General features: G+C 40.4%; 8 protein-coding genes and 1 long non-coding RNA gene across 12 annotated transcripts in view; 6 read left to right on the forward strand and 3 right to left on the reverse strand.

Annotated features, from left to right (window-relative positions):
* Window positions 1-1,874: 1,874 nt before the first annotated feature.
* LOC118469143 (uncharacterized) lies at window positions 1,875-3,875 on the reverse strand. Its single transcript, XR_004845971.2, has 3 exons — window positions 3,725-3,875; window positions 2,816-2,929; window positions 1,875-2,117 (listed from the first exon to the last, which is right to left on the reverse strand). It is a non-coding gene; the product is annotated as an uncharacterized LOC118469143 (long non-coding RNA).
* A 4,381-nt stretch (window positions 3,876-8,256) lies between these two features.
* prr12a (proline rich 12a) lies at window positions 8,257-24,770 on the forward strand. Its single transcript, XM_023293771.3, has 15 exons — window positions 8,257-9,397; window positions 11,229-11,386; window positions 11,756-11,917; window positions 12,177-16,897; window positions 18,132-18,359; window positions 18,504-19,197; window positions 19,360-19,868; window positions 20,073-20,189; window positions 20,383-20,516; window positions 20,840-21,306; window positions 21,409-21,528; window positions 22,088-22,185; window positions 22,606-22,737; window positions 23,177-23,272; window positions 23,423-24,770. Exons 1-15 carry the CDS (start codon window positions 9,315-9,317, stop codon window positions 23,555-23,557), a joined length of 7,854 nt encoding a protein of 2,617 aa, XP_023149539.2. The 5' UTR covers window positions 8,257-9,314; the 3' UTR covers window positions 23,558-24,770.
* Window positions 24,771-26,491: 1,721 nt separating this feature from the next.
* Window positions 26,492-33,444, forward strand: irf3 (interferon regulatory factor 3). Of its 3 annotated transcripts, none has more exons than XM_035940767.2 (11): window positions 26,492-26,680; window positions 29,507-29,673; window positions 29,802-29,973; window positions 30,530-30,603; window positions 30,717-30,780; window positions 30,877-30,945; window positions 31,075-31,320; window positions 31,512-31,602; window positions 31,982-32,271; window positions 32,353-32,465; window positions 32,937-33,444. In XM_035940767.2, exons 2-11 carry the CDS (start codon window positions 29,509-29,511, stop codon window positions 33,048-33,050), a joined length of 1,398 nt encoding a protein of 465 aa, XP_035796660.2. In that variant the 5' UTR covers window positions 26,492-26,680; window positions 29,507-29,508; the 3' UTR covers window positions 33,051-33,444. The 3 variants fall into 3 exon arrangements, with proteins under 3 accessions (XP_035796660.2, XP_023149533.2, XP_054860599.1); XM_023293765.3 differs by having other exon boundaries at window positions 26,494-26,680; window positions 30,880-30,945; XM_055004624.1 differs by lacking the exon at window positions 26,492-26,680 and having other exon boundaries at window positions 29,534-29,673; window positions 30,553-30,603.
* A 633-nt stretch (window positions 33,445-34,077) lies between these two features.
* Window positions 34,078-46,275, reverse strand: si:dkey-94f20.4 (synembryn-A). 2 transcript variants are annotated; one of them, XM_023293764.3, is made up of 14 exons: window positions 46,137-46,275; window positions 41,026-41,120; window positions 40,887-40,934; window positions 40,129-40,146; window positions 39,903-39,992; window positions 39,202-39,812; window positions 38,627-38,762; window positions 38,261-38,449; window positions 37,883-37,977; window positions 36,783-36,933; window positions 36,501-36,596; window positions 35,906-36,050; window positions 35,093-35,372; window positions 34,078-34,560 (listed from the first exon to the last, which is right to left on the reverse strand). In XM_023293764.3, exons 2-14 carry the CDS (start codon window positions 41,113-41,115, stop codon window positions 34,419-34,421), a joined length of 2,091 nt encoding a protein of 696 aa, XP_023149532.2. In that variant the 5' UTR covers window positions 41,116-41,120; window positions 46,137-46,275; the 3' UTR covers window positions 34,078-34,418. The 2 variants fall into 2 exon arrangements, with proteins under 2 accessions (XP_023149532.2, XP_035796655.2); XM_035940762.2 differs by lacking the exon at window positions 46,137-46,275 and adding an exon at window positions 41,535-45,410.
* Window positions 46,276-47,529: 1,254 nt separating this feature from the next.
* LOC111584597 (transient receptor potential cation channel subfamily M member 4-like) lies at window positions 47,530-66,864 on the forward strand. Its single transcript, XM_023293762.3, has 28 exons — window positions 47,530-47,790; window positions 50,466-50,527; window positions 50,637-50,814; window positions 51,217-51,397; window positions 52,937-53,106; window positions 53,428-53,605; window positions 54,282-54,346; window positions 54,458-54,691; window positions 56,064-56,166; window positions 56,269-56,390; window positions 56,597-56,896; window positions 57,014-57,115; window positions 57,207-57,335; window positions 58,026-58,155; window positions 58,621-58,766; window positions 59,091-59,203; window positions 59,331-59,447; window positions 59,541-59,590; window positions 59,672-59,910; window positions 60,929-61,044; window positions 61,842-61,974; window positions 62,057-62,231; window positions 62,392-62,557; window positions 62,652-62,833; window positions 64,827-64,959; window positions 65,064-65,136; window positions 66,039-66,132; window positions 66,301-66,864. The coding sequence occupies exons 1-28, from the start codon at window positions 47,713-47,715 to the stop codon at window positions 66,330-66,332; spliced, it is 3,801 nt and encodes a 1,266-aa protein (XP_023149530.2). The 5' UTR covers window positions 47,530-47,712; the 3' UTR covers window positions 66,333-66,864.
* Window positions 66,865-69,852: 2,988 nt separating this feature from the next.
* Window positions 69,853-73,820, forward strand: LOC111584639 (cilia- and flagella-associated protein 251). Its single transcript, XM_023293828.3, has 6 exons — window positions 69,853-70,937; window positions 72,537-72,634; window positions 72,822-72,893; window positions 72,989-73,043; window positions 73,135-73,171; window positions 73,293-73,820. Exons 1-6 carry the CDS (start codon window positions 70,160-70,162, stop codon window positions 73,312-73,314), a joined length of 1,062 nt encoding a protein of 353 aa, XP_023149596.1. The 5' UTR covers window positions 69,853-70,159; the 3' UTR covers window positions 73,315-73,820.
* Window positions 73,821-76,933: 3,113 nt separating this feature from the next.
* Window positions 76,934-86,868, forward strand: LOC111584629 (uncharacterized). The gene is made up of 17 exons (XM_023293811.3): window positions 76,934-77,095; window positions 78,202-78,256; window positions 78,431-78,463; window positions 78,554-78,730; window positions 78,928-79,079; window positions 79,165-79,254; window positions 79,550-79,616; window positions 80,764-80,933; window positions 82,439-82,544; window positions 82,623-82,652; window positions 82,734-82,910; window positions 83,539-83,693; window positions 83,786-83,875; window positions 84,556-84,603; window positions 84,697-84,778; window positions 84,873-85,036; window positions 86,345-86,868. The coding sequence occupies exons 2-17, from the start codon at window positions 78,202-78,204 to the stop codon at window positions 86,498-86,500; spliced, it is 1,752 nt and encodes a 583-aa protein (XP_023149579.3). The 5' UTR covers window positions 76,934-77,095; the 3' UTR covers window positions 86,501-86,868.
* Window positions 86,869-100,601: 13,733 nt separating this feature from the next.
* Window positions 100,602-103,652, forward strand: ca15b (carbonic anhydrase XVb). The gene is made up of 9 exons (XM_023293814.3): window positions 100,602-100,657; window positions 100,984-101,059; window positions 101,194-101,220; window positions 101,316-101,486; window positions 101,763-101,911; window positions 102,013-102,108; window positions 102,275-102,353; window positions 102,467-102,630; window positions 102,714-103,652. The coding sequence occupies exons 2-9, from the start codon at window positions 100,984-100,986 to the stop codon at window positions 102,891-102,893; spliced, it is 942 nt and encodes a 313-aa protein (XP_023149582.2). The 5' UTR covers window positions 100,602-100,657; the 3' UTR covers window positions 102,894-103,652.
* Window positions 103,653-104,548: 896 nt separating this feature from the next.
* The window catches only part of mmp25b (matrix metallopeptidase 25b), a 13,904-nt gene continuing 11,511 nt past the window's right edge, over window positions 104,549-106,941 (reverse strand). The window contains exon 11 of the mRNA XM_023289835.3: window positions 104,549-105,629. Within this exon, the coding sequence (XP_023145603.2) occupies window positions 105,361-105,629 (269 nt within the window). The 3' untranslated portion in view covers window positions 104,549-105,360. The remainder of the gene's footprint in view (window positions 105,630-106,941) is intronic.

Here is a 106,941-nt window from a genome sequence, read left to right on the forward strand (position 1 = left end):
AAAATAAACATTGTGAATAGGTGAGCCATTATTTATAAACTGTTACTTTTTAAAGCAAATGATAGGTTATAAAATGACAATATATTCTGCACTGTAAATAAAATCCTAATGCTTACAGTAACTTTTTAAAGCTGTCAAATGCCTGTAAAGATGTATGAAGTGAACCATTTTCTTCTTTATGCAGTAGAATGACATGTACACTACTGTTCAAACGTTTTGGGGTCAATTTCATGTTTTCCATGAAAACTCACACTTTTATTCATGTGCTAGCATAATTGCACAAGGGTTTTCTAATCATCAATTAGCTTTTTAACGCCATTAGCTAACACAATGTAGCATTAGAACACAGGAGTGATGGTTGCTGGAAATGTTCCTCTGTACTCCTATGGAGATATTCCATTAAAAATCAGCTGTTTCCAGCTAGAATAGTCATTTATCACATTAACAATGTCTAGACTGGAGTTCTGATTAATTTAATGTCATCTTCATTGAAAAAAAATGCTTTTCTTTCAAAAATAAGGACATTTTTAAGTGACCCCAAACTTTTGAACGGTAGTGTAAGTATTCAAATAAAGTACCCCATAATTTTACCTTACTCATGTACTTGCTATTTTCAACTCCATCTTCAGGCTGCTTCTTTAAGTCTTCTATCATTATGTGTTCATTTACCTTTAGTGTTTGCTGATAAGCTGTTGTTACTAAAGATGTGTCACAGGAGGAAATTATTAAATGATCATTTAAGTACTAAAGTTTTAGGGTCCTGGTTTTGGCTCTTTGACACACTGTCGTGGCATTTTGGACCACTTGAACAGAACACATCTAAAAAATTAGACGTGATTTTCCTCGTTTCAAGTCAAAGTGTCACTTTAAAAAATTAGTTGACTTAAAAGCATTATGCAAAAAAACAGATATTTTGTGCCACCTTCAGCAGAAGATGTCAGCAAAATTTTCATTTTTTTGCAAATTAACTAGAAATTGTTTGTACCTCCTCATCTGGAGAGGAAGCAGAGAAGGGTTGGCTGGTGATTCAAGTGAATCACACAGGGATGACAGTTTTATGAAAGAGTAAGTAGGACATTTGAATGTATCATCTGTAAAGTGCCTTGAAAAATCTCTAAAATCTCAATTTGAAATGTTGTGTGTGGGCGGATAATTCCCCAAAGCCCATCTTCATCTGCGCCTAGCGATTTTCACGCAGCCAGGAGGATTTGTCTCCCAACCAGGGTGCAGAAATAGAACAGAAAAGATACTCATCCTACTACTTTCTGGTTTGTTTTGCTAAGCTTTGGAGATTTAAAAAAAAAAAAAAAGACTACTAGCAAGCCTACATCCGTGTTGTGAGTGACACACCCAGCAGGAGGAATTAAATAAGGTCTACCAACCTCAAGACTAAAAAATTAACTTGGGAAAATGATGCTTTCGTGGGATTTGAAGAAGCAAAGCTGGGGGAAGAAAAAGTAGGGTAAAAGTCTGCAGTTGTAAAGTGTGTAGGGCAGAATAAAGTTAGCCTTTTATACAAACCTGTGTGTCTCCACAACTTTTGAAAGTCTCATTTAGTTTTATTAAGAGAGAGATTCTGGAAAAGCATCCTTTCTAGGTCCGTTCTCCAGTCTAATCGTTGTACATTCCCACAATCCCCACACTCGTTGCCAGAGCTCAGACTGGAAAAGTGACATTAGACTGCTCAGTGCAGGTACTAATGTGAGGATTAAGAAGAGATTAACAAGCTCTTCTTAATTCTATTAAGAGTAACTACCGCGTGCAGAAGCCTAGACCAGGCCAGTGGAGAAGTTCCAGCAGCTAATGCATGGAATAACTGAATCAAAAAGCAAAATAGCTGGTGTAATATCACCAAAGAAAAACAATATACTGTGTTTGGTGCATTGACTTTTATTGTACCTTATGCATATAAAATGACAGTGCATAGATAATCAGTGTTATTGTTCAGCCCTTAATGGAATTCTAACATTTATAATACAAAAATACACATTCACAGAAGTAGATAGTATCAGAAGTGCAGTATCATCACCCCCATCTTCAGTTTTCAGATGGTTCAGTCCAGTGCAATAAGCAGGGAAGGGGATGGGAGAGCGAAGGACTGGGAAGTGAAGGCGTGACTGAAGGAAATCAAAGACAGAAAAAGTGACAAGGCAGCAATAAATGGTGAAGAATATGTGAGAAATTAAGTGATCAAACTGTCCAAATGTAATAAAATACGGTTTGACCTCAAGAGAACATTCACTCTAATTATGTATAGAATTATGAATGGTGTGAATTATGTAAAATTAAATACGTAACAGAACCACATGGAACTTAACTGACTGATGAACAGAAAAGCTCAAACACTCCTTCACAAAGTCAATGGAGCTGCTTCATTTTAGCAGTAATTTAAAATTTGTGATTTCAAGTTTTCTTTCTCAGTTTCAGTTTTTAATTTTGTATAGTATTATTACTGTGATGGCCTGCGATCTTTTAGCCATGTCGCACTTATTTTCTATTATTACTTCCTCTTTTAGACTCCATAAGCTGCAGCTTTTATCTTGTCATGAACTCAGTGAACTCAGATTCTTGGTTATCTGCCAGTGGCATTAGTAAAGTGGACAGACAATGTGGCAGGGGAAAAAAGCTTTAATTTGAAATATTTTAAAGAAAAAATATACCAGATGAACAATTAGCACCATGGCTTTAAAATATTGTTATTCTGGTTTACAGGCACTGCGTACCTGCTTTAAACCATAGATCATGTGTTTTACAGTTGGTTTATTTTGGGGAAAGAATCTGTGTTAATAGTTAGCAGCTGTTTGTGTGAACTTACATTTTTTTTTAAGCTGTCTTCATTTTGTATTATGATCCCTCAGACAGAGTCTTTATACAGGCCTGGAAGGCATCTACCAGATCTTTGCAGCCCTCTGCTCCCTTCTCTCTGACACTGAAACACAAAGTCAGATTAACAAAACCAGTCTCTACTCATTCACTAACAATTTAACTCGTGGAAAATATATGGTTTAAATATGAAATACATGAAAAGTTACATCACCTGAAATTGTGAGCACATACAGAATATCTCTAAATCTAGTGCATCCCAGGGATTACTCCACTATAATGTATTTCAACTGAAACCTCTGCAGCGGCTTTTATCTGCATTTAGTGAAGAACATGAGTGAATAATCTGTGCAGCAGCTCAGTGACACTAATCACCGCTGCACGTGGACATACACTGAATATCTGTGGCTTCTTGCACGTATGTAACATGAACCAACAGCCCTGGATACCAGTCTTCTGCAATAGGTCATACATGTGGAGTCTTAAACCCCAGATCTATTTATGCTTCTCAAGACATTTAGGTTACTGTAGGGACCCAATGTAAATGTCATTGCACTCAGTCATATGATGTAAGGTGGATTTAACAAAAGCTGTAAACAAGTTTTCTATATTAGAGTTCTTATCCTCAGGCATTCAAACAGGTTGAACCCAGATGACAAGTTAATATGAATACAATGGATATTAAGGATTGAGCTTAATAAGCGATGGCCAGCATTTAACTGAAACCAAAACACACTAGAACAAGGTTACACTTTTGTTCATGCACTTACACTCGCCAGAGATTGTCACACTGGCGGGAGAAAATAAACCCACACATTTTATGATATTGAACGCGTGCAAATTTGTGCAATAAATGCTATTTTCAGCGCGGCGAGTGCAAATCATTCCTGTCAAAACTCACCATTTATCAACGTCCTCTTTGATAACCTGGCACGGTGCCGGCACGCAGTCATTACAGTCTGGCATGTTGACGGACGAGAGCTGGGGTTTGTGGAGGTCTTCTGCTGTAAGAGCTGCAGTCAAGTACAACCAGAGATGGAGGGAGGCGGTGAGGGAGGCGGTGAGGGAGGGAGGGGAGGGAGGGGAGGGGGGAGGCATGACAGTGACTGTGTGTGACAAGATTAACAGAGGGACAAGTCAAGAAGTCTACTAGGAAGTGATCATTTGCAAGAGATTACTCAGGAAGTGTGTATTTAATAAGAAATTTAGATTTTAATTCCCAGCACTCTTCTTCACCTCAGTGTTTTTAAGTGATTTTTGTGTCTCTCTTGCGGCTTGAAAAATAATTCAAGGGACCTGTTGTCATCATTAAATGCATGACTGCAAGATAAAACATCTAATTTAATGATCAAGACAAACCTTTTAAGTTGCAAACACTATTTTTAATCACAATGTTGGTAGTTGCATTAATTTGACATTATGCGTAATTTCAACTCAATTTTCTGCATTAGTTGATTTGAAACAAAATTTTAAGTTGGAGTAACTTAATGCAATTTCTTTGAACTGAAATTTTATTCATCTTAAAGATGAAACATCTGATTTAATGATTTAGAAGGACGTTTTAAATTGCAAATTTTGACAGGATGGGTTGATATAATAATGTTGGTAATTGCATCAACTAAATATTATCTGTAATTTAAAGTCAATTTTCAACATTAGTTCATTTTAAAACTAAATTCAGTTAGAGGTGACTTAAGGAAATTCCTTTGAACTAAAAATGTACTCATTTTGAAGTCAGGATTTTAAGTGCTTTTATCTCCCCCTGCATACATAACTTTACATACATCCTATTTTGTGATCATATTTAGAACCAAAACAAAGGAACTCTTCACTCATCTGTTTAATTCGATGGCTGCCTAGCAGATACAGACTCATTGCTAGACTGCTATCTAGCAATGTTGCAGAAATCTTTAACGAATCCGTGGACCCAGACTATAAGCAGCATCACTGCCAAAATCTAATCAGTTGGTCCTTGTGTCATTTCTGACCTTCCCTGAAAATTTCATCCAAATCCGTTTGTCCGTTTTTGAGTAATGTTGCGATCAAACAGACAGACAGACAGACAAACCAATGCCAATCGTCACATAACTCCACTGCGTTCCTTGGCGGAGTAAAAATTCAACTTACCTTCACTCAGTGAGGACTGTATGCATTTAACTAAGTGGGTCATTGTAAACAGATCTTACAAGCCTCCAGAAATAATTACTATACAAAAATACACATATTAAGTAAATTACATTTAACTTAACATATAGGAAAAAGTAAATAATACATTTACTTAAGATCTTTGCCAGTGCTTTATATAAATAAAATGAACATCAAGGCCTCAAAAATGCTTGTAGCATCAATGTGTAACAATATAAATGGACACAACTGACAGGTCAAATGAACCGGATAGTATATATGCACATTCATGAGTATTATGGGATGTCTCGAGCAGGACAAGTCTTACAGTGTGAGGAATTCTCTTTGAAAAATTAGAAGAAAAAAAATCCCGTGCTTTGTCTTGCGCTACGCATTTTGTAACACAAAGATTAATCCTATACAACCACGAGATCCTCGTAAGATGCTGTCAGATTACAGCAATTCTTAATATATAGAGTTTATTAATATTTATAGGTCCTCACAGTCCGAGAGTAATTGATTAACTCTCCCTTTTCTGGATGGCAGTTAGAACGAGCTCCAGTATTTTATGAAATATACAGTCAGTGTAAATTAACCTTAGCCTCGGGGGGATTTTAAATTCATATTTGAGTGAGCTTTGCCTGAATTAGCAACATATTATAAGTCACTGCATCATTTTAGAGTGTAGGAAATTCAAAATGACACAGAATATAGTGACGTACTGAACTGGAGGTGCTTATATTGCATCAGTTTAATACTAGAGATACCAGCACAATATTTCCATTTTGCGTGTTATTGATATTGTGGGTTAAAAGAAGGTATGAAAAAAACGTGTAAGATACTCCGTCACTCATGTTTTGTTTTTATATAAGTGGTTGCACTAACAATTATGAATTTTTAAACCTGATTAAACATGATTTAATAGCAAACTATGCTGAATCAGAGTTTAAAACGAGCTTAAAATGAAGAAATATTGTGTAGTGCTGAAGCTTTAAACTCCAGTTTAAAGTGTGACCCAGAATTAACTTTAAACTAACAAATGGGGAAGTTTAACTTTTCAAAACCGCTGCCGTTTAGAGATGGATTGACCAATATAATCAAGTTCCTCCAAAAACGTTAAGAAATAGTTGTAGAGCTGAACTTGAAGACTGGACCAGCTGTCAGAAATGACAGTGGGAAAAATGCAGCCGATGCTCCAACACCGGATGTTTCTGATTGTAAGAGCAGAGTGTCTGAAAGTCTGAAAAACCCAATTCTCTCCAAGAGATGGCATTAATGGGGTTTTAAATCCTCTCTTATATGCTCTAGGTCAGGGGTGCCAAACTCATTTTAGTTCCGGGGCAACATTCAGCCCAATTTGATCTCAAGTGGGCCGGACCAGTGAAATCATAACATAATAACCGATAAATAACTCAAAATTTTTCACTTTGTTTTAGTGCAAAATAGTACATTCTAACAATGTTCACATTTAATGAACCATGTTTTTACAAAGCATTATAAACAACCTGAAATTTATTAAGCAAAATAAGTGAAATTTCAACAATATTAAGCCTCAGTTTATCATTTACACATTACAACTTAGAGATCAGAGTGTCTACAAAGCCAAAAAACATTTAGTCGCGGGGATCTGGAACTGAACAATACAGCTTGTCCCAAAAAATGTGACATCATTTCATCACCTGATAACTTGTTTAAAATTTGTTTGCTTCTTTTTGCTCAAAAGTGTAATCATTTTTATTTTTCTCCTTTCAGGAATAGACACTGTAACAGGAAAGGCGTTCTGTGTATTGAAGTACACCCAAACTTAGTCAAATGTGAATGCACAACATGAATTTGTTAGAAAATTCTCTAAACAAACGCCAATAGGAAAGCAGATTTGGACGTGGCAGTTACCAATTATGTGGACAAATTACCATCAACTAACGATCCCCCAGAAGTTTTCATTTGAAATTTGTAGAATTATCTGTCCAAAATAAATCCCATTAAATATCATTTCTCCTGACCATGTAGTCACTCCGATATGGACATCTCAAATGATGTCAATTTTTTTTTGGGACACCCTGTATTTTACAACTTGTCAAGATCTAGAAATCATTTTAAATTCCCATTCATTTCCACGTGTGTAGTATTTCTGACACACCACACCACACAAACTAAAGTGGGAAATGTTAAGGAAGAAGGTTAAGTTGTCCTCCTGCCTTGCAAATGTAGAAAATGTATACATAAAAAATGCATAAAAGTTGTGGCCGTACATCAACCACGGGGTTCAACCAAATCAAACTGTCATACTGAAGCTGCTGACTGACATTATATTGCACAATGTTCAGTGTCTTTAAATATTTTCACTGGAAGTATTCATTTTCAACTCTGTAATTTTTATACTTTGCAAAGTCATCTTGTGGGCCAGATTGGACCCTCTGGCAGATCAGTTTTGGACCCTGCTCTAGATCATTACAGCATCTCTTTATTCATTTCTACATTTTAATGTGGGTAAGCAAGCATCTCTTTTCTGATTATACTGTTTGGTTTAACAGCAGTAAACAGAGATAAATTGGTAATTGCGGTTTCCCTGGTTTTACTCATTTTAACCTGGTTTTGTTAAACTCTGATTAGAGCTAATCTCATGTGAAGTTAAGTTTAAATGAACCACTGAAGATATTGGCAGTTTTTTAGCGCCAGAATTCAAAATCAACACTAGAGGGCAGCAAACGCTCATACTCACACAATGATGGCTCTCTGGACAAACAGGCCTCTAGAGTACGTGTGTGCGTGTTTTCACTAAACAAAGGGGGACACATTTATATTCTGCAATTGACAATATTGACTATCGACTAATTAAAACGCCAATTTGCAACATATTTCTAGTAGATTGTGTCAGCTGCGTCACCACAATTGGAGACAATAACAGGTTAAAATGGTGATCAAGCCAATTCCAGTGTATCAGAAAAGCAATGAAGAGCAGCTCTCAGTCTCAGCATCCAGAGATCCCTCCTACTTTATAATCACCATAAAATCCAGTGTGCCATCTGCTGGCTGAAAATAAAACCTGCATATGGCAGACTGGATCTCTGAATAATAAGATTTGCACAAATAAAACAAATAAAATATTAAGGGTGTTGGCGTGTTTAAGATGTTGCACAATAATAAAATGCTACCGATCGGCAGAAAAATGCAGGATATTTGATTTTGATTGCAAGTTGCTACTGGCTATGAAAAAAAAACTGCATAAATTGGATGTGAATTTGCAAAGTAGCTGCAGGAGGCCTTAAATCTGCTTTTTGTTGGAGATACTTCAGCGCTAGGATGCTAAGAGAAGGGCAAAGGGGTGACTGCTAAGTGTTAATGTCGTGTGGGAATAACAGATGGAATGAAATAAGGTGAAAAATCTGGAAAAAGCCAGCACGGCTGGAAGTCAGACTGGTGAATGGAGGTCACCGCAGACACTGAGTGAGTCTCGGCGGTGAGACACGGAGGGGGAGAGGGAGGACGGACAGCGGCTAGCCGCCTTCAAAAATGGCGTCTCCGGAGGAAAATGAGTAAAAAATATTAAAACGCGGCCTGCTTTTCTCTACACTTCCTCGTTCGGTTTTCACGCCTTTTTTTCTCGTGCTGTTTCCTGAATTTTCTCCAGCGGTTAGCGACCCTCTTCGTCGCTTTTTTCCCAGCCTTGAACGGCCGTGGAAAGGAACAAGGGGAGCGAAGCATTTAGGGGGGAAATAAAAGCAGCCCTGTTTTATTTTGATGCGTCGTTACTGACAGCTAGCATCTGCTGCTAGCACACAGCTCCGCTCCGGAGGGGGGTGGGAACCATTTGCATGCAAAGGCGGAGAAGAAGAAGAAGGAGAAAAAAAGATTTAGAAATTGAGGATTTCTTTGCTCGTCTGCTGGGGGAATGATTGCTACCAACGTGGCCCTGTCAATCGCAGTCTTTTCCTGTTGCTAGCAGCGTAGCCGAAACTAGCCTAAAGAAAGGGGAGGAGAGACGGTGAGAAAGGGACGCATTCAAGTCAAATGTTTATCAGCATTTCGCCCATCACCGGCCAAAATCCGCGGCATCTTCACCATGACTGCTTTCGGGCTACCTTCGTGGAAATGATAAAAGGCGTAGGAAAAGGAGGAAGAGTGGCTTTTTTTGGAGGTGGTTGGATTATAACCCCGTAGACCCCCCTCTTTTTTCATCCAGCTTTCTCCTCCTCCCCTCCATTTCTCTTTCAATATGCTGTTTTCCACTCCTGAGGACTTGCTTATGAAACCGGGGAAAATAGCCTGAAAACGAGCACGGGAAAGACTGGATTTATTTTTTTTTTTACTCCCGTAATCTGCCCTCGTTGCTTTCATCCTCATCGCACACTCTGTACGAGGCATAAATGGATAGAAATTACCCGGGAACAGGGTTTGGTGATTTGGGCGCAGGAGCAGGATGGAGTTACGAGAGATCGGCTAAAGCAAGGTATGCGTTGGATTCAAGACAATGTGCATGCATCACTAGAGCACTGTGCAGGGCTACGATGTGACCCCATGTAAACAAATTGTCGCCATTGGCTTCATATGGAGCGCCATGCCTTGCCATTATGTGTAGTGCATTGTCATCCAAACACTTGCATAGTAATAATATTATAAACAGGGAATGGATGAGTGGAGTGTCGTGGGGGTGGGCGGGGTGGAGAAAGGAAAGGTTGCTGGATATGAATTGAATGTGATTGACAGACTTTTTTTTTGTAGTGATGGAGGTGGAGGTGGATGTGGAGAAGGAGGTGGGGAGGGGGGATGTCTGGAGTATCCATAGGAATTATTGTTCCCAGTGTGCAGGCCTGGACACAGATCCTTGATGGATAAATTCATAGGATTGATAGGAGTGCAGACGCAGCAAACCCCCTCCACAGCAGCCCCCCTGACAGACATCAACAAGATGCACATTAACCGAGGGGACACCTTTTAATTAAACATAAATTACTACACTGCAAAGACAGCGTCAAATAGAAATCTGAAGCTGGGGTTGGCTGCTACACTGTCAAAAAAAACCGAGCTTTTGGTTGCATTTTGCCCAAGCGTGATCTAGATAATTGCTGGTGGGTTCTGGATGTTCATTTGCATAATAAAATTGAGCCAAGTCCCTTTTTTTTCTTGCGACCAACCAGCAATTTACAGCTTCTGTAGTCATGATAAAATAAAACCAGTAAATGCAGCGTGAATGCATGAGGTGATGGTGAAAATTGCCTGGACTGTGTTCTAGGTAGCTGCTGTGTCTTTTAGCATTGGTTAGCCGGGGAGCTAGCTTTATGTTGCAGGGAAGTCAGTTGAGGCCTGTGCACGCAAACGTCATTGGCTTTTATTTAGCACCACATGTCTGATATTTAAACGCACACTTATCTGCCCGATCACACTCCGAAGCCACCACGCTCCTAGGGGAGGTGATATTTGGCTAAACAAACCCGGCTAGTTGCTGGTGTTTGCATGCAGTTTAGCATGCATTTGCGTCGACTTGCACCATCCAGCTGTTAGCTACATCAACAGAATCACTGGCCACAGGCTTATTAATCGCTTGTGTCTGATGTAAACTGAGAAGACTGTGATTTTCATTCGGACCTAATGTGCAGTTTTGTGACCCATGCTTTATTTATACGCAAGACTGGCCTTGTAGTTTGGGCCTAGTCTCTGCATTTCTACCTTTAGCTGCTGAGCACTGCTGCTAGGCGGTGCTACCAGCAGCACAAATGCTAGCATGTTATCTGCCCGGTAGCAGCCACGCATTTCATCTGGCTTTTGTAAAGCAGAAATCTACAGCAGGAAACTCCATAGAGATGAATAAGGAGTTCGTTCAGTTTGTAAAATGTCAAATTAATGCGGTGGTTGAGTCTTGTGGTTCCATGATAATAATTGTAAATTAACTATCCTTTTATTTTTGCATTGTGCGTACACTAGATGGCTGGTGTGACAGATTTGCATGTATAGATTTTTGTAAAATGACCATGTTTGAAAAACTGTGATTCCTCAAGCATACCTGACACTTATCAAGAGTTTGGTGTTCACCTGTAGGCTGCTGCTTAGAAGCCTCAACTTAAATATGGATGCCAAACTAATGAGCTGACATCTGATGTGTGGATTTCTTCAATTGAAGAACTACCTCACTTACACGTCAGATTTGGTGTATTTTTAAAAGGGAGCCCAGCTCAGACAGACTTTTCTCAAGGGTCATATTTTGGGAACAGATTAGATTTATGTAAATGTACTTTGAAATTAATGACACTTCACAAACCCCCTCCACTCCTCTCTCTTCCTAGTCTTGTATATGGGAGTTCCAGATCATCCCACCCTGAGTCTGAGCTCCTTCACCGGCAAGCCTACGCCACCCCACACCCTCTGCAGGGCTATGCCACCAATCACCACCCAGGGAGCTCTGGCCAAGGCGGGGCTTGGGGAGCAGCTGGACGGAGTTTGGGTAAGATAAATGTCATACCTTCCATGTCACCGCCATCAGGGGCCCCGGCAATGAATTATTGTGTCTGTCCAGGCAGGCTCTGGTAGATTATTGTCATTGAAAAATGTGCACATTATAGCTCAATGGAATCAAAGCCCTTCGTGTTAAAGTCTGTATTTATTTCAATACAGTTTTACCAATGTCTTCTGAAACTTCTGATATTCTGTTTAAGAGTCTTTGGATTTGTTAAAAATTAAATTAGATCTTTAGGGACGGTTAAATTTAGATCCCAAAATCCTGTATTTCTTCACCTCTCTGCAACCAGCTGTTATTATTTAATTTCTTAATCAACTAATCAATTTTTAATTGTTCTGTCTTTCCATCCTAAAGGTCTATCTGGGCTTTTTGACACTGGCCTGCACCATGCCAGCCCCTCTGCCCCCGATGCCTCCGTCATGAATCTGATCTCAGCCCTGGAGTCCCGGGGTCCCCAGCCTCCGCCCTCTGCCTCCTCCCTTCTCTCCCAGTTCCGCACACCATCCTGGCAGACAGGTGGGGCTTGGTTGGATCTTCCCTGATGTGTTGACATTCAAACAGGCCCCACAGTCGATATGACATTTTACTAAACCTCCTAATGTTTGGTTGCATTATTATTCTGTTGGTGTTACTATTTGGGCATTTTTATTGAGCATGTAAACATTCTACTGTACTTGTTGATAGACTAACTTTTGAATAATATAAAATATTTTTAAAAATGAATTTAAATGAATGGTTGCTGAGTAATTTTGCAATGTTTTCCTTTTTCTAACAGCGATGCACACGCCTGCTCCTCCTGAACTCTTCATCTCCGGAGCCCTCCCTGGCTCTGGCTCTTTCCCCTCCTCCTCGGCACTATCAGCCTATCAACATCCAGCATCCTTCTCCAGCCGCTCCTTCCCTGCCGCCTCGCTGTCCCTCCAGGACACACCCACGTTTAGTCCTACATCCAATGGCCTGCTCTCCCCACATGACCCCCTAATACACATCAAAGCCCCTTCCCAGTCGAGCCTGGGTTTTGATAGACTCCTGTCCTCGCAGGGTGCTGCTGCAGCTGCCTACAGGGGCAGCCAGGATCCCACGGGTGCCACATCAGCCCAGGCGTCCTCTGCCAGGCACCTGCAGTCACACCAGTTCAACCTGCTGTCATCACAGCTACAAGATCAATCCTCCCAGCTGTATAATCCATCAGTGTTTTCCTCAGCCCAGCCCCAGCCTCAGTCCCAGTCCCAGTCTAACTCGGCTCAGGAGAGGGCTGTGCCCAGACAGGACAGCGTCATCAAGCACTACCAGCGGCCCACGCCAGCTCAGTCGCAGCTCTCGTCCTCTGCTGCCCACTCTCTTCAGCACTACCTCAGCTGTGGAGGGGCGGGGTACCAGCAGATTGCCACCCACCACAGGCATGCTGGCCTTTCTTGCAGTCCACTGGGTGACCAGAGCCCCTCATCTGACCACAAGCCCACCTCTCGCACTGAGCAGTATCGACCAATCATTCAGCCCCCCTATTCCTCCTCCTCCTCCTCCTCGTCTTCATCCTCAGCTGGGAAAGGTACTAAAAGCAGCTCCAGCAGTGGATATTCTTCTGGAAGTTCGGCATCATCCTCAAGAACTCCTCATACACCCCCATCTGCTTCCTCTACCTCCTCTTCCTCCTCCTCTTCTTCTGCCACCTCTGGGGCTCATCCTTCTAACTCGATTCCCACCTCGAGTTCCAGTGCAGCCCCTTCCAGGCAACAGCCACCTCCTCAGCCAGCTCCACCTCCCCCAGCACCTCAGCAGCAGGCCCCTGCCACCTCCACTTCAGCTCCCCAGTCTCTCCCCAAATCCTGCCTCTCAGGCTATGGTTCTCCTGTACCCCCGGTGAAGACCCCCACCTCTGCGCTTACTGGTCAGACACCGCCCCAACAACAGACACAGTCATATTCCCCCAACCAGCCACCTACATCCCACCTGGCTCAGTCTTATGGAGGTTTCAGTTCACCACAAGCTCAAGACCTGAGCTCGGGGACTGGTGGAAAAGGCTATGGGAGTTTAGGAGGGCGAAGCCAGTCGTACTCCACTGATATATACGGAGCTGACTCTGCTTATGGATCACTTCCATCCTCTCTAGGTGGAGCAGGAAGCCCATCACTCGGTTACGGAGCGCCAGGTCACTCGCCTGCCCTGTTAAGATCAAGTGGTTCTTCAGGTAGTGGAGCATCAGGGGGAGGAAGCAGCAGCGGTGCAGGGAGTGGGAACTCTGGCTCAGCAGGAGGAGCAGGAAATGGTATGGCAAATGAAAGAGGTGGAGGAGGGAGTGGTGGAGGGTCTTATCATATTCCAGACTCCAGCCCCTCCCCATCAGGCAACTCAGGCATCATCCGTCCAGGGTTGCACTCCCCAGTGCCCACTTGCCCCACTCAATCTCCTGGAGGTGCAGGCTCAAATAAATACATTTCCGCAGTTCTCTCCCCTACTTTTCTAGCCTCACCGCAGGGCTTCCCTGACACCAGAGGCCCCAGCTCCCAACCTCAGTCATATCATTCCACCTCCTCCAAAACAAAGGCGGACACTTCAATGCTGGGAGTGGGCTCTCAGAGATCCCAAGAGGAAGTCGATGACGATGATGAGTTCTTGATTCAGCACCTGCTGCAAGCCCAAGCGAGTCCTGCTCCTCAGACTGCTCATCACCATCCTCAACAGCAGCCACAACAGACATCTCAGCAGACACAGCCGCAGCCCCAGTCAGTACCCCCAACCACTGATTCGGGCAAAGGGATGAGCTATGATATGGGTAAGACTTCTGAGGAGAGGTACCACCCCCAGAGTGTTATACGTACCCACAGTGCCACATCTACTGCTGGAGTTGGAAATGCAGGTTCTGGAGGATCCATCTCAGGGCTGGACAGCCAGCTGGAGATGTCCCTAAAGAAGCAGCAGCAGCAACATCAACAGCACCATCACCAACAGCAACAGCAGCAAAGGAACGAGAGGTCTGTTGGAAACAGCCGGAGCAGTGGAGGGAGGAGCAGTGCTGAACAAGTGCACTCCCACCTCCATCACCATGACAATCTAGGCTCCGTTGTCCACTATGGCCGAGGTGACCCATACAGTCAGCACTCCCTTGCTCCCCAGCACTCATCACATAGTCAGCATGTGTCCTCACACTCGCAGATACCATCACACACCCAAATGGAGCTCCAAAAGAAGTCACAGGAGCGTGCAGAAATCCCTTATCCTCGGAAAACGCCAGAGGTCCAGCAGCAGCATTCTCAGTCTCAAGCGGCTGCGTCCCTCATGGACTCTCCCACGGATCAGTCCCGTCAGCCACCACACCTGCTGCAGTCAGTACTGTCCCACACCACCCGCAACAAACTGGAGCCTCATCAACAGCACCACAAGATGGACTCCCACCAACATCAACAGCAACACCACAAAATGGACTCTCACCGGCAGCATCAGCAGCACCAGAAAATGGACTCGCATCAACATCAGCAGCACCACAAAATTGATTCTCATTCGCAGCATCAACAGCACCATAAAATGGACTCTCATCCCCAGCAGCAGCACTCGATCAGCCAACAACAAGCTGTAATGGAGAGCGCTGGTGGGAGACTCGGCTCAAGTAAACATCAGGCTCAATCTCAGTCACAGACCACCCAGCTCCAGCTTCAGCTGCAGTCCCAAGCTTTGGAGGTGGCAGCGGCTCACTACAACCACGGGCCCCCACCACATCAGCACGAGCAGAGCCAGGTCAAACAAAGCTCAGTGGTCTCCTCCCTGGACATGCTGGAGCGCTCCCTCTCTCAGACCTCCAGCACAGATGTCACTGTTGCAGAAGACAGACGTGGTGGACCGGGCAGCGCAGGAAGGAGTGGAGGCAGCAGTGAGCGCCACAGGCAGCAGGAGCAGCAGAGGCAGCACCCACCACACCATCAGCCACAGCAGACTCACCACTCGCAGCAACACTCGGCCTCCGAACTTCACTCCTTCCTCACTGAGCCAGATATCGGCCTATCCACGCCGTCTCACATGCACCATCTTTCACAGCACCATGCGCAGCAGCAACAGCAGCAGCACCCAACCTCTCAACACCAACAAACCCACTCTCACCACCCTCACGCCCAGCCCCACCCTCAGCAGCAGCCCCCTCACCCTCACCACATACCCCCACCTTCTGCCTCAGCCCACTCCCAGCCTCAGCCTGACCCTCAGCAGCCACTCTCAGCCCAGCTCACCCCTCAGCAGAGCCAGATGGACCAGCAGCGCTCAGAGCAGCACCAGTTTGACACAGTCAGCCCAGTGGAGAAAGCAGACCAGAATCAACAAAGTAATCGCTTTGTACCCTTAACGTCTATCTGCTTCCCGGACTCCCTCCTTCAGGATGAGGACCGCTCCTTTTTTCCAGGAATGGAAGACATGTTTTGTGCAGAGGACTACAAGTCGAGCTGCGCTGGCGGTGCAGGACCAGGCCAGGACGAGATGAATGAAAGCCATGGTGGGCAAGAAGGAATGGATTCCATGAAAGCTGGACAGAGTGCAGGCGGAGCAGGGGGGAGCAGTGGAGCTAGCTATGATATAATGGGTCACCATGGTGCAGATCAGGGTTATGAACCTTACTGTCATGGCCTGGAAGAACCCAGCAACAACACCATGACTCTGGATCTAGACTCCCTTAAAACACATGAGCTTCCTTCCACTGTCAACACTGAGCAGCTTGGATTGATACAGTCCCAGGCCCCAGCTATGGGTCTGGGCTCGAATACTGCTGGTCCTAACAACGCTGGAGCGAAAATGGCCTCTGGACCTGGAGGAACAAGCACAGGAACTGGTTCTGGAGGCCTGCAGTCTCCGATTTTCTGCTCTTCTCGTCCTAAGAAGCTCCTCAAGTCCAGCTCTTTCCACCTGTTAAAGGAGCGCAGGGACCCCAACACACTGCCTAAGAAAAGCTACGCTCAAGAATATGACTTCGAAGATGATGAGGATAAAGCCGACCAGCCAGCTGATATCCGGTTGAACAGCCGGAGGCTCCCGGACCTTTTACCAGATTTGGTGTCCAGCTGCAGAAAGGGAGGAGGAGGAAGTGGATCTCTCAGCCCCTTAATGGGCGACATTGATTTCTACCACTCTTCAGGCTACTCATCTATGGGTTCACACTCTCTGCTGCCTCCAGAAGGACCCAAGAAGAGAGGCCGAAAGCCCACGAGGCCCAAAAGAGAGGGTCCGCCAAGGCCGAGAGGCAGACCTCGCATCCGCCCCATGCCCGAGCCTTACACTCCCCGAGGCATGATGGGAGAGATGGGTGGAACAACAGTAGGAGGCGGATTCAGTGTGGAGGGACGAGGCAGGGGTAGGGGCCGTGGAAGCAGAGGTAGAGGAGGAAGGAGGGAGGATATGTACATAGAAATGAGCGGGAAGGAGCAGGATCAGATGCACCATCATCACCTCCATCAGCAGCAGCAACAGCAGCTCCATCACCAGCCCCAGCAGCAACACGAGCCTATTCCACCTCTCAAGGTCAGTGGCACTCTGTCGAGAATAGGCTTGGGGATTTACATGCACAGGTTTGAGGCTAGCAAATGCAAAAACAAACAGCAGAAATCGAAGCTGAATGTGGTGCATTGTGGTAGCCTTTGCAAAAACACACATAAAAAAAGTGATTTGCATATAAGCAATGCATTGTGAATTAACCCTCTGAACCCCAAGCAGTTGCTACTCCTGTCAGTCATATTTCTACTCGATGTGGTCTCATTTTTCACTGCAATATAAAATCTGGTATCTCTATGGAAACAGCACAACCATAACTAGAGGTAGAGAGAACTCAAGAATGTTTTTGTGCAGTATGACACAGTAACAGTGCCATAAATCAAAAAACCTGGAATCAACTTGTACAACATTTTTCCAAGTTTCCACAGGTGTTATCAACACTAGAAAAGGGTGGCTTGATATGCTATAGATAATTTACTACCTACACTTTTTATTTGTTTCTATACTTGTCTCTTGTCTGCTCTATGCAAACATTACCTGCACCTAAGCTGGAGAGTCCCTGAATTTTTGTCATAACCGTCGGTCACAGCAGAGTCAGTCATAGCTTCTAAGTTGCACAGAGGAACATAAAATTTTTAAAAATTTTGTACAGAATCCGGTTAGTGCAATGGTTCAATTTTTGGCCATTTAAAAAAAAAAAAAAAAACATTTAGAAAAAGGTGATTTTAATGAAATATTAGGATTTAAACCTTTGGTTAATTTTCTCAACAAAAGTGTACACAAATGACTATTTCAGTGATAGCTGGAATACTTGAAAATTATTTGTTTTTGGAGTGTCTGGCTCTGATAAATGGTGTTACTTTGACTATTTTTAAAAGATAACATCCCTTTCAAACCTACAGGCAGATTATCAGGTGCAGAAGGTTAATGATGATCTGTTTTTTTAATAAAAGAGAGTCATCCAGTATCTGCAGCTTTTGTAGTTTGTGTGACCAGTGCAGGGCTGCTACAAGCTATTGCCATGTGCCTGCCGAGGATCGTTCTTTTTCATCTGTATCTGTTTCGTGATTCCTTACTCTACTTTTACACTCACTCTTTTATTTTTGGACTAGTCACGTTTAGTGTTAGGTTCAGCCTGTCTATTTGCCCTATTTAAATGCTACTCTTTAAAAATGAATGAATCGTGGCTTTCTAGATGTTCTAACATATCTGTTCGTTCAGGATAAAACGATTATATATTACTGTTTTCTTTGTTGTGTTTCAGATCAAGTTGCCAATCGGTACCCTGTCCTCTTCTGATGCCTTGCTGAGGACAGACTCTCTGTCTGGCACGGACCCTGCTTTGTCAGACGGCTCAGTTGGCTCGGCTCCCTCTCTCGGTTTAAGTCCTGGACCTCCCTGCAGCACTGAAAGCAGCAGAAGTCAAGACAAGAACAAGCAGAAGAGCCAGATGATGAGTGAAGGAGTGGATGAAGAGGGTCTGGAGGAAAGGGTAATGGCTACAGGATTATATTGATGCTATGCTAAGCAAAGAATATTTAAAACTGCACGATGCTGAATTTAAATGGATGTAGTTAGAGTTTCTAGCTTGGCAGTTGTGGAGTTAAGCTGAATTTTTCTTTCGGGTTTCTTCTAGGGGGATGAGAAGGACTCTGAATCCAAGGCTGGCTTTGTCGCTTCATTCTTGGACTTCCTCAAGACGGGAAAGAGACCTCCAGGCTTGGATATCTCACCAGGAATGGAACCAGACAACGGCGAAACTTCACCCTGTAAATCAGGGGGTCTGCGCCCTCTGTCTCCTGCACCACCCCCTCCACCTCCACCTCCTCCATTTGGGGATGGTGAAGGGAATGGAGGTCTGGCTCTGGGTAACTGCCCCAGCCCCAAGCGCTTAGAGGATGAGCTAAAGAGGAACCTGGAGACTTTACCCTCTTTCTCGTCTGACGAGGAGGACTCAGTCGGGAAGAACCAGGACCTACAGAAGAGCATCTCCTCAGCCATTTCTGCTCTGTATGACACTCCTCAGCTAACCTCAAACATCCAGCCCACGCTATCTCCTCCGCCTCCCCAGCCTCAGACTCAGCCTACTCAGGCCCCTCTCACCCCTACATTGCAGCCCCCCACGCTTAGCCCCCAGCCTGCCATGCACACTCCTCACGCTCAGCCCCAGTCCAATGAACCGGACATCCTACAGGCAGAAGATGGAGACATGGATGAGAACAAAGAGGAGGAGAATGAGGAAGAAAGAAGCACAGGAGGGGATGAAGAGAGCGATATGACGGAGGAGAGAGAACCACAGCTGGAAACCTTGGCTGCCCCTAAGCTTGATGGTGAGGCTCAGCCACTTCTCTATTTATTCTCTTTTATTTATCTTGTGCACTGATTTTTCTGCAGCCGAGTTTAAGAAAATGAATATTTTTCATGTATTTTGTACAATTGTTTTACTTAATTACTTGATCACATGTGGTTTTCTTGTCCCCTGTTCCTTCCAGCTCCTCTTCCTGAGATTCCTCCAGAGCCTGCCACCCCTGAGCCTCCCTCTGTCCCCCCATCTCCTGCCTCATCCTCCTCCCCCTCTCATTCCCCCCTCCCTCCCCTCTCGCTCCCCTCACCCCTACCTGTACCGGAAGAACAGCGGGAGGATTCCCAGCCTCCAAGCCCTGTCGCTCCCACCTCGCCCTCTCCGCCGCCTCCCCCACCTGCTACTGTCCCTCAGCCTGCCAGTCCGCCTCCTTCGTCAGCCTCCCCTCCTCCACCACCACCACCACCCCCACCACCACCTGCAACTCAGAAGGAGTCTCCCATGCCATCTCCGGAGTCCCCCGCCTCCCCCGAGGAGCCCCCAGCTCCAAAGATCACGTCGCTGCACCTCGCCCAGAAACAAGAAGACGCCGCCATCGTCGGGGAGAGTGAGGAGGATGAGAGCGAGAGTGGAGGGGAGGGCATCTTCAGAGAAAGGGACGAGTTTGTGGTGCGCGTGGAGGACATTCGGACTCTCAAGGTATTTGTACAACAGCGTGTGTTGTTTAGAATCACATCAACACATAAATTCTTATACTGATCTGCACGTGTCAGTACAGGATACTAAAAGTGTCATCTAAGTTATTAAAACCAAAGCAAAAACTTTTGGTGCTTTTTTTTTGATGTGTTTATTTGGTCGCAGAAAGTTTTTCTACTTAACTATGTGTTCTGTGTTTGGGCACAGCTGGCCCTACAGACGGGCCGTGAGCCTCCACCCATCTGGAGGGTGCAGAAAGCTCTGCTGCAGAAGTTCAGCCCCGAGATCAAAGATGGGCAGAGACAGTTCTGTGCCACAAGCAATGTAAGTAATGTAACCACACCTGCAAACCGTCATGTTCACTTGGATACTTTTCACGGTTTCAACTGTAATAACATTTAAAAAAATGTTCTGTATGCATTTCTTACAAAGCTATATTTCCACATTACCATCAAAGTAATGATATTCAAAAGTTATGCTGGTTCATAATTAAATCTATCATCTGTTTCTGGCTCAGTATCTTGGCTACTTTGGAGACGCGAAGAGGCGATACCAGCGGATATATGTCAAGTTTCTGGAGAATGTCAACAAGAAGGACTACGTCAGAGTCTGCTCTCGGAGACCGTGGCGCAGAGCCACACCTGCTCTGAGGTACTCCTATTTTTCATCCAGTCCATATTGAATTAGACTTAATAGATGAGATCCCAGCTGAGCAGTGCACTACTACCCCTGCAAATAATAAGTAGGAACCATCATGTGTATGATGACAGGGGGGCCTTGGTTGACTGAAATCTAACAGTGGAAATAGGCTATTGATTGTTGAAACATCACCATTTTGGGGCCTTGTTCATAAGATGAAGTGAAAAAGCAGGTGAATTTATGTGGCCCTGGAGGGTGTGCTGACTGTTGTTGTAGACAAGATTGATTTCAGTGTAAATACATTCTGTTAAACTCAGTTTCTTCATGTCTCACAGACGCCAGTCCCTCCCCAGAATGGCATCCCCCCCTGCCACCCAGCCTCCACCGAGAGCCACGGAGAAAGAGGACAGAGTGACTCCACCGGTTCAGCGTGAACAGAGGGAGAAAACGAGGACGGCAACCACAGCAACAACAAAAGAGCAACGAGACAAGAAGGAGGCTCCAGCTGCTGTGCCCAAAGCCAAGGAAAGGGAGAAGGACGCTGAGAAGGAGAGAGAGAAGCGAGTCCAGCCTCAGCAGGAGAAGGTGGAGAAACGTGGCGGAGCAGCAGAACGAGGCAGAGCGAAGGAGGACAAGAAAGCAGTGGAGAGGAAGGAGAAGGAAAAGGCTGAGCGACCACCCAAGTCCAAGCCAGCCAAAGTGAAGGCGGAGCCACCGCCCAAGAAGAGGAAGAAGTGGCTGAAGGAAGTACCTTCATCGTCTGACTCGGACTCATCGGATGAGGCAGCTAGTGAAAATGAAAGTGAGAGCCCATTTTAATTCTTAATGCTTACAGTTTGACATTAGAAGTATGATGGTAGAAGGTCCCCTGCGTGGTTTTAAACTCCGTTTCTCGCCCACTCAGTGCCAGTGAAAGGCGGCGTGAACAACCGCGCCATGAGGGAGATGTTCAGGAGCTACGTGGAGATGCTGGTGAGCACAGCCCTGGACCCCGACATGATCCAAGCCCTGGAGGACACAGACGGTAAGACCTGCACACACTGCCTCCTCCACATAGTTACCAGCTAAACTTCCTTTAAAAATCCCCTGACACATATGAGACAGAAATAGATTAAAATGCTCCAATGCAGCTTGGATCATGTAAGAACATCATCTCTAACTAGACCAGACTTGCCTGTCTGGTTGCATGTTTTCTGCAGCTTAACTAGCTGCCTTGAAACTCCAGTATTGGGGCATTTTCATGGTATTTTCAGAAGCGGGAAGTTTGGGCAGGTTGAGTAAACATCACCACCACTGACAAGTATCAGCTGCCAGGTTTTAGGTCAAAGCCTCCAGCTGGACAAACTTCACCCCCGGTAGCAATGGACATGTTGTAGAGTATTTGGCATGCTTATTTAGATGAATGTTTTAATGGTTTTTGAAATTTAGATAAACAAGGTGTGACGGGCGGGAGGGAGGCCCTGGGAATGCGGATAGATCAGCAGCCAGAAAGAGCTGCTTTGAATTTGTCCTCGGTATTAAAATGATTGGCAGCTGCATGGATGATGACTAATGAAAGCTCCTTTACCTTGATTGGCCGTCAGATGAGCTCTACCTCCCCCCAATGAGGAAGATTGACAGCATCCTCAGCGAACAGAAGAGGAGGTTGTTGAGGAGAGTCAGCATGAGCTCTCAGCACCAGGTAATCTGCCCTCCATGTGCTGCTTCTGTCTCCAATCCTTCTGGACTGAAATTACTTTTAAAAGGTTTATTTCACCTTGCTGTTGGTCCTCCATTTACTAAGTGTTTCTTTCTGTAAAATATGCTGATATTTGTGGTGCTAGACTCATTCAAAGGATTCCACTGCTGAAACAGACATCAGATAAATTGGTTAATCAAAAAACAGAAAAGTAAGGAATAATTTTTTAATCATTTCTCAAGCAAATATGGCAAACTTTAATGTTTCCAACTTTTTTTTTAAATCACCTTTGGCTTAGACATTTTCGGTACCAAATCAGCATATTTACTGCTAATGAAAAAAAATACAAAAGTATGTCACTTTTCTTGTTATGCTTATCTTTCTGTAACTGTTCTGTGTCTGTTCCTACCTCTTCTATTACAGGAGGTCCTGCATGCTTATCCCCAGATCATGGTAGACCCCCTGGACACAGGAGTGGTGAGGATCCGGCTAAGCGGTGACGCTTACAACCGCAAGACCCTCAACAGAGTCAAAAAGACCCTGCCTAAACCACAGGTAGGCGTGTGTGAGAGCATTTTCAGATTGAGGTGTCATCGTCATCAATATTTGCATTTTAAAGAAGAAACTGAGAAGTTCTGTTATTTGATTTTTACCATCTTTAGATATTAGAACATCATTGTAGTTAATAGGACCCCTATGGTTTGTTGTAGACGGTATTTAAGCTGATTCAAACATTTATGGTTTAGAAAAAAGCTCCATACGAGTACAAGTTGTAGAAAATATTAGCATCGTGCAAGGCTGAGAAAATATAGACACTGAAACTACAGCATTGACAAAATTAACCATTACAGTGAAGAGTGGGTGACAGAAACACCTGCTGCAAGTTTCCAAACCTGCTCCATTTTTGCTTGTTTTTTTTTTTGTTTTTTTTTAACTGCGAGATTGAAAGATTTAATAAAACTGACCCAGTCTTGATTTGATTTCTCTCTCATAGGACCTTAAACTGTCAGCCGACTCGTACCGGATCTACAGTCTCTACCACTCTCTGCATCACTATAAATACCACACCTTCTTACAGTGCAAGAAAGAGGTAAGCAGCCATGTTTCTACTGACACCGTGAGCTCCAGTCCTGTTGGTTTATTGATAAGATTCTGTCATTTTGGAGCTCGAGTCGCCATACGCTTTCTTTTTTGGCTTGGCGCCCCGGTTTGGTCACAGTTGTGTGTCTGTCTCTCCCAGACCAACACCATTGAGCAGGCAGCTGAGGACCCGGGCCAAGAGGAAGTGGTGCAGCAGTGCATGGCCAACCAGAGCTGGCTGGACACCCTCTTTGGCTCCTTCATCGAGCTGCTCACGCTCAGCACCAAAGCCTGATTCAACCGCGTAAAGAGACCGACTTAAAAAGTAAGAGGATTTTAAAAAACAAAAATGGAAAGAGATGGATCCCACTGTACAGCCCCTCGACCCTCTTCAAATCTCTAAGGCCCTTGACGAACACAAGAGGGTCTGTTGACATGACCTCAGACACTGGCCTCTGTTTTTTTTTTTCCTTGTTGTTGATCAGTGACTAAAGAAATGTCTTACTTTGTGAGACCCCACCGGATTAAGGGGTCGAGAGGGAATTTACCATTGATTTAAAAAAAAAAACGAAAAAAAAGGGAGAGTCGCGAGGTGGACGGATGAAAAGAGGAGGAGCCACGATGCCAAGTCAACGGAGGAGCCACTGACATCTTGTTAACTGTGTGTCATAAAGACAATAGTTCAAAGAGAAACTATTACTGCTTAGTTTTTACATAAATTATTTTTTGAAAAGACTAACATCAGCTGTTGGCTTTTGAAAAGAGTGGAAGAGGGTGAGAATGCTTTTTAAACTGCGTGTAGAGTGTGCTGTGAGCAGCGTGATCATGGACTTGTCCACGGATAGAAACATGAAATGTGTTAATAAATGCTCTCTCTCTCTCTCTCTCATTCTGTGCTATGTGAAGGGCAGCACCAGTCAGCTGTGTGATAATATATAAACACATTTTTATTATTTATATGAGGAGGTTTTTAACTTAAACTCTCACAAGCGCTGGTTTTTGCTGCCCTAACATTTTAAATACCTTTTTATTTTCCACAGGTTCAGTATACAATCATAACCCACATATCCAAGTCGTCTTCCCTCTATACAAAAGAACAGATGTTGAGAAATATTGTATCAAATACAGTGGGTGTAAAATAACGAGAAAAAAAAGGAAGAAAAGAAAAAAGGAGAAGAGAATGGCAAAATCTATTTGAAACTTAACATTGTTGTGCTTCAGTTCAATCATCAGTCATACAGGTGCAAAGAAAAAGAAGTAAACTATCCATTTCCCATGTGGGAAGAAGGAGTATAAATAAGTAATATTTAAAGAGGAAATAGTCATTTCATTTTTATCATTTTGATGTTTGTGCATACTATGACTTATTTTGAAAACAATCTAATTTTCCATAAAAAAGGAAAAAAAGATGTGTAAATATTGTACAGTTCTTGATGAAATTCTTTGTCCTTCTGTACATTAACTCTCCTGTATTTGAGAAACAAATAAAATCTGCAAAGAACAAATGGTTTCGCTTCCCTATTGTGTGTGTGTGTGTGTTCGTGTACTGTTGAACATCCATCTCTGTGAGGACATTTTGACTCGTTTACACCGTGGAGTAAGAACATTTTGGCTGGATCTCTTCTTTAAAAGGCTTTTTGGGCAGTAAAATGAGATTAATTAAAGTCGTAGTTCACACAAAAAAATGTGTTTCTTATTGTTCCTTGAGTTGGATGTTTGATCGTGTATGTGCAGAATCTGATGGCAGAAAACTGAATGTATTTTTGGGTTCATTCTGGGCATTTTTCACAAGTTTCATGTGGAAGACCTCCAGAAAACTTAATAACTTCTGGCATTTTTCAAAGAGCCAATTTGAAGAACTTAATTGAAATTTATATATAACAAAAAATCTTGTGATACACAAATATGACTCATAGAAGATTATTTTATGTCTTAAATCAGATAGATTTTGTTGGACTATTTGTTGGGGAGACACACTAAGCAGGTCTCTGGGTGTCTTTGTCCAGCAAATTTTAACCTTTAAACTCCTTCATTCTGATTATTTTTCCCTTTTTTGTGTCAATTTATGGTGGCAAATGTCGTAAAATGTTATAAAAGTCTTTAATTTTTTCATGTGGGGGGACAAGTTGCATTGTTAGGCCTGAGTGTCCAAGGCTTTAGCTCCAAATGCTTTATGAACAGTCCGAATCTAAATCTTTTTTGATAATTAAATAATTTATTATTGTTATTATTTGCAAATGTATGAATGCATCTGTTCACCTATTATTCCGATTATGTGTTAAAGCCCTCGGAAACAATATGATACAGCTGATCAGCAATATTAGGATATAATTTTCTGATCTGTTTACTGAAGCCAAAATATTTTCCAGTCTTGTCAAGTGTTTTTCTCAGATTTTTTCAGTTCTCACAGCAGGATTCCTGCAGCGGTGACAGTACTGCATGTACAGATGCTTCCCCACAACTGCATAAAGAAAACAACCTCTATCATCATTAAAGTAACAATTTACAACAGGTGGTTGAGTAGCAAGGAAAACACATTTTATATTTTTATTCTAAATTGCTGTAGTTGTATAAGTTATGACGTGGCGACATGACAGAACTTTCTGAAACACAGCAGCTTTGCTCTGAGTATTATTACTAGTAATGTACTATATCTGAGTTACTGTGTTATGGGTTAACTTTTTCTCTTCATCAGCACCTGGATATATTCTCATGAACTATTTAAAGAGCCCAAATTACTGCGAAATAAATATTTTCAAGCCACGTGTGATTGTAAGCTGTAAATCATCATAAATAAGATTTATTAGAGAACCACTGGTATAGATATTCTGTAATTTCTTTTATATTTAATGAAATCTACCAATATTATGGAACAAATAGAAGGAAAGTAAGAGTCTTAGAGCTTAAATTCTCCCATTTTAAACCAATTTTGCACTGAAATAACTTGAAAACAGTGCAATTAACAGCTTACAATCTAAAATCTGCTGAGCTAAACCTCCAGTGTGTCAAGATCCCAACTCTGTAAAGGATAAATGCTTGTGTTCTAAATGTTAAAGAGGACATATTTCCTGCATCCCACTGTAATCTTACTCTTTTGGTGGCCTTTAATAGTTCGGTTTGTCTGTGCATGAGGCCCCCAGAGTGTCCTCAGAAGAATAGAGACTCTGATCTCATGTCTGACGCCACCTAGCGGGCAGAAAGCCTCTCTGACGTCACATGAGGAAAACGAAACTGAGCAGTGGGACTTTCTGGTGAAACGGTAAACACAGACTCCGGACAGTATTTAAGGACTCTACAGCGGAGAGTCGCTTACAGTTTGTCTCTCAGCGCGAATATTTGCACATTTCATGACTCCTGAGCCTGAAATCTGCTGCGTTTGAGCTCAACACTCACCTGCACTGAAGCCTTGTCACTACAGGTAGGACAGCTTTCATTATGGATACTCTGAAAAGAAAAAGAGACAAATTACATCAGTATACAAACACAGGAAATACTTGATGATTAGAAGTGGATGTGTATTATTCTCTACTTGGAACACCAAACAATACACGAATTATATTCGCATTTGATTGTGCAAATAAGGGTTTCTTCAACACTAGAAGGATGAACTGGTTTTAAAAAGTCCCATTTATCCCCTCTTGACCACTAGAGTTTTTCATTTCTGGTCTTTACTTGCATGATGTTGGTGTTACTGATCATTAAATAGCACTGAAATCATTGTGCTGGTCTAAGAAAAGCAAAATAAGTGGTTTTGAGGTATTTGACAGTTGAGATACCATTAGAGACTTTCTTCACTGTTTACATGGAGGGTTATGCATAAATTTGAACAAAAATAATGTATTATGTTATAATAATATGTAATTTGTGAAAGTTCCCTTTGATGGAACATTATTTTTATGTAAGTAATCAGTGATAATAAAGGTACAATGAAGTTAAAATCTCTCTAACTGTGATCAATGAGGAGCTGATCAATTCTAAATGAACTGGCAATGTTCAAAAATCATTTCCACATGTGTTATCCAACTGCCCAGTAAGTAATAGCAACATAAATGATATATAAATGATATTATAACATAAATAATTTGAGAATATAGTTCATCTAATGCGAACATAACACGTTTGTGTGAACATCTACATGTTCAAATTAGAACGAAAATTAGTGCTAAGTGTTGGAGCACAGAGAACCGTTTTCTTTCCAAAGTTTTACATATAGTTTCTTACAAAGTTGTACTCCTTTACTTTATTTAATAGTTCTCTACATTTGTTCACTTAACCATACTTCCTTTGTATATGTTATATTGACTTTAATTTTCTATATGCACTGCCTGTTCAAAAAAAGTCGCTATCTGGATTTCACAAAGCAAATAGGTAAGAACCTTCCATTGGATATTTGCTGCAGTGATGAATACGTTTCAGCTGCAAAAACTTATTTAACCCTAGCTGATGCAGTGAGGAGCTTCTCATTTCTTAAACAACCGTGTTGGAAGACATATCCTGTGGTTGTAGAAATGTTGATCTGTCTCAGAAGGGTCAAATTATTGACCTGCATTAAGCAAAGAAAACTAAGGAGATTTCTGAAACTACTGAAATCAGGTTAAGGACCGTCCAACGCATTATTAAAATCTGGAAGGATAGTGGTGAACCATCATCTTCGAGGAAGAAATGTGGTCGGTCATGTGGTCTGATGAGTCCAGATTTACCCTGTTCCAAAGTGATGGGGGCATCAGGGTAAGAAGAGAGGCAGATGAAGTAATGAACTCATCATGTCTAGTGCCTACCAGCCTGTGGGGTTTAGGGTTATGATCTGGGGTTGGTCAGGTTCAGCAACGTTATGTTCCCAAAGAATGAGGTCAGCTGACTACCTGAATATACTGAATGACCAGGTCTTTACATCAGTGTTTTTCTTCCCTGATTGAATGGACATGTTCCAAGATGACGATGCCAGGATTCATGGAGCTCACATTGAGAATGAGTGGTTCAGGGGGCATGAGACATCATTTTCACACATGGACTGACCTCCACAAAGTCCAGACCTCAGCCCCACTGAGAATCTTTGGGATGTTCTCGAGAAGACTTTGAGCAGTGGTCCGACTCTCCCATCATCAATATAAGATATTGGTAGAAATTTAAAGGTGGTCCAATGAAATATCAGTGTGTGTGACTTTCTTTTTGAACAGGCAGGAAACAGCTCTTAATGGGGAAGTCTTACCCTGGTTTACCGTAACTTTATGTTTTTATTGCTTAATACATTTGGCTGTGGTGATTAGAGTACTTACAAGTACAATTTTAAAAACGTTTGTAATATTAGAAGACAATTTCGTTCTGTCATCATCTTCACCCACTTCCTCTTTCTCACAACTATGAAACTGTAAATATAGTTTTCCCACCTGCACCACAGTACTGCAGAAATCAGAGGGTGGACGCTCACAGACTTAGTTTCTCATAAACCTCTGATCATTTTTTTTTATGGTCAGGTTGGCAAACTCAGTTTTATCATATTGTTTATTCATATCTGCTGGTATATGTTGTAACTTTATGGTTAATTTTGTAATGTCGGTTTTTATCATTAATCACTTTGTTACCTTAATTTAAAAGGTGCTCTATAAATAGAGTTATTACTATTGCATTAACAATATTTGATTATTTATACCATTTTTTACACCACAGATCTTTCTTAAAATTACTCTTTCATATTTTTGCAAATACATAAACACATAGTAACAAAATGTACAAAGCAAAATAAAACACATAAAGAAATTAAAATATAAGAAAATGAATAATTACTCACAAAAAGTAATTGGTTCATTATTTAGCCCTTGAAAATAGAAAAATAAAATGACCAGCTTCAGTCTCACTAACACAATGTAACCATGTACCAGATTTTCTGCATTTGAATGAAGATTTTTATGAAGAATATCATGGCTTAAATTTACTTTTTTGCTGTATGCGCTTCCTTTATACACCAACATTGGCAACATACTTTTTTCTGCAAAAATTGAGCTATAAAATGACTCAAAAGTGTCATCTACAGGCAAACATGGGCATAATTCAAATAAATACATATGGATAATTAAGAGCATGAAACATCTAGACTTTCACAGCTTGTTTTGGTTAAATACGCCACGAGTGTCACTATTCAGTGAAATATATCCCTTAAGCATGTGGGACAGCAAGCCAGTGTAGTTACAAATAACGTGCGGTGCTAAATGGAGTCTTTATGACATTTTTTTTGCTGCTTCTGTAGAAATGTCTCATCCAAAACCGCTGCTCAAGCCGTGGCTGTGGGCCAGGATTGACAGTGGCAAGTTTCCTGGTGTAATCTGGACAAACTCAGAGAAAACAGAGTTCTCCATCCCCTGGAAACACGCTTTGAGACAGGACTCCTCTGACATCGACAGCCTCATCTTCAAGGTAAGGGCCATGGACAGTCATTGTAAATGACATGATACTGTAATGTGTAAAGGATCCAACTTCTATTAGGTCATAGTTTGTGCGTCTTGTGTGATTCAGAATGCTTTCAATCTGTTTCTTCCTCATAGGCCTGGGCTGAGGTGAGCGGAAATGGCCGGGCTCAGGGAGACGCCTCAGTCTGGAAGAGGAACTTCCGCAGTGCCCTCCGAGCTAAAGGCTTCAAAATGGTTTCCGATAACAAGAACGATGCAGCAAACCCCCATAAAGTGTTTCACTGGCCGGATGAGTCGGCATCAGGAGGTGAGGATCCACCATCTGGGTCCTGTCTTGTAGTGGACAGCAACCAAGATAAAAAGAACAGTTTGCTCCGATGACAAAAAAGTGAATTGGATGCATTCGCTGGCACCTGGTACTGAAAATGCAAAGAAAAAAAACTCAAAATGCTAATTTATTATTATATCACTATATTTAGCTTGTGTGTTGCAATTATTGCTCCTTTTTACTACTGTAACTAACAAGACACATTTGGTTTTCATGATGAATTTCAAATTGCACAAATGCAAAAATCTGCTAATACAGCAGGTGCACCTCACACGCTGCTCATGTATACTGAGATATGATCTCTGTATGGATTTAAGATGAGCACCTTTCTATCAGCACCTATCTGATCACCTCCTCACCTGATTTATGCATGTTCTTTTCTGTGTCTCTGGTTGAGACGTGTCAAGGGAACATGTAAAAGCAGAGCATGCAAGTGGATGCTGTTTGTAAAAGCGGATTATAAGATTGAAGGATATTAAAGGCCAGTCAATGATGAAAAGCTAGTAAGCATAGATCTTTGCTTCCACTCTCAAAGCTAACTCTTCTGCTGGATCCCAGGAACAAGATGAAGCTGATTTGTTTGAGGATTATGGCCTCACTACACAAGACGTAAGTGATGCCTGCGTGTTTTACTCATAGGAACGTAGGGATTAAAATGGAAATGCTATGCAAATGCTGTGAAATAATACACTTGATTCTGATGTGTATCTGTGATCTCTCAGAGCCAGCTTGGTTCATGCTTTGATGACTGTCTCTACCTTCCAGAAGACACTGCCTATCTTCCAGGTAAAGCAGCTCAGTTTTTCACTATTATTTTACACATACTTTAATAAAATGCATGTTTTCACTTTGAATGTTTCTGAGCTAATCAATATCTACCAGCAGAATCCTCAGCCAGCCAGGATATTCTCCAAGAGTGTCTGAAGGGACTGAACATTGGCCCTGCAGCAGGTAAGACTCATCAGCATTTCCTCCTCACTGCTGCTGTAGGAGCAGAAAAAACAACAATAATTTTTAAAAAAAGAGTAACCAAGGTACTTTCCTAGAAACAGTTTCTCAGTTTCTCCAACTTTTCCACAGAGGCAACCGCAGCCTTTGAGCCTCCTCCCGAGCAACAGCAGCTCCAGAATCAGGTTGCGATTGGTGGATGCGCGTTGCCTGGGCAACAGCAGTATCCAGTAACGTTTGAGGGTGCAGCCGGTGAAACTGGGTTGCCTGAGCAACCAGCACGTCCAATAGGGGGAGCAGTGGGAGGGGCCTGTGATGGGCAGTTGGCGGCACAGTTCCTACATACAATGAACAAGACTAGAGATGGAGATAATTTCAGTAAGTTGGAGGGGGGGGATGCTATGTATGACAAGAACATGAAGAATTCACACACAAATGAAATCCCTTTACATAATATTCACATCAACTATGTTTGATAAGGCTGTAAGATACAGCCTGTCCTGTCAGTATGATTGATATCAATCAAGATCTGCAACCATTTCATATTTCTCCTGTTTCTGAATCTTTAGAGACTCACTTCAGGATCTTGGTGTACTACAGAGGGGTGAAGGTGTCTGAGCAGACGGTTGAGAATGAAGCAGGAATCCGCTTAGTCTACAGGTAACATTAAAATACGTCTTTCATCAGACAAAACGAATGATCAGCAGTCCTATTTTGACTTTAAACCATCTGGTTATTGTTAAAAACGCATTTTTCATTTTCTTGCCAGGAGTAATAAATGAAGAAGGTTGATACCACTTTCATTTCTGTATGTTAAATGTGCAGCTGGAGCCAGAAGTGGTTTGTTTATTCTGCAAAAAAAAAAAAATTTGAAAAGGACAAGCTAGCGCTGGATGTGGCTACATATTTACAGTACAAACATGAGAGTGGTAACAATGTTCTCATCTGTCTCTCTGCAACAAAAATGTCAACACATTCCCTCAATTTTCTGTTGTATAACCGTCTGTTCAGCTTGAAATGACTAATGTCTCCACATCAGCCCTGAGCTCAAGGGGACAGTCTTGGATCATGAGTCAGGCCTCTCCCTGGTCTCTCTGCCAACTCCTGGAGTCATGCTGGATCAAACTCAAGCCAATCTGACCCAACGGATTCTCGACAAACTGGGCGACGGTCTGGACTTGGGGGTGTCCAGCCACGTGGTGTACGGCCAGCGACGGGGTGAAATCAAAGCGTTCTGGAGCTTCTCCAAGTTCGACCAGAACCAGCAGCCCCAAGAGGTTTCTAAACTGCATCCGCAAGTGCTTTACCAGTTCAGGGACTTTGTGCGGGGTGAGTGAAAGGACTAATTATGAAGCTTTTTGTTTGCATACACATGAATATACAGTATCTTTACACACGCTCTCCATGTAGGAATACTGGACTTCATCAACGGCAAAGACAGTCCTCCCTGCTCCCTGTTCTTCTGTCTCGGGGAGAAGTGGCCTGACAGCCGGCCTTGGGAGAAGAAGCTCATCACAGTGGAGGTGAGAGGACTTCTAAATTATTAAAACACACAAACACTATGTTGCTCTCACGCACCTTGAAGAGGTATTTCACTTTGGCACAGATTATTTTTTTTTTGCTGCACAAACTTCTATTAAATTTCATGACTGATCAAACCCACAAAATTGCCCACTCAAGGGAGCTGTGCTCAGCAGCACTTTTCAAGAGGCAATTTTGTCTCAGTATTGATTAATAGCACTGCGGGAACAAAGCCTGAATACCGGTGCCGACAGCTGATCTTTCAGTCGTAAAAGGTTTTTCAGCTCTTGAGCCTCCACACAGGAGTGCAATGCTGTGAAATGAAAAGCTCATACAAAAAGTTTATTGTAATGAAACCAACCTGACATGTCCTGTTGCTTTCTCAGATTTCATGGCTGCTGTCAAACTCAAATTTTGACCTTGTCATTCTTGTCACTGTCTGACTTTCGCTGCCTCTTTTTTGTCCGTCTCAGGTGGTCCTGACTTCAATGGAGTTTCTGAAAAATTTGGCCGTTGAAGGTGGTGCCTCCTCCCTGCAGTCTGTGGAGCTGCAGATGTCCCTCGAAGAGATGATGGAGTTGTACTGATGCAATCTGCTGAGCCTGAAAGTCAATGTTTACCTTTTTTTTAAAAAAAGAATCCTCAATCTTGACGTGAAAAGCTTAAAGGTCTATAAACATTTTAGGTCCTGAAGGTACACCAAACGGAATAGATCATGTAATAATAACAATAATAACTGGAATAATAATTATGCTAGTGTTGGATTGGCTGGTATGTCACAAGGGACCGAACATATTTACAACATGGATAATGCTCAACATAAATATGCGGTTATTTATACTTTGATATTTAAATGTAAATCACTGATTTGATAGGAACTTTCTTACGAAAATAATACTAGTAACGGTGCTAGTGTAAGAGAATGACCCAAAGAAAAAAGCTCTGTCACTCAGCTCAACAAGTAAACCATAACTGTTTCCACTGGCCTTTCACTCATTCTGCTTTCTGCCCCTGTAAATACCGTGTTTGCTAAAATAAGTGTACTCCTCCTAAAGCAAAACAGCAGGTTTCCCTCTGAACTCACACCTTTCTACATCAATGCGAAACGTCATGCAAAAGCTCAGTAATCATTGCAATCATGTGTGAATTATTACATGTATTAGATAAAGAAGATAAGCGCAGCACGGTAACAATCCCCAGTTAAAATGAAACCGAGTATAATGAATATACTTTAACAATACCTAAAACCACAAACAGAAATAAAATGAACTCTACTGTTCAGTCACAGCATAAACAAACAGCAATATAAAGATCAAGCTGATTTAACTGCAGATGTGATCCCAGCATCTGGAATCCGCCTAAACGTTTTGTATCATGAGACAGTTTTCACACAACACGCCCAATTTACATCTGAGAACATGTTCTGTACTGCAACACATCACACACACTGTATGGAGTGAGGTACATATGCTGTGCAGATGTTTCTTCCATGTTCTATGCAAGGGTCATGAGTTCACGTATCTGATGTGGTCTGTTTGGAATTTCCTCTAAAGCAACGCTCTGCAGAAGACTGGATGAAGCTAATTTAAATGCACATAATGTCAGAACAAGCAATAAGATTTTAAGACTTTATTCAAACATTTATGGGTTATTATCACCATGAAATCAATTCCTTCTCAGGAGCTACTACCGATTCAGAGTTTCATTCAAACCAGTGTGACCTTATTGCTGCTCTAAATTATTAGCCTAAATCCCAAGAAGAAGAAAAATGAAATTACCTTTTTATATCCTTTCTTAAGTTGTCAGAGTGGCTAGCTGGATCTGGACAAGAACTACAGCTCTTTCCTTCTGCAACATCCACACAATTTCAATATTTATGCACTGACCAACTTGAGAAATGGGATATTTTCAAAAAGAAAAAAATCAGTAAACTGAATGAGTGGATTTGACATGTTTCAGTCCTTCTCTCCTTCACCTGCTTCACCGTCATTCTCTGACTCAGACTTTGCTTCCTCGGCAAGAGAGTTGCCTCCAAGTCCTGACATCGGGACGAGTTTCCCTTCTGCATCCACTTCCATCGGCTGGATGATACTATCTCTGCAAAGACACAGGAGATATAAAAGGCGTGGAATCATCAGCAGTAAAACTGCCCTCATTCTAGTGATCAGTATTTAGAGGTTTGTGCAAATATTTTTATTGCCAGTGGTGTTTGATGGTGTAACCCTAATCATGAAGCCGCCCCTCAGCAAACAAACTTAACAACAGAGCATTAAAACACAGGATTGGTAAATTTAATATAAATGCAATGAAGAATAGAGTCTTTAAGTTGTTGTAATACTTTGATAACTGAAATTTAACAGCCTTTTCTTACGCAATATTTTTTTAAGCAACAGTTAATTTTATTATATCCGCTCTGCTTCTTTCAAAATGAAAGACAGCTTTCTTTCTAGTTTTACTGTGCAGGGAGTCAATATCAGTTCATTTTCAGGTCACACTTGGAGCTCCTCTCTTTAATGGCTTCCTCAGGGAATGTATTTATTAGGACAATTTTAGTCTTTTAAGACTCTCCTGTTTCTTCAGTAGCATTAGATGGATGTTAATACAGCCTGTCTGTAAGTGTTTTACTAACCTGGACAGCTTGTTGAAGAGCATGATGAGCCTCTTGGCCTCCTCCTCCTTCTCCTCCTCCGTCATGCCCTCCATAGGATCTGGCTGCTCTGCCTCCACCCGCCCCGTCACCGGGTTGATGCGGTCTTTGACCTGCCGGTACTCCTCGGTGTCTGAGTCGGAGTCGCTGGAGTACTGGGCGTCAGAGCTGGAGGTCCGGGGCCCCTGACCACCCAGCAGACCTCTGGTGGCCAAGAGGCCCGCTGCATTACCGTAACCTGTGTACTTGACAAAACGGCTCACTGGAAAGAACAAGTGGAGGTGGAAGAGGATGATGGGAGGAAAGAAAGTAATGTACACACTGAGAAAAAAATAGTTTGATATTGGTGTGAAATACACAAAATAAGAAGTGATAGATAGATAGATAGATAGATAGATAGATAGATAGATAGATAGATAGATAGATAGATAGATAGATAGATAGATAGATAGATAGATAGATAGATAGATAGATAGATAGATAGATAGATAGATAGATAGATAGATAGATAGATAGATAGATAGATCCCCCTGGCGATGTTTGAGGTATTCAGTGGTTCACACATTACATTTATTATTATTTACAATAAAGGTGCAAAATTGTATTCACAACAGAGGTGCAAAACTATTTAAAGACAGTATATAGATAATTTAGGGGAAGACAACAATTTCAGAATTTTTTTTTGTCAATTCAATTTATAAAACTAATTTTAACACACAATGTTGTTTCTATATGACCACATTGTAATGAACTCTTTCTCTATTCATCCAGAGGAGTGACAGGCTTTAGGCTTACCATTTTCTTTGCACAGGACAAAGATTAGATCAGCAGCACAGTGTTTGAGGTCTGTGTCCAGATGAGTCATGAGACGAATCAGACGACTCTTCACTGTGGAGCCTTCCTCGGGTCTATGTGATACATCTCTCAGAGGAGGCAGAATCTAATGATGAGGAGAAGTGACCATTTCAGATGAGCAGAAGCATTATGACCACTCAGAGATGCTGTAAATGTTAAATGAATAGTCAGTTCTTGTAGCCAATGTACTGAATGCAGGAGAAATGGACAAATGTAAAGAGGTGAGGTTTATAGGATGCCTCTGGTCAGCAATAATGAGCGCCCATCAACAGTGCATCTGCTGCAGTGTGTCGAGGGAAGTGTTGGAACAAGTCTGATCTGTTATGGCTCCAACTCATAACTTACAGGATTTAAAGGTTCTACTGCTAACATCTTTGTGCCTGATATTATAAGGGCACCTTGAGAAAGTCTATGCTTTAGCAGGTCAGATCTGTTCTGGTGGCTCTCAGTATATGAGGGATTAAGGGTGATCATAATACTGTAAAAAGCAAACTGCGACAGTTTTCTCAAAGGTATCATTTCTGAGGAATATTACATGTTTCCTGGTGTAGTGGCGTGTTTCTCTGTGGGCCCTGCAGCTCTCTGTCAGCAGATTGAGGATCGGTGTCAGCTTCTCTTTGATCTTATCCCCCTGAAAAGCACACAAACAAAGAAACCCTTTTCTGGTTAATTCAGTATTAGCAGACAGATGGTCTCTCTTTCAGACTCAAATATGTAAACTTCTTCTTTGGAAGAAACTCTTCAAAAACCACACGTGGATTTGAAAGGTTTGCTCGGAGCATAACCCTCAGCCTTTTCAAGTCGCTTCCTCCCTCACCGACTCCAGGCGCCTCTCCATGAACATCAGCAACATGTGCACACAGTCCATGTTGACCCCCTGACACTGCTTTGAGTCCGGCTCCAGAGGCACCATCAGCAGCACGTCGAGACACTGGAGAGGCAGCGCTGACAGCAGGTTGACTGTGTGACTGTGGGATTGAGAGAAGAGAGCAGGGTGGACATAGTATTTGGTTTGCTTTGGCAGGATGATTATGTACTCGTAAATACCAAAGTACAATCAATAATATACAGTTCTTTTGCGTGAGAATATGTAATGAGACTTCCCGACAGCAAATGGCCTCATCAATAAAGCCAGAGACCTCCAGTGACACTACCGTTCTCCCTCCACTATAGTGACTGGCTCAATGTTTTACATTAACACACAACTTTTTAAATTGGATTATTACTATTATCTTCTGCTCATTCAGAGTTGTTTAAACCATATACTATGTAAATTTGCACATTCTCAGGCAAATAGTTTGCACATTTCTGTGCACTGTAAATGTTTCTATTACTTTCATTACTTAGAATTTCTTAGATTAGCTACACCTGCGGTTTATTTGATTTATAACAGTTATTTATTATTTGACTTGCAACACTTGCTTAAAAAAAACTACTTTTATCCTTCTCTAAAATGTTCAACTTGTCAGTGTTTACTGTTACTGTGTACCAAAATACCACATCAAATTTCTCCTACGTGAATACCTATTTGACAATAATTCTAAAACTAAATAAGAACAATAATCGAAACATTATCTATGACTATAATTACTTGATAACTGAAATCAGCTAAGCGTTGCTGCAGCAAATTATATTACAAACAAATGACTTCAGAGCCAAATTATACACTTGGATTTCAGAAGCTTGGATACAAGTAAAGCAAATTTCCTGAAATGTCAACATTAATTATTACTTGTTTTAAAACACATTTGTCAGAAGCTTTGTACATACTGTTAATACATAATTAAATAGTCCGTAATATATATTTTATAGCATGGCGTAATAAGATTATAAAAAGAAATGAACACTGATGACGTTGAAAGCATTGTTATTAATGATGACTGTCTCCACAACTGTCCAACTTCACATCATGCTCACCCCTGCAGCTCATCAGTGTCGTCCGCCAGCGTACATTTCCTCATCAGGCAGAGTCGCAGAATTGCCACCAGGTGTCGGTACAGAGCTGCATCGTCCTAATGGCAGAGAATGTTAGTTCCCTCTTAATCTGGGATGATAACATACAAGACACAGCTGGGACACAACAGACAAAGATAGGGTAGGTTTTCATTTATTCTGTTCTTTAGTTAATGGAAATTTTAAGTATATCCTCAAAGAATAGATGTCAGCTTTATTTCAGCACTCCTGTTATAAGTTTGTAAAATGTGAGCTTCTCATCCTGTATGCAGACTCATCCTTCTTGTCTTCTCTATGACACCTGAAGGCTGACAGCTTTATTACATCCTCATTTTCACTGACCTCACTTGGCTCCTGCCTGTGGGTGCTGTGGGTGATATTGAAGAGGATTTTGAGGATCTCAGTGACACGTTGAGAGGCTTCCAGAGAGATGGGTGGTGTCGCAGGGTCCAGTACACACTCATACTGGTCCTTCCACTGCACCTCCAGGCAGCTCTCCAAGGCCGCTGTGAGGATCGACACTCCTCCCTCCTGAAAAGAGGAACACACTGAGGGTGAGGACAGGAGGAAACCAGTTCAGAACAGGAATCTTTTCATACCTGTATCAGAATAAACTGAAGGTGATGCCATGAACAAAATGGTCATTATCAAAACACTTCCTGCACGACATATTTCACAGTGACTTTGGTGTATGTGAGGTAATGCTACCTGCTGAAGCTGAGTGCTGAGCTCTGGACGTAGCGCAGTGATGAGGAACATGAGGCGTAATTCATAGAACTGAACACTGGAGGGAGACGAGCAGTTCACACTGGAGGACAGACACTCTATGAGACCACACAGGAGCCTGACAGAAAAAACAGTGAGACGTTAACTGTCTGGAAATATGCTGATTTGCACGATAGCCAAGTTAAGGTTATGACACCAGACAATGGCACTGCTCCTGAGATCAGCCATACACAGACTGAGTCTAGTCTCAGTTTGCACTATCAATTTTCCTCTCAAATTTTAATTGCATTTGTTGTAACATCCTCCAACAGAACAGGGATGAACTTGCTGCTTTGTGGCAGAGTTTGATATATGTGTATATATTTGGTAGGATCATCAAATAGTTCATGGAGCGTGTTTCTGCTTGTTTTTTTTTTGTTTTTTTTAAAGTTTTTTTTTTACAATAAATTCCTTCCTTTGTGACTGTTAAATGCTGCTGCACAATACTGAGACTAACAAGGAGCTTTATATTAATGGAAATTTGTGACATTGTGTGTGTGCCTTGTGAGGAAGCCCACCTGAGGCCACTGAACCTCTCCTGCGCCCAGGTGCTGTTATACACCACGTTACACAACACCTTCATGGCCTCTTTTCTCTGGGCCTCCTCCCCTGACTCCCCTTCCTCCTCCTCCTCTTCCTCCACATCCATCTTGCTCTCCCTCCGGTCCCTCCTCCCTCTCTCCAGCACCTTGTGATGGATGCCACCCCTGTGCATTTCGTTGATGCTGGTCCTGTGGCTCCCGAACCAGCTGATGCTGTCCATGTCCCCGCTGTTGGCGATGCTGATGTCGCTCTTGGCATCTTCATCAAAGGCAGAGCCTTCCTCGTTTTGGTCGTTGGTGTCAGCTTCGCCTTCGTCATCATCAGTGCGACTCTGTAGCACTTTGGCCTCAGCAAGAGAAGCCATGATGTTGTCATAGAAATCAGAGTCGGGGTCGTTGGCTTCGTCACTGACGTCACTCGTGGTCAGGCCGGCTAGTTTGGCCAGAGTCAGGAGAGCGCTGTCAGTCACCAAAGGGCCCAGGACCTTCTTGTCCCTGGACAGAATCCTCAGGGTGCGTAGAGATACTCTCAACAGACGACATTTGACTCCTGTTCTTATGAACCTCAGGAGGACAACAGCTAAATTCTGGAGACAGGAACAGAAAAACATTTACATTTACAAAATACTCAAAGGAGCTTCTGACAAAACACCTTCACAAGCAGACAGTGAAGGTACCTGTCTGAGGATTAGGCCTCGATCCTCCAGGTCGTACTCATCGAAGTCGGAGTCAGAATCAGCGTAGTCCCTCACTTTATTTTTCCTGAACTGGTACAGCAGTGAAAAGAATCAAATCAGAATTTTCACACTTCTTAAAACTATTTATGGATTAGTTCAGGGGTGTTTTGATGTACAACAAAAAAGTATATTTCAATAAAATGTCAAAATTGTGGCAGTACTGTACCTCCTCTAGTTTTCTTTGCTTTCAGTGGTGCACAGTCCATTTTGAATGAGGAAAGTAACAAAAGAGAGAAAAAATAATGTCATTAGAAGTCCTGATAAGTGTTGGAGCCATTTATAAAGGCGCAGAACAATTCACTGTTGCCCCAAGCCAAGATAACGGCCCCTTTGCGACTGATGACATCATGTTTCTGAGTCACCTTTAATCGTGTCTTGAGTGGCTGGTTTAAAGGTGACCAGTCTGTATCAGTAAATGTGAACAAAAGATATTTAGCAATACACAGCAATGTAAGAAGGAACTGGACACGATTAGAATTTTAAAAACAGGAAAAAATTCTAATTGCACAAAATTTCCACAGAAATAAGGGAGCAAATTAAAAGTAAAACTAAAGTCAAACGCAATGAAACAGACCAGGAGCTATTTTCAGTGATAAACTGCTTTGCATATTCCTTCTTTTATACCAAAAACTCTTAAAACTCCCAAAGTTAGGACTGACACTCCCCTTGTTTCTCCTGACAGTTAAGAGTACAAGTGTTATTCAATCACTCTGCCTGGACTCAATCTGTCGGCGCATGCAGGCAGAGAGGATCAGGGACAACTGATACAGCAGAATTACTAATCACAGACAGACTGTGGGGTGGAGCTGGGGAGGGGTGGATGAGATGGAGGTGTGCTAGTACGGTAATGTTTTAAGGAATACTGGTGGGAGGGGGATGTGACAGAAAACTTTCTCTCAGTTGACGGGTGCAGCAGCAACTTACTTTCTTTTTTTCCCTCTCCTCTGCATCGAAGAAGAAGCACTGTGCGTACTGCAGGGACACAAACGATGACAAAAGAAATGTCATAAGCAGCCTGTAGAGCATCGCATATGAGGATGTGTGAGCTTCTGTGTGGCATTACCTCTTTGTTGAACTCCTGCAGCTGCGTTTGAACACCGTTCTCATCCCCCTGCTTGATGCACTGGATAATCCCCTCCACGTCCACGTTCATGCTTCCTGCACACACACACACACACACACACACACACACACAGATCATTCAAGCCATAACAAAATTACAGTTACACAACAATAATGAGGGTGCTGGTGACAGAGTTTATGCATGATCAAACACAAAGCAACAAAAAATACTGCATGTACGGTAAATATTTGGTCTGTTGTAGATACACAATGTGGGAATAAAAGCCAAAAAACGTGATATTTAAGGGTAGAATTGATGGGCTTTCAGTGAGGTACTACCACTTCATCTCTGTGACTACTACATCAAATTGATCACTGATAAATTCCTTCCAGATGCTGAAACTGATTCTGAATGTTTTACATGACCGTTCACACTGACATGGCAGATATGCACACATAAAAAAAGAATGCAGACAGATTATAGATGACCATATGTTGGTCTAAACTTACCTTGTGTAGCTCACTTTATCAGCCAGGTGATGTACTCTATGTAAGCAGAATCCCTGATAGAGATGTCACTGCTCCAACTTTGCGTCAGCTCACTGCCAAGTGTTTCTTAGTCTACGTATGTGCAGTGTGCTGTATTCTCTCTTTGAATTTGCTCAATTCAATTGCTTTCCAGTCACCCTCATGCACTCTGCCTACCTCTCTCTCTTTCTGTCGCTCTCTCTCTCTCTCTCTTTAATCCAAGAGAGATGCAGGAGCCATGGAGTGTTTATGGTTATAATCCACTAATGGAATCTAAGCTTATATCTCTCAGTACTGACCCTCTAACCTTTTACAGGTTTTTCAGACTTGCACTGCACTGCTTTCTCTCTCTGTCCAGCTTTAACACTCTTCTATTGACATCTGTTAATAGCTTGGGAAACTCTAAAATAACCATGAAGACTTTGTTTTTTGACACGCTTCTTTAGTTGTTGCATAACATCGCAGGAGCAACTGATGGATAAGCTGTCCTTGAAGAGTACTGCAGAGAAATGCATCTGCAGAGCCACTTAAGATAACTGTTGCATTTTTTAGTTGGTTATGTAGAATCGGAAACATTTGCATTCTTGGTTTTAGCAAAATCAGAAATCACTCAATCCCACAAGAGGATGTACTGATTACATGTGATGCTATTACATGTTCACATTTTATTGCAATGTGGTTTGTGTCTACTCCCACAAGATGGCACTGTTTTCATGTTTGAGTCAGCCCACTCAGATGATCGTATTTATCTCATGCATACTATGTGCACAGCTGTGCATTATAAATGGTTTCTATTGAAGGTAAACATTATATCCTAGCCATACGCTACAGATGGTGCTACTCTACACCAAAATACCTGTGACAGAAATCAGTCTGCACTGAGGATGACGGCAAACACACTGCTCAAGTTCTGCTTTTGCTCAAGTAAATATACCGTTTTGTTTTCAGCTTAACTACTTTCCGCTCTCATACTCATTGTGCTAACAAGCTTTAAAAGAAGTTCACACACTTTCTTGAGAGCCTTGACACATGAAATCAGTGAGAAGATGATATGTGAGTGAATGACAGGCTTTCCTGGCAGGATGCTCACTCTTGTGCCCAGTGGGTAAAGGAAACAGGTCCGGGAGGCTGAAGTGGACTGCTAGGCTTACAACAACAGGATGTATACTACGTCACTGGTAGCGGGAGAAAAGTCCTCACAAAGCGTTCTCCTGGAAGTAAGTCCATATTCCTTCAAGATGAATTAAATGCAGGATATCAACAAGTCAGAGCTACAAGAGACGGATGACCCTCAGTGAACTTCCAGACTAGTGGAAAAAAACAATGGTCCTTGATGCAATCCAGGACTTTACACTTTAATCATACAAAGACTAGTATCACAAGTATCTGTCATAACACCTGCAACACAATATACTGCATGTAGTCCAAATACAGCTGACCTCTACAAATAGAGACCTTGAAGGGTCAACTGACTAAAGTAAGAATTTCTTTTGAGAAACATGGATCTTGTGCTTTGAGATTGTGTGTATGATGTTAATTTTCCCCACAAAATTAATCTCAAATATAGTTTGGCTATTTTATATATCTGTAAGTCATGAATTCCATTAAAGTATAACCTGTTGTGTTGCATGTAGATCTTGAGATCTTTTTCATATGTGAATTTATTGTCTTCTTTTAAATTTTTTCTTTTCTTTCAAGCAAAAATAATAATAAGCAGCACTCTTAGCAATTTAACATGCATTCGCTATATCCTTTATCCCAATCAACTTAAAAATGTCATTTATTTATGATTAATTCACTTGGATGTTTGAGTACCACTGTGTACAATGATATATATAGACTTTGATGCTCTAGGCTGTTTGGATTCATTTGTTGAATGAGGAACATTTATTTTTAGTTTAAAACAAATTATAGCACCGCTTGGCGACATCAGAATGGTTTGAAAGTTGATTTGAAACCTGGGAACTTGCACATATTTGGAAATATATTTTTCAGTGTATTTATAAACCTGAAATAAATGCCTTTTTTACAGAAGTTGTGTACAGCTATGAGGGCATTTTGAAGGACAACTGATATATATTACTGGCAACAATTCTCAGCTATATTTTATAATAAAGTACCTGGGTTTACTATATGATCAATTGTGATCTGTTTATACCCCCGTCCCCAGTTACAGGTGGTCCTGAAGGAGTTACAGTTTTTTGTTTTGTTTGTTTGTTTGTGTTTTATAGTTGAATACATTTAAAAGAGAAATACTGGTAGCATATTGACAGGAAAGTTCAAAAAAAGAAGAAGGGAAAAAGAAAGAATAATAATAACTTTACAAACATAATTTAATGAATACAAAATAAAGGGTGAAGTAAGTCAACTCAAGGTAAGATTCAAGGTAAAAAGAGCTAAAAAGTAACAATTCTTTCATTCCATGATGGAATACTTTTTGAAGTACCCTCATAAAATGTAAGAAATAATATATTTTAAAGCATTTTAATGTCTTACATGTCTGAAAAAGATGTTTACCAAATGACAAGTGTGGCATTTATGCATACCCTACATATTAGGTCTAAACTGTCCTGCAGGGAATAAAAACAGATCATGCTATTGTCTATAAGGGATAAAAAGAAATTCTTTCAAATATCTTAAATTTCCATCCATCCAGTATTACACCACTTAATCCTCGTTTGGGTGACGAGGGGGCTAGAGCCTATCTCAGCTGACTTAGGGCAAAAGCAGGGGACATTCACACCTGCGGACGATTTAGAATCACCTCATACAATACTGGTCAAAACTAAAAATCATATTATGTTAATAATAAACATATAGTAATATTGGAAGTAACCCAGCACCAGTAATGATCTGTCTACACTCCAGCACAGGATCAACACATAGAACAGTTACAGACTCTTTCCACCTCTATTGTAGAATGCCTACGAAATGTTGCCTACTCATGTCTTACGGAAAGTAAGTGATCAATTTGCGCAAATCTTGGCAACTGCAGGTGTGCAGGAACTGGTCTATCAAGATGGTGTGATTACTCTGCAGCCGTCACGTTCCGCTTAATAAATATTTGGCATAATCCTGCTTAATAATGTGAGAAATTATAATCATTTCAGTGCTGATGCTCCAGAGTGCACGCGCGCAGGAGTGACTCAGTGACAAAGCAAACCGGTCAGATGGTAGTCACAGGAAAAGTACACAATAGACTGAAGGAGGGAAGTTGGGAACGAGAGAGAAAGAGCCAGGCAGGGAAAAAGAGAGGCTAGAAAACATGAAATGTGACACTGCCTCCCCATGGATTTACTGTATTATTAAAAGATTAAGAAACGGAGGATGCTTTCCTAGAGTGCTGTTATTATGTGGCTGAAACTGAAACTGGAAAGTTTATAAAGTAATTTCTTGTGTCTGTGAGCATTTGAAAGTGGGCTAATAAAGCTATGATCAATCCTGGAAGCTGTAATTTTATCAAACTATATCTAAAACTGAATTTATCATATGGAGGGAAGCTGCAAGATCAAGGAGTTGTTTTGGAAAAACTGTATGGGGATGTGAGTGAAGGATACTTCAGGAATAAACACGGTGACGGCACAAGTGACTCAAGGGAAAAAGGCACAGGAAAAATGGGGCGATAAAGAAAAGCCTGGAGGAGAATTGGGGTTATTTTGGGCTCAGCGGGCTTCCTGCAGGTGATGGAAATGAAAGAATGATTTCTGGAACAATTGCTCAGCAGCAAGTGAAGTGAGGGAGGAGAAGGATGGAGGAGGATGTGAATGAGGAGGGGGGGCCGGTGCTGCAAAGTGAGCATAAGAATCGATGTAAACATCAGAGGCAGAATGTAAACATCAGAGGCAGAAGGTACAAGGTCACTTAAAGTTTACGTTTTGTTTGTATGCTGTTGTTTAAAGATGGTTTATGTTGGCTCTTGTAAATAGAGCATAAAACTGCCACCATGACTGATAAATTACAAGTGTGTGAGCAAGTCACACAGCATCATGACAACATTACAGACACACCCCCTCACCCTGCCATCACACTATAAAGGACCTGAGGTAGAGACAGATGACAGACTTGGGCATCAGTAAGAGACCACGAATGGTTAACTCAACAAGACACTGCAGGTTTTTACATTTCCTTGGCGGTAAGTGTCACCCCAGATTCCTTTTTATATGAATTTGAGTATTTTTTTTTATAAAAATAACTGCTAATCGTAATTGATTTTTCTTGTCACCAAACTTTGTGCCCCTGTGTTTTAATACGTCAGGTTAGAAGGGTGTATTTTTTCCATAATGTCACACTTTCTTTTCTTTAACTACAGGCCAGTGCGGTATGGAGATAGCTGTTCTGCTGCTGCTGACTCTGTCTTTGACTGCTGCCTCCCCACTGAGACCAACTCAAAGGTCAGTGAAAAACTTCAGTAAATACACAGCTCATGATGGGAAAGAAACACTGAAAGTAGCCGTTATGATAAATCACCCACTGCATGCTGGAATCAAACCATTTTTGCCTGAATTGTGAGAAAATCTGTGAAAACTTCACATCAGTTTATCTATATGCTACATTTGTCCAAGTCCTCTGCATCTGAATCAATACCGTTTTCCGTTGGACCCACAGGTCAGACGCAGACATTGTCTCACAAGGAGCAACTGTCCAGTCTGTCGGGGTGGAAAGATCAGAAGTCTTGGACGAACACCGTGCTCCATTACTGAAGATCATCCCATTTCGTTCAGAAGACAAACATCTTGACCTGGATGCTCTAAAACACAGGTAAAAAGAAATTCAAAACATATTACAAGTGGCAGTAAAGTCTCTGTAGTAGGTTACTAATACAGAGTAAATATTGCCAGTGAAAGTCTACTTCAAATGTTTATTTTATTTCTGCTTACCATGCCTGCCAGCAAAACCTAAATTGTGTGTTTCGACTTATTTGAAAACTGGAAATTATTGCTCTGAGTGCCAAGTTTGACTTTTATCCCCCTTTTCCCTCTCCTCTTCATTACTGACAGCATGGCAGCGAAATTACGCCCACGACGTGCACCTCATCGTGGATGCCAGTTCGGGACGTGCCAGGTTCACAACCTAGCCAACACTTTATACCACATCGGCAAAGCAAGTGGAAAAGAGGAGTCAAAGAAGGCCAAAGACCCGCAGGGATATGGCAGATAGGGCCAAAAGGGACTGATGGCACTTAAGGACTAAGATGGTGGAGAGTTCTCTCCAAAATCTCCATCTATTTATAACCAAATATCTCTATATATGCTCTGACTGACTGGTACTTTTAGATTTATGCTCATTAAGCACATAGAATGTGGATGTTTGAATGCTGTGTAAAATCCTTAGCTATCTTACTTCTAAGTTTTAAATTCTTCAATATTTAAATGCATTTTACAATAAATATTTAATATAAACAAATGTGTGGAGGTATAGTCTGTGGATACTTGGATTAACCGGTTCAGGAAAAAAGAATAATGGACTCCAACAGGTTGATTTCCACGTTGAAGGACACATTCAGCACATCATTAGTCTTTAAAAAGCTGAGATGACCTACCCACGCTCAGTGGTTTTTTTTTGGGGCGTGGTTGGTGCTTTTAATTTTCACCACAATGAGCAAATGTTCTGAAAATGTTCCCCCATGCAGGGCTTTTATTGCCCTTGATGGAGTGAGGCTGAAGGAGGCATTTACACCTCTGGCTCTGCTGGAAATCAGGGCCTGACTGTGTGATATTTTTAGTCTGCCATTAGAGCAGCAAATTACTCAGAGCACAAGCTTGTCTGTCTGCTACAGAGGAGTGAAAATGTATCAGTGACAAGGGGCATTCTTTAAACCACATTTGATATTGCTCCAACAAAAGAAGGGGATGTTAACAGTGAAAATAACTCTTCTTGTACAGGGATCCCAATCTGCTCACACCCTGTGTTTGAAATGTTTGTGGTTTGGAGTTGCTCCTCCTATTTTTTTTGGAGGTTTTACAAATTGTCTGCCTCCTGTGAAACCGCACCCTCACCTGTGTGGCGTGTCTGCACTGCACCTAGTTTCCTCTCTGACTGCCGAGACACGCTTGGGAATGGCATTTCAATAACAGCCTAACCGGTGGAAAATGGTCAGAAAAAAATCCTCGAGTGCCTCAACCCAAATCTCTCACTGACACCGACAGAAAAGAGGAAAAACATGAGAGACACAGAAGGAGAAGGAGGAGGTGGAGGCGGAGGCGGCAGAGACAAAATCAGTAAATCTGAGAAGGACCAGGTGGGTAGGATTTCCATAAAATCCTTCGGCTGCTGTTGTGATAACACGCCGTTGTTTCGGCGAAAGTTTAATACGAGACAAGTCTGAAAAGTGGAAGTTGTACAAGCTACTCGAAGCCGGAGAGTCACGGCGTCGAGTGTTTAAACATTTATCTGCGTCGAATAACACTTATTAGGTTGTAGTTTGTGCATGTGCTATAAAAAATACTCACATTTCAGTGTCTGTTCTTGGAAACACACGGCCACTGTGGCGTTGCTGATAACTTTAGCTAGTTTCCGCTCGTGTTTGTTGACATCTGTAAACTCGTCCAACCGGCGTCGGAAGTAAAGTTAGCTTAACTTCGCAGCGGCTAATTAGCCTCTAACTGAAAAGAGCTTCGGTGAGTCCTTTCTAATAAAACGGCTGCTTAAATGTTTATTTAAGTGTTGAAAAGTCAAGAAGACACCTATAATACGGAGCTGACTTAAGGTGCAGTTCAGCGTTTCACCATAAACAGCCAATTCAGCGCTCCTTCAGGTGTAGTATTAACGTTAATAATGGCTGCGTCCCATTCCGTGGTGCGGTGCCACTGGTTGCCCTGTGGTGGAGTTTGACCCGCCGCTGGCATAGCTAAATGGGACGGGGCCGTCATGTTAGCAGGGGCGGCTCCACATATTCTTTATAGGGGTGGCCATGAGGGTCCACTGAAAATACCGAGGTGGGACACAAAAACGGCAAAACACTACTTAAATTCCGGAATTCAATTATGCTGTCAAAGTATAGAGGCTATTTGAAAATTGTGTGAACATAAGAGTTAAGAAATCGCCTTGTAATATATTTTGATTTGTTATTAATTATGTGATGTGCATGGTCTAATGCAGGTGCAGTTAATATTTTGGTTACTAGGGTGACCACCGTACAAAATGGCCCAGGAGAAGAGATGCTACAGTGCATTTGAAGCGGTCCGCACATGTACAAGTACAACCAATTATGGTCCAATTAAATGTATTTTCGTTGTTGCTGTGCTACTTTTTGCCGTATTTTGGTCGATATTTTATCTACTAGAACAAGTGTTGATGAAAAATATGCAGAAGACTAGTTATAAATGATAGATTCCTGCTATAATATGCTGTTAAAACATTACATGCAATGTATATCACTCATAAGCCTTTCTCGATTACCGATAATTGGCATATCAGTTGATCTCTAATCAACACCTACACGGTGATATGGCGCCAAATATCTTTTTGTGAAATGGAAATATCTCCTCAAGAAAAACAACTTAATTTGTAGGACAAATAGTTTTAATAAATTTTAATAAACAGATCAGACTTTTACAGTAATTGTAAATCCTGCTGTAATGGACCTCAGCATTTAGCTGTGTGAACCGTGATTTCACTGCAGGTTAGAATCTGTGACTATGAAAACTGTATGTTTTCAGTAAAGTACTGTTGCTGAATTATGGAAAATCCTCAAATCACTTCACACAACTGCTGCTCGTGTGTGTCTATCCATTAATGCGACAGCTCAGTTCACACTTGTGGAGTGTTAAGAGTTACAAAGAAATGTTGCCTACGTGACTTTTATGGGTAAGTGACCAGGTTGTGCATCCGCACATGCTGTCAACCCATTTAGTGCATGTCTGAAAGGGCTTTTTGTGTCATAGTGCACAGGGTCATTTACTATTGCATTCTGATCAATTCTGTCCCCATGTTGAGATAATTTACTTTTAGAAAAGGAGTAATTAAGATATCCCTGCATTGTCTTATGGAATGAGATGTTCATATGGATGCTGCTGCTGTCTGATGCTGCAGGTATTGCATAAACTCAAAGGAAAGACTCCTACAAACAGCTGGACACGACAAACTAAACCTCAGTTCCTGTTAATGTTTTGAGATCTGTGTGTCGCCTCCATCAGCTAAAGGCACACAGACTGTGTTTTTTTTCAACTTCTGTGACTTTTATGAACATAAGTGTTACAATCATCTAATGGTGCTTGCGCTGGACACTTAAGTCACTAAAACTTCAGCATCTGAGTTTCAATGAATGAATATGATCAATCAGAGATTTTACAATAGACATGGCTACCCTGAATCCAATTTGAGGCGTCTCCGCTTCTTTTTGCAGTTTTGTCAGTCAGACGTCTTACCAATAGCACATACATACTATTATTATCATTATCATTTGGCCCATTATATTACAGTGGATTAGAAATTCAATCTTTAGACGATTGGAAACTCTTTTTAAGTTGTAATTTCAAAGTCAGTCCAGTTCAGTTTCAAGTTGGGTCGCCCCTGGTTTGACATGTAGGTTTGTAGTTGGACTCCAGAATGTGTGGACTGAAGATACGTGTCCACACACACACACACACACACACACACACACACACACACACACACACACACACACACACACACACACACTCACATAGACAGTCTATGACACATAGCAGCTTAAAAACATGAGCTCAAACTACAGCACCACGTCAGAAGTCACAGCCAGGTGTTTTAGGTACTGCATGCCTCAGGAGTTTATCACCAGGTCTTTCTCTGAGCCAAAGTCAACAGTTCTCATCTGAGAGTTTACTACACCCTGCAGCCACATACATACAAGGGTAGAAGTTATTTTAAGCTTCTTTAAATTAAAATGGCACGTATATAAATTCAGTTCATCAAATTGTTTTTAAATGTTTTCAGAGCTGGATCCCCAAAATCATCAAAAAAAGAGTGTGCACCACCTTTGTTGAGGATTCATTCAGGTACTATGAATGCTACTATGTGAAAGTAATATCTCTCTTTTGACTATAATAATGTATGAAAAGATAATCAGCCTATCTCACTGATGTATTATCCTCCTACCTCTCCCAGTAATGGTGCACTATGTCAGTGTGGGGGTGCCAGAGATGCCCATGCCTCCGTGGCTCTCGGTGACTACTTCAGCACAGCAATTGTGAACCACTGGGACAGCGCCCAGCACTCCTCTGAATACCCAACCGATGCCTTTGGAGAGCTGCAGTTCGCAGGAGCCAGCAAGAGGCACAGCTATGTGGGTGCCTGATAAATGCTCTCGGAATGAGTCATTACATGCTTTATTTCTATACCATTAGAGTGTATGATGAAATCTGTAGTGTTTTCTGAACCAAATGCCTCTAAAAGTGAACCAAACAAAGATTCAAATGCCTCAAGAGCTGCATTAGTCAGTGCTTTTGATTTTCCTAACCTTTAACTTCTTGCTACACCTGAGTAAACAAGAGCAATGCACTGAGAGTGAGATACTGAAAAGCTCTTTGCTTTTTTATAACTAATCTGAAGCACTTCTATTACAATTTAGAGGTCTGGAAACTGATTCAGCATGTTAGTTCAAAGATAAAATAATTACAATGCTTTGTTTAGTTTTGACATGTATTTGATTCATTTTAATCAACCAAATGTCCATTTTGCCTCTCAGTACCTGCGTCTGTCATGGGACACCCCTCCATCTATGGTCTACACCTTGATGACGGCACACTGGGGTCTTCCTGCACCCAACCTGGTGGTTTCTGTTGTGGGCGGAGAAGGCAGGACACAGGTGAAGACCTGGGTGCGAGAGGTCCTCAGGCAGGGACTGGTGAAGGCCTCGCAAAGCACAGGTAAACAAGTCACGAATGCAAACCTAGCAACACTTCAAACATTGCTGCAAGGGGGTGGATCAGAGGTTGCATGTACACGTCATGCATCATGCTAGTTACCTCAGCCTGTGGTTTCTGTTCCTTATTTCTGTGTCGGTAATTCTCAGCATGTCATCATAACTTCCCTTTTACATATAAAATAAACTGACGAAATTGCCTTTAGTGTGGTGAATGATGTTTTAGTCATTCTGAAATGGTATTAGTTTTCTTATATCGAGTGACCCACATACGAAAATGCTGACTACCAGTCTTGTCTTATGATTGACATAAATACTGCAAACTAGTATTTCAATGTAACATGCAACAGCTTTACAATAGGATTTGTTTGCATTGTTATATAACTCTATAATACTGCATAACTTTAGGTCTTTTCAGTGAAGTGCTTGTATTATTTTTATCTGCCTCTTGTAGGAACAATTTTAATTAAAAGTGAAGAAAACTGACACATCAGTGTGTTTCTACAAATTGAATACTGTTTAAACTTTACACTTGCTAACTATCATAGCAGCTGATGAACAAATGAAGTCAAACCCCTCTTAAATTCTTAAACATTTTGATAGAACTGGCAAATATTGGGCAATAGTGAATCAACACTTTCTTGGAAGACACAGAACTAGCTCATGGCTTAAGCAGGAAAAATCCAGCTGTTGCAGAGTGTAGTCCCTTTACACTGTACGACTCCCTGGGGTTTGATCCTAATTTGGTACCACAATGGCTGTTTCCTGCTGACTCCTGTGCCAAGAGCAGGTGGCACACAGTGATACGGAACTGCTGTCATTTGAGGTCACTTGCTGTTCTCAAAACAAAGCCAATAAGACATATTCCAAAACATACAGGTGCACAGATACACAAGTTGAAATAAACATGTTTACTGGATAAGTCGAAGGACGGTGGAGTGGTGAGAGAGTACACGCGTTGCTTTTGTGCTCCAGAAGTGCTAAAAGCTGTTGTAGTTTTGTGCGCTTCTTTGGTATCTGTAGTTTTCTTACTCTCTTTAAATGGCAGTCTGCTCTGCTTCAGTATTTGGATTTTCTCCTCAGGGATCCATAATGTGTTTCCCTTCCTTCCCTTTCCTTCTATTTCAGTGTCTTTACTGTCTAATCTCATCAGTGTTGTTCTCTGTAATGGTACTTTGGTTTATATAATTCAATTCTAGTCCATTTTGTACCAACAATTAAATTTGCAAGTAAAAAATCTGATGCACAATTTACATTTGTAGACATGACTCACAACAGAATTGGAAATAAATTCTTTGCAGAAAGTGATTAAAGCTAAATGTCTGAAATATGCACATTACAAATATATAATTTAGAAATTAAAATATAGATGTATGAATTTAGATTTGCATTTCTGAAGTGATGGGATTTCAAACATTCAGTAGTTGTTGTGGCATAAAATTGTTCAGATGTGGCAAAGTTCCAGCTAATAACAGTGAAGAAAAACATCTCTTTCGTTCTTTCTCCTAAGAGTTAAACCCACTGTTTAACTTTTTCCACCCAGGTGCGTGGATCCTGACGGCAGGCTTGCGTGAAGGCGTTGGTAGGTGTGTTGGCGAGGCGGTGAGAGATCACGCCACTGCAGCTTCATCGGTCTCCCTCAACAAGGTGGTGGCGCTGGGCATCGCTTCATGGGGCCTCGTGCACAACCGAGATCAGCTGGTCAACCCTCAGGTTGTACAGGAAGTCACGTTGACAGATTTCTTCACCTGCTAAAAAGTATCTTGCTGTAAAATTTACTTTAGATTTAGATTTCAACTTTTTTTTGTCTGTTTTTTTTATTTGCTGCAAATTATTTTAGTGAGGTCTCAGTTTAAAGGTTTATGATTGATTTCTCAGTTACAGCCTTTTTTGTGATTTGCATTATGTGGACTTTAATTTGAAGTGCTCAGAATAACTTATGTCCTTCATTCTGAAGACCCTATTAATGCTGCACATATTGATATTATGGGAATAAACTCTGAAATAATGTACCCTGGATTCTTCCTTTTGCAGGGCAGCTTTCCCGCCAAATACTACGTCCAGAACCCGTCCCGAGACTCCTGCTGCCTGGACAACAACTACCAGGCCTTCCTGTTGGTGGATGATGGGAGTGTGGGCCGACGAGGAGGAGAAACGGGCTTCAGAGCCAAACTGGAGGACTACATCTCCCACCAGCGCACGGGCATATGGGGTGAGAGTTTGCACGACACAGTATATTGCACACTGGTAAATTCAAACTTTTAAGATGAAATTTTTTGTTAAGAAAGTAAAATATTTGACACTTGTGACAGCAGTTGTGTCGTTCCTTCATTAGAATTGCAGATTGAACTGGATATGAGAAACCAGGATTTATACAGGAAGACTGATAACACATTAGCAACACATTATCTTGGATTAATCCATTAAACCAAACTTAGAACTGACTGTAGTGAGTTAAACTGCCATTTTTTCTGTTATTAACTTTGCTTTTCCTGTACTATTATTCCAGGTACTTGTCATTATGTGTAACCTGAATGTAAATAAAAGAGAAGCACCTCTAATAAATGGAATTCTCTCACATCCATGAACATATTCTTTCTCATTCAACCATCTGTTCGGCCCTCTTGTGGTGATTCTTTATTAATGCATGTGATGTTAAGATGATCCTTTGGTATCCACTGGACTGAAGCCATTGCATGCCACTACATGCATTTGAGACACGGTGCTTGAACATGTGAAGTCAAGCAGAGTGTTAGCAAAAAAAAAAAAATCACAGGGTGCTCTTTCTGTGTTGGTTGTGTCTCTCAGCTGTTGTGCAAATATGGTCATAACCACTATTGTCTCACTAAGTCTGTTTAAATAGAAAAAAAATGTCTGTGTCTTTATAGGCAGTGGCAGCATTGACATCCCTGTCCTTTGTATGCTGGTATCAGGGGAGGCAAACATGTTAGAGGTACAGTCACTGCACAGCACTACATGATTAGACTAGGTTTAATGCTAAAATGTACTTTTATATTATGCCCTTATATTCAGATTATGTAAATCTCTGTCATTCCTCTGTCAGAGAGTAGATCTTTCCCTGAAAACCTCCATGCCCTGGCTGGTGCTGGCTGGTTCAGGAGGCATGGCTGACTTCCTGAGCGACGTCCTGGAGAACCTGTCCTCAGCTCCTGTCGTCCAGTCCTCCGGCGAAGGTGACAGCGAGGCGGGTCCCAGTGTGGATCTGAAAGACAGAGTGGCAGAACGGGTTAAGAAATATTTTCCTGCAGAAGCGGAGACAGACAAACTAGTTGAACGGGTGAGAGCTGTGGACAGACGCTTGTCACTCTGTGGGTTTTTGACATGTAGAACAGGCAGAGGAAGGCCTGTGAGCTTTTTATACTGTGTTCATTCTGCCGCCACTAACTAGATTAGCATTAAATTTAACATTGACATTCATGATCTCAGGGAGTCTCTGGTTCACCCCGTGAGCTTTATTTCAATACCTTCAGGCTAAGTTAGCTGACATGATATTTCATAATAAAATAGATTATCTGAACATATTTATACTGCCTAAACAATCAGATCTTTTTCCGTTAATGACCCTGTAGTCTTTCTTAGAGCACAGCCATCAGCATCTATCATTGTTGTATTTAACATAAACAAAATTAATTAAGTCTCTAGTTGGCCTGTGGAAATTCTGGCTGTTTCTCAGAGTCCTTCATGTCTCAGTTTGTTCCAGATTCTGCAGCTCCAGGCTGTTATTTATTCAGTTTTTATTTCTCCACAATTGACTCACTTACAAGCTGCGGCACGGGTTATTTTTACAACGCAAAGCACTGAAAGAGGATCGACTGTATAGAATAAAGCCAATAACTATCAATTCAAAGAGTGCTTAGGTTGGGCTTGACATTAATTTTGCTGATCTACTCATAACGCATGTTGTCAAATGAGTCAAATATATTAGAATTTAGAAAATATCAAGATTGCTGTGCCAAAAGCAGAAAGTCTTTGCTCAGAATTCTCACCGAGTTTTCTGTTTTTGTTGGTTTGATGTCACTCACCGCTGTGTGTGTGTGTGTGTGTGTGAATAAGGAACACATTGTGAAATGCTTTGTGGAAGCCAAGGTTAAACAGTGCTATATCACTCTACACCATTTACATGTCTCCTTCTCTACACATCCTCCTCTTAGTGACAGCTGATAAGCATACTTTGCATGGTTGATTTACTATTACCAAGCACTGACAAGAACAGGAATTCTCCTTTAAAGTTGTTGCGTTATCCCAAATGAATCCAGCTTGCCTATGATTTAATTTTTATTTCCAGGCTGTGGTTTCTCTGTTATAAAAGAGGCATTTTTGAAGCCAGTCTAACTATTTTCTCACACCATAGAGGTTTGTGGCAGATTATTAACTCATCAGCGTTCTTAATGGTTATTGTAGCAGTAATGTAATCAGTGCTTAAAATCCTATTATGCTGATTTCTGTTGAGCCAGGGATTGTTTGGAGTCGTACTCTTATCTTAATCCTGCTCACTCAGCATGGAGAAGCTGTGCAGTTAATGATATGGGTTTGACAGCATACTTTGTCACCAAATTGTTCTTCATCAGTGATGCATGCTTTCGAATCTCTTTCTCGGTATCTAGTAAGTGTTGTCCTCATATATCTGACATTTTGTTGCGTGTCTCCAGGCTCTGAGCATCTACCAGAACAGAGACTTGATTACAATCTATCATGGAGAGCAAGAGGGTCCAAATGACTTCGACACAGTCCTGCTCAAAACATTAGTGGGAGGTACGTGGAACTAATCTGTATTATGAATTTTACATTTTTTTAGGGGGCAACCCGTCTGTGCTTTCCTTAGTTTAATGTTTGTGATGTGTTTTTGTATTCCAGCTAGTAAGCAGCGTGCTTCAGTAGATGCCAGCCCTTACAATGAAGAGCTGAAGCTCGCGGTCACATGGAACAGGGTTGACATTGCCAAGAGTGAACTCTTCAATGGAGACATTCACTGGAGGGTGAGGAGGGGAAAACACACCACATCAGATGTTAGACTAAGAGCAATACCATCACTATAAAGTAGGCGCCTTATGTGGATAGTATTATAGCACTTTTGACATACAAAACGGTATCAAATCACTCCAATTTGATTTTATAAAGGCATTGTTAAAAGAAAATAAGGGCTGTCCTGTGTAAAAATGCTCGTCTTCATTCAATCAAACAGTATGAAGACTTGGAGGACTCCATGACAGATGCCCTGGTCAATGATAAGCCCCAGTTTGTGCGGCTTTTCACTGAGAATGGCCTGAACATCCTGGACTATCTGACTTACGGGAGGCTGGAAAGCCTCTATCGCTCTGTGGCCGATGGGACTCTGCTTTACCAGCTGCTTCAGCGCCGCCTGGTGGAGCGACTGGGAACTGCAGCTGCTGCACCTGCCACATCTACCGTGGAGCCGCCTTCGTCCAAAGTGGCAACAGACAACATGCAGAGTGGACCAGTGATGGAGATCACCCTTTTTGAGGTGGATTTGTCTGTTAAAAGACGGAGTCCATTCTGTTGGCTCGTTTTGCTCAAGTAGAATTTGAAATAATGTGAAGAAAACTTACACTGTTGTTGTTTTTACTCACTGTTTCCTCAGGTGTCTGGAGTCTTAGAGCTCTTAATGGGTGATGTCTGCCAACCATTTTACTACGATGCTTTGGACTTAAGGCAGATCACATCCAAAAGGAGAGCTCTCAGAGTACTTTGAATTTATCTGAATAAGCAAATATGCCGTACATCAAGGCTTCAATGAGACATGACAACCTTTCTTATTGTTTTGTTCCTCCCAGCGTGCCAGTAAGCTGCTGCGTGGAGACTGCTTGTATCGGGAGAGACGCTGCCTCTTCCCCTGGGCTTCACTCTTCATCTGGGCCGTCCTGCAGAACCGCAGTGAGATGGCCACGTTCTTCTGGGAAATGGTAAAAGCTCTGATGCAGAAAGAAAAAATATCTTCTATTGCTGTTCAGTTTGTTTGAAATAAGTACCCAGCAGTCCTCCATGCTCTCAGTGCAGTCAGACATGAAAGAAGTGGGGCTAGTTTTAAGAATTTTGTTTATAGTGTGACCCTTTCATAGTGTTATGAGATACATGTGAGAAGTTATAAGATAATTACTTGGAGAGGGAACAATAAAAACCAATGTTCTTCTACACATTTCAAATTTATTTGAATTTTTAAAAATGTCTAATGTTTAAAGAGTTTAATAATTACAGAATTTTTTAAATGAAACCATCTGAAAAGTCAATCTGCTAACATTTTTCATCACAACCAGGTGCAGAAGTATTTAGAAACAATTAATGTAGTCAATTAGCATGTATTGATTTTAAAAAATATATCATTTCAGATCTTTTTAAATAAAATGTTACAAAGTTTAGGTGTTAACATGAAAAGAAACTAGTGACAAAGAAGCACAAATAATGTAATTAAGTAAAAATCCAAAATAGCATAAAATGGAGGCACTCAAATAAAGTGCACGTACCTCCAAAATGTGTTAATTGCACTTCAGTATTTTAGTAAATGTTCTAGGTTAGGTTTGATCCACTGACTCTTCACAGCAGCTGATTCTTATGAAATGAATCCCAGTGATTTACACTGTTGTTGTCTCCTGCAGGCAGGAGAGTCAGTTCTGAGTGCTTTAAGTGGCTGTAAGATACTGAGAGAACTTTCCAAGTACGAGGTGGAGACTGAAACCAAACTGTCCATGAAGGAGCTGGCCCAGAGGTTTGAGAATCTGGCACATGGTGAGACCTGAAATCCATTTTCCTCTACTCTTAGAGATCTATTTTTAGATATTTTGTTTTTGAAATACTTTGAAAAAGGGCTCTTTTGTGGTTCCCTTTAAAACAATAGCAACACAACCTATAGATAATGAAGGCCTGAATATGTGGGTTGATGTTTTTAGGCTTAAAAGAAGATTAGTACCATATATTTTCCTGTAGCAGCAGCAGTAGTTTGCTTGGATTAAGTAGAAATATTGTGTGGATCGCAAGAGTAGCTCATCTGTGGCTCACCAGAGCTTCCACGTGTTTTAGTATGATGTTACACAGACTGATCTTATGTATTTATCACAGAATTTGACATCTGACTTACTAATTCTGGTGTCTTGATGAAAGTAAATGAATATATTTTTGCTTGGTGATGGGGTAACCACCTAACAGAACTTGTACCTGTTTTTCGCGTGTCTTGTGTACGCTTCCCTACCTCAGATGTCTTCAGCTCTTGCTATCGGAGCAACGAGAGTCGCTCCTTCACCCTGCTGATCAGGAAATCTCCAGTTTGGGGAGGCACCACCTGCCTTCAGATGGGCATGGGAGCTGATGCACGGCTTTTCTTCAGCCACGATGGAGTACAGGTACGTCACAGATTTCACACTTGTGAGGTGAAAGACACCAGTGGAACCCATTTCTCTAATGTTATTATAATTCAGTCAGCTATACTCATGCATAGTCTGCTTGAAAGGTTAAAACCAGGACTTGAGCTGCATCTGGAGTTGGCTTAGCTGGATTTCAGGCTAAAGTTTGATATGTTTTGTGCCTTAGAAAATAATTAATTGTTGCTCTGACAATAATTACAAATAGCATCTCTTTAGTATAACAACGTAGTAATGGTATTGTACTATGCAAACCATGCTGAGCAAATGAACTGCAGTTGGTGAAACTTTTCTCTCCTCTTCCAGTCTTTGTTGTCTCAGATCTGGTGGGGCGACATGAAGAGGAACACTGAGGTGTGGAAGCTGCTGCTCACTTTCTTCTGCCCTCTCCTCTGCTACACCAACCTCATCTCCTTCAGGTAAAACCGACATTTATTATGCCTTTTTGTTTTGTTTATTTTTATTTTTTTTGAAAGATTTCAGAAACATCTTTAGTTTTAGTTTGCTGCATGGATTTATATGTTTTCCACAAACTCCGCCTCCTAGGGACCACGAGGACCAGCAGCAGGAAGAGGAGGGGAAGCCTAACGAGGATGGTCCGGGTCGGGACAGCGACAGCCTCTATGGGACCACCGTCTTCTCTTTCTCTGACATCAAGCACATGTAATACTTTTCTAAACACTAGTGATATCTTGTTATTAAAGTGAATTAGCTGCTAAAATGTGCTGATATGCCATAAATGTGTCGTCGTACCAGTGAGGCTGATTCACAAGGACCAATCACTCCCAGGACAGCTACCATCAGAGGTGAGTCCTGTTTAGATCCTTTTTATTTGCTGCTGTCACTGTGATGATCTACTAATCTTTGTCCAATAACTTTGAACCCAGGCATGCGTCAACCTCGCCCGCCACCGAAGCGTCCGTTCATAGTATCCCGATGGCGTCAGTTCTGGTTCGCACCCGTCACCTCGTTTTTGGGCAACGTCCTGATGTACTTCCTCTTTCTCCTGCTTTTCGCCTACGTGCTGTTGGTGGACTTCAAGCCTCCGCCGCCCGCTGGTCCGGCCATCACCGAGTACGTGTTGTACTTCTGGGTGTTCACCATAGTGTGTGAGGAGATCCGAGAGGTGAGCGTAGAAACACATCTGTTTTTATATATACTTAATGCATCAACCTATCATGTAGTCAAATTTTAGCTTGATATATCCTATTTTAGCATTATGCATTGAAATTTGAAGCCATGTTTGAACCACAATGCCTGAAGAACTATGAAAGATAAAAGTCTGACATTTTCACTGCTATTTCTCACTGTACCATTGATTTAAAATCTGCAACACTCTTTTTGTGGTACAGGTTGTCCTATCTGTTCAATTAGTTGTGAAGCTTAACAAAAATAAGTTGTTCAAGTATTTCATATTAGAAAGTATTCTATGTTTTGTATTGTATCACATGCAATTATCTAGTTGACTTCTGCATGATCTTTTTTTTGTTAATTTATGCTCAAAGATGGAACTTCCATGACACCCTTATTTTTTTTTCATATTTCCACTCGCCCATAATATGACTATTTTTGATTTGCCATCCAGTATTACAGATTCTGAATCAATAGCTTGATAAAAATGAAATTTTCAAGCTTTTTATCGTTAATTATTTGTGGGATACTGTGGTTCAAACATAGCCTCAACTGACAAATTGTAAAAAAAATGTTCAGAAAGTGGGCAATTTTAAAAAAAAAAAAAAAAAGTAATCTTGGAATTTGTCTACTACATGAAGCTAAAATTTCAAAGCTACCATTTTAAATGTTAATAGATTAATAGAGCTGGTCAAGCAGAAAGCCCTTGATGATCTGAGATGGTATAACCCCTGCAGATAAACCAAACACTGATCCATCCATCTATTAGCATTAGCTCTACCTGCTTTATCCTGTAGAGGGTCACAGGGGTTGGAGCCTTTCCCAGGTTGGGCTGGGTGAGAGGCAGGTTTTGCCCTCCATCATACACTGCAGACCAAACACAAACTTACGAAATGTAAAATGTTATACTGATAGGATTTTCACCCATTGCTGAAAATGATCTCTTTAATTATCTTCATAGCTGTGTTTTTTTTCCTGTAAATCTGAGCATTATTGACGTTTTCTTCTCCAAGACATTCTTTCTGGGGACGATGACCTGGCGTCAGAGGATCAGAGTGTATATTCAGGACGTGTGGAATAAATGTGACCTCACTGCCATCATACTGTTTGTCATCGGACTAATCTGCAGGTACGGACAGCGAACGCCGTATACACACAAGCAATTTACAGCACACCCAATACGAAAAAGACTTCTACAATATCATGGTTTAATTAGGTTTTTTATGTTGCAAAATAAAGACTTTTATGAAAATATTGTGCTTGTATTGTGTTTTAAGGTGCTTGTTTTTTTTTTAATTTTACAGCCATTATTGATAGAAAATATAAAGAACTTGTAAATCTGCTGCTCCTACATACTGTATGTGTACTCAGCACTACGGTCTATACACTGAAATTACTTTAACCCATTTATTCTGACACTAAACTAGATTCAGTTACTATAAAGTAATATTTTGGTTGTTATTTCAGTAGGCCTATTGGTGCGTATGTGCATTGTTTGTACTACATGGTTCAACCACCTCCAGCGGTTACAGTTAGATTTAGTTTACCTTTTTGGCATCATTACTTTGAGAATCCCCATCTTAAAACACAGCACTGTGTTGCCTAATCTGTCACAAGTTCACAGGTGAACATATGCACAGTTCAACCTGAGTTTTAGTTTATTCTTTGTGTTGGTTAAAAAGTCTTCTGTACAAAAAAACAGTTAGAAAACAACATTTTAGGACACAAATAGATAAAATCAACACGCCTGCAATTTTTACCATGTCCATAAAGTTGTAACTACACTGCTAATCAAACCATTAATGCCACTCTTACACCCAGCAAGATCCAAATTTCTCTTGATATTTTTAAGTTGTGTTATATTGCATGTTGACTACTGGATGATACTGATACCACACTGCTTTTGCTTCACTCTACACGTTTTAGGATGTTTCACTGGTCCTATGGATTCGGCCGGGATGTCCTTTGTGTGGACTACATGGTCTTCACTCTTCGCCTCATTCACATTTTTGCCATTCACAAGCAGCTGGGACCAAAAATCATCATCGTAGGCAAGATGGTGAGAAACTTATAGCTCGACATTAGTCACAGCTGTTCTTTACATTATAACGACAACAAGACTACTGTTTTCTCCTGCTCAGATGAAGGATGTGTTCTTCTTCCTCTTCTTCCTGGGGGTGTGGCTCATGGCATACGGAGTCGCCAATCAGGCCTTGATTTACTCGTACGACCCTCGCCTCGATCGCATCTTTCGCAGGGTTTTCTACAGGCCGTACTTGCACATCTTCGGACAGATCCCTGTGGAAGAGATGGATGGTATAAATGTTTGCATGGTGCATGTAGAGGAGAACATGGATGACTGTTACAGTTTGAAGCCAGTTTAGGAATGTTGTATTTTTCTGCAGCCTGTATTTCACATCCAGTGCGGCTTCATAATAGAGCCTCCTTACATTTTAATGTCTTTTTTTCTTTCCAGTGGGGAAAGACTGGGATATGCCCTGCACAGACAACATAACTTTGATTGAGGACGGTGCAGAGCCATGCAGAACCCTCTACAGTAACTGGCTGGTGGTAATTCTGCTGGTCATTTATCTCCTGGTCACCAACATCCTTCTCATCAACCTGCTCATTGCCATGTTTAGGTAAAGAACGAAGATAAAATCTCCATCTGCAGCTGCGTTCACACGCTGATCTCAAGAGTGAGTCACCGTTGCCCTTTATTTGATCTCCACACAGCTACACCTTCTCTGAAGTGCAGGCCAACAGCGACATTTACTGGAAGTTCCAGCGCTACAACCTGATTGTTCAGTACCACTCCCGTCCCTCCCTGGCTCCTCCTTTCATCATCCTCTCTCACATCAACCTGTTCATCAAGAGGACCATCCGCAAGGTGCCATCTGTCAAGATCCACCACTTTGGTCAGTATTTGAACAGATTTCCCGTGATTAATGTCATAAAGTTGCTGCTTTCTGCACATGAAATGCTGAGTTAGAAAATCACGCCTGATTGCACATTTTTAATATCTTCTAGTTGGGCTTTATTAATGTAATGTTTTAATTTGTGGCTACAATTTTCTCTACTCAGTGCAATTCCTCTAATGGCAGCATCTAAAGCCCTTTGCATAACACTGCTGGCTTCATTAATCTGTTAAAGTGATGGCATCCTATTGTTCAGACATAGTTCACTTTTAGGTTAATAGTCCTCATGGCACCTACCACAGTGATGGCGAGGTCTGTGCTGTATAGTATATCTACTGACATAATGTATTAATAAACAAAAGACTAAATCTGCATCCCCCTATATAACAAATCATCTAAGTGCAGCTTATATACTGTGACTTTGTGTGACCTGTCAGATCCTGATCGATCCTGTCTAGATGTTGGGGATAATTTATAATTTTAGGTAATTAATTGGGTTACTTCTGTTATTCAACATGTGTAAATACATGCAATTCTCTTGCGTTGGAGATTCATATGACTGCTGCTGCTGTTTGATGCTGCTGGTATTTAATAAACTCAGGAAAGATTCCTACAAACAGCTGGAAGAAACAAACTAAACTTAAGCTCCTCTTACTAGTCTTGTTAATCTGATCCGCTCTGTTTTTACTGCAGTAAAGCTTTGTGTTTTTTACAGAGATTTCAGTTCATAATAGATGTGAAATTTTAGAGCAAAGTGATGAAAACGGGTTTTGTGATTTTGGCATTCAAGCTGTGTCTTTGGTGCTCTTTGAAATGTTTTTGAACAGAGTATCAGTGTGTAATTGTGGAAAAAGCTTGCCTCAAATTGCCTCAAACTCCAAGTTTATTCTTGGTACATGACTCAGGACAGTTCAGACTTGGCCTTAATTGAAAATCACACAAGAATATTACTAGTGCAGACCCAGTAACACTGCTGCTGCGGTTCTGACAGAGAAGATACCATGGTGTTCATCCAGACATGAAACCAACACCTTCAGTTACCTTCAGATTAATAGAAAAGAGAATGTGTCTGACAGAGCTTTAACAGCCACTAGATCAGGGTTGTCAAACTCATCAGGAGCCACATTCAGCCCAATTTCATCTCAAGTGGGCCGGACCAGTAAAATCACAGCATAATAACCTAAAAATAACCACAACTCCAAATATTCCCATTTGTTTTAGTGCAAAAAAGTACAATCTGGAAATGTTCACATTTAAGGAATTATCTTTTACAAAACATCATGGAAAACCTGAAATTTCTTAAAAATATGTTCAATTTCAAAAACATTATGCCTCAGTTTATCATTTACACATTACATCATACAGATCACAGTGTACCTAGAAAGACACAAAACATTTAGTCACAGGTATCTGGAACTGAACAATATGGTATTTTACTTTATGATCAAAATGACAAAAATTAGACAAAAAAACACAAAATACGACAAAAACAAGACAAAATATTTCAAAATGAGACACAAAGCGACAAAAAAATGGACAAATGACACAAGCGAAACACAAAAAACAATGAATAAAGCGAAACAAAAAATGACAAAAATAATACAAAAAACACATGCGAGACAAAAAAACCCACAAAATGACAAAAACGAGAAACAAAATGACAAAAACATGAGACAAATGGCAAAAGTGAGACAAATGATGATCAAAACAACTTGTCAAGATCTAGAAATTATTTTAAATTTACAGTTTCACAAATTTACAATTTGCAGTTGATGTCCTCTGTTTTTACACTTTACAAAGTCGTCCTACGGGCCGGATTGGACCCACTGGCGGGTCGATTTTGGCCCACGGGCCGCTTGTTTGACACCGCTGCACTAGAGGAATGGACTCATTGGTTACAGCCACGTTTACTCTATTTCAGCCGTGGCGATTCCCGCGCAGTACATTAGCTAAAATTGATCAGAAATGTGAAATAAATGCCTTTGCCTTTTAGTATTGCAGTTAAGAGGAAAAGCAGCCAACAGATTAATGACGTGGGAGACCATCCAGAAGGAGGACTTCCTAACTGCTCAAAACAAGATCCAGAAAAGCAGCGACTCGGAGAGACTCAAACGGATGTCTGTCAAGTGAGCACACCTTCATATGTTAGTCGCCGCAAAATAATTTATGTTTTGGCTCCATCATACTGAAGTAAGTGACTCCCTCTCTTTATTTAAATTTTTTTTTTTAGAGTGGATGGACTTGTTAAACATCTGACTGAAAGCAGAGACTTTGATCACAGGCTGAGAGCTCTGGAGAATGAGGTGACATTAAATCGTGTTTTTTATTGAAAGCATTTAACTGAGCTTACACTACATTTATCATTCTGTAATTTTTGTGTCATTCATGATGCATATATGGAATTACTATAAAGGAGCATGTATCCCGCAACAGATTATCACAGCATAGCATGACATAACAGGAAATATACAGTGTATAAGTGTCAAAACGGTTTTTAGCAGGAGTTATGTGCGTCTGAGCTGGGCCCAGTAACTTCCTGGAGTTATATGGCCATTGAATAGATCCAGGCTAGATGTATCCCTCAGTTTCTAGTCTTTATGCTAAGCTAACTGACTGCTTGGGTTAGCTTCATATTTAACGTACAGATGTAAAAATGATTATCAAACATGCCATATTTCTGACTGTAAAAAAGTATATATCCCAAAAATGTGAAACTGTTGCATTAAGTTGATGTTCAAATAGGACAGCATGTGATATCCATTAGTCAAACTGGAATTGGCAGCAATCTAAAGGTCCATTATATAGGATTTATTAGTGCGAGAATCAGAATTGCTTAGAATTAGCCCTTCATATCTACAGAGGAAACAGCAAAGCCCACTATGTTCAACATCATCATTCTACAGTAGCCCAAGACAAACAAACCAAACACTGGCTCTACATCATATTTTTTACCATCTGCCACTTCACCACTAGATGCCACTCAATCCTACACACTGCCCTTTTAAAAAGTCATTTTTTGTTTCTGTTATCATGGATCACAAAATCTGCCTGTATGATTGCCAAGGCACACAATGAACAGGAGACGTCAACATGCAGTGCGTTGCTGCCTTCCTGCTTGGTGTTTGAAAAAGCCAATCCTTCATCCAGGTGTGTTAAATTAAAGTTCTGGAGTTGTATTGGAATACTGTTGTATTTGTTTTTTCAGATGGAGTATTGCTCCAACGCTCTCAGCTGGATTGTGGATACTTTAGCTCAAGGAAGCACGTTCAAACCACCTCGCCCACCACCGACAATACGAGGTATGACCTAGTAATTACACAACAAGAACATACATGACTTTGTCTGTACTAATATGTGTCAAATATCTAATGTATTCGTTTAACTTGTTGTTATAAAATGTTGGCCTTGAGCCATTTTTAACTTAATTGCACCCTCACTTATCATCCTCCATGCATTCTTCTGCACAGATGCCTTCCCCTGTTCTTCAAGTTTGAGTTGATTCAGCCTCACTCAGGGTGACACGAATCATGTTCACTTTGGCGGCTTCTGTACAAACCACCAACCGGCCGTACTTGTAACCACTGGACTCACTTAGCAGACTCTGTCAGTACGGAACTAAAGTAACTAGAGTCATCACTACTGTTGACAGTAAATGCTGTTGTATTCAAATACCAAAGACAACTGTAATGTAAATAATGAGACTGGTTCATGTTACTCAAATCACAGTGCACATACGTGAAATTAAATCACAGCATTAGTCTCATACATCTTGTATGTTTTATGCAGTTTACTTGCCAATGAGGTGATGTCTTCACTGCTGTAGTTTTAAGCTGGAATTTTATGTGTTTTTTAAAAGTTTTCTTCTGATATATTGTAATACTGTTTACAGGGGTTATATTAAGCGCACATAGTAACACTTTCTGAGTTCATTTACACTAAATGGTTGCTCCCGTTCAATCACACCAATATGTATAATGTAAAATGTATTTGCACATTGTTTTTCTGTTCAATAAATTGTATATACATAATAATTATTAAGTGGATTCTTCTTGTTAAAGAAATAGCACTATTTCTTACATTTTGGGAAATAGGCTACGTTTATTTCACTTTTTTCTCACTTCAAGTTAGATGAAAAGATTGAACCTTTCATGAACCAGCAGACAGTTAGCTTAGCTTAGCCGAAGACTCCAGACAAGAATTAACAGCCATTCTGGCTCCAGATATAACACGCTAGTCGCTGACAACAACAGATTAATTAGCAGCAGATGCTGGTTGTTACTTTTTAGACATGACCAGGCAGGCAGTTTCCCCCTTTTTCCAGGTTTTATGCTAAGCTAAGCTGACCAGTTACTGGCTCCTGCAACATATTTATTACACTGTAAAAACAAAACATTTCTAGCCAGTTTGTCGACAAATTTACTGTTATTGTGAATATCATCCCCGGTTTTTAATACACTCTTATGTGTTAAAATGTTCCATTGTTTTCACTGCTGTTGCAATTTTTGAACATTACCGTATTCCACTGTTTCTAAGACATTTTTACTTACTGCCAGATTTTGACAGATTCTGTTTACAGTGCACTGTAACATGCATTATAGAAAGTTAATGTTTTAAAACAATTTACTCTTAACTTACAGATGCTAAGAGGTCTTTATATATATATATATATATATATATATACACACATACATACATACATACATACATACATGTATATATATGTATGTATATATATATATATATATATATATATATATATATATATATATTTATACATACGTACATACATACATACATGTATATATATGTATGTATATATATATATATCTATATATATATATATATATGTGTGTGTCACTACAATACATATCTGGCAAATCAATCATAAAACATGTTTATTTACATGTTGACTGAAGAAAAACAAGCAAAAAAAAACACAAAAAGAAATGGGCTAAATCTATACAAAAGGTCCACATTAAAAGAATTTTTGATGTGTACAAATCTTATGTTTATTTTAGCAATATTTGCAGCAGTTTTCTGCGGTTTTTTTTTTGTTGTTGTTTTACAGTTCTTGAGTGTTACAGTGTTTCACCATTTTGTAACATCTTTCTGGCACCCTTGTTAAGGTATTCTTTTTCATTGTTTAAGCAGTATCAGGCTTCTCTTATTTCAGGAACTTCTTTTAAATCCTCGTCACTGTGACACTTACGGAAAGAAAAACATAAAAGAGGTCTAAGGGGAAAACACTGTGGAGTAACTTTATAGTAACACATGTCTGTGAATGGCAGCAGTTAAGTAATACTAGTTCAAAGAAACTCATGTTTGGTAATAAATTACATACTTTTTAATTAAGTACAAAACGTGGGAGCAGGATAGTTTGATACACTGTTGAGGGAGGTGTTACGGATAGTGTGAGCGCTGCGTGGTGCTCAGTTTCAGTATGCCGGGGCTCTACTGAAGGTCACATAGTGAAGCAAGCTATTGAAGGAGCCTTTACTGTAAATAGTTAGCTGGGCCACCTGTCAATTGCAGCAGCAGCAACTCACACTGAGAGGCAGCGTCATCACTTTCTGCCTTCTTGCTGCACGATGGCTGCAAATGCAAGCATGTGTCAGTGGAACTGAGCATTTCAAACAGCAGTGCAACGCTGTTGAATCTAAATCTCCTGTCTGTCTCTCACTGGTTCCATTGTCAAAAGCTGTTAGAAAAAAAACATTATGTGCTTACAGTGTAAACTTTGGAATGTGCACACCACCATCCTCTCCGTTTCCGTCTATTTACATCCACCCCATACATCATTCTGGCATGTTCTCGTCTGCTTCAGGACTGGCAGGGACATATTTCCTTCGCTGTTGAGACTCTGTCTGAGACGTGCTGGTTAAACCCTGTGTTTATAAAACACCATTAAAGGGCATATTATTTACCATTGACTGAAAGCTGCTCATCATATTTTCTCTTATGTTTACCTCCAATGAGGGTTTTTTTTCTTTTCAAATGGGGCTGTATTCAGTTGTACTGTAATATACTTTCATGTATATGCAGTCTTGAGTTTCTGGTTATTGTACATCCAAAAATTTTAGTGGATAGAGAATGAACAGTTAAAGATATTAAAGTGTGTAAAAAAAATGTGAAGATTATTTAATCATTTACATAGCTTTATTTTATCGTTTTAACATTTTTTCTCACTAAGTTTTCATAGGTAATTTCTTGTTTGGCAGGTTCACAGACCTGGAAATGTTTAATGAGTCATGGTGACATAAAATTTGAGAAAAATACCTGAAAAATACCTTCAACTTATCCTGCCCCACGCATTTCCTCTATGCAAATTTATGACATTTACGGCATTTATTTGTGATATGACAGAGTTTCTTCTGTCTGTCAGACCCTGTTTTTATTGAGTCCTTTATTTACAGCACAATAAGTTTTGTTTTAAAAGTTTTTATTTCTATAAGAAGTGCCGAACAAGAAAAACTTTGATTTGTACACACACAGAAACAGATAACATAAACTTTATTGTTCCCTCACTGGGGAAATTTATACACGACAGCAAGTGGATATAGATAAAGCACATAGATAAAATTAGACTAACAAAGTAACACAACAATAGAAAGTGCAGTGATATCAGACAGATAAAACTGACTAAAATGTATAAAGAAATACAATTATTAAAATCTATTAAAGTTCAGACTAAAAAAAGCAGATTTTGAGTTTGCTTTTAAAAATATCAGGCTTCTCTGCTGCCCTCAGGTCCTCTTTAGGGCCTACATGTACCAATGTATAAGCTGTTGGATCTTTTTTTGATCAGATTTAGACAGTAAAGGCTACAAAGTGAAGTAGAACTTGATCCTCAGTTTGAATTAAGCCCTCCAACTTTCTCCTCCCTCTCATTTCCATATGTTCTTTGACCTCTCTTTTCCCCACCCTGCTGTAGTCCAGGACCCCCTCCCTCCCCGTCCACCCACCTCTCTAATACACTGTGTTAAGGGCATCAGGAGCATTCTTACCCAGACATGTGCCTCTGTCACTCACGTCCATGCAGCCACACAACTGCACCGCACACACAGTTGCATTCCCACTGTGTCTTCTGTGTTCCAAGCACAAGGCTGGCACGCTGCTCTGCTCTCCCCGACTCTCTGCAGGCCGGATCAAAGACCTGAACAATATCCCCTAACCTACTGCAGCCTTGTCACCTTTTTCCTGGGGATTTATTGGGTTTTTAATTGCCGAAAACTCATCGGCTGTTTTGGTTTTATAGAGTGAACAGAACAGAGACGCTCTTCCGTGCGTGGATTTGCGGTTTAAAAGGAGCTGTACAAGTTTTCCAACATGGCACCCGTGAAAGGTTGGATGGTGGGGCTCCTGCTGGTGCTCCTGTGTCCATCACAGCTCCCACTGTCTGGGTTGGTTAGCGCCCAGGAGGTGGCCGAAGCAGAGGAGGTCCACGTCAGAGATGCTGAGGAGATGGTGGCCGAAGAGGGTGAAACCGCCGAGGGAGGTGATGGCACAGAGGAGGAAGTAGCGGAGGAGGAAGCTGATGAAGAATCGGATGATGGGGCAGAAGAGGAAGAGGAGGAAGACGAGGCAGCTGAAGAGGAGGAGGACGAAGCTGAGGAGGAAGAGGATGCTGAGGAGGAGGCAGAGGCAGAAGAAGAGGAGGATGAGGAGGAAACAGAGGAAGAAGAAGCAGCAAAGGAGGAAGAGGAGGAGGCAGCAGAGGAGGAAGAGGAGGAAGCTGGTGATGATGAAGCAGAGGATGAGGAGGCTGATGAGGATGATGAAGACGAGGAGGAAGAGGCTGGTGATGATGATGAAAATGAGGAAGAAGAGGCTGCTGACGATGATGAAGACGAGGAGGAAGAAGCTGGTGATGATGATGATGATGATGAAAATGAGGAGGAAGAGGCTGAGGATGAGGAGGCTGGTGATGATGAAGCAGAAGACGAAGATGAGGAGGCTGGTGATGATGAAGCAGAAGACGAGGATGATGAGGAGGAGGAGGAGGAGGAAGCAGATGAGGATGATGGCGAAGCTTCTGAAGGAGAAGAGGTAGCTGAGGAAGAGGAGGCCGGCGATGCTGAGGAAGAGGAAGCAGAGGAAGAGGATGGTATAGTCACTCTTTTAATATTTCAGAGTTTTAACAATACTAATGCCACATTGATGGGTTAAGAAGATACTAAACTATGCAGTATATTGATATAAAGTGTAATTATTCTGGGTCCTTTGAGTGACTCATTACTCTACAGTAGCCTTCTGACATTGTTCTACTGACTGCAGTTACTTTAGGAACACTGTCATACATTTCAATCCTAAAATAGACTGGCTTATCTGCTGGGTAGCTGGCAACCAGCACCACAGAAACCATTCGAGGCTGTTGTTGAGCCAATGTGGCTTTTGAGACTCCAAAACACACACCTGTAAAGAGCGTCAGTTCAGAAAACCACTCAGGTAGAATTAATATTAAAAACAGGGTTATTTAAAACTACTTGCCAATGACTGAGTAGACAAAGGCAAAATTTTTAATGTGTGGTCAATACCCCTCCTAACACGTGGGCAATAGAAATCTGACAAAAATGCAATGGCTTGGATCAGCAAAGTCAAATTAAAAGAGACTTTTGGGGCCACTTGGACCTTTCAGTTTGCTTTTTTAGGCCTTCTCTGTATCAGCTGTCAAACTATCAAGTGTGTCCACCTCAGCGCACTCATAGCTGAATCATTCATAGCAGACTGCTGAAAGAAAGTTCACAACTTAACATTTACTTAACAACCCTTTTTCACAATGGTGTGTTACATTATTGACAAGTAACACAAACAGATTCATAAACAAAAGATAGTAATTCAGAAATGGTTCAGGCACAGCAAACGGATAAGGGTAAGTATATTAATAAGAATGAATAGGACTAATATAAATACCCAGACCACAGTCAGTAATCAAATCACATCACCATTATAATATCATAAAGCCACATTACAGTAGAAAAATAAGACTTACCTAACAGGTTTCGGCAAATTTACCAAATCAAAATAAAGGCTAAGGGAGGGCAAACGTCTGCCTCGACTGGTGAGGGTGAGGGTGAAGGATAGCAGAGACCAACAGGCAACAAATAAGAGAACATAAACACTGGATTTGATTTAATATTTGCTCTCAAAATACTCTAAGATGAGTGGCAACCTGATGGGTGCAAATGGCCCGAGCAGCAACTCCCTGGTTTAGTTCCCAAATGGGGCGACGTGTCATTTCACTTATCTCTCTCCCCACATTAATGTGTCTCTAATGTGAAATAATGGCATAAAATTACCACAAAAACATTAAATAATCAAATAAAAGTACCTTTTGGAACTACAGCTGTTTTGGAAAATGTGACATTTATGGCTAAAATGTCGTCAGACGTCCTACAATTGCGTTAGTTTAGCATTTTAGGCAGAAAACAAAATAAAAAGTTACATCCTGACACAGGACAGTGTTATATCATCACTTACTTTATGTGTCAATCTTATTTATCCAATTTGTGAGGAATATTATATTATGCTTAGATTGTCTGAACAACAATTACAACTTTGTGTCACATTCTGACACTAATGATCTGTCATGATATGTAATTAAGAGGAGACTTACATCAAGCAGAACCTATATTTGGCCATTTTAAAAGCCATGATACTTGATGCAGGTCCTGTAAATATGCTTTGTTGATTCTGTTGAATTTAGATGAGGCTAAAGTTGAAGACACAAATGAAGAGGAGGCAGCGACTGAAGTGCTGCAGTTCCACTCTGGGTCGGTGTGTGGTGTTTGCTCCATCTGTGAGGTAAAATCACAACATATTTCAAAAGTAGCTCTTGCAGAATTGAAAGGGGAAGCTACCGTTGTGTTTTCACTTAATTCTTCATTTAAAGACTAATAACTAATATTAACAAGTATATCAGGAAGTCTTGCTTTGTTTCAGTCACTCTGATACATTCGATAAATGCCCGATCACTCTTCTCCTCTTATAGCATTGCTCTAAAAACTGTGACAACTGCCCCTGTGAGGAGGGAGACGAGTCCGATCACTGTGAGAGCTGCCAAGTAAGTATCATCTGCACTTTGCAAAACACTGATCATGACACACATCCGATGCTGACTAGAGCCTCCTCATGTTAACCCTGTTGTGTTTTCTACAGAGCTGCTCATCCTGCTACATTTGCCCCATACTGTGTGATACAATTTGCACACCAGGTAAACACAGGGAGTGGCTCCTCATTTTTTCTGCACATGAATGGCTTTTTCTTCACAGATGTTATCATTCTAATTTTTTGTATTTTTCCAGGCGGCCTCGTTGATGAGCTGACTGGGTCCCTCTTTCAGTAAGAGTCTCTACTGTCACAACACACTGACAACTCAACAATGCAGCGACACACACAGTATTGCTACACTGGTGGCTTTACTCAATCTCCTATTTTTGTTCTTTCCTTTTTTTTTTTGCAGGACCTTTGCCTCTCTGCTCTGAACACCCTGACATGTTGTCCTTTTAGTTTAGTTCCTGCCCTCAGGACCGATGCTGTCCGGCTGCTCGTACCTCACCAGCAAAATGAGGATTTAACACCCAGCAAGAGCTTGTCGTGAATCGTACAGCTGACAGGAAAAAACAACATTCATGTTTTAATTAATGTTTAGTTAAGATTTGTAACCTGAACTAAAAAAAAAAAGTCAGTGTGCAGACTTTTTCCTTAATGTGGCTCTTTTTTTTTGTAGAATTAATATTGTGGAGCAACTTTAGTTGTTTATAGTCATGTCTTAGTGGCAGGAATCTGTATGAGAAAGATGAACATGATTGCCACTCATGCAAATTTCTCAGACCATGTCCTTTAAGTACAATTACACACACACACGCACACACACGCACACACACACACACACACACACACACACACACACACACACGTTAATACAGAAACATTGCACACAGTGTTCCTAATAGTTATCTGATAATAAATTTAGTTCTTTCTGTAGAAACATGTGGAATACGTCTGGTCTGTACATCAAAAGCACAGATTTTTACCCAAACCTGTAATTCTCTTTAGCTTATGACATGTACATGTTTCAGTTTAGGAATGATAATAAGAAATTAGATTTAGACAGGGCTGTAAACAATGTTAATCCCCTTTAAGCTGCTAAAACTCCTCTCACCCAGTGGGGCATGAACACATGACCTCTGGGGATGTCATGGTGGCAGTGAATTCTGTGGGTCCTGTGGGTTGCAGGGTGGGACTTACCTAGATCAGGCTTATTCTGGCACATCCCACAGACGCTCAGTAAAATTTGGATGTGGAGAGTGTAGAACCCAGGTGAACAGCTCAACTCTGTCATGTTCCTCGGGCCACTCCTGAGCAGTTTTTGTAAGGTGTCTGGGTGCATTGTCCCGCTGAGGGTGGTAACTGGCATCAAGGAATGATGTTGCCATGGGGGGGTTTGGAGGTTGCTTGACCTGTAATTTTTAGGTGGACAGTCCATGTCAAACATCCACTTGAATGTCAGGACTCAAGATTTCCCAGCAGAGCGTTGCATTATAACAAGATGATCTATGCTACTCACTTGTCAGTGGTCATCACGTGTCCGATCGGTATATATATATATATATGTGTGTGTGTGTGTGTGTGTATAAAAACTCAGGTCTCAACAACTCACTATGTAGTCAGAAATAAAGAGCCCTATGCTACATTTCTCTTCAAAAAAGTACCTTCTGTTGACACTTATCTTCTTCCTTTGATGGTAGCTTTGAGTACAGCTTGAACTGCTCATCTTGGCAGACAGATAATATGTAGTCTAACGAGATTCAACTACTGTGAAAGTAATCTTACTTATTTGCCAGCGACTTGGCAAACAAAGGAGAAAAACTCTCCTCTCTTTGTGCCAGAGATGTGCTTTATCATTTCAACTTCATTTAGCTTTCTGAGTGTTTGCAAGTACTGTACATCAGACTGGATGGACAGGAACAGTGTGACCTGCTTTCTATAAGTACATTTCTGTTGCATTTGGTGAACTAGGGAACAAAACAAACAAACAAACAAACAAATGATAAAATAAGATCCTAGCATTTATGACTCCTGATTTCTTTTGAATGTCACTTGGGACTGCCTCACTGATTCACGCCCTCAATTCTTTGTTAGACTTCACGATTTTCGTGCCAATTGACTTACTGTAAAGTCCTTATTGTTTTGGTAAAGGAGGGTGCGGTGCTTGTGCTTTTGATCAGCTGATAAATTAGTGATGGGTGTCACTGGCTGAGGACATGAGATGAAGGACAGAAAACCTGTTGTGTAGGTCCATTTAGCTCAGTGATATGTGTGTAAACACAGGAGCAATTACAGCAAACATTACCAGGTAAAAAAAAAAAGAAGAAAACACAAAGACATGTAGTCCCATGGTGAGAAACAGCGATTGTCTTTACTCTTGAGTGTCAATATTTCCACAATAAACTTACATCTGTCCATATAACACACGGTCAATATTGACTTAAATCGGGACGTAGTTGTGGAAATTACCTAAGTTTGTTTTCTAAAGTTTTGTAGTTGAGTACAATTGCAAGATATTTACTTGATTATTTTTCATTTTGTGCAACTTTTTATTTCCATTCCATTACATGTTTTTGAGATGTTTTTTTTTAAACTTTTTCTTTCACTACATTGATTTGACAGCTTTAGGTTCCTTTAAAATGAAGACTTTAATTTAATCCATTGGCTACATCTTCTGACATCTAGTCATGGCCGCGTTTCAGATCTCTGTGAGTTGTTAACAGCTCCACCAAATTTTTCCCTATCATCTCAGTAAACCTTTAATTAAAACATCAAAGATTAGAAAACATACAAAAACTGAACTCAGATTTGAGTATCAGAACTTAGATTTTTCTTCTTTCCTCTCCCGCTAATTATCGCTCAGATTTATTTGTTGTCCCTGAATATAAACTTATAATAAAGTAGGTCAAACCTGCAGCAGCTCCAGCATGCTGCTGATACACTGATTCTTCACTATTAATAATCTAATGATTAAACAAATAATAATAAATGTATCAGTCAGAGTGACCAAACCAGTGCTTTTATTTTATTACTTTATTTCAGTTTTGATGCTGATGCTTATGTACTTTTTTTTATGTACTTTTTTGAAAACGGATTTTTCATACAGGACTATTTCTTGTAACGAAATACTTTACTTAAGTAAAACACCTGAATACTTGTTGCACCACTGGTAGGATAAGAGGAGGCTCAAATCATGATTGCTGAATATAACTTTTGCTACTACAAGCAGCTTTGCATGGTCCAAAAACTGGAAATATTCAGCCAGTAACTGTGAAGCTCACAAATTAATACACTATATCATTCGTTTAAGCCGTTTTAAAAAGCAGAGTGTGGAAAAAAGGGCAAGTGGTGGAATGTTCTGCATCATTTTACACTTCCTTTCTTGTATGGATTTAAACAAGCACTGACTAAATAATAAAGTGGAATCTCAGCCAAGGTTTGTATTTACTTGAAAGATTTTGCGACTTTAATCTTATGTATTCTACAAATAGCTCCATGTCACCTCTCGCATTACATCCATTGCAGCAGATCAGAGCCAACATTCCTACAATAGATTGTATAGCCTTCTCAGGTATCAGGTTACAGAAGCACCTGTAAATTAAAAGCAAACTCTAAATCACTTGTCTGGATTGTGCTTTTGTTCATTCGTCTTCTAAGCCTATTGCTGTCAGGTGGTGGAAGTTACACTTCTTCTTCCTTTCTCAGGGTCCAAATAAACAACTGTCCATCATCGGCGTCTTGAGTTTTTCAAGAATGTTCACTGGAGCGTGCAGTTTAGCAGTTTATGATTTAATCTGTGGGTTTTTACACCTGTAATTTGCAGTAAATTGTAGGTTTGAAATCTCTGAATCATCCTTTCGGTTTAAAACCAACCAAAAAGGCTTTACTTAATTTGTCAGATTAGGTCAGGGTCAGTTCTTTCACCTTTGTATTGAACCAGCACTGTGTATAAGTTCCTGATTACAACCTCTATTTAGCTTGCAATGTCCTGAACAGAGACATGTAGTCAAGTTACGTGTCTCCCCCCATCCCAGCTTAGTGTTGTATAGACAGTGGATCCCCTCCCATTGCGTGTCCCTCCTGGTCAATATCACTGACTTTAAACATACTGAGACACTTGTTCACCCTTTCCTCACTGACGGATTCATCTATGAGTGGACACAGGTTATTTTTAACACCTCTTTAGCTTTTAGGACGTGAAGCCTGGAGAGTAAGGTAGGATGATCTGTCAAACTTTCACCTGTGAGAGCAGCAGCTGGATCAGTTTATCTGATATCAATCACTGCCACGTTATATTAGATGAGTTTTGCAATCAAAAAAAGATTAAAAACCTCATCACAAATTGATACTTGCCTTGCAGATGTTCTGTCTGTTTTTGTTTTTTTTTGTTTGTTTGTTTTTTGGTTAAATTGTGCTTCAGTTCATACTTTTAACTACAATAGATGACGACTCAATTCAAATCAATGAAACGCAGAATTTCAATTTGACTTACATGCAGTACCATACACTGTAGGGGGATGAAAAAAACAAGGGTGCCAGAAAAATATATTTGTAAAATTGGTGGTAATATGCAACATTTTAAAATTAAAAAAAAGTTAAAACAGCGAAAAACACAACATTCATTTGTAAAATAATGATTTTCTTTGAATCTGATATAAAAACGGTAAAATAGTATACTTTTATGGTCACACTTTGTAAAACAACAGAATTTTTTTGACATAATAATAAAGATTTTTGATGGAGAAATTATTTATAGTTTTGGCCAGTCTTTTAAAAATGTACTGTTATTATTTACAGTCAATGTGTATATTGTCTGTAGAATAAAATCTGTGAAATAACAGTTTAAAAATTTGCAATTCTTGAATCCTTTTGGTGCCTTTTTCTCCCCAAATATCTGTAAAATAGTGATTTTATTTTTTTTTTTCTGATTTAATTACAGTATAAATATTGTATACTTTTGTATGTTTAGTATGAGTTTTTTGTTAAAAAAAACAAACAAACAGATGTTTGATGTGGAAATCATTTACAGTTTTGGCCTGTTTTTAGGGTTAATATTTAAATGTTCAATGCTTTCACAAGTTATAATATCAGGAATTCAACAAAATGGGGAAATCTGTAAAATAACAGTGAATTGCTCCGGAAACTACAGTTCAAAGCTTTTTTCAGAGTGTACAAGACAGTGGGGCTTCATAATAAGTGAACCAGCTGGATGTCACTGAGAACAGCACAGAACTGCTTTTTCTTTCTCAAAATGTGAGGCAGAGGTGAAAATAGTTAAATGCATGTCATGATTGATGATTGAATTTATTTTCCTCTTTAAGATGCATCTCTCCACCTTTGTGCTGTGCCTGAGTTTGGGGGCTTTGGTCAAATGTGGTGAGTAAAATGCAACAATTTTACTAAACTGATCTGTTGATACCAATGAGCTTCATCTGTTTCACCTTAGATCTATAACTGTGTGTGGATTGTAGGGCAGTAAGAACGGGACGTCTTTTCATTAATGTGAACAACTACGACTCACAGCTCACGTTTGGAATATTTCTGTTTCAGCTTCTGGGAGTGAGTGGTGCTATACTGGCTGTGGTAAGTAAGGACAGATCAGTCTGATTTGGATCAAAACTATCATTAGTCGGCATGATTTTGTGGTGCTAAGCGCATCTTTAACTTTTAAAGAGCACACCCCATCTAAATGGAAAGACATCTCCGGCTCCTTCTGTGGAGAAAAAAGACAGTCTCCTCTTAACATAGTCCCCGGTCATGTTGTGACTGACCCTAAACTGGATAACTTTACCTTCGTCAACTTCTCCTCTCAGCACGCCATCAAGTCCATGGAAAACACTGGACATACAGGTACACAAACTAAGACTCGCACCTGCTTTGTTGTCTGTACATTTACTGTATTACAATGCAATTCTGAGGAACTTGTTAGTGTTTTTTATACTATCCCATATGCAGCATGTGCATTTGTGACAGGAGTCTCTAAGGGCTCATCCATATCATAATTAAACATCTTTCTTAACATGTTTCTCCATCTTTGTCATGCATAGTGAAATGCAAATTGAAAGACAATGAGGTTGAAGTGAGTGGAGGTGGACTCAATGGAACATATTCCACCATCCAGTTTCACTTTCACTGGGGCGACACCGATCACCACCCAGGTTCAGAGCACATGATAGACGGCCACAGATATCCGATGGAGGTACAGCATCGCTTGACATCATGCCTTTTTCTCTAAATGTGGTCCTTATTGTACATTGCATCTCACTTTATGTAATCTCTCATAGATGCACATAGTCAGTCTGAAGAAAGGTCTCAGTGTGCAGCAGGCCATAGAGAAGTCAGACGGAATCGCTGTCCTGGGATTTTTTATAAATGTATGTCCTACAACGTTTACTCCAGAGACACATCTCTACATTGTTAATGTTTAAATGAAACGTATTTATTGAAAATGTTTCTTCTGTGTTTACATGTTTGCAGCATTTGCTCATTAGCAGCACTTGAGAAACTGGGTTTACAATAACTCAACACCTTGACACCACAGTTCATGCACTGGCTCTATGATGGCTGTATATTAGCAACTCACTTGATTACTAATGGCTGTACTCTCTCTATACTGCACAACAGAAATGTGTGCAAAGCAATAGAGTTAATTATGTCTTCTCCCTAAAGGCAACCGAAGATAGAAATATATCAGAAGCTTGGAGCAGGCTCACATCTTACCTCACAAATGTCACAGGTATGATTTGTTCTTTTTAAATCATTAAGATTCCATTTAGAATATTTGGGTACAGCAAGTTGTAGTAATCAACCAAGCATGTCTTATTGTGGAACATTTTGTGGTTTTATTTCTAGGTCATTGCTTTTATTTGCCCAGGGACAAATGTCTTGTCTTACACAATCCATTAGTTGGCACCAGAGATGCATTAAGTTGCAACATTTTTTTGGTGAGAATAACACATCCGATCATAAGACAGGACAGATTTATCATGTATGTAACTCCTGCAGTCAAACTGGTTTCATAGCAATCTTTGTTTGTATGTCTGTGATGATACTCAATCATCCAGTTCACAGTAAATCTAAGAGCTTCAGTAGGAGACAGCCTGACTTCTGGAAAGAGATCTCAAGACTGAGCTCCAGGTACCTGGTAAGTGGTGTCCTAGACCCCCTGTGTTTAGAGATAGTTCAGTTTAACATAGAAAATGCACAAACCTTTGAGTAGAGCAGTGTTCACATTCTTTCTCAGATGGTTTCAGGAAGGAGTTAAGGGAGCTAGCTGTGGTAAAGTGGAACAGGCATCTCTAAACAGAACAGGGGGTTTATGACACCACGTATCAGGCACTTATAATACGGTCTTGAGATCTTCCTCCTGAAAGGTTTCTTCACCATTAACACTTGAATCATGCCTCATCTGGCAATTTGACAGCCGTTCACATCTTGAAGAATGTAACACTTGGGTCATCAATGGGCCATTTGGGAAATTTAGGGCTGACAATACATATGACTCTTAGTCAGTTAGAACTGAAGAAGCCTCTTGGATAAGAGGTGAAACAAAGAAATGTCTTCAAGAACCAAAAAACAGAAGTATAGCTGCTTTCCCCTGAAGCTCTTTTTTGTGTGATTCTGTAACTTATGAAAGAGCCATTTAAATAGAGATCTTTGTGCTTTTACTTTCTAATATCAAGTTAAAAATGTATGAGTCATCAAGCAAAATGGATGCAGGTGAGATTGAGAGCGAGCCTGTCACAAAGTCTGCGACAATCAGTCCTTTGTTTTTTTGTTATTGATCACATTCATGGCAAGAACTTAAGGAAATTGTTGTGTTTTTTTAAAGCCCATGTGACTTTGTTTTGACTACAGCCTTTATATTTTACATCTTTCCACAGAAAAGGACAGTGAGGTTGAAGTAAGCCACAACATCTCTATTAATGACTTGATTGGAAATGTAGACCTTACAAAGTTCTATCGGTACATGGGCTCTCTCACCACACCCAACTGCAATGAAGCAGTCATGTGGACGGTGTTTCAGGAGCCAATCAACATCCACAAAGATCTGGTGAGTTGGGCAGAATTTACCAGGGTGAAAAGGAGGTAAGGCCACATTTAGTCAACAGATGCCCCAGCAGAAAACGTCACTCGTCCACTTAATTACACCTGTGACCAAGCTAACCAGTCCAAGCAGTGTTACGAAATGGACAGGAAACTTGTTTTGTCTGTCTGTTGTTTACATCAGGATAATGACAGTGGTCGTTTGTCACTTACGACTAATGAACAGCTGAACCCATAAATGACCCGTGACAACTGGAATCACACACAACCTGTTACACAAGCAGCCGCACATGTGGCGTCGCCGGAGAACATAGACAATCAAATGGACATACTGGTACATGCTGGTGTCTCGTTTGATAGCTGTTTGATAACGACGCTTGTTATAGTTTCTGTTGACTGTAACAACAAGAAAAATGTTAGGCAAGCTCCATGTGACTGTGGAGGAAGAAGAGATTGTTCTGAGTCATGCTGCAGAATGCTAGTCTTATTTTTCATCTTATCTACCTGACAGCCATCATCGCTCTGTAGATAAGAGAGGTAAACACATTTCTGTATGTGATCTGAACTAGGTTACATGTGGTGCCTCAGCAGGTGCATAACAGTTAGAACAAACATGTTTCGCATTTTTATCCTGTGAGCACATTTTCCAATCCAGTTTAAAACACCAAAATATACATTTTTGTGTGTGAGAGCAAGACTGCATTTGCCATTTATGTGTGTGTTATAATGCACCGTGGTTGTTGTCAGCTGAATGATATAAACACCAAACTAATCTACCAGACGCAGGTCCAGTGGAGCTCCACTGATTTTACACATCAGTCTGTTTACTGATGCATTTACCTACATGTTGTATGCAGTTTTCTGTGGTTAACCAAGGAGCTGGAATGCAGCTCATTTACAGCTTGACAGTTTGAAAATGACAAAAATCTGGGCGTGTACATCTAAAACGAAGAAAAGTCACCAGACCTGGAACCTGGCCCTTATCGACGCTTGAGGTGACTGTCTCTTGGCTCTAATAGTCACTATTAGCATCACACACCCAGTGTCAGATTGAACTGTCAGTGATAGGGCTACAGAATTGGAAACATTGTCTGACACTGTTGTAGGACTCGTTTTTAAAGCCAAATTGAATAGAACATAATAGAAAGCTAAAAAGTTCAGACAAACTGACACAAAAGCTGTCAAATAACAAAGAACAAGTCACTCGCTCAGGTAACTTTACAGCATCGTGGTATAAACAGCACTCTGTGCTGACAACAAAGTTTGGCCTGCTGGAGGAATTGTGTTAACTGCTTTAGGGGTGGGAGTGTCTCTGTATGTTGCTAGTGTATAACTTCACAACTTATTTGTGACCTTAACATCCAGGTTCTGGCTCAGAATGGGCCTGTGGAGGTTGACTCCCACAGTTTTGCATTTTAGAATTGCTGATTTTTTTTACTTTAAACTGTTTTTGGGGCCACCAAAAATCCTGCCATGCAGAAAAAACCCTGACACTGCTGTGACTCCTTTTAGGTTCAGCTGTTTCCAATGAAAGCAGGCTTCACTAATGCCTATCGACCTCCACAAGACCTTAATGGGCGTCGAGTTTTTGCCTCTCCTGCAACTCCTCTACCTCCCAGTGAGTTGAAAAAACACACACATTTACAGTATGCTCCATGAAAGCTGGCACATTAAATACATCTGTTCTATTCTTCAGGTCCACCATGGTGCTATGGTGATCACTGTGGTATGTATCAACAAAACTGATAAATTGAGAGTGGTGTTGCTGTAGGATTAAGGATCTAAACTTTTACCTCTCTACCGCAAGACAACAGTCCATCTCATTGGCACCTTCTGCGTCTGTCCCACTGTGGAGGTGAACGTCAGTCACCCATCAACATTGAAAAAGAGAAGGCTGAGGTTGACAGCCAGCTCGATCACTTCACGTTTACAAAGTTTGACGACAAGCACGCTATCGTGAATATCACCAACACAGGGCATACAGGTCTGAGAGTGTTCTTTCCTTTGATGGGTGGATGTTTTGGATATAGTTAAGAGTGAATTTGATAACAAGACAAAACTATACGCTCCATTTAAATTTGTGTAACCACATGACCTACAGTTGACTACAGGAGTCAGTGATGAAACTGTGAGCTGTGTCTTTAGAAATGGACAGCATTTTATGCATATTTGTCCATAATATTCAGTTTTGCGTTCACATTTCTATACCTACAGTGGCAATGAAAAGCGTTCACTCCATATTTTGAAGTTTTGCCCCTGTAATGCGTCTCAACAATAAATTGTGATCAATTTGATTTTGCCTTTTTGAAAACACCAAAAAAAGTGAGTCTTTCATGTTAAAGGCTCCTGTTTCTAACTAGGTGAAACACTTATTCAATCACTCTCTGACATTTTATGTTTTTAGTTATTTGGCATTGCCTTGTAGAAATCTGTTTTCACTTTTGACATGAAAGAGCATTTTTTGGCAAATTTTTGTCACCAGAACCAAATTATATTGATCATGATTCAATGTTGAAAAGCGCGGAAAAGGGAAAACTTCCAGGTTGGTTGAAAGAAATCAAATGTTAAAAGAAATCAACTGTTTGTTTCTCGTGTTCTCATTGACCTCCCAGTGAAGTGTATCTTGAAGGACGATTTGGTGGAGGTGTCAGGGGGAGGTTTGGGACACGTCTACTCCACCATTCAGTTCCACTTCCACTGGGGCTCCACGTCACATGACTCCACGGGTTCAGAGCACACCGTGGATTCAAAAAGATACCCAATGGAGGTAGAAGCACTCAAGTTCTGGTTTGCTGCATGTACATCATTGTTGTCTAATAGCCTTTTCACTGTATGATATTAAGTATGTGTTTTGTCCAGATGCATATAGTGAATAAGAGAAAGGACTTAACCCTGGAGCAGGCAGTAAAGACTCCTAATGGCCTGGCAGTGCTGGGGTTCTTTATTGAGGTATGGTTCAACCTATTAGTGGTAGAGTTATGTAGAGTTGTACCATTAATTACAGTATGTGTGCTATCATGGCTAAAAAAACATTACCATCAATCATGTACAATGCCTTGCAGGAAAGCTGGCAAACAAGCTTTGACAAACATATACAACAAGATGTAAAAACTCACTAAACCTGTTCCAGCAGATAGTCTGAGTTCTATCAATGAGCAGGTCAATTCCCTGACGGCAACATATCAGCATTTCATCTAAAAGGATACAAAAATGTCATGACCTGCGCCTCCACTCATCAATCTTCAGACATTCCATGCATATATTTGCAAAGGCGTGAGATGGAAGTTTAGATACTGAACCTCACCTTTACACATGCTGTTCTTTCAGTTATCTGAATCAGTGTGTTTGATGCCTGATTTCAAGTTGGCTAATGAGAATTTGGGAATGGAATCTCTCCATTGTGTGCTCTGTATCAGCCATGTCAGATACAAGGTCTGCTATCCTGAATACAAATGGTCATAAATGTGTAAACATTCTGTATTTCTTTGACTCTGAAAAGTGAAATAGCAGGAGGGACATTACATAACAGATTTTTTTTTTTTGCATTAGTTAAAAGATATTACACTGATTCTTACCTGAGAAACTCAAGATCTTTTAATGTAAATTTGGCACTAATGTCCGTTTTCCAGTCTAAGGCTACTCCTAAAAGCAGCAGTGGCAGTTCAGGACACCAGACGGTAAGTAATTTAGTGTTTGATGTTTGAGATTTACAGCCCAGCTCACTGTGCTCATCATAGTCTGATGCTCAAAATTATTCACCATATTTGCAGACAACTTCCACATCAAGTTCAGGATCCAACGAGGAGTATTGGAAAAAACTGACCGAATACCTTCCTATTATTCAAAATATCAGTGAGTGTACACTTGTTTTATTAAGCAGAAAGGAAATAATTCCATAATAATATTACATATATACAAATGTGTGTGCATGTCTGCTTCAATATAGGCTCCAATGTTGAAGTCTCAGCGGAGATCTCCATTGATGACTTGCTTGGCGACGTGAACAGAAAGTCATACTACCGTTACAATGGTTCCCTAACAACCCCTTCATGCAATGAAGCAGTGGTTTGGACAGTCTTTAAAGAGCCTATCGAGGTGGACCACAACCTGGTATGTGTCACTCCTTGTCTTGATGCTGTAAACTCATCAAACAGGTCATGTGTAAGCTTTTTTATCAATCAGAAGTCAAAGTACATACAGAGTAGACCTTGAATAAAAAATATAATTGGCCTTGCTTTGTGCTTTACCACTAGAACATAAATCTTTAGTCCCACATTTCATTTTTCACTGGAGATCATATGTAAAGTTGAATAACAATAGATAGCGAACAATTCAGTTTTACTGAACTGTTGCTGAAGGGAATCCATTATCTTGTGGTAAGCTGGAAGAACCTCAGAAGTACACTGAACCTCCACTAAACCACAGGGCTGTCAGAAATATCTACAGTGAGCTAAACAGTGGATTAGACTGAAAAGCATGTACAGTTTGCTTAAGATCTTCGTTAAGCAAACATGGTTGCGCATCATGGATGGCTTAGTTTACATTTGTGACTTTTGTTTGGGCTGAGTTTTAAGAAGTTTACACTGACATCATATGGAACAGCTGCATCAGTTTTGTCCAACAGAACTTTAAAGATGAACAGATACTAGTTTTATTGTCTACGAATGCTTAGCGATGTCCAGCCAACTGAATCATAGAGAATACAGTGGTGAGTGAGAGATTTTGCATTTGAAATCAAAGTAAAACATGATACATGAAATGCATTTGTTATAATTAGGTGAAGCAAGGTAGATTTAAGACTAGCTGCTGCATTAATGAGTTGCACAAGGTTTAAAGTGTCACACAATTCTTTAAGACAAGCTGAGGTCCAAGAGAGCCAGTTACAATTTAAATCACCCATAAGAATGAATTCAGAATCATTTAAATCATGTACAATATCTGATATGGATTTCAAGGCATCTTTTGATGCAGATGGAGGTCTGTAACAACCAACCACCGAGAATTCTTTGACACATCCACTTAAACGGCAAGGATCTGAAACTCTTTAGCTTCAGAGACGCGGTAATCGGTGTGATCTGCTGCTCCCAGTATTTCATTTATCAGCGTAGAGCAGGATGTGAAAAATATGTGACAGAGTGACTTTAAACTATACAGTTTGACACAATCTTCCGCCATCTGTAAGCAGCGACAACATTATAGCGTCACCAGTGATGGGGACCTCTCTTCTCGGTGTCTCCTGGCATGACACATCGTACGTACGTGACAAGCTTCACCATCACAACAGGTTACACTGCTCAGGTTCACAAGTTCAGGGAGATAATTATCAAATGACGATGTGTCCTTTAAAACAGAGATGAATGGAAAAGACAGTTTCCATCTGCCCTTCATAAGAGTTAATTATTTCTTTATCTCCATTAGATGATGATGTTCCCGACTCATGCAGGATATAGCGACGTGTTTCGGCCCACACAGCGTCTTCATACTAGAACAGTCTTCACCACATCAGCATCCAGTTTCAGTGGATCCATGTTACCGGTTCTGCTGCTGGCATACCTCTGTGCTATTCTCATGTAACACTGAAACAGCAATAGGCTATAAAAGTGGTTTCATTGGTGTTTAGAATCATCTTTACTTTGATTTATTGCTACACTGTTGATTAAAGGTGATATCCACTACCTGCTGTGCTGTTAAATATGATATCAAAAATGGTAAGATTACTCAACTTTGGTTGAAGGTACATCTCAGGTAATTCAATATGCTGCTAATCCACTAATTATGAACAGATACATTTGTTTAGTTTCTGTTGGTTATTTATTGAAATGTGTGAACCACGCAAAAGAGATATAGAGAAAATAAAATCTTGTCGCATTGAGTGTTTTTGTGATTCAGTAATGAGACGTGTATTCTTGTATCTACTGAAAAATAAAGTCAAATGTCACTGATTTTGTTTAAACATGAAATTCTTTTGTAATTTTGTTGCTTAGCTTTTATATTATATTATATTATATTATATTATATTATATTATATTATATTATATTATATTATATTATATTATATTATATTATATTATATTATATTATATTATATTATATTATATTATATTATATTATATTATATTGAACCTTTGAACCCTTTGAACCTTTGAAAGGAAACTCTGTTGTAAAATGTTGCTCTCAATATAAAATTACATAACTCAACATTACATAGCATTAGAGAATGAAGTGCCTAGTAGAAAGGAAATGAGATAAAAGTGCTGAAAATGAAAGTAAGTAAGCCAAAAATAAGATTAGTAAAGTATGAAGTAATCATTCTGAGGTAGTAAAGTAAAAACACGCATGAAGATGAAATATTGCTCATGAAAAAGGGGGCCACTATATAGAAGTAGAAAGATGTTGAGCAGCTTTCATGTACGATAATATACACAGAAAGAGAATAGACTAGACACAAACCCACCATCCTTATGGACAGGAGGAAGGAAAACAAAAAAAAGAAAAGACAACAAGCACACCAAGGCAAGACAAGGCAAATAAGAGAGACCTCTAGAGGGTTAAGATCCAGATGCACTGACTGACTACCAAAAGAGAGTGGGACAGATGCAGTAATTGTTAGAAAGTTTACATTGGTGGGACAAATGTGAAATATAATGCAAGGCTTAATAGATTAATTGAGACTGCGAGTGAGTGGCCAGAGGGGCAGTGGGAACAGGATGAAAATTCAAGGCCTATCTTTACAGTCAGGCTTTTGATTGGTTTGATAGTTTTAATTTCGTAATCAGCTAAATAAAGAGAAACGACAGTCCATCATTACTTTAAGAACTGAAGGTCAGTCAGTCCGGAAAATTGCAAAAACTTTGAATGTAAAAAGTGCAGTCACAAAAATCATCAGGTTCTATGACTAGGTCACATGAGGACAACTCCAGGAAAGGAAGACCAAGAGTCACCTCTGCTGCTGAGGATAAGTTCATCCGAGTCACCAGCCTCAGAAATCGCAAGTAAACAGCACATCAGATTAAGAGCCCAGATAAAAGCCACAGTCTGGGATGAGATGGACTCGCAGAGTGAAGGCAAAAGGACCAACAAGTGCTCAGCATCTCTGGGAACTCCTTCAAGACTGTTGGAAAGCCATTTCAGGTGACTACCTCACAAAGCTCATCCAGAGAATGCCAAGAGTGTGTAAAGCATTGATCAGAGAAAAGGCTGGCAATTTTGAAGAATCTAAAATATAAAACATGTTTTGACTTATTTCACAATTTTTTGTTTACTACTTAATTCCATATGTGTTCATGCATAGTTTTGATGCTTTCAGTGAGAATCTACAATGTAAATAGTCCTGAAAATAAAAAATTATCAAATTTTTTGTTTTTATTTTTATATATATATATATATATATATATATGTATATATATATATATATGTATATATATATATATGTATATATATGTATACTTACCCATCCAAATAATCAGAATCAGGTGTTCCAATCACTTCCATGGCCACAGGTGTATAAAATCAAGCACCTAGGCATGCAGACTGCTTTTACAAACATTTGTGAAAGAATGGCTCGCTCTCAGGAGCTCAGTGAATTCCAGCATGGAACTGTGATAGGACGCCACCTGTGCAACAAATCCAGTCATGACATTTCCTCGTTCCTAAATATTCCACAGTCAACTGTCAGCTGTATTATAAGAAAGTGGAAGTGTGTGGGAACGACAGCAACTCAGCCACCAAGTGGTAGGCCACGTAAACTGATGGAGCGGGGCCAGCGGATGCTGAGGAGCATAGTGGCAAGAGGTCACCAACTTTCTGCACAGTCAGTCGCTACAGACCTTCAAACTTCATGTGGCCTTCAGATTAGCTCAAGAACAGTGCTTCAGCAGAGAGCTTCATGGAATGGGTTTCCATGGCCGAGCAGCTGCATCCAAGCCATACATCACCAAGTGCAATGCAAAGCGTGGGATGCAGTGGTGTAAAGCACGCCGCCACTGGACTCTAGAGCAGTGGAGACGTGTTCTCTGGAGTGACCAATCACGCTTCTCCATCTGGCAATCTGATGGATGAGTCTGGGTTTGGTGGTTACCAGGAGAACCATACTTGTTGGACTGCATTGTGCCAAGTGTAAAGTTTGGTGGAGGGGGGATTATGGTGTGGGCTTGTTTTTCAGGAGCTGGGCTTGGCCCCTTAGTTCCAGTGAAAGGAACAGCATACCAAGACATTTTGGACAATTCCATGCTCCCAACTTTGTGGGAACAGTTTGGAGCTGGTCCTTCCTCTTCCAACATGACTGTGCACCAGTGCACAAAGCAAGGTCCATAAAGACATGGATGACAGAGTCTGGTATGGATGAACTTGACTGGCCTGCACAGAGTCCTGACCTCAACCCGATAGAACACCTTTGGGATGAATTAGAGCAGAGACTGAGAGCCAGACCTTCTGGTCCAACATCAGTGTATGACCTCACAAATGCACTTCTGGAAGAATGGTCAAAAATTCCCATAAACACACTCCTAAACCTTGTGGACAGCCTTCCCAGAAGAGTTGAAGCTGTTATAGTTGCAAAGGGTGGAGCGACGTCATATTGAACCCTATGGATTAGGAATGGGATGTCACTTACGTTCATATGCGAGTCAAGGCAGGTAAGTGAATACACACACACACACACACACACACAGTATACATTCATTTTCTATCTCTATCTGTTTCTATTTTAATAATGAATGTGTGTCTGTAAAGCACCTTGTGTTGCATTTCTTTTCATATGAAAAGTGCTGTATAAATAAGCCTGAAGTAATCAAAAAATAATTTGCAAACTAAAGGTAAAAAGATGAGCTTTAACATTTGATTCAAAGGCCTCAACTGAGTTTGATCCTCTGATACCAGCTCTGAAGCTGTTCCAGAGGTTTAGGGTTTGAAGGACACGTGAGTAATGCCAACTTTTGACTGTCCGGACAGACAGGAGCCTTGTCTTGTGACCCTGGAGATGGAGCATGAGGGTTTGAGGACGTCAGACAGGTTTGCAGGGACATTCCGATTTAGAAGCTATTGCTGTGAATCTGTCTGCAGCTCTGAGATCAGTAGAGTTTATTCTTATCCTTATCTCTAGTAAGGTTTAACTACAACAGATCTATTGTTTGGTGATCTTGGTACAGATAGTGTGATAAAAGCGTTTAATATTTAAAGCCGGTATTTCCTTCTGTGAAAATGCATTATTGTTTATAAGGAGCTTGACTAATTCCTGAAAGCTAATCTAATCTGTAAGATTATTTTGTTGAGATTATGCAGCATCGTGTCACTCTGGATAAGAACATATACCCAGCAGAAAGCAGCTCTAAAGTCATGGTATGTTTGTTGAACTCATTTTGATTTAACTTATACTGATTTCTTAATACTTCCTTGAGTAGACTACACATCCAGCAAATCTCTGTGATCTTGAAATGAAGCCATGTGAGAAGTTTAAAGGGAGAAATAACTATTTGGTGGAGCTGCTCATAGACATCTGAAACGTGACCCTGACTACACACTGCTTTTTGTAAGACGTCAGATGGCAAATAGGTTGGAAACTACTGGTTTAATCTTCAGCAGTGTGGTGTACTTTAAAAGCTTATTGCATTGTCCGTTGTGTACAATCTTCATCTTTAGATAATTACAGAGTATAATATTTCCATCAGAAATGTAGTGGACTGATAGTATAAAGTTAGTTAAAATAGAAACATTTAAGCAGATCACAAGTATCTCAGTACTGTTCTTAAGTAAAGTACTTAAGTAAAGCTAGCTACTTAGTTAGTTCCCACCACTGGAAATAGAAGCAGTGTTCTGCCTGCTGGGCTTGGTGTCAGGCAAGAGAACATCACACAACTGAACATGTGTTAGCAAACTCTTTAAATCTTTTCAGACATGATACAATGCTCCAGGAGTCCAGAGTATGTCAATACTGATAAATCAACATCCCAGACCAGCTGAATCACTGAGGTAAACTGACAATCTTCCATGAACAAATACCTCAGGTGACCACGCCATGAACAAACCTTTGAAATCTACACCAGAATCAATTATGTACACTGAAGTTAAACCAGCCAGCTTACGTCATGACAGTTTGCCACCTCTGCTCACTGTCATTACATAAGTTTGTGATGCTGAGGATAAATGGACTTACTGTAAGTCACTTGACACTAAACCCTCTGCCAAAATGAAGTACTGTAAGATCATCAAAGGCACACCCATGCATGCACAGCTTTTTAGCCGCATTAAATTCATTATCCTTTGTTTTTAATATAGTCCTATATACAGGATGTATGGTTTGTTCGCAGATGCTATCCTGTTTCCGTTAAGCCATCGTTAGGATCTGTGCAATTTGGAGGCCAAGTCAACACTTTGTGCTTTTTGCTGTGATCCTCGAGAGTTCCTGAGCAGTTTTTGCAGTGTGACAGGATGTACTGTTCTGCTGAGGGAGGCCACTGACATTGGAGTATGCTCTTTCCATGGTTTTGCAATAACTCACCTGTGTCAGAGAGATTTAGCTTGAATTTAAAGAACTGACATATCAGGTGGCACAAGAGAAGAAAAAGCTGCTTTCATTCGGGGCTTCTACATTTGGGGGGGGGGGGGGGGGAGTGCTGCTTGCAGCTTCCTCACTAAACAGATTGGGTGAGAGGTGTATGGTTTATATTACTTCTTGTTTATGACACACAACACTGCTGGTAGCATTGTTTTATGCACCACAATGAGGATGTTCTTGGATGGTGGTTGTTGTTCCATCCATGTAATTAGCCATTGCCTTAAACATTTTGCACTGCTCCCCCAGAATAATGAATTAAATAAAGGTAACATAACAGTCTGTGTAGATTCACAGTAATCCAGATCATTCTAATCCTCAGAGCTTGAGTACAAGGCAACTGAACTTTCCATTGGTTCTTGAAGACATTTCATCTCTCATCCAAGAGGCTTCTTCAGCTGTACATTTTTGATAGGGTGTCCCACATATATACTGTCACCCCCAAATCCATGGCTAATGGCCCACCAGCAATCCAAGACTGGTAATGATGGTGAAACATCATGGGGAGAGATCTCAAGGCTGCATTATAAGTAATTGATAGAGTATTGAGGACCCCTCCTCTGTTTAGAGATGGCTGTTCCAGTTCAACATAGATGACCTCCTTCACTCCTCCCTCCAAACATCTTCTCTGTCTAGAATATGAACACTGTTTTCAACAAAGAAGTGTACCTTGTCTCTTACAAGCAGATGGATTGTTGAGTTTTGTCTTGAGGAGTTGGCTTATGGGTGCTGAGCGATGCATTTGTTGAATGGGTAGTTAGTCTCCTGCAGTGGACTGCTTATACAACACAGCTCAGTTTATATTTGTTTAAGATACAGTGGTTATTTACAGAATGACTATAACGTTCCACCTATTCATCCTTCCTTGATGTGATGTGTTTTTTCTGTATCTCTGCTGACATATGAAAGCCCTGCTGGGAAGTGAATGCTTTCTTAAGGGACTTGGAAAAAGCAGCACAGATCAAACAGAGAAGAATAGGTGGAACAACATTCTCATTCCATATGTAGCTTGTGAGTTAGAGAAACGTAAAAGAATGTTCTTCAAACACAACATACTGGTGCACTTCTGACCCAGCAACACTATGGGACAAAAACTGGTTCACTGTAAGGATAAAACACCCAAACATGAGCTGAGTAATGCTGTATATACAGTAAAATGCAGTGAGGAGTGCACATACCTGTATACAAAGGAGACTAAACAACTGTTAAAGAAATGAATGGCATTACAACACAGAAGAGCAGCTCCCCAGGACACGACTCAGCAGTCCACCTGCATCTGAAGGATCTGAGGGGACACTTTTTTAAGGATAGCAAAGTTCAAGGACTGACAGTTTTATAGTGAAGGAATTTGCTTACATTAAATGGGAACATCCATCTCTACACAGCAGGGACGACTATGACACCAGTTATCAGTGACTTCTAAGGCAGTCCTGAAACCGTTCACCACCATCAGCATTAGTATCATCCCTCACCTGGCAGTTTTGCTACCATCCACGTCTCTTGGTAAGTCTTGAGTTGAAAATGGGTCACTGCCCATATGATTTGGGGGTGATAGTATGGTATTTGTTTTTATTTATTTATTTATTAGCATCAGCATTAGCATCAGCTGGAAAGCAAAAACACGCAAAGGTTTTTTTTTTTAAATTTAATTTTAAATAAATTCAGGCATCAAGGGGTTAATGAACGTCTATTTAGACAGTGAATATGCCATAGCAACAATGCTAATTTACATCTGCAGTCACTAGGCAGGTTAAAAAAAAAAAAAAAAACACAGAAAAAAGACATAACAGTGATACATAGGACAATAAGTCACAATGAAATCACACTGCAAACAGTACACAAAGAAAACATAACAGTGAAACATACAATAAAACACAGGACAATAGGTCACAATAAAAGGACAATGGCTCACAATAAAAGCACATTACAAAAAGTACACAAAAAAGTTAAGGGTCAATGGTCATGGTCACAAGACTGGTTCACTTTCAGCCACTGTTTAAGGTGTGTTTTGAAGGTTGCTAACATGGTACACTACCTTCAGGAGAGTGGAAGACTGTTCCAGATCTTACTGGCCTGCACAGAAAGAACATTTTGTCTGAAGGCTGTTTTTCTGCCTGGGACCTCACAGTCCCCTCTAGAGGAGGCCCCTGGTCCTGGGGGGTTCAGGCATATAGGTTCTGTAAAGCGTCTTGAGACAATTCTGCTGTAGCTCATCTACACAGAGCATCTATCAGAGCTCTGCTACTGAGGGATATTTCATGGGTCAAAAGCTCAAATGTCAAAGATTAAGAGTGAAAGAGTGGAATCCTTTGTTGGAATGTATGAACTTTTGCTTACTAAATTTGACTTCATGCTGTAGGAATCTCAGCCACTGTTTGACTAGTTTGACTATACCACAGCCTATAGGCATGGTTAGAACAGGTTCTAGAATTCTGGATTCCACCTATTTAGAAAGTCACACAGATTTCAGCAGAAGGTAAAGAACGTGTTTCTACTCTCTCTGTTCAGATTACAATGCAAACCAAAGCTCCAGGACTGCTGAGCACTACTTTACGAGATGCTGAATTCTCCAGATGACTCTGAAGGAGAAGCAGTTGTGTAATTTCCTGACCTGTGACAAAGTACCTGTTCTTTAGGTTTGAAAACGTTTTTCCTATTACACAAGAATGAGGAAACAAGTAAAACTGAAGGTATACAAAAAAAGAACTTGAGCTGTTTTTGTAACATCTTTTGCTATCACTTTAGTATGAGGTATTTGTGAGTCGGTCTTCACTATTTCTTAGCAACCTGCTGACTGAAACAATGATTCTCAAATCGTTTTAGACTGTTCACAAAATATCCATACTGTGTTGGCTCATGGTTCACACATAAATCATTCAACGTCACTTCTGCTCCGAAGAAACCTCCCCCTAGTTTGAGATCCATCGACCTGCAATGTGAACATTCCAGGCAGCTGTTAAGTCAGTGCAAAACTCGTTTTGTCAGCTTAACTATCAAGGTGTGTTGTCAGTTTTATTTTTAAATTTTTTTTTTACTAATATTACATGGTGTGTTCACCATGGAAAAGTCAAAGTAAAGTATAAGTTAATATGCACACCAAAAAAGAAGCAGTTGTGCTGTTGGTCCATAATACATCTCACAATGCAGTATGAGTTCTTTTAAACTAAATAGACATAGTATAGACTGCTATGCAATTAGTATATACGGAATGCTAATTGCAAAAAGCAATGTTTCCATGTAACCACATGCACAACTAGGACCGAAAAAAAAAAAACAATCATGGAAGAGGTGCAAAATCTTTTTTTTCTTTGTATTTATGTGAATGTCACTTTAATATAAATATGGAGAATTTCTCTTTGCTTTCTAGCAGACTTACTTCAAATAAAATTTGAATTACTATACTGGTTATTCTGTACAAATTGCTGTGATAGTATTTTTACTGTTCTTAAGTAAAGTACTTAAGTAAAGCTAGCTACTTAGTTAGTTCCCACCACTGGAAATAGAAGCAGTGTTCTGCCTGCTGGGCTTGGTGTCAGGCAAGAGAACATCACACAGCTGAACATGTGTTAGCAAACTCTTTAAATCTTTTCAGACATGATACAATGCTCCAGGAGTCCAGAGTATGTCAATACTGATAAATCAACATCCCAGACCAGCTGAATCACTGAGGTAAACTGACAATCTTCCATGAACAAATACCTCAGGTGACCACGCCATGAACAAACCTTTGAAATCTACACCAGAATCAATTATGTACACTGAAGTTAAACCAGCCAGCTTACGTCATGACAGTTTGCCACCTCTGCTCACTGTCATTACATAAGTTTGTGATGCTGAGGATAAATGGACTTACTGTAAGTCACTTGACACTAAACCCTCTGCCAAAATGAAGTACTGTAAGATCATCAAAGGCACACCCATGCATGCACAGCTTTTTAGCCGCATTAAATTCATTATCCTTTGTTTTTAATATAGTCCTATATACAGAATGTATGGTTTGTTCGCAGATGCTATCCTGTTTCCGTTAAGCCATCGTTAGGATCTGTGCAATTTGGAGGCCAAGTCAACACTTTGTGCTTTTTGCTGTGATCCTCGAGAGTTCCTGAGCAGTTTTTGCAGTGTGACAGGATGTACTGTTCTGCTGAGGGAGGCCACTGACATTGGAGTATGCTCTTTCCATGGTTTTGCAATAACTCACCTGTGTCAGAGAGATTTAGCTTGAATTTAAAGAACTGACATATCAGGTGGCACAAGAGAAGAAAAAGCTGCTTTCATTCGGGGCTTCTACATTTGGGGGGGGGGGGGGGGGGGGGAGTGCTGCTTGCAGCTTCCTCACTAAACAGATTGGGTGAGAGGTGTATGGTTTATATTACTTCTTGTTTATGACACACAACACTGCTGGTAGCATTGTTTTATGCACCACAATGAGGATGTTCTTGGATGGTGGTTGTTGTTCCATCCATGTAATTAGCCATTGCCTTAAACATTTTGCACTGCTCCCCCAGAATAATGAATTAAATAAAGGTAACATAACAGTCTGTGTAGATTCACAGTAATCCAGATCATTCTAATCCTCAGAGCTTGAGTACAAGGCAACTGAACTTTCCATTGGTTCTTGAAGACATTTCATCTCTCATCCAAGAGGCTTCTTCAGCTGTACATTTTTGATAGGGTGTCCCACATATATACTGTCACCCCCAAATCCATGGCTAATGGCCCACCAGCAATCCAAGACTGGTAATGATGGTGAAACATCATGGGGAGAGATCTCAAGGCTGCATTATAAGTAATTGATAGAGTATTGAGGACCCCTCCTCTGTTTAGAGATGGCTGTTCCAGTTCAACATAGATGACCTCCTTCACTCCTCCCTCCAAACATCTTCTCTGTCTAGAATATGAACACTGTTTTCAACAAAGAAGTGTACCTTGTCTCTTACAAGCAGATGGATTGTTGAGTTTTGTCTTGAGGAGTTGGCTTATGGGTGCTGAGCGATGCATTTGTTGAATGGGTAGTTAGTCTCCTGCAGTGGACTGCTTATACAACACAGCTCAGTTTATATTTGTTTAAGATACAGTGGTTATTTACAGAATGACTATAACGTTCCACCTATTCATCCTTCCTTGATGTGATGTGTTTTTTCTGTATCTCTGCTGACATATGAAAGCCCTGCTGGGAAGTGAATGCTTTCTTAAGGGACTTGGAAAAAGCAGCACAGATCAAACAGAGAATAGGTGGAACAACATTCTCATTCCATATGTAGCTTGTGAGTTAGAGAAACGTAAAAGAATGTTCTTCAAACACAACATACTGGTGCACTTCTGACCCAGCAACACTATGGGACAAAAACTGGTTCACTGTAAGGATAAAACACCCAAACATGAGCTGAGTAATGCTGTATATACAGTAAAATGCAGTGAGGAGTGCACATACCTGTATACAAAGGAGACTAAACAACTGTTAAAGAAATGAATGGCATTACAACACAGAAGAGCAGCTCCCCAGGACACGACTCAGCAGTCCACCTGCATCTGAAGGATCTGAGGGGACACTTTTTTAAGGATAGCAAAGTTCAAGGACTGACAGTTTTATAGTGAAGGAATTTGCTTACATTAAATGGGAACATCCATCTCTACACAGCAGGGACGACTATGACACCAGTTATCAGTGACTTCTAAGGCAGTCCTGAAACCGTTCACCACCATCAGCATTAGTATCATCCCTCACCTGGCAGTTTTGCTACCATCCACGTCTCTTGGTAAGTCTTGAGTTGAAAATGGGTCATTGCCCATATGATTTGGGGGTGATAGTATGGTATTTGTTTTTATTTATTTATTTATTTATTAGCATTAGCATCAGCTGGAAAGCAAAAACACGCAAAGGTTTTTTTTTTTTTAAATTTAATTTTAAATAAATTCAGGCATCAAGGGGTTAATGAACGTCTATTTAGACAGTGAATATGCCATAGCAACAATGCTAATTTACATCTGCAGTCACTAGGCAGGTAAAAAAAAAAAAAAAAAAATAGAAAAAAGACATAGTGATACATAGGACAATAAGTCACAATGAAATCACACTGCAAACAGTACACAAAGAAAACATAACAGTGAAACATACAATAAAACACAGGACAATAGGTCACAATAAAAGGACAATGGATCACAATAAAAGCACATTACAAAAAGTACACAAAAAAGTTAAGGGTCAATGGTCATGGTCACAAGACTGGTTCACTTTCAGCCACTGTTTAAGGTGTGTTTTGAAGGTTGCTAACATGGTACACTACCTTCAGGAGAGTGGAAGACTGTTCCAGATCTTACTGGCCTGCACAGAAAGAACATTTTGTCTGAAGGCTGTTTTTCTGCCTGGGACCTCACAGTCCCCTCTAGAGGAGGCCCCTGGTCCTGGGGGGTTCAGGCATATAGGTTCTGTAAAGCGTCTTGAGACAGTTCTGCTGTAGCTCATCTTCACCGAGCATCTATCAGAGTTCTGCTACTGAGGGATATTTCATGGGTCAAAAGCTCAAATGTCAAAGATTAAGAGTGAAAGAGTGGAATCCTTTGTTGGAATGTATGAACTTTTGCTTACTAAATTTGACTTCATGCTGTAGGAATCTCAGCCACTGTTTGACTAGTTTGACTATACCACAGCCTATAGGCATGGTTAGAACAGGTTCTAGAATTCTGGATTCCACCTATTTAGAAAGTCACACAGATTTCAGCAGAAGGTAAAGAACGTGTTTCTACTCTCTCTGTTCAGATTACAATGCAAACCAAAGCTCCAGGACTGCTGAGCACTACTTTACGAGATGCTGAATTCTCCAGATGACTCTGAAGGAGAAGCAGTTGTGTAATTTCCTGACCTGTGACAAAGTACCTGTTCTTTAGGTTTGAAAACGTTTTTCCTATTACACAAGAATGAGGAAACAAGTAAAACTGAAGGTATACAAAAAAAGAACTTGAGCTGTTTTTGTAACATCTTTTGCTATCACTTTAGTATGAGGTATTTGTGAGTCGGTCTTCACTATTTCTTAGCAACCTGCTGACTGAAACAATGATTCTCAAATCGTTTTAGACTGTTCACAAAATATCCATACTGTGTTGGCTCATGGTTCACACATAAATCATTCGTCACTTCTGCTCCGAAGAAACCTCCCCCTAGTTTGAGATCCATCGACCTGCAATGTGAACATTCCAGGCAGCTGTTAAGTCAGTGCAAAATTCGTTTTGTCAGCTTAACTATCAAGGTGTGTTGTCAGTTTTATTTTTAAATTTTTTTTTTTTTTACTAATATTACATGGTGTGCTCACCATGGAAAAGTCAAAGTAAAGTATAAGTTAATATGCACACCAAAAAAGAAGCAGTTGTGCTGTTGGTCCATAATACGTCTCACAATGCAGTATGAGTTCTTTTAAACTAAATAGACATAGTATAGACTGCTATGCAATTAGTATATACGGAATGCTAATTGCAAAAAGCAATGTTTCCATGTGACCACATGCACAACTAGGACCAAACAAGAAAAAAAAAAACAATCATGGAAGAGGTGCAAAATCTTTTTTTTCTTTGTATTTATGTGAATGTCACTTTAATATAAATATGGAGAATGTGTCTTTGCTTTCTAGCAGGCTTACTTCAAATAAAATTTGAATTACTATACTGGTTATTCCGTACAAATTGCTGTGATAGTATTTTTTTCATATGATCTATTAAAAGATCATACTCAGGTGGTTGTTGAATAACGTGTGTTTGTTGTCCTCAGACCTGCTCTAAAGGTGATGATTGTGACTGTGGTGTCTGTGTTGTAAATTCTCCCTTCAAAGAAGTCGTGTTGCGCCGATAAATTTGACAATTTTACAACGACTGAAAGGCTGAGGCTGTAAAATGCAACCTACTAAGATGCTTATTCAAAAGTGTGCTGTGTGGATGTGTAAGAGGGAATAACATTTTGATGTGTTGCCTAATTAAACAGTCAGAGAAACTGGTTTTGGGCAAAAAGAAATGTAAAAACCTTTGTAATCTGTCATGAGTGTGTGACAGCAAAGACTCTATCTGAATCAATCAGAATCTGCCTTCCTGTCTATCAACGTATGCATCAGTCTCTCTATCATGTGGCCAATCATTGGAAATGACTGTCACATGCTTTGTATGTCCAACCTCCTTCTGAGGAATTTGACTTGACGTCATTCAGCGTCAAACTTTGCTACTGACAGAAAAAAAATAAAACACACAATTTGTTCCTCATCATGCTCTGCTTTACAAGTTAGGCATTTGGCAAAATGACAGGGTGTAAACATTAATGAATACATCCTGTTTTTTTGCTCCAGTTCCAACAACACGCCTTCCTTCAAGTGAGAGGGCATATCTTTGGCATCCATTTACATTTTGTCGAAAGCAACTAATGTGACAGGAAAACATCTGACCGCATCATTTCAATGAACCATCACGTTTCAAAGTTTTCCTGACCTATACCTTACCACACCTTTACAATGCCTTGGTTACATTGTCTCCTATAACAAGTCTATTTTAACAGAAGCATCAACAACCTATAACGTCATTTAAGTTGAATGACTTGTTACCAGACTTGAATTCTAATGTGACTCTGGGATTATGTTGAGTCAATTTGCTCCCAAGTTGCTCAAAAAGCAGGATGGTTTTTATGCAAGTGTAAACACACATTTGGAAAATTCATAAAGTATTATGTTGTTCAAGAGAGCCGAAGACAGTCTCCTGTGGATGACAGTGACAAGGAACTATAAGTAGGGGAATTTCTTCTAGTTAAAAAATGATCAGTGTAGAGATTTGTTTTGTGGGTTTCCTGGAAACTTTCTTCCACCTTTTTCTTCTTTTTTTTTTGGAAACAGAAATAATACACTACGTGAAGTGTATATACAATTTAAACAGCATTACTTAATGTATTCATGGATGTCAAATTATTATATTAGTTATGAATCCATAACTAATAGCAAAAACGTTCCTTTGAGCAAACAATCAAAACCACCTCCTCTGATAATTAGCCACCAAAAAAGAAAAAAACTTTTCAGGAAGGTAAAGGTGTACTCAGATGTCAGAAGGAGGCGGTTTCATACCAGCTGCTGGACGGGTTGAGAGAACATAAAAAGGAAGGATGAGGCTGGACTGCACAGCTGTCAGAAGACGAGAGAGGGGCCACAGGTGTGTCAAAGGTAAGACACTTCTGCTCAACTCAAATGGATTCAGCTGCTGCTTTAATGTCAGAAACGGACTTTTCACCCCACTTTCTTCTCGCAGAATTGAGGAACTTTTGTCATTTTACCAGCTGGTTGTTGCATTTTAAACGAAAAAACATATAAATATTTGCACTCTGCCAAATCGGAAATCACTAAAGTTTTTTTTTTCTTAAATAAGTTGCTGTTTCTGTCCTTTTATTCAGATATTAACACTGCTAGAACTTCAGTTTCGTTCCAAACATGAAGTGATGATATTTTTTACATGCATATATATTAATTAACGAGATTGTTGTGTGTTACAGATGAACTGGTTTGTAGTAGCTGCACTTGCTCTGTGCGTAATTGCGCCTGGCACCGACTGTGCCGACGACTCCATCGGTATGTTGTTCTTTTTTTTTTAACTTTTCTTTTTTCCGAGACCTCTTAAATTTAAAATGTCATCTTATTTTCTACGTAGAGCCACTACTTGTCACAATAAGTGGAATTCTCTCCTTTTTTTTTCTCTCCTCTAGCCTGGTGTTATCATCTGCCAACCTGCAGTAAGTAATCTCGTTTTTTTTTTTTCCCCAATCATCGTCATCTTGATCGTTTCTTCTCTCCAGCGACTCAAAATCTCGTTGTCTCTGTTTTGCAGATGATACCACATGGCCAAGAATTGCTGCTCCGTTCTGCAACGGCACCAGACAGTCGCCCATTAACATCGTCACAGCAAACGCTGCAGGAGACGCCAGTTTGGGCAGTTTCACCTTTGTAAACTATGACAACACCGCTATCATGAACAAGATGGAGAACACCGGCAAAACAGGTGAGGCATGAATTAAACTTAATTAAACTGCATCATTATTTTTTTTAATCCTTCCTTTTTCCTCTTAAATGAGACCTAGCAGTGCAGCCCTTCCAACCTTCCTCCTATTTTAGATGTAGAGGTGAAGCCTCTTTAAAAATAAAAGATAAAAAAATTGAGAGAGTGGAATTTTGGTTTCATATTTTATCCTACAAGTGCAGCAAATGGCTGATGTGGCTTATTTCTCATTATTTATAATTAAATGGTTCATTCTGGGCTCTTTTTTTTGTCTTCTAGTCAAAGTGAGTCTCAACAGTGGTGCCAAAGTTTCAGGAGGAAACCTGTCTGAGGCCTATGACAGCCTGCAGTTCCACTTGCACTGGGGTAATGGCTCCACTGTCCCCGGCTCCGAGCACACTGTGGATGGAACTCAGTATGCCATGGAGGTATAGATCCATGCTGACTTTTTGTTTCGTGTGAGCTCTGAGCTAAGATCTCTTCAGCATATTCACGTTAAATAATTCTTTGCTTTACTTGATTTCCTCAGCTGCACATCGTAAACAGCAAGGAAAGCTTGAATGGCAACACAACTCTAGCAGTTGCAGACCCCTCAGGACTTGCTGCTCTCGGTTTCTTCATTGAGGTGAGAAAAGTGGCATTCAAATTGCCCATCCGTCTCAAAACTTGCACATCTCTTTAAGCTTTTCTAACTTATTAATGTTAAAATCCTGCTCAAGTGTTGGACACCCACCTGTTTCTCGGTGGTTCGCTTTACTTTCACAGCTGAATTAAAACGTACATTTTTTCAGGCACTGTCAGATGGTTCAACCGGCCAACCTGCAAGCTGGCGCAATTTGGTTGCCTACCTGGAGAACATCACAACCCAAAGTAAGGCGTTTTCCTCTTTTTTTCTTTCATTATTTTTATCTTGTAAAAATTTTTCTCCAGTGCTTTTGAAGTGTGCCAGCTACAGTCCCTTCAAATACTGTTTCTGTCCTCAGACCAGACCGTTAGTATTACACCTGGGATTTCCCTGAACGACCTCCTGTTTGGGGTGGATCGCACCAGGTACTGGCGCTACCATGGCTCCCTGACCACCCCCAGTTGTAATGAGGCTGTGGTTTGGACTGTGTTCAAGGACACTATCAAAATCAGCACAGATCTGGTGAGTCTTCTTGTCTTTTTACAATGGCCAGTGCTCTTCTAAGTCTTCCATGCAGCTAACTGGCTCAACATTTCCTCTTCCAGATTGATCGCTTTGCAACTTTGCGCATCGGCAACAGCATGTCAGAACACATGGTCAACGTTTTCAGAAACGTCCAGCCAGCGCTACCGGTGTCAACGCAGGTATCCACCACCAGCGGCACCTCCAAAACCTGCTACTCTCTCGGTCTGATGGCCCTCAGCGTTGTCCTGGGGAGAAGCTAGAACCAAACCCTGTACCCTCCCTTATGGTTCCCTGACTTGTCCAAAATGTTAATACTTAAAATATGCACTGACTCTTTATTAGTGCCTATAGGTCAGAATGTGTGTTGCAGCACACAATAAGTCTTTTCACCTCGAAACCAAACGGAGCCATAGTATCACAAGAACTCTGCTTTCCAGTGTAGCTTTATATGTGAACAATATTATCATTGAAAGGTTGACGGGTATGAAGTATGGTGATGGCTGCCTCTGCTGTAATGTCCCTGATATCTTCTCAGGGTTGTGATTACCTGCAACTTGTGTCTGTTTTGAGCTGCTGAGACATGCATGCACCTGCGCTATGTTTACTGGGTAGTAATGGTAGTTCTGGCAACAATAAGAACATGACAGTATTTGTTGCATTTTAATCTGCATTGATGTTTGCTTTGTGTCTGTCAAGTTACAAAAAAACATGCTGAATTTTTTTTTGTTTTCTTTTTGTACCTCAGTTTTTATTGCCTTTTTAATTTTTGTAACCTCACTCGCTTTTGTTTTATCTTAATCAGTGCAGATGTTGCAGTAGAAATGCATTATTGTCACACATGAAATGAAGTTGTGTTTTACTTGGTGTAATGAAGGATCTTTTTAATCTATTGAACACCATTATTTATCGAAATGATGTACACTGCATTTATACCTTCATGCGGTATTGCAGTACTTGTACACATAGCCACTGTGACCTCTTGATCTTATCAAATGCTGAATAAAATTGTTTTGTCAATCGCTTCTCTTCAGCCTCCGTTTTATCCATAAAGATGATTATTTTTTACAATAATATGCAAGCAGGAAACTAAAGTAACAGCATTAAGTTGAATCTCTTCGTTAGAATTATGACTTTTAAGTCATATCAGATGGGTGTGTGTGTGATTTCAGAGTGTTTTTTCATTCTTAGTTTTATTAACTGAGCCCATGAAGATGCAATTGTTTCTCACGGTCCTTTTAGTTCAGCTTATTCAAGCATTCCCTTTTAAGTAACAGAATAAACACACCTGTACAAACTCAAACATACTGTAATTGTCTTTTGAGCAGAATATGTAATGGTTAACTAGGTGTATTTAAAAAAAGAAAAGATGAAGGCCTTTGAAGTAAGCATGATCAATTTTTTTCATGTCAAAATCAAAGTAAGTGTGACTATTGTTGGTTAATACCTCCAGACGTTCAGGAGACTTTACTCATGAGCATCACTTTCCTTTGAGAGGCAGAGTTTCTAACCGTAAAATCCGAGCTGCTTCATCTTGAGTCATCTGAGGGAAGGCCGAGCTAAAAGGTGAATTGAGTTTATCAGTCTCATCAACAATCTGACATTCTTATGTTACTCTTTCTTCTGTTATTTGCAACCCTTTGTATCACCCAGATTCAGTATCTCTCTGATGTGTCACCCTTCAGAGGGATAGATGCTGTTCATAAAGCTATCGCTCTGGGATCTCCAGTGACGGACACATAAGGGGCTGTCACTGGAGAATGATCAGCATTTAGTCCTTTCAGCATTTATCATGCAAGTCACGTATATGCGACATGCGTAAAAAAATACAAAGAACAAAGCTTGATGGTGCCAAGATAAAGAGATGAAGTTTTGATAAGAAGTTGAGCTATAAGGAAACTAATATGATATTTTATAATCTAATAAATGGTCCCATTTGTTTATTTCTTGCACACATATAGCAAGAGTTTAATATTTTTATACGTGGACAACACTTGGATCAAAGCTACTTTAACAATAAAATGATTTATCTTAGCATCATAGTGACAAACAATCACTTCATTAACCCATTTACAATAAAAAAAAATCACATTTAAACCAGTTGCAGTGTAAAAGAACAAAATGTTGCATGTAAAACCAGTTTTCCAAATTTAAAATGTAACAACAAGAAAGCAAAGGTTCCTCTCACCATTTAACATTGCAGTTTCTGCAAGATTAATTCACCAAAATCATATTTCTGTCTGTACTGTACATACAGACATCAACACATGCGGAAATTTTTATTCTAAGAAAATTAGCTTTAGCAAAGCAATTGATTATCGCAGTCAGGTATGTTTGTGTTGTCTGCTTCCCATCCAAACATAGGCTGGTTACATACGACCTCATTATGAGGGAGTAGCCCTTGTGCTGGATTATGGTGTTAAATTTCCATGCATTCACCTTCACAGGCTCCATGTAATCCAACACTTACTCTAGAAAAAGGAACGTGTGAAATTCTATAGCAGGAGGGAGAGAGGATGCACAGGCTGCTGTTTTAACAGGTCAGCAGTAAGTTCTGATCAGATAAAGTATTTACATTTACATAAGCCTCATGTGGGCGTCTAATGCAGGCTTTTTATGGCATTAATATGTAACGTGAAACCAGCGTGTGGGCTGTAATGTTCTGTGAGTGACATAAAGAGTCTCCGTTACCCTCCAGTGGAATGAGGGCAGTAGTACAAAAACAGCCACTCAGTCTTCACACAAAACTCTACTAAACACACTGGTTACTAATGCAGCAGAAACCAGGAGGATCCAGCTGCTTCTCAGAGGTGGAGAGGATCCTTTTAGGTCGCAGCGGCATTCCTGTGGGAATCGAGGACTCGCTGCAGTGGAGGTTGAAGGAGGAGCTGGACATCTGAGCCAGTCTTCTCCAATGGATTTGGGAGTGACAGCATCTTGGGTCAGTCTTCCTTTCATGAACACCCAGTAGGAGTTGTCTTTGAAGAAGTAGGCATCTCCTAAAGAACAACAGCACCAGTGGAAACAATGGATAAAGCATCCAGTTTTTAAGGACTAGAACAGAGATGCTGCAGAAAAGAGGTGGTGGTATTTATGTTTCATGCAGCTTTGTGCTTTAATACATATCTGAGGAAAACTGTTAATTTGCCACGATTCTCTGGCAGGTAGAATCAGTTTCAGGTTCCTGTAGCATCACCTTGAAATATTCAGTGTGTCTGTGTGTCACAGTAGTTCTAAATGCTTTGGTATGAGGCATCTGGAATCCCTTTTAAAATTTCTTGAAACTGTGTCAGTGCTCACTGAAGAGTTTTCCTTTGAAGTGACTGCAGGGCAGGGCAAGTAATTCTAGTCCTGAGTTACTACTCCTCAGGCAGTTTAATTACTGGGAGTAATGAGGCATCTTTGGTTGTCAGTGAGCCATGAGAAGTGTAACTTTGGGTGCAGAATAAATACCTGAAGCTGCCCAGCAGTCAGATGGAACTGAAGAAGGTCTAATTATTTGCAAATGTTTTTCATGTGCATACGCTAAACTGAAGGTGAATATTATAAACATCACACTTGTCAAATATCTTAACTTATCCTTGTTCAAATAAAATGAGTATTAAAGATGACATTTATCCAATAGTCAGTTCAGATTTATTTTATGTAATTATGTGATTGGTCACTTTGAGGCTGGTTTTTATATTTGAATTTATAGCGCTCTGTAAAAAATAAATCAGCAAGTTTTACTTAATTTGACTTTTTCGATATTTTTGAAATATCTATAAATCTATAAATTACAGACTGTGAATGTACTTGTCTAGTAATTACAATAAAAACCTGAAACTATTTTTTAAAGAAAGATAAATCATTGTGACATGAAAAGACTGTTGAAATACAGTTGTATTGCAATATGATTAATGTCTAATTCTCTATTTTTTAAATTTAATAAACATAACTGTCAAACTTAAGTTTAATACTGTAAATATATTTCTACAATTGAAACCAAACAGTGAAAATTAACCAAGAAAAATTGGTTTTGTAATTTTACTAATTACAAATTACATTTGTTTGTTTTAAACCAATCTATCTATCTATCTATCTATCTATCTATCTATCTATCTATCTATCTATCTATCTATCTATCTATCTATCTATCTATCTATCTATCTATCTATCTATCTATCCATCCATCCATCCATCCATCCATCCATCCATCCATCCATCCATCCATCCATCCATCCATCCATCCATCCATCCATCCATCCATCCATCCATCCATCTATCTATCTATCTATCTATCCATCCATCTATGGCTATTTTACATTATTT

The sequence above is a fragment of the Amphiprion ocellaris genome, chromosome 18, assembly GCF_022539595.1.
Source record: "Amphiprion ocellaris isolate individual 3 ecotype Okinawa chromosome 18, ASM2253959v1, whole genome shotgun sequence".
Lineage (NCBI taxonomy): Eukaryota > Metazoa > Chordata > Actinopteri > Pomacentridae > Amphiprion > Amphiprion ocellaris.

Coding starts and splice junctions, on each gene's coding strand:
- prr12a (XM_023293771.3), top strand. CDS start 9,315: ATGGATAGAAATTACCCGGGAACAGGGTTTGGTGATTTGGGCGCAGGA. Junction 19,198..19,359: donor GGCTGCCCCTAAGCTTGATG/GTGAGGCTCAGC, acceptor TGTTCCTTCCAG/CTCCTCTTCCTGAGATTCCT. Junction 20,517..20,839: donor AGAGCCACACCTGCTCTGAG/GTACTCCTATTT, acceptor CATGTCTCACAG/ACGCCAGTCCCTCCCCAGAA.
- irf3 (XM_035940767.2), top strand. CDS start 29,509: ATGTCTCATCCAAAACCGCTGCTCAAGCCGTGGCTGTGGGCCAGGATT. Junction 31,321..31,511: donor TAGAGATGGAGATAATTTCA/GTAAGTTGGAGG, acceptor CTGAATCTTTAG/AGACTCACTTCAGGATCTTG. Junction 32,272..32,352: donor GTTCAGGGACTTTGTGCGGG/GTGAGTGAAAGG, acceptor CTCTCCATGTAG/GAATACTGGACTTCATCAAC.
- si:dkey-94f20.4 (XM_023293764.3), bottom strand. CDS start 41,115: ATGAACGTGGACGTGGAGGGGATTATCCAGTGCATCAAGCAGGGGGAT. Junction 36,934..37,882: donor GACACTGATGAGCTGCAGGG/GTGAGCATGATG, acceptor TCAATCCCACAG/TCACACAGTCAACCTGCTGT. Junction 34,561..35,092: donor CTCTTCAACAAGCTGTCCAG/GTTAGTAAAACA, acceptor GTGTCTTTGCAG/AGATAGTATCATCCAGCCGA.
- LOC111584597 (XM_023293762.3), top strand. CDS start 47,713: ATGAGAGACACAGAAGGAGAAGGAGGAGGTGGAGGCGGAGGCGGCAGA. Junction 62,558..62,651: donor CTGCTCATTGCCATGTTTAG/GTAAAGAACGAA, acceptor ATCTCCACACAG/CTACACCTTCTCTGAAGTGC. Junction 64,960..65,063: donor CTCAAACGGATGTCTGTCAA/GTGAGCACACCT, acceptor TTTTTTTTTTAG/AGTGGATGGACTTGTTAAAC.
- LOC111584639 (XM_023293828.3), top strand. CDS start 70,160: ATGGCACCCGTGAAAGGTTGGATGGTGGGGCTCCTGCTGGTGCTCCTG. Junction 70,938..72,536: donor GGAAGCAGAGGAAGAGGATG/GTATAGTCACTC, acceptor TGTTGAATTTAG/ATGAGGCTAAAGTTGAAGAC. Junction 73,172..73,292: donor CTGACTGGGTCCCTCTTTCA/GTAAGAGTCTCT, acceptor TTTTTTTTGCAG/GACCTTTGCCTCTCTGCTCT.
- LOC111584629 (XM_023293811.3), top strand. CDS start 78,202: ATGCATCTCTCCACCTTTGTGCTGTGCCTGAGTTTGGGGGCTTTGGTC. Junction 82,545..82,622: donor TGCAACTCCTCTACCTCCCA/GTGAGTTGAAAA, acceptor TCTATTCTTCAG/GTCCACCATGGTGCTATGGT. Junction 82,653..82,733: donor GTGCTATGGTGATCACTGTG/GTATGTATCAAC, acceptor CTCTACCGCAAG/ACAACAGTCCATCTCATTGG.
- ca15b (XM_023293814.3), top strand. CDS start 100,984: ATGAACTGGTTTGTAGTAGCTGCACTTGCTCTGTGCGTAATTGCGCCT. Junction 102,109..102,274: donor CTCTCGGTTTCTTCATTGAG/GTGAGAAAAGTG, acceptor ACATTTTTTCAG/GCACTGTCAGATGGTTCAAC. Junction 102,631..102,713: donor TCAAAATCAGCACAGATCTG/GTGAGTCTTCTT, acceptor TTCCTCTTCCAG/ATTGATCGCTTTGCAACTTT.